At 41.4% G+C, this 141,427-nt stretch overlaps 18 protein-coding genes across 22 annotated transcripts in view; 9 read left to right on the top strand and 9 right to left on the bottom strand.

Moving 5' to 3' along the window:
- The window catches only part of LOC6564712 (uncharacterized protein DDB_G0283357), a 20,498-nt gene extending 7,588 nt beyond the window's left edge, over positions 1-12,910 (bottom strand). The window contains exons 1-8 of one of the 4 annotated variants that reach the window (XM_043216254.1): positions 12,589-12,791; positions 5,153-5,677; positions 3,735-3,918; positions 2,560-2,742; positions 1,535-2,467; positions 1,037-1,393; positions 340-689; positions 104-225 (exon numbers count right to left, since the gene is read on the bottom strand). In XM_043216254.1, the coding sequence (XP_043072189.1) occupies positions 104-225; positions 340-689; positions 1,037-1,393; positions 1,535-2,467; positions 2,560-2,742; positions 3,735-3,918; positions 5,153-5,677; positions 12,589-12,779 (2,845 nt within the window). In that variant the 5' untranslated portion in view covers positions 12,780-12,791. Of the gene's footprint in view, positions 1-103; positions 226-339; positions 690-1,036; positions 1,394-1,534; positions 2,468-2,559; positions 2,743-3,734; positions 3,919-5,152; positions 5,678-12,588 lie in introns of those variants that run through there. The other 3 variants (XM_043216258.1, XM_043216255.1, XM_043216256.1) reach the window with 3 other exon arrangements.
- Positions 12,781-16,362, bottom strand: LOC116805596 (probable basic-leucine zipper transcription factor O). Its single transcript, XM_032738358.2, has 3 exons — positions 15,341-16,362; positions 12,852-13,020; positions 12,781-12,798 (listed from the first exon to the last, which is right to left on the bottom strand). Exons 1-3 carry the CDS (start codon positions 16,327-16,329, stop codon positions 12,781-12,783), a joined length of 1,176 nt encoding a protein of 391 aa, XP_032594249.2. The 5' UTR covers positions 16,330-16,362.
- Positions 16,363-28,479: 12,117 nt separating this feature from the next.
- On the top strand, positions 28,480-29,422 carry LOC6564714 (uncharacterized protein C9orf85 homolog). The gene is made up of 2 exons (XM_001991387.2): positions 28,480-28,561; positions 28,623-29,422. Exon 2 carries the CDS (start codon positions 28,627-28,629, stop codon positions 29,326-29,328), a length of 702 nt encoding a protein of 233 aa, XP_001991423.1. The 5' UTR covers positions 28,480-28,561; positions 28,623-28,626; the 3' UTR covers positions 29,329-29,422.
- A 274-nt stretch (positions 29,423-29,696) lies between these two features.
- Positions 29,697-33,344, top strand: LOC6564715 (DExH-box ATP-dependent RNA helicase DExH1). Its single transcript, XM_001991388.3, has 3 exons — positions 29,697-30,451; positions 30,528-30,735; positions 30,802-33,344. The coding sequence occupies exons 1-3, from the start codon at positions 29,819-29,821 to the stop codon at positions 32,865-32,867; spliced, it is 2,907 nt and encodes a 968-aa protein (XP_001991424.1). The 5' UTR covers positions 29,697-29,818; the 3' UTR covers positions 32,868-33,344.
- Positions 33,345-35,854: 2,510 nt separating this feature from the next.
- On the top strand, positions 35,855-38,961 carry LOC6571067 (DExH-box ATP-dependent RNA helicase DExH6). The gene is made up of 3 exons (XM_001997237.3): positions 35,855-36,381; positions 36,458-36,665; positions 36,732-38,961. The coding sequence occupies exons 1-3, from the start codon at positions 35,881-35,883 to the stop codon at positions 38,795-38,797; spliced, it is 2,775 nt and encodes a 924-aa protein (XP_001997273.1). The 5' UTR covers positions 35,855-35,880; the 3' UTR covers positions 38,798-38,961.
- Positions 38,962-52,510: 13,549 nt separating this feature from the next.
- LOC6565512 (glycine-rich protein 5) lies at positions 52,511-53,375 on the top strand. Its single transcript, XM_032738117.2, has 3 exons — positions 52,511-52,629; positions 52,686-53,043; positions 53,089-53,375. Exons 1-3 carry the CDS (start codon positions 52,624-52,626, stop codon positions 53,373-53,375), a joined length of 651 nt encoding a protein of 216 aa, XP_032594008.1. The 5' UTR covers positions 52,511-52,623.
- A 1,636-nt stretch (positions 53,376-55,011) lies between these two features.
- LOC6565513 (acanthoscurrin-2) lies at positions 55,012-61,453 on the top strand. Its single transcript, XM_032738118.2, has 4 exons — positions 55,012-55,057; positions 55,114-55,270; positions 55,358-55,456; positions 61,104-61,453. The coding sequence occupies exons 1-4, from the start codon at positions 55,052-55,054 to the stop codon at positions 61,394-61,396; spliced, it is 555 nt and encodes a 184-aa protein (XP_032594009.1). The 5' UTR covers positions 55,012-55,051; the 3' UTR covers positions 61,397-61,453.
- Positions 61,454-63,738: 2,285 nt separating this feature from the next.
- LOC122322844 (glycine-rich protein DC9.1-like) lies at positions 63,739-64,372 on the top strand. Its single transcript, XM_043216222.1, has 2 exons — positions 63,739-64,006; positions 64,134-64,372. Exons 1-2 carry the CDS (start codon positions 63,739-63,741, stop codon positions 64,370-64,372), a joined length of 507 nt encoding a protein of 168 aa, XP_043072157.1.
- Positions 64,373-65,401: 1,029 nt separating this feature from the next.
- Positions 65,402-66,176, bottom strand: LOC6565516 (ctenidin-1). The gene has a single exon (XM_001991393.3). The coding sequence runs from the start codon at positions 66,070-66,072 to the stop codon at positions 65,641-65,643; it is 432 nt and encodes a 143-aa protein (XP_001991429.1). The 5' UTR covers positions 66,073-66,176; the 3' UTR covers positions 65,402-65,640.
- A 1,718-nt stretch (positions 66,177-67,894) lies between these two features.
- LOC6565517 (abscisic acid and environmental stress-inducible protein) lies at positions 67,895-68,464 on the bottom strand. Its single transcript, XM_032738265.2, has one exon. The coding sequence runs from the start codon at positions 68,389-68,391 to the stop codon at positions 67,984-67,986; it is 408 nt and encodes a 135-aa protein (XP_032594156.1). The 5' UTR covers positions 68,392-68,464; the 3' UTR covers positions 67,895-67,983.
- A 2,012-nt stretch (positions 68,465-70,476) lies between these two features.
- Positions 70,477-74,122, bottom strand: LOC6565518 (vitellogenin-1). Its single transcript, XM_001991395.3, has 4 exons — positions 73,812-74,122; positions 72,985-73,235; positions 72,648-72,907; positions 70,477-71,370 (listed from the first exon to the last, which is right to left on the bottom strand). Exons 2-4 carry the CDS (start codon positions 73,232-73,234, stop codon positions 70,705-70,707), a joined length of 1,176 nt encoding a protein of 391 aa, XP_001991431.1. The 5' UTR covers position 73,235; positions 73,812-74,122; the 3' UTR covers positions 70,477-70,704.
- Positions 74,123-77,650: 3,528 nt separating this feature from the next.
- Positions 77,651-78,238, top strand: LOC6565519. The gene has a single exon (XM_001991396.1). The coding sequence runs from the start codon at positions 77,651-77,653 to the stop codon at positions 78,236-78,238; it is 588 nt and encodes a 195-aa protein (XP_001991432.1).
- Positions 78,239-78,476: 238 nt separating this feature from the next.
- LOC6565520 lies at positions 78,477-79,032 on the bottom strand. The gene is made up of 2 exons (XM_001991397.2): positions 78,854-79,032; positions 78,477-78,788 (listed from the first exon to the last, which is right to left on the bottom strand). Exons 1-2 carry the CDS (start codon positions 78,987-78,989, stop codon positions 78,535-78,537), a joined length of 390 nt encoding a protein of 129 aa, XP_001991433.1. The 5' UTR covers positions 78,990-79,032; the 3' UTR covers positions 78,477-78,534.
- An 840-nt stretch (positions 79,033-79,872) lies between these two features.
- LOC6565173 (prisilkin-39) lies at positions 79,873-81,228 on the bottom strand. Its single transcript, XM_001991398.3, has one exon. The coding sequence runs from the start codon at positions 81,166-81,168 to the stop codon at positions 80,107-80,109; it is 1,062 nt and encodes a 353-aa protein (XP_001991434.1). The 5' UTR covers positions 81,169-81,228; the 3' UTR covers positions 79,873-80,106.
- A 2,836-nt stretch (positions 81,229-84,064) lies between these two features.
- On the bottom strand, positions 84,065-84,790 carry LOC6565174 (glycine-rich cell wall structural protein). Its single transcript, XM_001991399.3, has one exon. It carries the CDS (start codon positions 84,788-84,790, stop codon positions 84,158-84,160), a length of 633 nt encoding a protein of 210 aa, XP_001991435.1. The 3' UTR covers positions 84,065-84,157.
- On the bottom strand, positions 84,768-108,701 carry LOC6565176 (partitioning defective 3 homolog B). Of its 2 annotated transcripts, XM_043216216.1 has the most exons (11): positions 108,652-108,696; positions 97,990-98,437; positions 94,605-96,137; positions 94,355-94,540; positions 93,626-94,278; positions 92,947-93,267; positions 92,145-92,842; positions 91,679-92,086; positions 91,501-91,609; positions 90,575-90,664; positions 88,560-90,388 (listed from the first exon to the last, which is right to left on the bottom strand). In XM_043216216.1, exons 2-11 carry the CDS (start codon positions 98,167-98,169, stop codon positions 89,836-89,838), a joined length of 4,731 nt encoding a protein of 1,576 aa, XP_043072151.1. In that variant the 5' UTR covers positions 98,170-98,437; positions 108,652-108,696; the 3' UTR covers positions 88,560-89,835. The 2 variants fall into 2 exon arrangements, with proteins under 2 accessions (XP_043072150.1, XP_043072151.1); XM_043216215.1 differs by lacking the exons at positions 88,560-90,388; positions 90,575-90,664; positions 91,501-91,609; ... (1 more) ...; positions 92,145-92,842; positions 92,947-93,267 and adding an exon at positions 84,768-84,854 and having other exon boundaries at positions 93,813-94,278; positions 108,652-108,701.
- Positions 86,130-88,339, top strand: LOC6565175 (probable tubulin polyglutamylase TTLL1). The gene is made up of 4 exons (XM_001991400.3): positions 86,130-86,507; positions 86,711-87,290; positions 87,363-87,703; positions 87,858-88,339. The coding sequence occupies exons 1-4, from the start codon at positions 86,185-86,187 to the stop codon at positions 88,243-88,245; spliced, it is 1,632 nt and encodes a 543-aa protein (XP_001991436.2). The 5' UTR covers positions 86,130-86,184; the 3' UTR covers positions 88,246-88,339.
- Positions 108,702-134,789: 26,088 nt separating the features above from the next.
- Positions 134,790-140,203, top strand: LOC6565178 (protein xmas-2). The gene is made up of 3 exons (XM_001991403.3): positions 134,790-135,037; positions 135,105-136,698; positions 137,176-140,203. Exons 1-3 carry the CDS (start codon positions 134,991-134,993, stop codon positions 140,116-140,118), a joined length of 4,584 nt encoding a protein of 1,527 aa, XP_001991439.1. The 5' UTR covers positions 134,790-134,990; the 3' UTR covers positions 140,119-140,203.
- Positions 140,204-141,427: the final 1,224 nt, after the last annotated feature.

The following is a 141,427-nucleotide window of genomic DNA, read 5'->3' as shown; positions in this document are numbered from 1 at the left end:
AATGCTGATAAATGAAGTAGTCTTGCAAAAATATGTGGCAGATGTTTGATTTAATATAGAAAACAATGTATATAGATTGATTGATTATTTCGCTAGGACTTACCCACGGCTAAATTTTGCATTGGTGGCGCCGATGAGACACGCTTCAGATTTCTATTGCTCATGTTGTTGCTGGTGTTGGTGTTATTGTTGATTTGATTAATGTTGCTTGTGCTGTTGCTATTGCTGCTGGTGCCAATGCCAATGCCGATGCTAATGTTGCTGTTGTTGTTGCTGTTGTTGTTGTTATTGTGATTGTTATTGTTATTGTGCATGGATATGTTAGGGCTACTGCTAAGCATGCTCGCATCCGCCAAATTGTTGCGTATCATGGAGTTCTTGTGGGTCTGCTTGGTGCGTTCAGCGACATCCTCGGGCGGGCAGACGCTCTCGTATGTATCGCTTTTGATGCCACCATTGAGCAGCTGATTCTTCAGATTCTGGTTAAGATTCACATTCTTGCCGCTATAGTTGTCCTTTGTGCTTGAATCGTACTTGCTGCTGTGTAGACCAATCATCGAATGCGATTTGTTGCGATTCAACATGCTCATGTTGTTGTTGTTGCTGTTGTTGTTGTTGCTGCCATTGCCATTGCCATTGCTGCCGCTGCCACTGCTGTTGTTGTAGTTATTGCGCTTGTTGTTCAAATGCTGGGACAGCAGTAAAGAGAGAAGATTACACGTTTCAAAATTAGAACTGCCCACAAAAATAATAAATAAATCTGTATATTCAATGTACTCGTATTAAGCTGGGGTGTGGCGGCGTGCCAGGAAATTGATTTTCAATTCTATGAAATTTGGTGACTCTAGCTTGAAAATACAGACGAGTCGACGGACATTGTGCCGTTTCCTCGTCTATATTCGGTACCAGACTATATATAAACTATCGAAAACCATAGAAAGTACTACATTTCAAAAATATAGTTGAACACATTTCAAATAATAATTGTGCTTTTGTTGTACTTGTTGAAGAAGTCTATTGATTCGCTGCTACTTACATGATTGCTGTACTGCAAGACCACATCTGTGCTGCGCGTGGAGCTGGCGCTGGCGGAGCGTGAGTGGGAGCCACTGTCGCGGGAGCGCGATCTGCCCACATTGTATTTGTGTTGCAACTGTTGCTGTTGTTGCTGCTGCTGCTGCTGTTGCTGCTGCTGCATTTGTTGCTGTTGCTGCATTTGTTGCTGTTGCTGCATTTGCTGCTGTTGCTGCAGCTGATGATGCTGCTGCTGTTGATGATGTTGCTGATTTTGCTTGCGGGACTCTTCGCGCACCAAATAAATATCCTCGTAGTCATGATCGCCATTCTGATTGGCATTGCTGTTGCTTATGTTGCTGCTGATGCTCTTTTGTTGCTTATAGCTGATATTGTTACTGCTATTGTTATTATTGTTGTTGCTGCTGCTGCTACTGCTGCTGTTATTGTTGTTGTTGTTGTTGTTGCTGTTGTTATTGTTGTTATTGTTGTTGCCGTTGCTGTTGTTGTTGTTGTTCGCATTATTTTTGGCAATGCCGCCGCTGCTTACGTTGCTGCTGCTGCCATGCCGATTGAAGCTCTGACTGCGCATCTGATGCGAATGCGAATGCTGATGATGTTTGTGACTGTGACTGTTGCTGTGGTGATGACTGCTGCTCTTTGGCGAGTTGAAGCTGGACGAGATGGAGACGGACTCATCGGATCCGCTGCCGGCGCCACTGGAACTGGAATGGACATCGGCCTGAATGGTCATAATCGCATTGCTGTTAACCTTTGACTGCATCGAGTGCAATGGGTGCGGCATCTGGTGCTGCTTCACGCTGCTGCAGTCCGAGTCGACGAACAAATCGCGCACCCGATTATAGATGATCTCTTGCGGATCGTGCAGAAAGAACGACTCGCCCGATATGCTGCCATTCGGCGACGGTGTCGCATACATTCCACCATTGCGCATTGGGTTCACATACAGCCCATCGTTTGGCAGCAGTGCGCCGCCGCCCGTGCTTGTGCCGCCCGCCACGCTGCCGCCCGATGCCCCGTTGCACCCATAAAGCTTCTCCGATGAGCTGCGCGACTGCTGCGAGTACAAAGCGTCGCTGTTTTTGCGCGTGATGCCAACGCCAATGCCGCCAATGCCAACGCCAGCAGCAGCAGCGGCTGCAGTCACAGCGGGCGGATGCAAATAAAATGGCTCCACATCGGAGCTGAGCGTGGATGAGGATTTCGATTTGATGGTGTTGCTGCGGCTCGTCTGCTTGCTGGAATTCGTATTCGAGTTGCAGCTGCTGCTCAAATGTTGTTGTTGTTGCTGCTGCTGTTGTTGCTGTTGATGTTGATGTTGCTGCTGCTGCTGATGCTGCTGCTGATGTTGGTGCTGCGACTTGTGACGCTGTGAATTGTTCTTATTGTTGTAATCCACGGTGGTGCCGTGCTGCACCAATACATTGAGACACTGTTGACAAATAAGGCGCAATGGTAGAGTTTTCAACGGTCAGACAACAACACAATAAAATTGTCCATTTGGCAAGTTGGTCAGCTACTCACCTCAACCTGTTGATTTTCGGCCGCATCGTTAATTGGCGATTTGCCATATTTGTCCAGAGACAGTTTAGCACCATGGTTGAGCAGCCAGCGCACCACAGACAGATGGCCACGAGAGGCGGCAAAATGCAGTGGCGTGGCACCATCGCCATCACGTAAATTGGGATCAACGCCCTGATCCTGCACCTGTAATCACAATACAAACAGGATCGATTATTACGTCGGCAATTATATAATGATAATGATAATGAATGTGAATCTTTGCTCTACAATTTGAATCCAAGCACATTAATTAATACATTGATAAACCTGTTAAAAAAAATCGCTTTCTTTCCAAGCAATAGCTTTATTCATTGCGAGTTTATCACCCTGTCAGCGATGGCGTGTATTACAAGCTGTAAGTCATAGCTACGCTATAGGTTAAGCTCTATGTTAGCAATAGATAAATGTTAAATAAACTAAAATGAAAATTCAGTTTATCGAGATCTACGAGGATCTATTGGGATCTGTTAGCATTGTGACTAGTCACTAGTTTGGTTGCATGGCTAGATGGATGTGAAGACTTCCCAGGCAAAGTCACCAAGCAAACCACTTTCCACATATATATATATGTGTGTGTGTGTGTGTGTGTGCTGCACTGGCAATGCATAACTATTTAGTTCACTTTAGAAAGGTGATTTATAACAGGCACCCAAAGTCGGCCTGCCAAGACGACTAGCTTATGCTGTGCTGCTCACGCAAGATCGCTAAAGAGACAGAAAAAGACAGACGACTCCCGAGGAGCACAGCATCATTGCGAGTATTGAATGCCAGTGGATATATAAATAGAAAGAGAACATTGGACTTGACTTTGGACTTGTGGCAAGTGCTGAAACGCTTGATAAATTGAATTGGACATGCGACAAACTCGCAGTCGCAAAGAGCTGGAACTGTTAGAAACGCGATGAAATCAGGACAAGAACAGCGAACAGCGATCAGAAGACTCCTAAGCTCCTTGCGGTTGAAACGAGTTCAGTGTTGCTGTTGTTGGCGACCTAATTTTTTGACACTTTTGGTTTGGATTTTGGTATTTGGTATTTGGCAATTGCAAATGTTTACTGCAGTTTGGCAAGCGTAAACGAGTGCGGTGTGTGTGTGTGTGTGTGTGTGTGTGTGGGTATGACTATGAGTGTACTCACCATCCATTTGAGGCAATCCAAGCAGCCCATTTGTGAAGCGGCATGGATCGGTGCCATGCCGTCGCGTGCGCGTACATAGAGAGAACCGCCGGCTTCAAGCACCAGAAACTTGAGCACCTCCAAATGCCCCTCCTGGGCGGCCAGATAAACGGGCGTGACATCATTGTCCATTTGCGTATTGGCGCTGCAAGAATATATATATATTATTATATAAATATATACAAGTACACACATATAAAGCATGTATGTAAGGAGCCGATTTTATTAGTAACATTCGGTTGCAACTTAAGGTTTTGTGTGTGCCACAAGGCTAACCAAATCGCTTGCAAGTCACTAATGAGCAAAAAGTCAACACAGCCGGCCCCGTGCGCCTGTGGCCCGTACCCCTTGCCTCTTTGGCATTTCCCAAGTTGCTGGTGAACGCAAAAAAAAAAAAAAAAAAAAAAAACAAATAGCTACTAATGATCACCATATAAATATATAGATAGATGTACATAGAGATGGATACCAAATTAAAGTATCATCAATGCCAACAAGAAAAGAAAACGCAAAACTGAGCCACAAGTTGACAGATTGCGTTAGGCTGCCAACTTTCAATGGTTGTCAGCTAAGTTTTGTATTTTATTTATATACTCTGATACCGAAGTAAAAAGAGTATATTGATTTTGTGCAATGCCCGTCTTTGAAGCTTTAAATATATGTTCGATTGTATCGGCGTCAGGCAAATTGTTACTGAACTGGAAAATCGATAACGTGTCGATATAATCCATATATCTCCCAATTTACCATCCTATTTGGTAAGTAGATTCTAGGTAACATCCCCAAAAGAGACTGCAAGTCTTCTTCTTCTACAGCTTTTGTACTGAGTCACTTATTTTGGTAAACGCTTTCAGAGATCAAATTTAAACTTACAGAACTCAAAGGCAATAGAATTTTCGGAATCTTATTTTGTGGAAAATAAACAGATTTTATCTCAAAAAGTATTTTTTTTTCTGTTGAAATAAGAATGATCTTTCCGACAGCCATTCATTTTTTCCAAAAGAAATTTCAACAACTTTAAAGTTTTTGGAATAAGGTAAGTCTCAACTATTTTTGACGAATATCCTTCTGCGACATTTATATCTTGATGCTAAAAAAAATTTGCGTTTCTGCTATTTAAATTTTAAATTTAAGCTATTGATAAATTAATTCCAATCGGAAAGAAATATTTATATTTAGACTTTCTCTTCAAGTTTTAATAAGCCCTGATTTTTATCAAATTGCCAATGAAATTCCCGAGTTGTTAAGTTTATGATAGATGATTGTATATGTTAGAATATGTACACATCTTATCCGGTGAAGAAGAAGAAGAAGAACAAGAAGAAGAGGAAGAAAACAGTCGTATTTTTGTTGGGCTGCCAGCATTGCTGCTGTCTCACCTCACGACGCTGCGTCGATTGTTTTGCTCCTTGCGACCCTGACCAGCCCCAGTGGCCAACATGGGCGCACTCTCATCCCCAATTGAGTCACCGTTGGCGCCCATAGCACTGGAGACTTTTCTCTGATGCGCCTCCATCATACGTTCGATAGAGAGATCGCTTAGATGTTCGCTGGGATTGATATCCTCCTGATTGCTACTATTGTTGTGCTGATGATTTCGATTGTGATTTGGACTGAGTGCGGCTGCTGTGTCTGCCACGTGCTCCGTATCCGGATCGGGGCCGTTGCTATGACTGCTGCTGACGCTGCTGCTGCTATCGCTCCTTTTTTTATTGTTATTTGTATTGTTGCTGTTGCTGTTGCTGCTGCTGAGTATGGCAGTAGTTACGCAGTTCACCTCCGTTGAGATGATGGTGTGTATGTCATTGTTGGATTTGCTCTTCTGCTTGCTGCGACGGTACGAGGTCAGACTTGTGGTCATGCGGCCCAGCAGGCCCTTCTTAACGTTGATAGTTGAAAAATAGCTACAGAGTTGGATTTCGTGATTTGTTTTTGCAGGGATTGCAGCAGAAAGTGTGCCAGTTTTTTTTTTTTTTTATTTTCGGGTATGGGTGTGTGTGTGTGTGTGTGTGTGTGTGTGTGTAGGGTGGCCAAGTGGCTTGAGTGCGGCGTGTTTAGTGCATGGAATAGACGTTGCGCTACGAGACGTTGCACGAGTAGACAAAATGAGGGAGTAGCAATGGGCAATTGATATGCACTACGATAGCGGGCGGGAGTTGTTGTGCAGTTGTTGTTATTATTGTTGTTGTGCTATTGGAAATGCTCTCTTGGATGCCTTTGCTTACCTACGCGCAGTTCAGTTCAGTTCAGTTCAGTTCAAGTATACATATGTATTCACCACCTATATATGTGGAATAGTAGTAGTAGTAGTAGTAGTATTGGACTTTCGATTTCTCGTCGCGTATGTGATAATACAGTAGAATCAACTGGTTTTCGTATCGCTGTTGTTTTGAGTTTTCCCCAATACCGTTGCACACACATACACACACACACACACACACACAGAGAGAAAGAAAGAGAGAGAGAGAGAGAGTCACACACACAGACACACACACACACAATAAACAAACAAAAATGTATAAAAACAGTTAAAAGATAAATCACTTGCATATTCATATCGATGTGAATGTATTCATTGTTTTTCGTTGCATCTTCAAATTTTGGACTTATCACTGTTATCCGTTCTCGCTTCCGTTAAACTGCATATCGAGCTTGGGCACTGGCTAAGCCAAAGTCTTTTCAGTTAAGTGTGTCACCCGCCGCCAGCCACCCTAACTGAGAGACTGAGTGACTGAGTGACTGAGTGACTGAGAGTCAACAGGCCGGAGAATCGAAAAGTCAAAGAGTTGACAGAATTCGGTTGCGCTTTGAGCCGAGCCACAGCAGCTGCAACTGACTCTTAATGTGGCTGCCTTGCGATTGAGCCATCGCCTGCTTGCCCCAGCAAACTTCTAGCGCATTTTGTTTTCTATTGTTTCGCTTCTTCCCCTGCTTCTTACACCAGTTTTTTGTTTTCGGGGTGAAATTAGCGTTAAAATGCGCAAAATACAGAGACAGAAAAAAAAAACAGAAAAGAAGAAAAACGTACAAGCAGAAAAACATAAGAAAAAAATAACAACTGCAATGCAGACCAGATCACACGTCAAAAACGCAGACAGAGACGTTTCTCTGCATGTTACGCCCGGACGGAGCAGAGGCCTCGTCTCAGCTCTGCAATAAGCAGCCGCTGGCTGTGATGCGCATTTGTTACCATTTGGCCATGTTTTTAGTTATGGCACAGTGGGACGAGAGTTAAGCAACAAATTGTACAAAAGGTCTATTGCAAAAAATAGTTTCCAAAAATAAATGATTGGAAACTATTTAAGGAAGGCCCAAAGTTCTAGTAAATTTAGTATGATACACACATGAAATAGCTACAACTGTGCAAATTAATTTGGCAAGCAATTTAGCTGTGTCTAGCCCCACTGTGCTTTCCCTAATTCATGTTGCCGACGCTGGCGTAGGCAACCGACTGATCTGCTCAACAGCGGACCACTTCATGGATATTGCACACCAGACGCTCGACTCCAGCCTCAGCTTCAGCCTCAGCTTCAGCCACAGCTTCAGCTTCAGCTTAAACTGATGTTTCGAGTCCATGCGCGACTCTCAAGATTGGAGCAGGCGCTTCAGTTGCTTTCTTCGCTAGCGACTTGGCGACTTGTTACATTTTCCAGCTTTTCGCTACAGCAATGAATTGTAAACCAATTAAAGTTGATTTTTATTCTCTGATATTTTAAAGGTGGACGAGCATATTGGTTTTGTGCAATGTTTGTCTGTCTGACTTCAAACTTGTCTGCGTGAAATAAAATGTTTAGATCGAGATTCCGCGATCAGGGGGAAATCGATAATCTATCGTTACACGTCGCAAATTGAGTGACAGGCTCTCAGGTAATCATCTTTTTTTTTAATCTGGAATCATCTAATTTGAAGAGCAGATTGCTGCCAATCCTTATTTACCAACCTAACCCGAAAAGGTCACTTTTCAACTTTTGTCAGAGGTTATTACACTGATATCAGATATCAGAGTATTACGCAGTCGGTTACGTTCGAATTGGTAACACGTTATTTTTCTCTTATTTCTTGGCGCTATCGTATATGTATATAATGTTTTTAGCACACCCGACAGTTTTCACACCTCCCTCCACTCCCCCGCCTACCCCGCGTCTGCTCTGCTGTCCGATTGCCAATCGCGTGTTTATTAATGCGCCTCGACAGCTTCTCCAGCTACAGTGGCTGCTGCTGCTGCTGCTGCTGCTGCCACCTCTTCTGCTTTGGTAATGTAGGTGAAAATACAGTAAATAACGAGTACAACTCAAGTAATCCCAATTTTGTTGTGCTCGTTTTGCAGTTGCAATTAAATAATTATATTTTTCTTTCATTTGTATTTATTTAATTTTTCCTATTTTTTCTTTTTTTTTTTCTTTAATATTTTTTTAATCGCAGTTCGTACAAAGCACAAACGGCAATAAATTTCAACACAAGTCTAGAAAGAGCGATAATTGTTGCAAAGAAACAAACATGCTTGACAGACGCCAATGCGAGAATGCCATGGATCGGATCTGTGGAGGTCTTAGGCGCTTTTAATTGAGCATTTGCGTGCCTCTGTCAAAGTCGGCGCAGCAGTAGGCAGAATGAAAGTGATGCTCGACACAAATACGGCAGCAAACAACAATGCCAATGTGAACAGAACATATACTCGTATATTGACGTCGTCGAAAGACGCATTCCAAATACCGATTAGTCGCCTAAACGAGACTGTTTTTGAACTCAGCAAATGCTTCAATTTGACTAACTTTCTTTGTCTAAGAAATACATAACAAATTTGCCTAAACTTTGAGTTAACAATGTGTTTATCCATCTTTTTTATTTATATTCTATTAACTTATTTAGCCAGCCACCTGTTTATTAATGTACTTCTGTTCTTTGAAAATACGACTCTCATCAAAGGCTTAATACACATTTTTGCTAACCATATAATATGTATCTATATACGCTTTGTTCTCTGCCTATTGTTTGCTGTTAACAATTCGAAAAGATATCAGTATCAACTATTTTAGAGTGATTCCAGGTTCTGATTGATCGATTTTCATTAGCCAGTTAAGTAAGGGAGTATCATCGATTACTATTTATTTATTTTTTTTGTTATTTGCTCGATTTTACGGTTATTCATTTAGGGACTAGTAAACTAATTGAGTTTTCTTATTCAAAGTTTCTTTTTAGGTTTTTTTCGACGTCTCGTGCGCGTTTTGTTTTTAGTTTGATTCCATGCTAAAAAAAAAAAACACGCCGCCAATTTTGCCAACAGACAAAGATTTTTCACATTTTCATTTTGATAGTTTTTTTTTTAAATTTTATTTTTTCTGTGTTTGTGTGTAGAAGCTACCCATAATTTTCGACACACACACACACAGGCACAGGCACAGACACACACCCGCACACACTTGTTGTTGAGATCACCATAAAAAAAAGTTCAAATGAATATAAAGGGAAAACAATGCAACAATTGCTGTGTGGATCCAAGTAAGTCTTTGGCTCTTCGTCTTTTTGGTGGGCAGATGCTCATCGCTTGGCCAATTGATTATTGAAACTGACGCTGGGGCTACCTTTTCATGGTTGCGGCTTATGAGCGCACAGCTTGTTGCTACTGTTTGTTGAACGTTGTTGTTGTTGCTGTTGATGTGGTTGTTGTTGATATGGTTGCTGTAGTTGCTGTAGTTGTGGCTTGCAGTTCTTTGGTACACTGAAACTGTTAATTAATTCGCGTTCCGATTCGTTAACTGCAGTCGAAACACTTTGAAGCGCGAAATTTTGTTTTTTGTTGCTGTCGTTGTTGTTCTTGTTGTTGTTGTGGTTGTTGTGGTTGTTGTGGTTGTTGTGGCTGTTGTTGTTGTTGTTTGTGGACCAACGCGGCGCGGCGCAAACTTTCAACGGCATCGAGTGGGCGGGTGGCACGAAAGGCGTGGCCGCACGGCAGCGCTACGTCCACGGCAATCGCTGCATTGAGCATAAGCAGTAAATTAACTTTACTCAAGCCACTAAACAACAACAAACAAATTTAAATTCGTCTATGGCCGCATCTCTGGTTGTTGGTTGGTGTTGTTGCTGCTGGTAACGGTTGTACGATCGGTCAGCGCTTGGGCAAACGGTAACAGCGATGCCAATGGAAAACGCAGGCGGCGACGGACGACACGGCAGCTGATGCCAGACGAAAGCACCGTTCGCTTCGAGTAACCAAACACGAATAGAAGACATCGCGGCCAGCGGCCAGCAAAACAACAGCCAGAAATGACAGCAGCAGCAGCAACAGCAGCAACAGCAGCAGCAGCAGCAGCAGCAGCGCCAATACTTGCTACGAGGTAGCAAGAGCAGCCAGAGCAGCAAGAGCAGCAGCAACGAAAAACGGCAAACGGTGCCCCAAGAAGCTTTGAAACCAGCTCTGCCACAAGCGTTTTCTTGGCCAAAGTCATAACCATAGCCATAGTCAAAAGCGATGAACAAATGTTTTGTATACGATTATTATCCAATGGTTTCTTATGCGATTGCTCTCAGCGTGGGTTATTTGAGAAAAATCTGAATTTTTAGTGGGTGTTTTGCTCACACATATAGTGACAAATATCAACTCTTAATAGTATTCCGAGTATATTCTAAATAAGTCACAAATGTGATCGATTGTACCACAAGTATTAATAATACGATATTTCAAATAATTATACACTTTAAATGGGTGAAAGAGTTGCGAATAATATTAAAAAGGCCACTTTAATAATGTTAAGGACCTAAATAAATTCGTGAAGAGATACATTTAAGGATTGATTTGTTCGTTGTCAGAGACCAAACAAAATAACCGAATATCATTTAAATTGCACATATGCTTCTTCCTTTCTATATATTATTGTTAATTTAAAAAAAAAAGATACTTGGTTCTTGATCGGTAACTCATGCACCAGCTTTCGCAATCGAAGTGATGGTGCTAGTTATTATTATTGTTGTTGGCAGCCACATAGCATGTGTGCCGCTGTGTCAGTTGTCATGCCAATTAAACTGGTGTTCTTTATAAAAATATGTATGCTTTTAAGAAGAGAATCCAAACAGTTGCCGGCTGTTAGTCAGACGACCAGAGCTGACCCGAGCGCAGCTGAGCCTAGAAGATCAGGCCAAGCCAGACCAGACCAGACCAGACCAGACCCGACCAGACCAGAGATGAGGCCAAGCAGTTGGATTCCTTGTGCAGTTGCTGCTCCACTTACAATTGCCAACTAGTTGCAACGGTGCTTTGCACCGCTCCCCCCTCTCTCACTCTCTCTCTCTCTCTCTCTCTTTTTCTTATTCTGTCTCTCACACTATCTCAATCTCTCTCTCTGTCTCTCTCTCTCTCTCTCTCTCACTCTCTCTCTCTCTCTCTCTCTTTCTGGCTCTTTCTCTCTCTGTTAGCGCCAAACTCTTCCTGGCATCTAGTTCGATGGCAAAAGAAACAATCTGGTTAGCCAGCCAGCTACTAGCTGGCCGGGTCGCCTTGGACACCATGAAGACTGAAATGGCTGGAGTTTAATGAATCAACGTTTATATCGCGTGCTCCTCTGCGGTATTTAGGTGAGCACTGACCAAAGTTGAACAGCAAGTGGGCAGCTGGAAAGCGATCTTGATCGGTGTTCATGCAGCCAGCACCGCAATTGCTCCATGTGTTCCACTTCCACTTGCGTCCGATGGCGTCTCGTCCTCCCATCGTTTGCAACTCCATTTGAGAACTCATCAGTCTTAATTACCGCATTTAATTGCAACGCTCAATGCTTTGATTGTCTGTCAAGACGACGAGGCTCATTAAACGCCTTCGATGACTTGTTAATGCACAAATAAACACATTGGTTTGAGGTGCTGATCTCACTTCAGCTGTACATGATTAGACCCAGCCCACGAATCGGAGAAATGTGGCTGGCTGTCACAAATTTAATAAATCATGCGATCAATGCACGGATAATTCTAATGGCCGTCGCAAACAGCAAACAGCAAACAGCTTCCACGATTAACGACCAAATCCACAGCGCTTAAGCCACTTGCGAATCATAAGCGTAAACAAAAGTTTACGAATGATTGGTTTTATAGTCGCTGTTGTTGTTGTTGTTGTTGTTGTTGTTGTTGTTGTTACACCCTGTACGATGTTCCATAGAGAATAATCACTGACTGTTTGAAGCATCTCAATAATACGCAAAATACTAATATCAATATCTTAATTTGTATTTAAAGTTGGCTCATTGACTTTGATTTTTTGACTTCGTGACTTGGCAATTGATCGATTTGCAGACTAATTTTATTATTTAACCAATTCAGTTTGGAAAGCTTCTGGTGCGAACAAAGTGGCATTCGCTATAGCGCAAATGCATGCATGTAACGGCAAACAGAGAAATGTCAACAGTTGGCAATACGCTAATCAAATGGGGCAAGTGAATGCCATAAAATTGCATTAGCAGGCCGCAATTTACGGCAAAAGTCGACAGCAGCCAGTTAAGTGGAGAGTCGCCAAGTCGCCAATGTGATCCGATTCCGTTTTTTAGTCGGCACTACTTGTCGCAATCATTTAAATAAGCACCGCTCCACCGCATGGCCGACATTTTAAATTACCAAACACCCCTCCCCCTCCCCCTTTCCACCACTTGCCAATCCTCCCCATCCTTCGCTAACACAACCAACCCGTTCACCCCAATGATGATGTTGATAAAGCAATAAAGAACAAAGCTTTCACCCCACTTCGACTCGAATCGAGAGCTGTGCGACTTTTGCTTTTAAATCATCGGCCCAGTTAACAGCAGATGCAGATTTAGATTCAGATTCAGATACTTACCAAATATCTACAGATGCGGCAACCAGCAACTGGACACAGTCCAGGCAGCCCCTGGCCGCTGCATAATGTAATGCCAATGCGCCTCCATTGGGTCTTTCGTTGCCAGAAATGTTCCCCGGATGCATTGGGCCCGACATGCTCATACCCATGGGCATCCCAGCCAGATACGAGTCCAGCTGATGGGCATGCATTCTATTCAGATTGTGGTTGCTCTGGTTTCGCTTGTTGTGCTTATTGTTATTATGGTTGTTGTTCTGACTAACGTTGATGCTGTGCAGTTTGTTCAGTTTATTGTTGTTGTAGTTGATGATATTGATGTGACTGTTGTTGTTGTTGCTGTTGCTGTTGTTGTTGCTGTTGCTGTTGTTGTTGTTGTTTTTGTTATTGTGCTTTAAGTTTACATTCGAGTTGAGCGCATAATCATTGATGGTTCTGCAAGAGAGCGCAAATTAAATGGAGTTAATCTTTTATTTGTCTTCTATTCGTTTAGTTAATAGTTGAACTAGCAGGTCGCCATCGATGACAACTGCCAGTAATATCATAAGTGTCTGTATAAGTCGCATTGCTAAGCTAAGTTTTGCCTAAGTTGATGCTTAAGCTTCGAACACTACAAATGTGTTCCATGATGCCAAGTAACAGTCACTGAAAAATCAGCCAAACTTATGTGAGCATGATCATCTATTAACCTTCTTGCTATACGAATAACAACAATTTTAACAACAACTACTTTCAGAAGGATATCCATTTAGTAAGCCACTAAAAATAAACAATTATCAACATCATTAGCTACATAAATTCAGATGAGCCTACCTCTGGATCAGTAAGGATCAGGCATATATGTAGCTAGAAAGAACCGCTATTACACACCCTTGCTCACTTTTTGATTGTATTGCTATATGATATAGTAGTAAGCTGATTATAGATAGATAGATAAAGTCGCTCTAATAATCAATGTACAATTTAACTTTCGCCAAACACAGACTAGAGCACTATTTAAGTGTGCTTCCTGATAAAACTTGGTAAGCAGCTGTAGTTGAATTTCCATAAAGATCTTTAACGATCGAATGAAAAAATAAGTAATAAAGCAGCTGAAGTTGAATTTCCATAAAGATATTTAACGATCGAATGAAAAAATAAGTAATAAAGTAATTTTCCACATTCGTCATGTTAAAAGATCGAGTTTTCCGAAATCACGCTGATTGCAAATCGCCAGCAATCAATAAGCAATATGTATATATTACCAATATATATATATATATATATAGAGTTAAGCTAGATATATATATACAGCGAGGGAAAAAACTGAAGCATACTTTCGAAACGGGTAGTAAACGTAATGATCAGATAAAAATTATGAAGCAGCCTTTGCAGCTGCGAACAAAAGACTCAAGGCACAAACTTGCAAGCTTGTTGCAGCAGCAGCTTGTCGGCTCGTCGGCTTGTCGGCTTGTTCACAAAGCCCGCTAAGCGCAGTAAACAAACAGCAACCGATGCTTTCAAGCTGTAAGTTGTGAAAACATTGAATTTGGCTAAGCAAATTTTCGCCTTTTGTGAATTAACAAACTAACGGGGTCACAACTAAAGCGACGGCCAAATGCTGACTCATTTCAACAGCACCTGCCCCAGGGCAAACCCAAGCGGAATTGGGCGCCGCTTCGCACAGAGGGCAACAAAACTCGAGCAAGAGTCGTAAACTTGACTCTTTACAAATTAATTGACTGCTGGAGTGTTTGACGGGGTCGCAGAGACGAATAAGTGGTCGGTTCACCTGTTTGTTGTCGTTGTCGTTGTTTGTCTGCCTGTCTGTCTGTCTGCCTGTCTGTCTGTCTGTCTATCTGTGCCTCTGTTAAACGAAGAAAGAAAACTTAACTAATGCCACCAGCCACTTTCTTTAAATTTATTGCGTCAACAATCTTGAATTAGTTTGTCGACACGAGGTGCTCATAGCAGGTGACAAACGAGGGCGGACAGGCACACACACACACACACACACACACATATACACACACACACACACACACATATACACACACACACACACAAAGCTAGTTGAGAATGAAATTTGGCCACGCGGTATGCGGGCCACTTGGTCAGTCAAATGTACGAAAATGTGGAAAATGTGAAAAATGCACAAAAACCCAAATGACTATGAAAAGTTTTGTGCAAAACACAATTTTATGTTTTGTTGTGGCAGTGAAGAGTGCTCGACAAAGGCGATACCCTGTAACCATATTTTATTTATATTCGTGATAAATGAATATAAATATTCAGAAAATATGTCAAATGTGAAATGTACTCAAACATGTCAATTTGATTTTAAGGAATATTTATTTATAATAGGATCAGAAGGAGTTATCCAAATCAAGTAGGAGGAGAAAAAAGATACCCATGGACCAAATTGGTTATATTCAGCATTTAGATAGTCCCAATAAGCCATATATTACACATATGTGTATATCAGCAAATCTAATTTCATCATGCTGACAACGAGATATGAGAAATTGCTAATTGGCCTGACTCGGCCGTTGATCCCAACCCAATCACAATATGACTTTTGGGTTTGGTGCTGTCGCTTTCATTTTGTCTTTTAAACTTTAAGTGGGCATACGCAGAAGTTTAACTAAACTTCAGTACAGTTTTCGTCTTTTAAATCGGTTTTTAGTTCATCACTGCACACACAATAAAAAAAAAAAAGAATAAAAATAAACCAAAAAGGTTTTGTCCACTTTTTGGGTATTCACTTGACGTTTACCTCAGCTTGATGGCAATATCGCGACACTTGACACATGGCACTTCAACCTTCCCCACAGTAACAGTCACTTCCTCTTCTTCTTTTCGCCTTTGCGTTGCTGCCGCAGATGGAGCCGCTTGTGGCGCCGCTGCTATCGTTGCGTATTGCGCCTCACCCTCGTCGACTTCCTCGGCTTCGACTTCCGTTTCGCTGGCAAAATCCACAACCAGCTGCTTGTCGTCAGCCGCCTGTTGATCAGTCTGCCGCCTGCTAAAGTAGCCAACGTGCTGCTCAACGCCAGCGTTGGCGTCCAGCAGGATGCGCTCGTAGGCGGCGCTCTCGTTTTCGGTGAGCGCAAAGCGCTGCTCGAAAACACGCATGGGCAGCGCACTCTGGCGCAGCAGCTCCATGCGCTTGTGCCGCAGCTCAATCGAGAAGATCAGCCGGACGCGCACCAGTCGACGCAGACCCTGTTGCGTGGAACGGGCGCGTTGCAGGCGCCGCCGATTGTGGCGCAACTCGAGCTTCTCGAGTCCACGCAGTGACTTCTGTGCAATTTGTGTCGCTGTCGTTGTCGTCGTCTCGTTGTTGCTGCAGCTCCGTCCACTATAATCTGCCGCACAGCTAAGATCCAAGGCGCTGCGCGTACGCCGCCAGGGCACCAGATCGAAGTGCGAGAATTTGCGTTCACCCAGCTCCGTCCACGGATGAAAGTTGATTTGGGCAACGCTGCTGTTGCCCTGCCGCAATATCCAATCAGAGGATGCGGATGCGGATGCGGATGTGACAGTTGGTGAGCGACGAACGTGGGCGTTTTTGGCGCTGGCCTGCGGCCTGTGGCGTTTGTAGCGCGGCACTAGCGTCGTCTCCAGCATACGCTCATCCAGCCCGTAATCGCGTCGCAGCAGCTCCAATTCCAATTCCCTGCTGCTTGCCGTATACTGTGCGCCGTTCCACACGATGACCGGTCGCGCCGACAGACCCGTGGACAGTGCCCCGACGCTGGGCATATTCGAGCTCGAGCTCAACTCGATTGGCTGGAAATTCAAATTGAAATTGGAATTGAAATTGGAGTTCGCGTTCTCTGCCTCTGTCTCTGTCTCTTTCTGTTTAATGTTTAACGTTCCCGTTCCCGTTCTCGTTCTCGTTCCTGTTCGCGTGTTTTTGGGCTCTCACATTCGTTTTGTTCTTGTGCTTGTGTCGTTGTCGTTGTCGCAATTTCCTGATTACTTTTTAATAATCGCTGCCGTCACTGTCGCCGTCACTGTCACCGTCACCGTCACCGTCGACGTCGCCGTCGCTATTCAGTTTCCGTTTTTGCCCGTCCGACGTCTGTGCGCCGTGACGTCGTCGTCGCAAATGCTGCTGGTCAAAATTCAAAACTAGCTGCGACTCCGAGCTGCGACTGCCACTGCCACTGCGACTCCCAAAGCCAAAGTCAAAGCTGGCAAAATGCTGTTAACGGGGTTGAAGGCGATTTTCTGTGCGCGCCCTATGCAAAACTGCGATGCTGGCGTCGCCGTCTCTGTTGCCGTCGCTGTCACCGTTGACGCTTTTGCGATGATTAAGTGTATGTAAGCGTATTTTAAGCTAATACAACATTTTATTATTGTTGCTGCGCTGCTGCTGTTGTTGGCGTATTTTTGTTGATTTTGATGTTTGCTCAACATTGAGAGACAGCGACTGCGCATTTTGTGCGCTTTTATTGTTATTTACATATGTACATAGATATGTATTTATTTTTCACGCCATGCTGCCCTGTCACCAGATCGACGCAACTGCGCTGCCGACTACACAGCTGCCAACTGACTGCGCAGCCCTCGCGGCGCTCATTTCAAATGTTTCACTTCGCTGCGCACGCGTCGACAATAACAACAGCAACAGCAACAGCAGCAGCAGCAGCAACAATACAAGAAACAATAATAACAACAACAGCAGCAGCAGCAGCAACAGCAGCAATAGTTCAGCATTGGGGGACGCCGCCGGGGCCGATTAACATTGTTGTTGCATGCCCCATTCAAAATTGCGAGCTCGCAATTCTATTCTCAGCTAATTGACATCGAGCGAATATAGAAATATGTTCATCATCTAATAATTAATTATTTTAGAGAAAACTCAATGCAACAACAATCGATGGTTATTCACTTTTTATGAACAATTTGCAATATTATACAAATCAAAATTGGGTTAAACAATTAAGTTAATAACAATGTTTCATAAGTTTCATGGGAAAATGCATCGAGGAGTTACTTCAATGCGTCGTATTATAGGTTTTTACTAGTAATTGGTAAAAATAGTTATACATATTGAAGAAACTTTCTTTGTAGTGCATCTCCAATAAGTACACCAGTCAGAGACCAAGTAGGGGTTTGAGGATCGTTCTCTTGTCTTGATGTCCAATTAAGTAACGGCGATGAAACTGGATTAAAAAAATAATAAAAGACCCATTCGATATGTCAGTCTATCAAAAAATCTCATATTTACGCAAGTAAAGCTTGGGTTTATTCATAGAAATCAGATTTGAGTAACACTTTTCATACATAAAAATATTTGGATAAGGCAATTCAACAAAGTTATTGCGAAAGGCATGAATTTAAAATCAAAATAGTTTTTGCTTTTGCTATGTACACAAATATATGTGTACAGAGAATGAACTGAGATGATATTGATTCATATTAGATTTATAAGTATATCTTAATACCTATTGTGTGTCGTATGGCACAAGACTGTTTGTGATTGTTGTGACTGGTTGCGCCGAGCAACAGCCTTCGATTGGTGGCAATTTAAATATAGATAATGGAAATACATGAAATGCGGTAGAGCCGCTGCCAAAACAGATTTACTACAATAGATTTTGTTATAGATATTTGCATTATAAATGCATGGGGCAGATGTTTATATTTATGGTGTGGCCGCCTTTCTAAGTCGCCGTTGCTGCTGTTTGTTAACTGAAACTTGTTTTTTGGCCTGCCAATCATCATTGGAGAGGCCTTAATAGTAGGCCAAAAATGTCAACAGATTGCCCCAAAGTCAGGCCAACTGACTAATGAACGTCATCTTTGACATTTTCATTTTCAATTTCATTTTCATCTCAATTTGAATTTTGCAGGGTCGCCCTTACAAAGCAGCCCAAGATGAGCAAACGATTATGCAATTAAAACCACTTAAAACGCAAACGACGAAAATGAAATGGTTTTCATTCAACGAAGGTCGAGGACTGTCAAATACAACGAAATAGACGCAAGCGACAGAGACACAGACCCAGATACAGATACAGATACAGATACATATACATTTACAGAAACAGATACATTCGCAGATACAAAGCGCTTGTTTCATCTGTGACATTCACCAAGCGACGTGTTGGGCTGCGCAACTGTGGAGCTGTGTGGAGTTGTGGAGAGCCATTGAACCAGAAATCATGAAAATTCTTTACGCTGCTTGAGCATGACTCACGCCCCGCTTCCGGACGGGAAGGGGGATGGTTTTGGGATGGTGGGCGCATCCCATGGGCCCATGGCTCGACTTTGGCTCAAGACCAAGCGATAGCAGCGGCTCCAAACTCTAAAGCAACTCAGTTGCCCACTTGAGCACACCCTGTGCTCATTGAATTGACTAACTAACTTACTAACTAACTGACTGACCATCTCGGCACTGAGACTGTTCAAGAATCAGCGTCATGCCTGAGTTGAGCCACATGCAAAAGTTCTGCAAGTTTTGCCGCTTGTTGATCACTGCCCATAAAATATGTGCACAATATACACACACACATGTGTTGTTCAGCCCGAACGTTGGCTTTGCTGTTACAAGGGGATTTTCGATTATCTTTTTAGTTTACAAATACTGAAACTATCTTTCAGTACGCCATCTACCGTTTGCAATCCCATTGCAGCGCCATCTGGCGGCTGCAATGGTTAATCGAATTCACAGAGGAATTCACTCAAACAGCAATTATAAATAAGAATCTCTGTATATAATAAATAAAGCATATGTGCATGTAAACAAGTGTGTACGAGTATATATTATGCAATTATATGAATAAATCATGAGTAGCCGCAACAATTTGATGTTGTAGATACAAAGATGCGCACTATCTATGTACATATTTAATGCTTAAAGCAAATAAAAGACCGAGAGTTAACAGACTGGTCAAGAATATATATATATATATATATATATAATATAATGTTTCCTCATATGTGTGTAGACATTTGATCTTAGTCAGCGTCTTGTCAAATTCATAGCGAAGTTGTAATTGATCTAATTGATTCGACGATTATATGATATATATGAATGTTTATATTGGAAAACGAATTATGCAGAGGAACGACTCCTAAACAACCAATTTCAATATCATAATCTCATCGGATTGATTTTAATTTAAGTTACCATTAATGACCTACTGGCTAAGCTATGTAAAATCTATAATAATCTATAAAATCTGTGAAATCTCACTTGTATTTGCCTGAGAGATATGCAAGCCAACCGTCCACAAAATCTTCAGAAGGGATCACATAATAAGTTAATAAACACACCATCTGCGTATGATATAAATTCATTAGTAGACAATGTAAAATTTAATGTAGATTTAATTTGATGGGCTAATGGTAGTTTTGATAAATTGCAGCTCTTTGAGATAAACAAGAAATATTTTAATGACTTTGGGTGCATCGTTCACTCAAGCAATCAAATATGTACAAATATATACAATTTCTTTTTTACTACAACTGCCAATGGCCAAAGATGATCGTTAAAGCTGCGCCCTGAACTTGATAAAATCGTCAGAGATAAGACGATAGAAAATTGAAGAAAAGTCAAGATACTCGACTCCAATACTCCAATACTCCAATTTCAGCATACATATAAATAAATATATAAATATATATATGAATATATACATGAACTTAATCAAAAATGAGAATATCAAATTTTGTATTATATAGATACGTAAAATTAGGTACATATATCAATATGCATATATCCACATCCATATGTCGTACAAATAAAATGAGAAGTTTTCATTCTTCCTCTTGCCAATGGAGCCAAAGTTTGTCAAGTTGCTGGGGCCTCGACACTTTTACTTTTGGGCTTTGTTATCAAAAGCAGAACACCGCTAGCATTGAGCGCTGCATAACGGTATCGCCAGCAATAGTTAACATCGTTTGCTTCGTTGACGTCTTCGTCTTTGATCGCGACGGCGTCGTCCGACAGTCGCCACCATTCATTCATTCAAATTCAAATGAGCTTTTAGAATCGATCAACGCTTTATTTTTGGGCTGAACATTTTCACTTTCCGCGCACGAAAACAGAAGAAAAGAAAATAAAAGAAAGCAAAAGTGAAAGAAATTGTGCGAGCTTTTAAACTTTGAACTGAACCACCAACTGAACCGTTCAAGATAACCCCCCCCCCCCACTGAGAGGAAGTTCAACGATCAAAAAGCTTCCGCCTAATATGAATAGAGTTGTTCCCACCAAAATTCCAGTTAGATGGCAAAACGTTAGATCTTCGGATGCTTCCGTTCCAATGAAAGCTCTGCAAAAGCTCCGGCTAGTTAGCCAGCCAGCCAGTCAGTCAGCCATTGACATCGCTTGGCAAATAGTGAGCCACTAAAGATCATTCATATGCACATGCATTAGAGGCATTCAGTCAATCATCATTCATTCATTTATTCAATCAGCTCAACAACTGCGGCCCCAAGCGAATGCCGTGAAAGTCCAAACCAAACAAAGTATTTGCCTAACAGCAACAGCAACGACAACAACAACAACAACAACAAGACAAAAACAAATGGGCAAAACAAAGTGGCAACAAGGGAAACAAGTTGCCGCCGTCTCTCATGCAGAAGTGCACACAGATAAGAGAGCACTGAAGACGAACAACCCATGTATGTGACAGGTGCCACATCCCTGCCTGATCTGCAGCAGCATTTGCAAACCCACAAACCACATATCATATCAGATAAGAGTGGATCAGATAGAGCAGACCTGGAGACGAATAAAAAAAGGCCCCGTCAAGTTATCACAAGCTGAATCTTCTCAAACCTTCAGATTAGATTAGACAAAGCTTGAGCTTGATCATCTCAAACGTTGTTATCTATTATCTAGTCCCTTATTTTGTTATCAAATCCTGAAACTTATTTTTAAATTTCCAACAAAATAGTTTGATAAAGACTCTGAACAGACTATTTGACTTGAGGTTGGTAAATTTAGTGCATGGGATAGTGGATAGTGGGATTGGATTAGCAAGAGCTGATGAACAAATGTCCAATTATGACAGCAACAGCAACAGCAACTGCAACAAAAACATTGGAAAACGTTGCATTTTAATATGGAAAATGAAAATGCACGACGTTGCCATCGACATCGGCGGCGATTTCTAGTCAGGTGCCAGCTTAAACATGTCGTAAGTAAACGCTTTGCCTTAATACTTAATTGACATTGGTGGAAAGTTGCCGTGGCAACAACTGCAACAGCAGCCACAAGCCACAAAACCTGAGCCGGTTGTTGACCGAGAGATTTGCTAACCACGATTAACGTAAATGGCCATCGCCAATTCGCCCGCGCCACTGCGTCTGGGACGCTCCGAACGAAAGCAAAAGGATGCCGGCAAAGGCAAACTGGTATAAGGGGGGGTGGTCCAGTGTGCAGGGTGTGGAGGGTGCAGAGTGGGGACAGTCTGTGGCATGATTCGACTCAGTTTGCTTAAATGCTATGCGATTCGACTCTGATTCGATTCGGATCGGACAAAAACGAGTTGCAGCTGCAAGCTAAAGCTGGCCAAAAATTTCACTTTTTCTTTTGCTGCTTACGCAGGTTTTCATATTTTCTTATATATATATATATATTTATATATATATATGTGAACCACTTTAGGTGCATCCATTTCTAAAATGCATTGCAAATTTCAGATTTCAAGCAGAAAGCGTCGCCAATTAACGCAACGCGAGTAGCAATAACAATAGCAATAACAATGGCTAAATACGTTCGAGTATTGGCCGGCATTCCCATTTGACCAGTTAGCCATTTGGCCAGTTGGCCATTTAGCTGTTGTTTGTATTTCGTTGGGTTTGCCTAATCCGCCACAAACACCTCACTCACACATTGTATTTATTTGTTGTGTTATTTGATTTTTCATATTCGCTTTTTAATCCGCCACACACGCGAGTTGAATGGACTGCAGTGCATGTGCAACGCGAGGCTGCAACATTTTCAATTTTGACTTTCGATGCGTCGCAATTTTTTGGGCTCAGCATGTGAGGAATGTGAAAGGGCGATTGAGAGCCGAAGATTAGGCTATGCTCATGCGGATTAGCAAGGCACTTATCTCCCCTATCTTAACTTCTCCGGCAACTTACAACTAACTCTTCATCTCTATCAAATGATATATATATATATATGTATATATATATAATTGAGATTCTTCTCGCTCGCTCTCACACACTCAACTTTTGGATATTTTGGATACGCTTCAAGTCATTTCTAACTGTTAATCACATTAATTCATTCTGTTCCAATATACTTGGCTATTTTTTCTTTATATATATCACAGTTGTTATCTGATTGATCTCTTTGATATATATGCTTTCAAACTCTGCCAGTTGTCAATTTCTTATTTCAAGTTATCTTAAACCACATCATATTCAAATAATTTTTCATTCTATTCTAGTCAAGATTTTAGCTTTGTATAAAAATAGATTTATCCTAAAGGCCTGTTGAATATGTTTAGTAGACTCTTTGATTCCGTGTCGATGTCAGTTCCGCTATTCCCAAATATTTGGGTAGTAAGTTTATTACAATTAAAATATAATCATCAGTCTCAATGTGCCACATCCATGAAATGGATTCTCCAGCTGCACTTCAAAGTATCTTAATTAATTCAAACGACTTGCTTAAATTGGTTGAAAACACTTTTCCCCCATATCTATGAGTTGTGTTACCGTTTTATCTTTAAATTGTGTTTGAAAGTTTGCCATACAATTCATAAGAGAAACTTTATTTGAAACCGCTATTCAATGCTAACTGAAAATATTCTTCAAATTGCCAAAATAAAACATAAAACTAATTCTCAATGCTTGATGTTTGCTGTTTGCTGTTTGCTTCTTTGCCGTTTCCTTAACTTGTTTGTTTGTGGGGCAACAGCAACAATACCAAACGAATTGTGGGCAACTTAAAATGTGGCAATAGCTGCAACATAAACAAAAAGAAAAACAAAACCAGCAAACAAGACAATGAAACAGAAATGCAAAGAAAAATAATTAAAGTAACGTCTAAGTCTAAGGCAATAATCGCCAGCCCACTCTTAAGATTAGACAGCGTGGCAAGTGGCTTGTGGCAGGTGGCAGCTCGCAGATAGTGGATGGTGCTGCGTGGTAAGTGGTGTGCGGAGCTGTACACTGCTGGCATGTGGTGTGGGGCAACAAGCGTGAGCAACACCGAAACAAAATACAATTTAATGCGCTTCTCGGTGCATGGATATCGATAGAGATATAGATATAGATATAGATATAGATATAGATATAGACGTATATGAAAATTTATATATCGATATAGACATGGAAGTAGATCGATCGACTTATATGGAAATTTCAACATGACAACGAGGGAATGGTTTCAAGACAATAATGTTGGCCAAGTCACTCTCCAGATTTGAGTCCCATTAGAGCGAGAAGGCGCAAAGCACATTTCTAAGAAACGTCGCAGAAAGCTTGCAACAAATAGCAATGTCGAAACTTGCGGCGCGATGATATCGTCCAATAAGGCTGACCACCCAAAACTTGACATATTTATGAATATTCTTATTTTTAAGTGTTTTGTTGAAACATTTTCTGTTTGATGATCTAATATGTTTACGTTAAAAAGAGAAAAGTATATGAAAACTATGAGCTATAGAAAAAAAAGCGTTCATATTTGTTTTATTGCTCAGGTGTGTAGTACTACGATATTCTATAGCATTTCTGTAGCTATTTATCACAATATGAGTACAAAATTTGCCTAAAGCACTAAATTGTCGTGTTAAATATAGTATGTAATATGTTGTATAGTAAAACAGAATACAGCTTAGTATATAGCATATTGTAGAAAGGAGAGTTAAATGAGCTTCTTCAGTACAATGAAATTCTTTATTATAGCTAATAAATGTAAATTGCTTATTATAAGCCGCAGCTCTCGTTTACAGTGAGTGCAATTATCGCAGTCAGTGGCCCAATCAACTTCTGTGAAGAGTTGTATAACTTGATGTGGCTTACATATGGTCTAAATATGTTTAGAAATCGCTGCCTTCCCAAAGAAGTGGAAAATTAAAAAAGAACAAGAATTCGGAGCATAACATAACATTGGAAAATCAACAGCTGAATGCGAGATGATCTGTCAATAGATCATGTGAAGCACACATTAATGTTTAATAATTTTAGTTTTATTTCACTTTCATTTACAAAACATGAAATATTCACTTGTGAATTTGTATTATTAAGTTAAAGCTTACTCAATATTTCGATTTTGTTATCCATGCAGCTCTTTGCAGACGCACAGTGGCAACACACACACACACACACACACACGCTCACGCACACGGAACACGAACATGCACACGCACTTATGTATATGTTTGGATGTACATTATGTATGTATGGTTACAACACATATATATATATGTATGTATGTATATCGAATCGATATCGATGGTGATGGTGATCCGCAAGTTTCGCAAAAAAAATAAAATAAATAAATAATAACAATAACAAGTTGTATGAGTATGTATATATGTATGTATGCACGCCTAACACAACAATTGATGCAACATTTTGAAGCAACGGTTAATTCGCGTTAGTTATTGTTTTTGTTGCTGTTGCTGTTGCTTTTGCTGTTTCTGGCGAGAATGGCGCAGATAAAAGAGGAGAGCGCGGCACGTGCTATGCGAACAATGGTCGACGCTTGTTTGATTCGCGGCTCTTTCAGTCTGCGGTCTGCGAGTCTCAAACTCCGACTTTGGCCACCGGTCGCCAAAGAAATGTAAGAGCCGCTGTCACTGTCGCCGTCGCCGTCGCAGCCGGAGTCGCAGTTATCGCTGGCTGCGTTAAAAAGCGCTTGAAACGCATACGCAGAAGCGGCAAGCGAGAAAGCTCAAAAGCTCTTGCTTGTTTGTTTACTTCGGAGTTATTTGTATGGTTATTTTGTGGTTGTGTGTGTGTGTGTGAGTGAGGCGCTTACTCGATTTTTGCACACTGTTGCAGGGGGGCTCTTTCTTGCCCGCTTGCACTCGCTTGCTTTGTTTTTTTATTATTATTTTTTGTAATTTTCGGTTTCTTATCTTGACTTGACTATACCGTGTAGTCTATTTAATTATGCGCGTATTTCAAGAAAACATATACGATTGGTAGGTATTCAACTGATGATCTCTGCTAATTTTCCAAAATTAGATTGATTAAATCCGATTCTTTTTGGATGGAAAGCATTTCCTTTTGGCTAATTCTATAATATACAAACAAGACTAGAGCAAATATGTACATATATTGCAGGGTATGTGCTAGTAACCCTCTCGACTCCAGCACTTTTACTTGTTAACTTAATTTTATTCAATCGAGTTTATGTTTTTTAATGCTTTTTATGACCGCTAGCGCGTCATGGGCTTCTAGCTAGCTGCTTTTGTTAAGCTCTCTGCCTAACGGTATTTACGTTTCTTCGACTACACATGCATACACACACACTTCCATAAACGGGTATTTACATGTGTGCACATCAGTAGATATGTATAAGACTGGTATACACACATATCTCTATACAAACGCTTAAATATATGCTCCCACTATGTAAGAATGTAAGTCCAGCACAGAGTGTAAGTGTATGCTAAATAAATGTATGATGGATATAAATCAGTTCAGTTTATGAAGCATAGAATTGAGTTTGTTTTCATTTGAATTTGAATTGATTCGAAATTTGAAAACACTTCATTAACGGCCGCATTACCGATCATAGAAATAACGATGATGATTATTATAAAAATAATATATTTACATTGAAGTAAATTTAATAATATTCTCAAGTTGAATTAATGATTCCTATACATCGGATAGAAACATTCTGATTCTGATTGTAGAAAGTTTTCCTTATTTTAGCAACAATAGAATTGATGTGAGGACAATCCCTTGTAAATTAAAAAAAAAAATAAAAAAAAAAATTGTAATATCATCTCCCAAATACAATATATTAATTGGTAAGTGTGGCGACATTGTTTCTTAAGATACATATGTGTGAGCTGCATAAAATTAAGAAAACTGGAATTTTTTGCATAAGGTAGAATTTTAATATATTTATTATAATAATATCTTAACTGAGCTATCAAAGAATATTCAATGACAGCCAATGACATCACTACAGGGCCAAGGATTAAAAAAAAAACTTCATCAGCAACCAATAATTGTATTGTGTTATAAGTGATCGTTTTGAGTCAACAAGAGTGAAGTTACCGAATTTAGTAGAATACCCTAGAAAGTTCATTCGATTAGAACAACAAATTTGAAGATGCGAAGAAGTTTCACTTTCGATCATAAAAACCTTCAAACTTGGACCACAATCTACCTGGTGAGTGTAAAACTTTTAATTTAGTTCAGTTCGTTGTAAACTTTATATATACATAAATTAGTTGGCTTATCCTGAAAGGGAGATCATCGTAGATATAATAATTAAATCGTCAATATTTCATATTTATTTATACATACCTGATGGCAGCTGCTGTTGCAGCAACTGGCTGCTGTGGCGAAGACTGCGCAATGAGTTTCATGTTACCCCCAAAACGCTGATGCTGATGATGGTGGTGGTTGTGGGGCAGCTGGTGCAGCAGCTGGGCGCCAAAGTCGAGCTCGGCATCGAGGGTGCGATTGTTGCAGCTGAGGCGACTCGCATGCGAGCTGCGCTCCGAGTTGCACTTGGAGCCGCACATTGAGTTGTCGCAGAAGCGGCAACATTTGTTGTAGCTAAACGTCGAGGTGCACAGAGTGCAGAATGAGTCCAGCTGCGATTCGGCCTGATCATCGTCATCATCATCCAGTTCGTCATCATCCAGTTCAGCTTCCATATCAACATCCGCTTCGACATCAACATCCGCATCCAAGTCCACTTCCGCATCGGTATCCATGTGCAGCTGGTGACAGCGCAACTTGAGCGTATGCGCATTGCTACTCCGATCCTCATCCGAACCAAAATTATACGGATCACTCTCCGTATCCTCGGCGAGGCTACTGCCCGCGCTCCCATCTGCTGCCCGCTGCGGTGCCATGCCGAATCCGCTTAGCGGACAGGAAGGATAGCGGCTGAGTCCGAGGGGCACTTGGTGCACATTGTACTTGCTGGTCATCGATAGATTCTCATTGAAATAAATCACACTGGCGGCGCCATTCGGCTCCAGCTCCAGCTCGTGCTCCCCAAGCCCAAGCCCAAGTCCATCCCTGTCCCTATCCCTTTCTCTATCTCTATCGCGTTCCCGCTCCAGCTCTCGGCTAATGCTCAGATCATGGTATTTACGCAAAAATGCCGCATTGCAATCGGCTGCAGTATATTCGTGGAGTTTCTTCGGTTTTGGCTTGGGATGAAGAGGTGAGTACATCAGCTGATGCGGCTGCTGCTGCTGCTGCAGCGTTGGCGATTGTGGCACACCATTGTTATTATTATTATTGTTACTGTTATTGTTGTTGTCGCCTACGGATATACCGCCAGAGCGCAAAAGATCAAAGAGGCGCTGCTTGAGGTCGCGCATTGCGACTGCATGAGCGCGTTACCCAGCTGCCAAACGTCTGCAATAATAAAAAAAAGAAAGAATTAATAATAGTCGGTGAATCAAAAATGATATACAAAATTTACATTTAAAATTTAAATCGCGCATGGCACTAACCGATAGTCAACAAAAGCTGATGCCAAGCAGCTTTTTGTCATGTATATTATGGCAATCAGCAATCATTCGGTGTGACCAGGCAGTCGCAATTCATCGCATTCACGAAATGTTTTAATTGCTGCAATTTCCAGTAAAATCGCAATAAATTCAATACAAACAGCGTCAAATTCAATTTGGCTGTCAGAGCAGCTGTTCTGAAAGCAAATGAGAACATTCTTTATAGATGGCAGTCTCTATCGTGCTCTCATAGCAGGCAGCCTAAACGAAGAAAAACGCATCTTGTTTCTTTAATATTATCGATAACACTACGCAGCAGCAATAAACATTGTTCATAATTGTTTATAAGAAATACAATTTGGGTAAGAAATGAGATATCATTATTTTGTAAGATGTTTCCCCATTCATCTTGATCACAAACAGAAAGATGAGTTCACAGCGGGGGAACGCGACTCGCACCCGAGCCCAAAAGCACAAAAATCGCCATGTGTTCAAGAATGATTTGCACGACAAGACGCCTCAACAGATGCGGCTCAATAAGATGCACGTGTCGACTGTGTGCCAGCGGTGCAAGGAGGTCATCGAGTGGAAGATCAAGTACAAGAAATACAAGCCCCTCACGCAAGCCAAGACGTGCGCACGCTGCCAGCAGCGCACCGTGCGCAAGGCCTACCATGTCATCTGTCGCGACTGCGCTCTCAAGGATCACGTGTGCGCCAAGTGCCTGCGGAGCGCCGACCAGGTGGACATTGAGGCAGCAGAGCCAACGCCGCAGGAGGAGCAAAAACTGCAGGTCGAAATGGATCGTCTGATCAAATCCTTCTCGGAGCGCAAGCGACGCGCTTTCCTCAGATTCATGGCCAAGGGGCGTAAACAGGAGACGGAAGATCCTCACGAGCTGCGGGAGGAGGAGGAGGAAGAGGAACGGAAGGCGCGGGAGAAGGCGACGCGTGTCAGACACACGCGAGAACAGCTGCTTGAGAAAATCAAGCAGCTGAATCTCGCCGAAGAGGACGATGATTATGAAGACGATGACGATGACGACGATGAAGATGGCGATGATTCAGGGGCTGATTACGATGAGGAAAGCAGCGATGAAGAGCAACAAAATGTTAAGACAAAAGATTAATTAAGAAATTAATCAGGAATAGCAAATTCAGAAAATTGTACCACCTAGTAAAATAAAAATTTTTTTTTAAATATATGAAAATTTGCAAGGTCAACGGCTGTTTAATTTAAATTGGTAAGATGGAAAGCCCTTACTAAGAGAAATAATTGCAGTTTTTTTGTCTACCTAAATATTATTCAAAAAATCGTACATAAACTGATTAGTTAATTATGGAAGCCCATGGCGTTATCATTAATCGTTACCACAAATTATTAATTACACAATTTGATGTTAAGCTTTCAGAAAGCTCTCCCCTCGCAGCTGTGTCTGCGATATTTGAAGGCATTGAGCCCAATAATCGATATGAATTAATCGTGTGCAGTCATTCACAAACTGGCTGCTATAGTATTCAGTTGACCCAGGCGTCAGTGGGTAAAAACAATTCGCTTCGTGTTTTGAGGAAAGTCATAATTGAACAATATTTTAAAGTACTGAACACTGTGACATTACGATGACAAACAGTAAATTAAAGCCTGTCAAAAATCGTCGCAAGAACAAGAGCAATAAAATTGTTCCTGTCGAAGTGACAAATGCGACACAGAAGCCCAAATCATCCAAATCAGAATCAATAAAAAAATCCAACAAGTCCGAGCCGAAAAAAATTTCCGTTGAAGAGCTGAATCTGCTACAGCAAATTGTGTTTGATTTTCTAAAGAGTGACGAGGAGACAAAGGAAATCAGTGGCTTCAGCGATTCGCAGCGCAAGGAGATTCATCTGTTAGCCCGCCATCACGGATTGAGGACGCGCAGTCGAAGCAGTGCCGGAAGCAGAATCTTAACTCTCAGTCGCAGCAAGAGCGCATCGAGCATGTTGCTTCGCCAGCAAATCATTCTGTTCTTCTCCACCGAGTCCAACTCGATCCTAGACTGCGCTGTCAAAAATCTGGAGCTGCGAAGCCACCCTCTGGCGAAGCAGCAGCCCCAGCAGCGTCATGGGCGGGTGCTCCAATACGGCGGGCTGCTGGGAATGCCCCGTATACCGCCTCGCCCACGCGATACAAGTGCCCGCCTGGACGCCGAGCGACGCGATTTGCCCATCTTCATGAAGCGTGGCAAAATCTTCCAGGTACTCGAAACATCGCAGGTAAATGCAGACCGCTGAAAATGATGCCCAATGATGATTTTTCAAGCTAACACTTGTTCTTCTTCTCGCCATGCAGGTGCTCATCGTGAATGGGGCGACGGGCTCGGGTAAATCCACCCAATTGCCGCAATATTTGCTGGAGAATGCCACCGCAACGAATCAGCCGATCCGCATTGTGGTTAGCCAGCCGCGTCGCATTGCAGCAATCAGTGTGTCCGGGCGCATTGCCGAGGAGCGAAATGAGAGCCTCGGCGACACCGTCGGCTACATCATACGCATGGAGAGTGAGTATTGATTCCTCACAATCGCAATTGTAGTCACTTATCTCGCTCAACTCAACCTCATCACAGGCCAATACAGCAATAACACAGTGCTGTCATTTACCACCAGTGGCTGCCTGTTGCGTACACTGGCCATGAATGGGCCGGAGTTTTTTGCCAGCACCACCCATCTGGTCATCGATGAGGTGCACGATCGCGACCTGAATACGGATTTTCTATTGCTAGCCAGCAAGCTGGAGCTACAGCGCAACAAGTCGCTCAAATTGATCCTAATGTCGGCCACCATGGATCTGGAGGCGCTCTCCAAATACTTTGGCAATGCGCCCATTATTGATGTGGAGGGACGCAGCTTCAATGTGCGCACTTTCGCCCTGGAAGATGTACTCAAAATATCCGGTTACATGACGCGAGAGATGCTCTCCTGCCTGGGTTCCAATGCGGACAATGCGGATAATGCAACGACAACTGATATATTAAATGCTTATGAAAGAAAAGCGCAAGACATGAGCAGGGATATAATTGATAACGCACTGGTCGTATCGCTGGTGCAGATGCTGCTGATGAGGGGATCGAAGGGTGCCGTGATTATCTATCTACCTGGCTATCAGGACATGATCAAGCTAATGAACATAATGTCCGAGTCTCTGCCCAGTAATATGATCAGAATTCTGCTGATGCACAGCCAAGTCGATAGCTGTAGCCAGAACGATGTCTTCACTGAGTATCCGAATGTGCAGCTCAAGATTGTGCTGAGCACGAACATTGGCCAAACTTCGATAACCATTCCTGATCTGCTCTATGTTATCGATACTGGACGGGTCAAAATGAAGACATACAATCCGACAACGGGCGCCTCGCAACTGGACTGCGTCTGGATATCCAAGGCGGATGCACAACAGCGCATGGGACGTGCCGGCCGCCGTTGTGATGGCATCTGCTATCGGCTGTATAGCAATAACACGTATGAATCATTCCATCGCTTCCCCATTCCGGAAATTATCCGGCAAACGCTTGACGAGGTCTGCCTGCTGGCAAAAATTGCGATGCCCACGCAGGACATCCAACAGTTTCTGGCACAGGCACTGGATCCACCGCAGTCGGTGGCCGTTGCTCAGTCGTGTGCCAAGCTAAAGTTGCTGAACGTGCTCCTCGACTCGGATGAGAGTGTCACCGAGCTAGGTTACATCATATCCGAATTGCCGCTAGATGTGCAGCTGGGCAAGTGTCTTGTCTACGGTGTCTATTATCAATGCACCGACAGTTTGATAATCATAACTGCCTATTACTCGGTGCGTAATCCATTCACGTTGTCCAGCGATCGATCGTCGCGCAATCAGCAGCGTAAAGCGCGCGACTTTTTCAGCTTTGAGGGCTTTAGTGACTCCATTGGCATATTGGAGCTGTATCACCAATATAAAGCCGCCTTGAAGAAGGGCGTCGGCGAAGCCAACAAGTTCTGCGAGAGGAACTGCCTATGCGGCAAATCGATGGATTTGTTTGATTCCGCGGTGCACACGCTTCGTGCAACCGTGAAGCGCATCTTTAAGATCAGGGACTTGAAGGCAGCCAATCAATTCAATACGAATTTGAATATGGTTCGTCTGGCCCTTGCCGCTGGTCTTTATCCGAAACTGGTCTATCTCGATAAGTCGAAAACAACGCGACTCATCGAAGAGGGCGATCCACGCGTTCAGTTGTCTAGGAACTCCTGTCTGAGCATCTGCTCCTCCAAGAAGTACAAGAGCGAATGGATCATCTACGTGGAGAAGTCGGGCACGGCCGGCCTCTCGTCAAACATTGAGCACGCGACCCTGGTAAGCACACTTATGGTCGCTCTGCAGTGCGGCAAGGTTATCAAATTGGAGAGCATCGAGACCACATTTCCCGAAGATATTGACGGCGACTATGTCGAGCAGTCGCATCTCATACTCGACTCCAAGTTGCGCATCCAACTGGACACCGAATCGGGAAAAAAATTGCTTCAGCTACGCAGCAACATTGACAGGGAGTTCGCCAAGTTGGTTGGCAGACGCATTGTGGACACAGCTTGGTGTCCATCGGTTAGCTATGTGCAGAAGCTATTGAAACTCGATTTTGAATACTCAGGCCTGTCGGACAACGATCTGGTATTTTAATCAATGTCGCATGAACTCATCAATATTATTTATTATTTACATATGCTCTGTGCATTTATCATATACTCCATTTATCCATTCAAAATGGGCATATTGGTCTGTACGAATAAACTGATCTTAACAAATACGACAGCCTGAAGATAAGAATGAGGCATGCGAAATACATTTCAACTTTACACAACACACAAACATACACATTTTATATATCTATATGTATAATGCGTACTTGGCATAGGTTAATACTGGTTACAGGGTGTGCTAGTGAATATATATATTTGGTTATACACTTAAATATAAATATTTAGCGAGTCAAGGTGAAGTGAGTGTTTTAGCGGAACTGCTTTTCTTTTACATTATACATATTTGAATAATGTTTGCGAAATTTGCATGCATGTGGGATATGTAACTACTTCGTATGGAGTCCTCGTAAGTCTGAAAACAATTAAAAGTGAAATTATTTTTAGCACCCTAGTTCTAATCCTGATTCTTTTTTTATTAAATTATTATTTTATTTATTTTTTTAAACTATATACACTATATGAAAATTGTTCATTGTATATGTGAAATTGGTATACAACGCCGATACGGACCTTGGTAGCCTAAGACTTGCAAAGACAACGTGTGTTTGAAAAGATAATCACATAATAATTTTTCCTTAGCTGACAACAATTGTGAAATGAGGGAATGGAATTATTAAGTATTTGTATAAAGATGCTGATTCCAGCAATGCATTAAAAAGATACTTATTAAAAGTAATGTTCCATTTAGAAAAAAAATTGTTTTTACGATGTGTGTAACGAATTTAGAGAGCACATTCTGGATGGAGTCCATGATTGTACGAATAATGAAATGAAAACACACTTTGAAAGGGTAAAAAAAACATATAACACGTAAATCATAACCAACATTTGTGTTTCAGAACTAAGTATTTTATTCGTGAAATCCGAACAAGTCGCATGTTGACTAATATTAGAGAATCAGATAACAGCAAGTCAGCAAGTTTTGAATAACATTTAAGACCCAGATATCAGCCAGTAAGTCGAGTTTTGACTGAATCTAAGCATCAGTATTAACAGAAAAAGCAAACCAATGTTTCAAACTATGTTGTTGTCATTGTTTTTGTGCAGTAAGCTGCATGCATACAAGTTGAGCCCGTAGAATTAAGAAATAAATGTAATTGTAACTGAAAAAGTCAAATCTAAATATTTATTGAAAACCACATAGGCTATGATGTACAGTGACCAAAAAGAGGCGACAAAGTGAGGCACATAAATTACCAAAAAAAAAAAGTAATTATTGCATGGTATCAAATTATACTTAATAAATGTTGGCTGTCGATTGCTTAAAGAGCAACATTTTCTCGTTTTTTTTCTTACTGCTTCTGGGTCTTTGCCTGTTATTGTGGCAGCGCTTTAATGACTAGGTAAAAATATGTGTGCCACAAGTGGAATGCTGTTGCTGGTACCTTTACAGTGTCAGTGGCAGTGTCGCTGTCGCTGTTGGTGTCGGTGTCAGTGTCACCCCGCGGCGCAGCGAGGCATGCAGCTTCACCTGGCATTGTGGCAATTTACCTGCTGCGTTGCAGTTGCTGTTGCAGTTACAGTTGCTGTTGTTTATTCGCATCGACTTGGGGCCCCGCCCCACCAAAGCCAAGTTTAGCCCATTGAGGCGCAAGAGATAACAACAACAACAACAATAGTTCGTAATTGCATAGGCAAACTTGTTGCAGACATTGTTGCCGCATGGGCACAGTCAATAAACCTGAGCTGTAGTTGTGTCTCTCTCTATCTCTCTCTTTCCCGCTATCACTCTTTCTATCTCTCTCCCTCTCTCGCTGTGTCTCGCTCTCGCTCGATCTTATGCATTGGCAAGACATCCAATTTGCAGCAAACAACAAATGCATCAAAGAAAGTGAAATTAATTTGTTGTTTGTCTCAGCAGTCTGTATTTCTTTTTTTCTTGTTATTGTAATTGTTATTGTTGTATTTGGAGCCACCTTTCAATTACGAGCAAGTAGCAGACAAGTTTCCACAAGTACCCACAAGTATTGCTCTACATATGATATGAGCTATAGCCATTATTCGTCAGTTGGTTCATCATCTGTAGGCTGCTCGGCATCACTTTTGAGGTGGGCTGCAAGGAACCATATTTGGGTCATATACATAAATACATATGATAGATATAGAATTGGACTATACCGTACAGTACGCAGTGGAATAAATGACGAAAGCTTGGCCGGATCGGATAACCATATCATATAGTTTCGAGCATTGGTTGGAGCATGAACAACAACCAAATTAAAAAATTATGCTTATATATGGAAAAAAAAAAGTCATCACCATATTTAGATATTTTCAGATGAGCTAAATATCTGTGTGGCATTTGAATCATCATATATTTATTGGTCGAAGGAGAACTGAATCTGTCCAAGGTACGCTGGAACTGTCTCTGTCATCGTGGCCGGAACCGTTGCTGACCCACAACTGCAAGTGGCACGTGGTAAGTGGCCTGAACTGTTTAGCATGAAGCCAGCCAGCTATCCAGCCACCCGCCGAACCGGTGCATGGTAGCCTGGACTGAAGTGCATTCAACCTGTTGTCAACGACTGCCGGTTGCCACTTCTACTTGTTAGCCAGGTTTATTGTGCACACAATTTGATGTTAAGCTTTCAGAAAGCTCTCCCCTCGCAGCTGTGTCTGCGATATTTGAAGGCAATGAGCCCAATAATCGATATGAATTAATCGTGTGCAGTCATTCACAAACTGGCTGCTATAGTATTCAGTTGACCCAGGCGTCAGTGGGTAAAAACGGTTTGTTTCGAGTTTTGAGGAAAGTCAAAATTGAGCGATATTTCAAAGTACTGAACACTGTGACATTACGATGACAAACAGCAAATCGAAGTCTGTCAAAAATCGTCGCAAGAACAAGAGCAATAAAAGTGTTCCTGTCGAAGTGACAAATGCGACAAAGAAGCCCAAATCATCCAAGTCAGAATCAATAAAAAAAATCCAACATGTCCGAGCCGAAGAAAATTTCCGTTGAAGAGCTGAATCTGCTACAGCAAATTGTGTTTGATTTTCTAAAGAGTGACGAGGAGACAAAGGAAATCAGTGGCTTCAGCGATTCGCAGCGCAAGGAGATTCATCTGTTAGCCCGCCATCATGAATTGAGGACGCGCAGTCGAAGCAGTGCCGGAAGCAGAATCTTAACTCTCAGTCGCAGCAAGAGCGCATCGAGCATGTTGCTTCGCCAGCAAATCATTCTGTTCTTCTCCACCGAGTCCAACTCGATCCTAGACTGCGCTGTCAAAAATCTGGAGCTGCGAAGCGACCCTCTTTCGATGCAGCAGCCCCAGCAGCGTCATGGGCGGGTGCTCCAATACGGCGGGCTGCTGGGAATGCCCCGTATACCGCCTCGCCCACGCGATACAAGTGCCCGCCTGGACGCCGAGCGACGCGATTTGCCCATCTTCATGAAGCGTGGCAAAATCTTCCAGGTACTCGAAACATCGCAGGTAATGGCAGACCGCTGAAAATGATGCCCAATGATGATTTTTCAAGCTAACACTTGTTCTTCTTCTCGCCATGCAGGTGCTCATCGTGAATGGGGCGACGGGCTCGGGTAAATCCACCCAATTGCCGCAATATTTGCTGGAGAATGCCACCGCAACGAATCAGCCGATCCGCATTGTGGTTAGCCAGCCGCGTCGCATTGCAGCAATCAGTGTGTCCGGGCGCATTGCCGAGGAGCGAAATGAGAGCCTCGGCGACACCGTCGGCTACATCATACGCATGGAGAGTGAGTATTGATTCCTCACAATCGCAATTGTAGTCACTTATCTCGCTCAACTCAACCTCATCACAGGCCAATACAGCAATAACACAGTGCTGTCATTTACCACCAGTGGCTGCCTGTTGCGTACACTGGTCATGAATGGGGCGGAGTTTTTTGCCAGCACCACCCATCTGGTCATCGATGAGGTGCACGATCGCGACCTGAATACGGATTTTCTATTGCTAGCCAGCAAGCTGGAGCTACAGCGCAACAAGTCGCTCAAATTGATACTAATGTCGGCCACCATGGATCTGGAGGCGCTCTCCAAATACTTTGGCAATGCGCCCATTATTGATGTGGAGGGACGCAGCTTCAATGTGCGCACTTTCGCCCTGGAAGATGTACTCAAAATATCCGGTTACATGACGCGAGAGATGCTCTCCTGCCTGGGTTCCAATGCGGACAATGCGGATAATGCAACGACAACTGATATATTAAATGCTTATGAAAGAAAAGCGCAAGACATGAGCAGGGATATAATTGATAACGCACTGGTCGTATCGCTGGTGCAGATGCTGCTGATGAGGGGATCGAAGGGTGCCGTGATTATCTTTCTACCTGGCTATCAGGACATGACCAAGCTAATGGACATAATGTCCGAGTCTCTGCCCAGTAATGTGATCAAAATTCTGCTGATGCACAGCCAAGTCGATAGCTGTAGCCAGAACGATGTCTTCACTGAGTATCCGAATGTGCAGCTCAAGATTGTGCTGAGCACGAACATTGGCCAAACTTCGATAACCATTCCTGATCTGCTCTATGTTATCGATACTGGACGGGTCAAAATGAAGACATACAATCCGACAACGGGCGCCTCGCAACTGGACTGCGTCTGGATATCCAAGGCGGATGCACAACAGCGCATGGGACGTGCCGGCCGCCGTTGTGATGGCATCTGCTATCGGCTGTATAGCAATAACACGTATGAATCATTCCATCGCTTCCCCATTCCGGAAATTATCCGGCAAACGCTTGACGAGGTCTGCCTGCTGGCAAAAATTGCGATGCCCACGCAGGACATCCAACAGTTTCTGGCACAGGCACTGGATCCACCGCAGTCGGTGGCCGTTGCTCAGTCGTGTGCCAAGCTAAAGTTGCTGAACGTGCTCCTCGACTCGGATGAGAGTGTCACCGAGCTAGGTTACATCATATCCGAATTGCCGCTAGATGTGCAGCTGGGCAAGTGTCTTGTCTACGGTGTCTATTATCAATGCACCGACAGTTTGATAATCATAACTGCCTATTATTCGGTGCGTAATCCATTCACGTTGTCCAGCGATCGATCGTCGCGCAATCAGCAGCGTAAACCGCGCGACTTTTTCAGCTTTGAGGGCTTTAGTGACTCCATTGGCATATTGGAGCTGTATCACCAATATAAAGCCGCCTTGAAGAAGGGCGTCGGCGAAGCCAACAAGTTCTGCGAGAGGAACTGCCTATGCGGCAAATCGATGGATTTGTTTGATTCCGCGGTGCACACGCTTCGTGCAACCGTGAAGCGCATCTTTAAGATCAGGGACTTGAAGGCAGCCAATCAATTCAATACGAATTTGAATATGGTTCGTCTGGCCCTTGCCGCTGGTCTTTATCCGAAACTGGTCTATCTCGATAAGTCGAAAATAACGCGACTCATCGAAGAGGGCGATCCACGCGTTCAGTTGTCTAGGAACTCCTGTCTGAGCATCTGCTCCTCCAAGAAGTACAAGAGCGAATGGATCATCTACGTGGAGAAGTCGAGCACGGCCGGCCTCTTCTCATACATTGAGCACGCGACCCTGGTAAGCACACTTATGGTCGCTCTGCAGTGCGGCAAGGTTATCAAATTGGAGAGCATCGAGACCACATTTCCCGAAGATATTGACGGCGATTATGTCAAGCAGTCTTATCTCATACTCGACTCCAAGTTGCGCATCCAACTGGACACCGAATCGGGAAAAAAATTGCTTCAGCTACGCAGCAACATTGACAGGGAGTTCGCCAAGTTGGTTGGCAGACGCATTGTGGACACAGCTTGGTGTCCATCGGTTAGCTATGTGCAGAAGCTATTGAAACTCGATTTTGAATACTCAGGCCTGTCGGACAACGATCTGGTATTTTAATCAATGTCGCATGAACTCATCAATATTATTTATTATTTACATATGCTCTGTGCATTTATCATATACTCCATTTATCCATTCAAAATGGGCATATTGGTCTGTACGAATAAACTGATCTTAACAAATACGACAGCCTGAAGATAAGAATGAGGCATGCGAAATTTCAACTTTAGACAACACACAAACATACACATTTTATATATCTATATGTATAATGCGTACTTGGCATAGGTTAATACTGGTTCAGGGTGTGCTAGTGAATATATATATTTGGTTATACACTTAAATATAAATATTTAGCGAGTCAAGGTGAAGTGAGTGTTTTAGCGGAACTGCTTTTCTTTTACATTATACATATTTGAATAATGTTTGCGAAATTTGCATGCATGTGGGATATGTAACTACTTCGTATGGAGTCCTCGTAAGTCTGAAAACAAAAGTGAAATTATTTTTAGCACCCTAGTTCTAATCCTGATTCTTTTTTTATTAAATTATTATTTTATTTATTTTTTTAAACTATATACACTATATGAAAATTGTTCATTGTATATGTGAAATTGGTATACAACGCCGATACGGACCTTGGTAGCCTAAGACTTGCAAAGACAACGTGTGTTTGAAAAGATAATCACATAATAATTTTTCCTTAGCTGACAACAATTGTGAAATGAGGGAATGGAATTATTAAGTATTTGTATAAAGATGCTGATTCCAGCAATGCATTAAAAAGATACTTATTAAAAGTAATGTTCCATTTAGAAAAAAAATTGTTTTTACGATGTGTGTAACGAATTTAGAGAGCACATTCTGGATGGAGTCCATGATTGTACGAATAATGAAATGAAAACACACTTTGAAAGGGTAAAAAAAACATATAACACGTAAATCATAACCAACATTTGTGTTTCAGAACTAAGTATGTTATTCGCGAAATCCGAAATATTAGAGAATCAGATAACAGCAAGTCAGCAAGTTTTGAATAACATTTAATACCCAGATATCAGCCAGTAAGTCGAGTTTTGACTGAATCTAAGCATCAGTATTAACAGAAAAAGCAAACCAATGTTTCAAACTATGTTGTTGTCATTGTTTTTGTGCAGTAAGCTGCATGCATACAAGTTGAGCCCGTAGAATTAAGAAATAAATGTAATTGTAACTGAAAAAGTCAAATCTAAATATTTATTGAAAACCACATAGGCTATGATGTACAGTGACCAAAAAGAGGCGACAAAGTGAGGCACATAAATTACCAAAAAAAAAAAGTAATTATTGCATGGTATCAAATTATACTTAATAAATGTTGGCTGTCGATTGCTTAAAGAGCAACATTTTCTCGTTTTTTTTCTTACTGCTTCTGGGTCTTTGCCTGTTATTGTGGCAGCGCTTTAATGACTAGGTAAAAATATGTGTGCCACAAGTGGAATGCTGTTGCTGGTACCTTTACAGTGTCAGTGGCAGTGTCGCTGTCGCTGTCGCTGTTGGTGTCGGTGTCAGTGTCACCCCGCGGCGCAGCGAGGCATGCAGCTTCACCTGGCATTGTGGCAATTTACCTGCTGCGTTGCAGTTGCTGTTGCAGTTACAGTTGCTGTTGTTCATTCGCATCGACTTGGGGCCCCGCCCCGCCCCACCAAAGCCAAGTGTAGCCCATTGAGGCGCAAGAGATAACAACAACAACAACAATAGTTCGTAATTGCATAGGCAAACTTGTTGCAGACATTGTTGCCGCATGGGCACAGTCAATAAACCTGAGCTGTAGTTGTGTCTCTCTCTATCTCTCTCTTTCCCGCTATCACTCTTTCTATCTCTCTCCCTCTCTCGCTGTGTCTCGCTCTCGCTCGATCTTATGCATTGGCAAGACATCCAATTTGCAGCAAACAACAAATGCATCAAAGAAAGTGAAATTAATTTGTTGTTTGTCTCAGCAGTCTGTATTTCTTTTTTTCTTGTTATTGTAATTGTTATTGTTGTATTTGGAGCCACCTTTCAATTACGAGCAAGTAGCAGACAAGTTTCCACAAGTACCCACAAGTATTGCTCTACATATGATATGAGCTATAGCCATTATTCGTCAGTTGGTTCATCATCTGTAGGCTGCTCGGCATCACTTTTGAGGTGGGCTGCAAGGAACCATATTTGGGTCATATACATAAATACATATGATAGATATAGAATTGGACTATACCGTACAGTACGCAGTGGAATAAATGACGAAAGCTTGGCCGGATCGGATAACCATATCATATAGTTTCGAGCATTGGTTGGAGCATGAACAACAACCAAATTAAAAAATTATGCTTATATATGGAAAAAAAAGTCATCACCATATTTAGATATTTTCAGATGAGCTAAATATCTGTGTGGCATTTGAATCATCATATATTTATTGGTCGAAGGAGAACTGAATCTGTCAAAGGTACGCTGGAACTGTCTCTGTCATCGTGGCCGGAACCGTTGCTGACCCACAACTGCAAGTGGCACGTGGTAAGTGGCCTGAACTGTTTAGCATGAAGCCAGCCAGCTATCCAGCCACCCGCCGAACCGGTGCATGGTAGCCTGGACTGAAGTGCATTCAACCTGTTGTCAACGACTGCCGGTTGCCACTTCTACTTGTTAGCCAGGTTTATTGTGCAGCTATTAGCGCACGACTGCATTAACTGCTGATGCACTTGATTCGAGTGTTCAAGTGTTTGAATGTGAATGAGTGAGTGCACTTGTGCGATTACCAATTGGCTTTGATTTTGAACTCTCGCGGTGGTTCAACTGCTTGCAATTCATAATGGGCCACTCATCGGAGCCAATTGATGTTCAGCCTCCAGATTTGCAGGTCAGCCTCCGGGCCGAGCTAGCTAGCAATTCGTTGTTTGCATTATCCCAATAGCTCATTGCTTATTGGGTCTTGTGGCTTTGTGGTTATCCACTAGGCCGTTACTCGTAGATGTGCCCAACTGATGCATAGGCCGGCTAACTGTATTCGCATATGTTCGTGATTGGCGGACACGATCGATGTTCAATCGCAGCTTGCTGGCCATGAAATCGAATATTTATAATCATTCAGGCTGTTTCAGGCGACAAATGTACAGCTCAATTCAAGCATTTTCATTTAACAAATACAGTCGATTCTTACTGGTTGGAGTGAACACAATACTGGGTGTCTTGTATCTTGTAATTGAGTACTCTCAGCGACAGCATCTAAGAGCCGTCTTGTAAGTCTTGATGTTTTATTCCTTAGAGCTAAAGTTGTATTATAATTTGATGACTATTTATTTACTTTGGATTTTAACTTGACTTGACTTACTTCAGGCCATACAAAATATTTTCTATTATTTGTACGGCTATTCGAATCGGATGATTTTTTTGATTAACAAACTGAGAATAGACATTATTTACGGTCCGTGACCTAACAAATTATTTTATTCTCTAGCTTTCAGTGGGTTGAGAAATGTCTGTGCCTTCTGCTGCTGCTCTGTGTGTGTGTGTGTGCGTGTGTGTGTGCGTGTGTGTTCGCGTGTGTGTTAATGAAGCAACTGACGATGATGAACAGCGACAAGACTGACGAAAAAGCTGATTGATAGCCGTGTACCTGTGAAGATTGGAGCTGCAGGTACAGTTACATAATTACACAAATTGATTTCACAGGCCTGCGGTGCTCACCTGCTCCCAAATGCCAATGCGAATGATGACATCAGGCAGAGCAACATAAGCCGGAGCAGCAGCAACAGCAGTGAGAGCAACGGGCACGACATGTTGCCGATGTTGTCGCATCACGAAATACCTTATTGGTAATTCCAAACTGGGAATAATCATAATAGATACTTATACTCTTACTCTTACTCGGGGCATGGAGGTGCATCTGCTGCAGACAGACAATGGCTGGGGATGCTGAGGGTTAACCTGTCACGCCAGCAAACTTGAGTGCGGCACTGCCTGCGGTTGCATTAGGAGCAAACCGTACCAAAACTGAGCGACGGTGAAAGTGTAGCCGGGTCAAATCAATCAGCCTGGGCGGCTACCTGGCCAAAATGCCAAATGTTTCGTTTTTTTTCTTCGTTTTTCTCCCCTAATGCCTACTGTCTACTGCCTGCTGATTCCGCACCACCTCACCGATTTCTTGTCGGCGCTTTGCTTGCTTTGACTGGCAAGCTGGCAGCTAATTAATTTTTTATTTTTCATTTAGTTTTAGGTATTTCATTTGCTGGTTCCCTCCTCCGCTGCCATAACACCTTTCCCAGCGTCTCAGCTTCTCGACTGCGACTTCACAAAACAACGCCTAATTATGTCATTAAAAGCGTTTTCAACGATTATGCGTTCCACGGAGCTGCGCAAGATTGTTGAAACTTCTGCGCCAGTGTGTGTGTGTGTGTGTGTGTTTGCCACAGAGGCTTTGCAGCATGCCTCTGACTATGATACGGATCAAACCGGAATGAGCCACACTCACAAGCTGTGGCAACTGATTTGTGAATTAAACGTTTTCAAAATACATATTTTCAATTGCCAAAATTATGTTTAGCATTGAGTGAATATAATTAAAAATATCGGTAAGTATGTATGGCTGAACTTGTTGAAAATACGTAAAAGATCAATACAAAATTCCGATTACTAATGTTAATAACAGGGATATCGATACTGCGCTCGATACCCCAATTTAAGAATACATTGAATAAAAGTTCTTCTTAGTCTAACAGCCAAACCAAGTGCATCAGTTTTCCGCTTTAAAACCCAACAGAACTCAAAACAAGGAAACCTTATCCGAATGAATAGCAGCTGCTTGAAATCAGATATTATGCTTCTAAGTAAGTAAGCAAGTGTGATTGTCGGTGAATTAAGCAAATTAACGACACTTTAGTTTCAAACTATCCATATTCAATTTGTGGCATGGAATTTGTTCGCCTCATCAATCAGCATTAGAATATTTCCATTTAAAGAAACTTTACTGAAATAGTCTTACGTTTTAAATTGTTTTGGTTCGAATGCCAATTTGTTTAATGACTCCAAAGTTATCTGTGCTCAGTATTCAAATGTTATCCATGAGATTTCATTGACATCTTTCTGTAATATTGAAGATCCTTAGGCGACTCCTTAGCTGGTGTACGTTGTTAAAAAGTCCTGTACATTTTTGTTGATTGAATACAAGTTCAGGCATTATGCAAGAAGTGGTTCTCCTCAGAAGTAGTTCGGCTATTTTTGTACATTATGGCGAGTTCATCTAATTATTGAAAATGGTCCAATTCAAATAGTCTTGCATCTCGACAGTGTATATATTTAATTCGGCTTTAAAATATTATTGGGAGTGGCTTAAATTATGCGCAATTTGCTTACGTTGGGCCATGACGAAAACCTTTGAAAGGCGCAACAGTAAAAGTGAATCGCATTGTGCGACTTACTAACTTGCCACTTACGTACAACGAGTATTGGCCAAATACGCGTATGTGGACGAAAGTAAAAGCCAAACAAACAACAAATCGTGACGCCCGAAAGTGGCAACCAGCAGTCAGTCGACTATATTTGGTCTGTAATCGGTCAGAGACAGCAGCAGCAGCAGCAGTAGCAGCCGGAAATTGCCAGAGCAAGGCAAGGCAAGACAAGGCTTGCGAAAGATCTGCTGAAGACTCTGGTCCAAAACGTCACCGTTGAAACTGGCGTTGGTGTCGACGTCGCAGCTGTGCGGAAGTGTTGAAGATGGCGCATAACGATCAATCAATAAGAAAATTAACTATGCATAACATATATATATAAAACGATCGACGTTCGCTAATGGCTTGCAACATTATTGGGTATGTCATCACTGTGGAAGGCAGACTGGCAATTAATACAGTAAGAATTAATAATCTACTGAATACTTCAGAAGCTGTTGTTTTATAATACGTTGGAATAGGGCTTGAGTTTGCCTTCGGCATTAGATTGTTAGAGGTTTTTTTCTTCACTTGACTTTATACACCTCCCCCTGTGTTGTCTTGCCATCTGCTTAGTTCGCTTCAGCGAAATTTGTTTTGTATATTGAGCCGCAAAGTCGAATGGTCATTTAAATGCCAAAAGACAAACTGTAAATTGTCGATTTTTTATAACATTTTTTTGCTTTGTTTTTTATTTCATGAGTTTGGCATTCGGGAGTTGTAAACAAATCAATACGTAATTATGTAAAACGAATAACAAAACAATGCAAAAAGACGAACAAACTATGGGGCGTGCCAATCATAACATCCTCCTTCCGCTAATGTCAAAGTGCCTGGCACATCTCGTTTCTGGTTTTAGTGTGGCAGGTTGTCCGGTTCAGTTGAGTGGCAACTGCATGCGTGCCATGCCACAATGGTTAGGCATGTCCGATGCTTTCGGGTCAAGTATTATAAAGTTTATTTGCATACCTACGAACATACACACTTACATGTGTGTGTGTGTATGTAGCTTAAGAGTGACAGATCACTTCACGGGAAATTGTGAGAGGTGATGAATGCATCAGCAATTAAGAATACAGGTTGCTGAGCCGATTTGGATAACTACTTTTTTATGGGCATTTTATAAGCCAGCTGGGCAGGAGATTTTTATTTTTAGAGAATTTCTATCTACTTGTTAATTATAATTCCCTGTCACCATTAAAAATGGGTAAGAGTGGTATTATGAAGTTGTGCAAATGTATGTCAGATGTATGTATGTAGGGCAGAAGGAAAAATCCTCAGCACCATTAAGTATATATACATATATTCTGTTTGTATGTATTTAGGGATATCGCTAATAATATTTACTGTAATTGTTTTTTGTTATGATCTCTTTTCAAAATTTAAATATGTTTTTTGCTGGTTGCCATCGGGACTCAAACTATATCAGAGCTTAAAAAAAATAAGACTTGACCTGAAGCCAAGATATTATAGAAAATATATTATCTATATTGATTGCGCTATTAAACAACAGAAAAGCTTATCAATTGGTTGATATTATATATATACATTTATATACATATATATCTATTTTGAAAACATTTCGCTTGTCTTTCTGTCTGCCATTATATAAGCCACTTGCAAAGTCAAATAGAAATCAGCTACACCATTTATTTATTTATTTATTTATTTATCCAGACAATTTTCTTACACTCTGAGAATTGCTTTAATCCTCTGTACTATTTGAGATGTTTCGTTGCAGCTTAAATGTTGTTTGGTTTATTAGCTAGTAAAGAGTTTGTATAAGAAAATCGAAAGGCTTTGCTTGCCAACAAATCCCCCGTAAGCCTGAGCGCATCGCTGGCCCTGATTTGCGCTTGATTTTTATCGTTGGAAAGTTAATACCACTTTATAATAAGCGAGTTTAACACATGACTCGCCGTCTGAGCTCATTGTTGTGACTTATTGGGCCGCAGCTTATTTATATATTATTATGTTTATTATTATTAGTATAATATTTTTGCTATCGCAAACAATATGAAATGCCTCAGCTACAAATTTCACTTTCGATCCCCGGACAAAATAACCACAAATACGAATTTGTGTATAAATGTGGCACAATATTTATTTGTTGCCCGCCATCGATTTGTCATTGTATTTTCGGCATATGCCCAAAATGATGATGAGGCTCAGAAGACAGCTCTATTCTTCTGCTCAAAATATTTTGGACTGAGCTTTATGGCCGGGCCGAAGGTGAAGGGTTCATAGACACCACGGACCACATTGAACAATGGTCCAGAATTGCTGTAAAGATGTTGAAATGTAACAAATCACAAAAAAAAAATGGTAGGGGGAACAAAAAGAAAGACACAATTGAGATGGGCGTTTTATCTAAACGACTCCGATTCCAATTTCGAATCGAAAGCGAGCAGAAAGCAGAGACCAACACCAAGACCAACACCAATACCAGAGACGATGAATTATTTAATGCATAATTCGTGTGACAAATGCGGCAACGAAAAGAGTGGGAAATGCAGTCGAGCATTAATAATTATGTTAATTGCCAGGCCGAATTGTTGAAAACTCCGAAAAGCGACGAGTCCACGGCACCGACTGCCCATCGCAGTGAACAAATGTGCAGCAATAAATAAATTGTCGCCTTGCTTTGGACAATAGAACCTGCTCCATTTGCACCGCTCCATCAATGTACCATCAAATCGGACCCGTGTTCAGCAGCAGCATGGATGAAAGTATGCGACATTAAACAAGACAAATATTTTGTAGCTGCTTTGTATGTTGTCGGTACTGACAACAAAAACAGCAACAATGACAACATCAACTGACTTTCATTCTTTGCTTACTTGATAAAGATACATTTTGTAGTGCTGTTTCAACTGTTATTTTCCAGACGCTTTTGTTGCTGTTGCTTGTCATTTGTGACTGGCTTTTTGGGTTGCCACAGCGCTCTGATTATATGGTACGTACTATTTCATTTGCCAACAGATGTGCACGTACAACGAAGGCGACCAAACTAACAAACTCAACCACAACAGACACCTTTACCCCAGGTGCCACACAATATAATAAGACCCAAAGGGTAGTGCCGAATATTTCATACCTTGCCTTGTGAAAAAATCGAAGCAGTTCGCAATAAGATTCCCTAATATTATTTATTGAATTATTGACTGATATATACAAATATTGATCAACGAGTTGACTGAATACACATATTTGACATATTTCTACTCGGCTCACAGTCGGAAGAACGTACAGATGAGATAATTCCCTGGCATGTAGATTATGTTTAGTGATGCGATTTTGAACCTAATTGTAGAGATAAGCCATCTAAAGAAGTTGTCAACCTCAGATCGACAAAATGAATTCCTAACGACGCCTTGGGTCAGCTGAATTATTAAAATATAACTTATATAAAATATAAACTACAAACATGATAAGAGACTCACGGCATGCACCCAAGTAACTTAAGTAGGTTCATGGAATGAGTAACCACATAGACAATCGGAACTGAGCTACGTCTCGAATGGTTATGTCGACGGTTTCATGCAATTCTATGCAATTATGATCCGCTATCTTGACTGTGCTTATAGGCATATGAACACCCAGGAAGGGGCACGAAGTTTGCAGAATTCTAGTAGCAGCCACCCACTTGAAACGTTTCCCAGCAGCCCTATAGCTTGCTGCTCTTCTTGACTGAGAAATGGCCATGCAGCATATAAAGCAAAACCTTAAAAAATAAAATCATATATACATATATATATACGTAGTTCCACTTATGCTAAATTAAATGTAAACTTGACGCAAAGGAGATTTATTGTAATCAGTGTCGTCGTGGAAAAAGTGAAAATGCGAGCGGCAAGCAGCAAATGACAACTCAATGTGCCTGTCTCTGGGGGCACCATTGGCAATGCGTTGGTTGGTGTGGCGGTTCAAATTATGAAATTAGTATTATGTGAAATGGAGTTAAAAGTGTGATTAACTTGACGCGTATGTAAACCTCGAGTCGAAGTCACAGTCAAAGACAAAGGCATCCAAGCATTAGACATAAAGCATACGGCATAATAAGCCAACTAGCTAAACAAACGGCAAACCGCAAATGCCAAAGACAATGAAAGTCAACTAGTTGCACTTGTGTGTGTGTGTGTGTGTGTGTGTATGTGTGTGTATGCCAGTGCGTGTGTGAGCGAGTGGCAATTAATACCATTTCAGTTAGTTTTCGGAGCCAGCAACTACTGCTGTTTTCCAAGTGAGCAAGCATGCGATTTCGTCTCCAGCTCCCAACACACAAAAAAGAAAAAAGACACACACAAGCCCTGCCACAACACATTGTTGTTGTTGTTGGTGATGCTGATACTGTTGGCTTATTAGCAATGGCACTTAGAATCGGCATGGGGCTTGTCAAGAGTAGAGAAAGCCACGCAATGTGTTTGCCAAAAACAAAACCGCAAGCGCATTGCTCCAACTCATGTTTAGCTGCATACTACTTCAAGTTCGCTGCCTAAGTCTTTTGTTCTGTATGCAGTAAAAAATAAAAATGAAAAAAATAAAAGCAGACACAACAATTTCACAATGCCACTGTGGTAAACTTGGCAAAACTGCACCACATGCATTGGGTCCAAATGTGTGAAACAAATCGCATTAAAAGGCACGCGAATTGTTTTCGTTTCAATTTCGATTTCAATTAGAGGCGACAGGAAGCTAGCTGGATGTCCAGTCTTTGGTCAGGTGCTGTGGGGCATTGCCTGTTGCGCTTTGCTTGCTTCACTCTCTCACTATGCGCATACCAGTATTTATCTTTGACTCGTATTATAGCATTAAATGCACATAAAAAATAATACCCCCAACGCCAAATATAATTTATATTAAAAAGAAAATCAGCTGGCCGACAATTAATAGACCATGAACAGTAGCTAGACGATTTCGTTGTTTGGACTTTCATAAAAAATTGCACAGCAATCATGTTGATATTCAACTAATATTATCAGCAAAGCATTAAAAAGCATTAGGTGCAAGACTGGCTTAAGCATTTCTCATGTTTATGATGTATATACATCCAATAAAACGGAATGTGACAAAATTTACAAATTAAAAATTGTTGGTGTGAGAAAATATTTATATTCAAGATTATAGTTTATAACGTTTATAAGTAGTTGCTTGTGATATTCGTTACTATCATAATATCAACAATGGAATAATGATAATATAACTTTTTTTTCTTATTATTTTACAATTCTAATTTTGTTCGTTTATGACAATATTAATAATTTAAATGTATTTGTGTATATATTCAAATTCAATTTATATTTAAATATTTGATTTTTTCATTAAATAACATATTATTATAAAAATATTTGTTGCTGTATTGTTTTTATCTATTTGCAGTACATTGAACTCGTAACACATCGATAGACGTGTATATATATTTGGGACTAACCTTATAATTAAAATTGAGCTGCGTCAATTGTTTGTAAATAAAAGAAACCGATTGCTGCACTTATTTGTTGCTATTTCTTTTGTTTGTTGCTGTGATTAATTTGAAAGCGCAAGCAGGCAACTATTTTGAATACTTGACGGCTTCAGATCACACAAAACATTTTTCAGATGCATTTGCAAATATTTGTTAAATAATGTTGCATACGAGAAATAGAAAAAAAATCAAAACAAAACAAATACACAATACGAAATATGACACGCACGAGCAAATAATACGGCCGCTTGCAACGTCTTAGGGTCAAGGACTCCTCGTGTGTATCTTTTTTATAAATTTTTTATAATTTTTTGTATTAGTTGCACAAACGCAAAGGCAATAAGTCAAATGGACAACTAACGAACACGAAATGCGCGCGCTTGCAGCAGCTCGAGGCGCGACAACGACAACGACGAAGACGCGACGATGGAGCTGCGTGTTGAATCCGTTGAACACGTTTCCCAGTTACAACTTCCCAACGGAATGATTTGGCCAAATCTGCTGCAGCACCAATGAAGCCCGCCTAGGCAGACAGTTAAATCTGTCGCTGGCACCGGCAAGAGAGAGAGCACTCACAGAGAGAAAGATAATGAGAAAAAGAAAGAGCGCCCACAGCCGGCTATCCATATGCCTACCAGCAGTAGACAATTACCTGCCAGCTGCAGTCAACAGCGTTTGTCTGTGGCAGAGAAAGAGAGTGTGACAGACAGAGAGAGAGAGAGAGAGAGAGAGTGTGTAAGACTCTTTCTCTCACATTTGAGAGCTGAAGAAAGTGGCGAGTGGTATGTTTTGTATGCGAGCACCCAATTCAACCTTTATCTCCGAGCTACGAGCTTTTCGCTATGCTCAAGTGCCAAGCGCTTGCATTCCGATTGCTCGGAAATATATTTATATATATATATAAATGGCTCTTTGATAACAGCTAATACCAGCTGAACACAGCTGAAACGATATTATTTGCGAAGGTGGCAGTGGTGTAGTAATAGTTGTTTAGGGCATAGTTCAGACAGCGAACAAGGTTTTTCGACTGTAGCTCTAAAACTGTGTAAGATACTGTTTTTCGCCCTTTTTGGGGCCGAGAACATTTTGCCGTCCATTAATAAACTTCCTTACAACTTTTTAGGAGATATCGGCTTTTAGATATCTCTAAAGTCGGCGTGACCTGAAATCATAAATACTTGGCTCTATGTAGACACGAACGAGTAAAGCAATAAGTAGAATGTATTTTGCCGATTTGTAATTATAGTTTAATCCTGAGAGAAAAGAGCATTGGAAGCCGTTAATTCCCTTGGGGAATGTACGCCTACGAAGGTTAACGAGAGCCCTTGACCCAATAAACTAATATCCTAATTTAAAGATATGGAACAAAATTCGGAAAATATTATTCTGAACGGTATTGTTGCTGATTATAAGTTAAATAGGCAGCATATGACAAACAAAAGTTTTTTTTTCATTAGTACGATGTCGACATGTCCAGATGAACGCTACGAATAGGTTCTCCACCCACGACATTCTCCAGATAGGGACCAGATCAAGATAATTATGCAGGCACTTATATGTTAGGACTATGATCATGGTTGGTGTTGGATTCCCAAGGTAGAGATTTGTGGAACTTAGCTGCAACATTAACTGCAATTGCAGTTGTTGGCGTTGTCGTTTCCTTTCTATAATTTTCAGAAAGTTTAGCAAACCATTATGCAATTTCATTGCATAATTAAAGCTGTTGGCGCTTTTGCGATGAGCTCACTTTCAAAAAAACGGCAACAACAAAACAAACCAAAAAAAAATAAAAAACAAAAACAATGAAAACGGTAAAAACTGCACTTTTTGCAGCTGTTATTTGCCTTCGACCCACGCGGCATTTGCGAAATGCGCATATCTGAAGCCGGAACTTTGGGCACGCTGTCAGCACATCAACTGGACGCAGTGCGTCCACTCGGTGTCGCTTTTAAGCTAAGCAGAGCGCCACATTACGCAAAGTGTGCCGCAGGCAAATTGCCGTATAATTACTGTCTTCTAACCAGTAATCAATTAGTTTCTTCTTTTTTTTTCTTCATTAAAATTGACTTCGAATTTTTAATTAAAGGCAACCCACGGAGCGAAGCAACTCGGAAATGGCAGGCGCTATTCTAGAATTGAACGATGAGCAACAGCACAAAGCAAAGCCAAAGAATATTAATGCCCTTTTGGGGAGTATTTTAAATTCGTCGTTCAACTTGTCCCATCGACGAAGACATCTGCGCATAGATATAGTAGGTTTATTTCCAGATCCATAACAACATATTTAGAAGTCGCTTATTAAATAGTTGCAAGTATAACATATCTTGACCAAATTGTAATCTCCATCTGCTAATTATAATCCTCAACATCGCTAGCAACAATTGAATAAGATTGGTTTTTGTTATTGTTAGTAAGCAAACATGTATCTTTCGACATCTCTGTGATATAGTGATTCGATCCAATGCAGCAATTAGACGGATATATTTTGTTATTAGTTCAGACCAACAGAATATGGTTATGCGACTCTTTCATTAATGCAGATCAAGAATATATACTTACTTCAAGGGTCGAAGTCTTCTCCATTAACACATTACAAAATTCACAACAAAATTATAATACCTTCTGCAAAGTTGTTGTGACATCGTTTGGATGAACCTAGAATATTATACATGTCTGCAATGCTATTCAATCTTCGACACTACAACAATAAAACTTACTTTTCGTTTCAGTTTTTAGTTAAAAGTTCTAAAATTAGTTTTATTTTTTAATTATGTGTATTGTTTTTGTTTGCTTTTGTTTTGTGATGTTTGCCACAGAACTTGAAGATAATTAACAAAATCGAAGGGAATTTTCAGCTATAAATTGTGCTGCGTGGCAGGCAAGAAGCATCACAAGCTTTTGGAGCAGCAACCTGAGAGCTACGATAACAACAACTACTAAAACTAGTTCAACCAACTAATCCCATTCTCAACATGAAGGTAAAAGGATGTGGAAAAGGATATTCTGCTGTGCCAACTAACTTTGACATTTTCAGGTATTTGTCTGCTTGCTGGCCACCTTGGCGCTGGCTAACGCTGGACAGCGTGGCGGCGGTGGTGGTGGCTATCTGCCAGGAGGAGGACATGGCGGTGGTGGCGGCCATGGTGGCGGCGGCGGTGGTGGCTATGGTGGCGGCCATGGTGGCGGCCATGGTGGCGGCGGCGGTGGTTTCAGAAATGGCGCTGGTCTCACCTCGCATGTGTCACAGGGTTACGGTAACACAAAGGTGCACATTGGTGGTGCTGGCGGAGGTGGTGGACGCGGCGGCTATGGCGGTGGAGGAGGTGGTGCTGGCGGCTGGAAGGGAGCAGGTGGTGGTGGTGGACGCGGCGGCTATGGCGGTGGTGGAGGTGGTGCTGGAGGCTGGCAAGGAGCAGGAGCTGGTGGTAGCGCTGGAGGCTATGGTGGCGGAGCTGGCGGTGGTGGTGGCTGGCAAGGAGCAGGAGCTGGTGGTGGACGCGGCGGTGGTGGCGGCTGGCAAGGAGCCGGAGCTGGAGGTGGACGCGGCGGTGGTGGCGGCTGGCAAGGAGCAGGAGCTGGAGGCTATGGTGGCGGAGCTGGTGGTGGTGGTGGCAATGCCTGGGGTAACCCGGCCGCATTCGAATATTCTGTGAATCATGGCGCCGGTTCCGGTTCATCTGCTGGCGGCGGTTCTGGCGGTGGTGCTGGTTGGTGGAACGATTAAAAATATATTGTTCAACTGAATTGAATGCAAATAAACGAATAAATGATTGCTTAAATGAAACTGATGCAATTTATGTTGGACGCTGAAAGTGCATTTATGACACACATATATATATATATATATATATATATATATATATATATATATATATATTGCTGCATGGCTTTAAGGCAAAAAGGAAACAAAAACAAGTTCGAACGTTGCAGTCGGACGTCTGATAACAGGTGTCACAGAACAGGGTGGGTGTAGCAAAGAAATACCGAAATTTGAAGGAGGTTCTTAGTAATCTCCCTTTCAAGTTTGATAACATAAGCTCTTAAATTAGTGAAGATATAGGATTTTACCGTTTTTGAAGAGGGAGTGGACGTTATCCGAAAATTCAGTGCAATCGCTTGACGATGGATGTGCTTTATGGATACCAGATTACTAGTGCCAGATAGCCCCAATGTCTTGACGAAGCTGGACACATCTACGACCACATAAGTATAGAATCGATGTTTATCTCCAAACCGTTAGTGATGATGAGGGCAGACTTAAAGTCTGTCGAATGTCTTTCCGTTTGAAGCTATATTGATTAGACTTAAGATTAATTGAATTGTTTGTTTTTGATGATAACTCAACCAATCCAACAAATATGTTATGCACCTGAAATGTTGCAAATATATAGCATATCGATTGAAAATTTAGTTGCTGTAAGAAAAGAATTTTTGTAAGAAAGGATATGTTGACCAATCCAGCTAATTAAAGGCTCCGATATGCAAATATTATTAAGATTTAACTACTTTATTATATTGCTTTATGGGAACTGACAACATGTGTGCTAAGAATGGCTGTCATTAAGGTACGCCATGGTCGTGGCACGGCCACCCACTGCCATCCCACCTAAGTTTTAGATCTGATGACTCTATCTCTAAAACTGTGTGCGATAACGTTTTCAGCAACTTATAGGAGTCGAAAGTGGACGCGACCAGAAATTTCTTCTTCAGATGATTGTCCTGGTAGTCTACCTCTTTCTTACCGCAAATACATATGACGCTCTTTGAATAAGGCTACCAGCGGCCAACATCTGGTGACTCGAAACTTAAAATTGTGGGAACTTTTTACTTTTATTAATTTGCGATAATCGAACTTGTCGGTTTTCCAGCCGTATAATCAAGTTTTAGCGCTTTATGTGACCCGGGCATAGACGAATATATATTTTAAGTTTAAAGTCGCTAGCTTCAAGGGCATCGAAAAAAGTTGACGGACATTGCACAAAACCCATATACTCTTCTACCATGCGAGTATAATAAGAAATATTGAGTATCTTGGGCACGCCAATAATTACACACAGACTTGCAAACTTGTTGTCTAAATTTCACAACAAACTTTCAAAATTTAAAAACGGTATTGTGACGTCGTTTGGATGAACTTAGAATATTATACATATCTGCAATGCTATTCAATTTTCGACACTACAACTATAAAACTTATGTTTCAAGTTTACTTTTTTTCCCTTTTGATTTTCGTTTCTTCTTTTATGATGTTTGATCATTAGCTAAATCGAACAGACTTTTCAGCTATAAATTGTGCTGCGTGGCAGGCAAGAAGTATCACAAGCTTTTGGAGCAGCAACCCGAGAGCTACGATAACAACAACTACTAAAACTAGTTCAACCAACTAATCCCATTCTCAACATGAAGGTAAAAGGATGTGGAAAAGGATATTCTGCTGTGCCAACTAACTTTGACATTTTCAGGTATTTGTCTGCTTGCTGGCCACCTTGGCGCTGGCTAACGCTGGACAGCGTGGCGGCGGTGGTGGTGGCTATCTGCCAGGAGGAGGACATGGCGGTGGTGGCGGCCATGGTGGCGGCGGCGGTGGTGGCTATGGTGGCGGCCATGGTGGCGGCGGCGGTGGTTTCAGAAATGGCGCTGGTCTCACCTCGCATGTGTCACAGGGTCACGGTAAAACAAAGGTGCACATTGGTAGTACTGGCGGAGGTGGTGGACGCGGCGGCTATGGCGGTGGAGGAGGTGGAGGAGGTGGTGCTGGCGGCTGGAAGGGAGCAGGCGGTGGTGGTGGCGCTGGAGGCTATGGCGGTGGAGGTGGTGCTGGCGGCTGGCAAGGAGCAGGAGCTGGTGGTAGCGCTGGAGGCTATGGTGGCGGAGCTGGCGGTGGTGGTGGCTGGCAAGGAGCAGGAGCTGGTGGTAGCGCTGGAGGCTATGGTGGCGGAGCTGGCGGTGGTGGTGGCTGGCAAGGAGCAGGAGCTGGTGGAAGCGGTGCTGGCGGCTGGCAAGGAGCTGGTGCTGGTTCTGGCGGCTATGGCGCTGGAGGCGGCGGTGGCAACGCATGGGGCAATCCGGCCGCATTCGATTATTCTGTGACACATGGATCCGGCTCATCTGGTGGCGGCGGCTCACATGGTGGTGCTGGTTGGTTGAACGATTAAAATTGTTTTGTTCGCAAGAAATTGAATACAAATAACTGAATAAATAAGTAACTAAATCAAACGGAAAATGCATTTATGTTCTTATAGTGTTGCCACATAGTTGATATTCGATTGTAGTAAAGCTTAAAGTCAAGAAAAAGCTTTTTGTTTGTCGGGCTTGAACGCTAGAGCGCGGCAGTGTGCAACAAGGTTGGCATCTCTAGCATCCTAGCTAAGCGCGTCGACACGCTATTACATGACTAAACTGTTGATTAGAACATTGAACAGTTTACAGGTGTCCTTTTTTTATTAGAATCACCTTCCGATAGAAATTCGTTACCGAAGTCATTCACTATTCGCTTCGTTATGAAAATTACTGACCACAGATGGCGCCCATGTTGCAGCTTACTGGTCTTCACTGACTTGAGCTATAGAGGGCGCTAGTGAGAGTGCCGGCAAGTTCGTTGCTGAAATGAAGTCTTTCGCTCAAGGTAAAACCTGTTTGCTTAACCATCTCTCGTGAGATTTGTATCGCATTCAGGCAAGGGTTAATGAAGTTCAATGTCAGAGCACTGTTTTGGCTGTGAATAGCGAAAGTTGAGTGATTACTCTTGGCTGCCCAACGGTATGCACAGCCAGATGAGAGAAGCTGGCTGACCGGTTGGACAGCTCAGTGACACAAGACAATGGAACATAAAGGATAAGGCTGATTAACTGGCTGCACATCAGGCACCGAAGCTATTTGCTTGCAAAATTTAACCACAATTAAATGCAATTCGCAATTGTTAACTGCTTTTGTTGTTGTGGTTAGTCTTTTTCGATATTTCTCGTGCTGTTAATTTATTGCCCCCCTCACTCCACGTGTGCGCTAATTTATCTTTGCGCTTTGATTTTTAGCTTCCGCCGTTTGCCTTTGTCTGATTTATTTTTTGTATTTGCTTGCTATTGAAATCAGTTGTGTGAGTATGTGTGGATTTTGCTTTGTGGATTTCGTTTTGTGGCTCGTCTGCTTTGGCGTCGATGTGTCTTGCATGAGACGTGCTCAGAACCTTGGCCAAGCCGTTAGCAGTTGTGTAGTTTTTACATTTTGTGCCTGAGATCAATTCAATTACACAAACAAATCAAAATTGTTAACGATTTTGAATGTGTTTTGTGTATTTGAATTTTGTATGTTTGGATGTGTTCAACTGGATTGCCATCTAGTAAATATTTACCGTATTGCATGTCTGCGTTAAGCATAGAGTAAACTTTACATTGTGGCATTGAGTGAAGACCAATTATTTCGTAACTCTGTGAAGCAACCAACTAATTCACGCCTGATACGAACAGAGCTTGAGAGACTGCGATTATAAATAAGAATGTTGTCACCTCTAAGTCCAATCTTCAATCTACAATCAAGAACACATGCCATAAACAAAAATTTTCTAATTTAAATTTCTTAGAAAAGTTTTGTCACGGGAAATATGTGAAGATTAAAGAAAAATTCTTCTAGTAAATTGTTTCCAGTTTTCTCAAAGTAAGAATGAACAATTAAAGATAAATTATAAATATTTGGTAAATAACGTTATATGTTGATATGTCTGTCCATATTTCAATTTAGTGTCTCAAGATCTGTAATTGGGGCCTTAAATATATATTATATTTTTATGTTATATATATATATATATATATATATATATAGCTATTTTATACATTACATTGCACGGCAATGGTATAATAATTGAATGTGAATATACAATATGTTTCTGTAATTGTCTTTGAGGGGGATTAATGTGGTGAATTAATCTCGCATTAAATATCCATTTTTATGTTTGCACCGGCTACCTTTATCTATTTCAATTTATACGTGTTGCAGTCTCATTAATTAACTGCTGAGCTCAGTTTGCTAAAATGTATAAGACATCTCTAACTACTTACAAAAAGGCAAAGATATACATAAGCATGTATCACGGTATATATTTACATATATAGATGATTATTTATGTGTACTGCTAATTGCTGCGGAAAGTCAGCAACTGCAGCCGCTTATGCAAATCAATTCCATTTATATACATATGTACATACGTGCATTCAAACACACCAACTTATTTATGCATATACGTATGCTCTCTGTTCCCATGCCACATTAAGCAAGGCTGCATTAAGTATAATTATAACTTTATGCCAGCTATAGTTTATGAGCGTCAAGAATACTGCAATCCTACAATGACAATGCTCAGTACATACGAGGTTCGCTCAATATGTTGAAGACATTAGTCTAATAATAAGAGTTTATTATAATGGAAAGATATTTCCTAAAAGCAAATCAGCTTGAATTAAAAAAATACGACAGTCAAACTTAAAATTCGGACATGATATTTTCATGAACAAGAAATATGGAACTTTATAGAATATAGTGTTTACAAATAGTACCATATACATTTTAGAAACCATAAGCCGCACTCGCATATTTATGGTTATAAAGATGACACCACAAAAAACAAAAATAATAAGCAACTTTACATTCACTTCTTCCACTAAACTTGTAATTTCATTAGCGTTGGTAAATAATTAAATATTTTAATTTCATGGCAATGCGATGGGAAACATCTTTTATTACATCTGTCGTAGCAGTAATGAATATTCTTCTATTGTAGCAGAACGTGTTACCTGCTAACCCAAAGAATGTATCTAAACATTTGTATCTCGATCTAATCAACATGCTGAAAAACAAAGGCACATGATGTGTTATTTAGACTATATTTTCACTTTGGTGCGACGGGAGCGTGAGGCCGCAAAAATGGTTAAGAATAGTGCTGCACGCTTCCACAATTCAAATCAAAAGATTTGGAAAAAAAAGTAAAAATATACAATGGTGACCGCATAAGTAGATCGTTAAACACGGGTTGCAAGAATTTCAGCAGTTTCAAATTGTTGTACCTCTAAATATATGAGTAATATTTTATGCATAATTTCGTATAACTGCTATAATCATTTTTTTTCAAAAGTTTTAATCATATTTTATGCCACAAAATTCACTTATTTATTCATTCTTAATTTTGTCGATTCCAATTTGCTAAAATAACTTAAATAAAGACAACAAAATAATGTTCGATTAATAAATATTAAAGTGTTTTATAATTTTAATATAAAGGAACAATTATGAAATATTCAAACATGGCTGACCTTATAAAAGTCTAAATTGAATAATTATCCAAATCATAACATTATTTTTGCTATATAGATAATGAATTTATAGCTAAAGAATATATACATACATATGTATGTATGTTTTAGTTAACCAAACTCGGAGTGTGCTAATGAAAATCGCCAGCGAATAATTTCGATTCGAGGATTCGAGCTTAGCATAAATTTTGATTAGGCCATAGTGCATTGAACTTTGGAAGTTTGCTAGTTCTAACCAAAGTATTATTTGTATTTTCTTAGTACCAATAACTACAAACATACATATATGTGTAAATGTATGGGTGTGTTCACATGTATATAGAATATGCCTAGTATGTTCCAATATATGTTTGTATAGCCTACAGCCCAGTCTATTGCCAATGCAAATATGTGCCAAAACATGGGCCATGGCGAAGAACCGGTTCTAGATAGCCACTATTTATAGGCGATGATGTTGATGGGAACGTTTAGATACTAGGCTAAGCCTTATGTTGCCAATTGAAGCGACTTGGAAACTAGCTTCCTGATTGACCGATTCCGCGTTACAGTTTACCTCTTTGCCAACTGTGCCGGCCACTTAACACGCTTATCGTGGGACGCCTTGAACTCCAAATGAGCAGAACACCTGAGCAGCTACTTGAAGACTATCTGTCAAAATATCATTTACCAGTTGGGCAAGCTCGCGATGTGGTCGACTGTTTGACAAACTGTTGATCCATTGAGGATGGTGTTTTTTTTTTGTCTATCTTTTTATGTGATCAAACGCCGTTAATTTGTTTGACTTGTTGGCAAATGAATCGACGAGCAGCGTTGTCAACGAAGGCTTGACCACAACGAGCAAGGTGATTATGCTCAACTAGTCGATACCCTGGAGTGGCTCACATACCTTATTAATGAAAACTCTACTCTTGGCTCTCCACTTTTGACAAAAGTTACTTGGTTACTTTACAAACTTTGAACTCGTGTGTTTCCTATTCGATAGTTCTAAAATAGTTTGAATACAACTGGCACAACTGGCAAGAAAAAGAAACTTTGTTAAATGTTCCTATATGAGAGCCTGGAAGTTAATTGAACACTTATTTGTATACAATCGCATACCAGATTTGATAATGAGTAAATATAATTTAGTATACTCTTATTTCACACATTTTAGTTTACAGGGCATTAACAATGCCCAAGACTAAGTCGCGCATGCGTAAAGATTTGCATACTTAGTTATCGGCGACAATCAGCAAACAAAAGGCCCGTCGGCTAGCTAGGCAAAAGCAAATACAAATCTTCAACATCGTAGCACATACAAATATGAAAATGTGTATTTTTAATACTTTTAATTGCTTAAACGATCAAAAGCAACAAATTGTCAAAGCATTGGGCCAGAGGTGAAGACTTTTCGTGTTTTCTGGTCTGGCATAAGCGCGCTCACGAGGAAAACAATACAATACGTTAACGCGATACTAAATTAAAAAAAAAAAACAGCAGAAAGAAAAAACATTGATTCAATTAATTGTATATTATTTTGAGTAAAAATGCTCATTTCCTTCATGACTAAATACACATCAATTGAATACCCTTATATTTTAATCTACAATACGAGCATTACAAAATAAAACAAATTTGGTTTTCATTCATGTGGTGCACATTGTGTTAACTCGGCCAATTTGTTGTTGAAAAACACCATCTCTACTAAGAGCACGTGCTTTATCTTCAATTCAAAAGTTAGGCTAATGTCTATGCTGAAGCTGCCATTGATGCTTTTGTGTTATTTACGCTATTCGATATTCGTAAATTCGAGTATTGGTTTCGACAACTTTTTTGGTATAAATGAGCGTTGAATTCACTGCTGTAGAATTAGTCAACGCTTCCGCTTGTCTTGGGCATCATCGAAATCAAAACCGTGATCGAGATCCAAATATATTGAAAGATGAAACCATTTACCTGCATCTTTGTTATCCTCGTTGCGCTGCTGGCCGGCAGTCAGGCATCTTTTGAAAGTCTTCTTGGTGGCGGCGGCGGTGGTGGCGGCGGTGGTGGCGGTGGTGCCGGCGGCATTATTCAGCTTCTGCAAAGCAAATTGGGTGGACTTGGCGGCGGTGGAGGACTTGGCGGTGGCGGACTTGGAGGACTTGGCGGTGGACTCGGTGGCAAGCTGGGAGGTGGTGGTGGCGGCGGATACGGCGGCGGTGGCTACTCTGGTGGACAATCCGGTGGCTACTCCGGAGGTTACTCAGGCGGCCATTCTGGCGGATATTCGGGCGGCTACTCAGGAGGCCATTCTGGTGGCTATTCCGGCGGCCACTCAGCGCCCTCTAAGGTGATCATTGTCAAAGTCGTCAACCAGGGGGGTTCGGGCGGCTATGGTGGTGATTATGGCGGCGGTTACTCCTCTGGCGGCTATGGTGGTTCCCAAGGTGGTTACTCTTCCGGCGGCTGGAACCAGGGCTGGTAAATAAATGACCGCTATCCAGTAAAAGCCTTCAAGCCAAGTTCAAACAGGGAGCCAAAAAGCTAGCAATTTAAATGTTGTTCAACTACATTTAAGTTTTTTTTTAACTGAATGTTTTTCAATTATTTTTAATAATTTTTTTTGGTTAGTTTTAAGCTGCAAATAAATGCAAAATATAAACAGAAAATTCCAATTGAAATTAATGAATTTAAATCAAATGTTTCAAACCGAAACGAATTTTGGTTGCGATTCTGATTCTGGTACTTAAATTATATAAATTCCGGTAAAGCTTCCAATATTTTTGCAAATTCTTCTTAACGGCATTGGTATTGAGTTCTGTTGGACGTAACTCTCAAATATCAGTATAATACCAGCTGGTTTCAGGTGGCAAATAATAAAATGATCAACATCGGAGATATATATCTATAGCTCGGGTGATTTCTTTAAATGTTTAATGAAATTAACATGTCAACAGGTGGATTGAGGTCTTCAAGCGTAAGCACAGACACGCTATGATGTTTGGGGTTCCGATGCGGTATCTTCGGGACAAATAATATCAGTTCCGGTATTTGGCCTTTAACCAAATTTTGAATTTAGGTTCTGAATCCGATTCCGATTCTGAATTAAAACCGGTAGACATGCGGTTTCAATTCCGATTCTGATTCTGGTTTAACACCCTGCTCTTAAATGAAGCATCGCCAGCTAAAAACAAGTTAATAATGTGTTTCCTGCTATCCGTCGTGATGAGCTCATAGACACTAAATACAGCGACTTTGCATTGGTTCCACTTAATTGGGTTCGACTGCAATTTGGCTCTAATGCATCACTTATAGAACGCCGCGAAGATCGCCCGCCGAAATTGGCTAACAGAGATAAATCAATTTGGCATGGCTTACATTTTACACTCGGCGTGGTGTCTGAGCCATATTGCTGCAATAGAGCCGCCCAACAGTTGCAGCTCTATTACGGAATTTGCAGCGAGTCACTTTTTGTGCCAATTGATTGATCACCGACCATTCAGAGTTGCCGAACGAATCGATGGCACAAAGACCGTATTTTGATTTAATGCCGCCCATGAAAATTGGCAAGTTTCCAACAAAAGCATACCAGCTAAAAGTCAACAGGTTCAAATGCATGAATTTCTGTTGTCTATTTGTTTGGCTGCTCAGCGCTTGTGGCCGGATCAAGTGGGGGAGGGGACACCAATCAACGATCTTTGCTACCAGTTTTCATGACTGCTTCTTATGCTATATCTCAGCTATCGCATACCCTAAAAAAAATTGCGAAAAAAAAACAGGCGAAGCTAATGTTATAAACATCATTTTATAACACTAAACAGCATTTGAGTCTTCAAGAAGTTCACTCTAAAAACTTGATGAACTGCATGGTATTTGTTACTAGAGCACACTCGTTCTAGATATATGGGTAAGCATTTCTGTGGTACAGATCAATCCAAGCTTTAAGCATTGTTTGAAAACCGTGTCGTTGGCTTGCATAACCAATATTAAAGTGCATTGATTTTTTGACAGACGGACCGATTGGCTGCTGACCCGATTGGCGAAAAGTGCCCAACACGAACGGTTGGACAACTGCAGTTGGGCTTGGGCTTTTTCACGGTAGCCGGCGACACGTGTGCAGCCGCGTAGACGCGAAACCTAATTGGTTATGGGCCCAAGAGTTAACTGAGTAGGGTAATGGTTGCCATAAAGTATGCGCCGCTAGTCAATTGCTTTGCCCCCAAAAAGTTGTTACATAAAAATGGCGAGCCAATAAATCGATGCTCACGATGTGGTGCGACAGCGACAGCAACTGTGGCTTTGGCTGTGGCTGTGGCAGGGCCTGAAACTGTTGGATTGTGTCAGAATCAGCCGAATGCCAAAAGAATCTCAAGTCTGGGCCGTTGAGACGGCTGCGTCAGGTGTGCAGGCGCCTGGAACTTAGCAGTCTGTTGGAAGTGGGTCGGGAGGGGCTGGTAGGAGGCGTTACCAACAATGGACGGCCACAAAGCGTACGAAATTGAAAGTTGGCATAATGAGGGCCAAACCAACTGAGCCGAGATCGCAACGAGTCGGACTGCCTCTAAGCAGATTTGGCAATTACAACTGATTACACGACAGCGACGCCGACAGCAGCAACGGCGTTGACGTCAACGTCGACGATGGTAACTGCATCTGCAGCGACGACCGGTGCGACAACGGCTAGAATCTTAGATGCGCAGCACACGCTGCCTGTATAAATAGCTGAGAGTGCACCCAGTTCAAAATTAGTTAGTGCATAGCAGCAGCAACAGCAACAGCAGCAGCAACAGCAACAGCAGCAACAACAGCAACAACAGCAAGACAAAGATGCAATCGATCCGTCGCCTGGTTCTGTTCGGCCTTCTGGCGGCACTGAGCGTATGCGCCTTTGCCAAGCCGCATGGATGGAGTGGTGGCGGTGGTGGTGGCTCCTCCGGTTGGTCAGGTGGTGGCGGTGGCGGTGGCGGCTGGAAAAGCGGTGGTGGTGGCGGCTGGTCATCGGGTGGCAGTTCCTCTGCTTGGCCCGGCAAGATAAGCATCAGTTCTTGGCCTTCTAGCGGCGGCGGTGGTTGGTCTTCAGGCGGCGGCGGTGGTGGTTGGCCCAGCGGCGGTGGCGGCGGTGGTGGCTGGAAATTGAGCTCTGGCGGCGGCGGCGGTGGTTGGTCTAGCGCATTGTCTGGCCTCTCCAGCTGGAAATCTCAAGCACTGTCTGGTCTGAGCAGCGGCTGGAGGTCAGGCGGTGGTGGAGGTGGCTGGAAGTCAGGAGGAGGAGGTGGAGGTGGATGGAAGAGTGGCGGCGGCGGTGGAGGTGGATGGAAGAGTGGCGGCGGCGGTGGAGGTGGCTGGAAGAGCGGCGGTGGTGGAGGTGGCTGGAAGAGCGGCGGAGGCGGCGGCGGTTGGTCTTCCGGCGGTTCGAGTGGCGCCTGGAGCTGGTAAAACCTTGTTGAAAACGGACCATTGAGGCGACATTTAAAAGGATCTGCACCTGTACATAACAACAAAAAAAGAACTATCTTTAATGCTTTAAAAATACATTTTTTTTGTTTTTTTTTTTAATTTGCTAATAAACATTTACGAAAATGTAAATAAAACAGTGTACATTTGTGGGGATCAGCAATCCTAGGAACGGTCCTAGAAATCTCAAAGAAAGCTACTACAGCTGAATTGTTCAAACTTAGGCAATCGTAAACCTTGAACCACAATGTCAAGGCTGCCAACTTCCCAATCAAATCAAGTTAATGTGGGCAATCAAATCAAGTAAATATTCGCAGCCCGAACTGAAATCATCGGACGGACAGAGGGACGGACGGACAGACAGACGTAGCTATATCCACTCGTCCGTTGATCTTGATCAAGAATATATTTACTTGTGGGAGATGCTTCCTTCTGCCTGGTACAAAAAATTGCACAAAACCATTATAATCATTTCACCCATTTTCAATGTATTCAGCTTATCAAAGTATAGAAATGCCAGCTGTGGCACAATTATGGCTAGAAATAATTTTCGCTTATCAGTTTGATCACAATCTCTTATTATGTTCTTATTTATGTGAGAACACAGTATTTTAATTTGCAAATTTAGCTCTCTACACGGAATGTAAGCAAATTTAGCTTGTCTATGAGAACGTAGCTTGAGTTAACTTGAGTTATTTGAGAGCTTAAGTTTTTCATCGTCTTCAGGCTAACTACAAAAATGAGTCATAGCTTGAACACAACGAACAAAAACCTTAAGCACTTGCGATAAAATTATTAGAGAAGATGTTTCGAGGCTACGGTTGCTTCAATTCATATCTTATGACATATTTCAATGCAATATAGAATCGAGTGATTTGTCTTTAAGAAGCTGCTGTATTTAAGACTGCAAATAAATTATTCTTAAATACCTCGTTCTGCAGTTGAATTCATAAAAATCTATTTTTAATGGAGAAACACTAGTGCTGACGAGTATTTAACGAAGAGTTATTAAAAGTATAGACAACACATGATCATATTTAGCAAAATAAACGTATTTTTATTAGTAAAATTATACAGTAGAGGAAAAGAAAAGACTTGAGAAACTTTGAGAGAAACTAGTAATGTTAGCAAAAAAAAAAATGGTGCAGCACTTGTGGGAGATGCCTCTAGTTCTATGTTTATGCCGTTGAATACATTTCAACCGGAGGAGCAGCCGGAGTATTTATGTTTCGCATCGTCTTGCAGCTTACGTTGTGTGTGGCTTAGATGGGAGGCTTACCAGCCACCTCCACCGTGTTTGCCACCGCCATGCTTGCCACCGCCACCGCCGCCACCACCATAGCCTCCGCCTCCGCCTCCGCCGCCATGCTTGCCACCGCCGCCGTTGCTGCCTTGCCAGGAAGCGGAGCTTCCGCGATTACCGGCCAAGGATCTGCCGCCACCACCACCGTATCCACCGCCGCCGCCGCCACCCTTTTGCCAGCCGCCTCCGCCACCACCTCCGCCGCCGCCGCCGCCGCCCTTCTGCCAGCCTCCATGGCCGCCTCCCTTACCGCCTCCAGCACCGCCGCCATGTCCACCACCACCACCATATCCACCGCCGCCGCCGCCGCCATATCCGCCGCCACTACCACCGCCTAGCAATCCAGCCGAGGCAATGGCGAACATGAAAACGCACAGGAAGGCAACGAGGAAAGCGTAGCGCATGTTGAACTGTAGATTCCTTTGATTACTCAATGAACTCCTGCTAAACTGTTGACTGTTGACTGTTGACGTTTAATTGTTGACGCAGTTAAAACCTTAGCTCCACTGATGCCATTACCAGGCGCAGCGTTGCGCTTTTATAGCGGTTGCCTAACAGTCGCCATAGACACACTCCAGCTGAGTCATGGTGCTCCCAAACACCAAATCGATTAGGCATGCAACTGAAGCAACTAAAAGCAATGTGCATTCTGAGCGGGGGCAACGCCGTTCCCAGTAGCGCTCCCCCAAAAGTCTACGTAGAACGCAGAGAGAATTGGCTGAATTGGCAGAGGTGTGCAACACACGCGCGGAGCATACGCAACGTTTATGCTGGGAATATCGCGCATACGCCATCGAATCCGCCAACAAAGTTCTAAGCACTTGTAAACTTGTAAACTGCTGAGCCATAGCGATGTCATTAATTACAAGTATTTTGCAGCAACACTTTTTTTCAAGCGCCTCACAATTTGTCTGACTGTTTACAATTTAATTTCTGTAATTTTTCATATATATATTTTTTCCCCCTTTTGCATAATTAATTTGATTCGTTTTTGTTTTTTCGGTATTTGCATGCAATGCTAGTGCTAGTTAAATGTGTGTGGTTCACGACTCAAACACACTAGTTCAATGTCAATTGTTGTGCAAACCCAAACACACAAACACAAACACAAACAATAATAAAAACGCAATGGCGCAAAAGCCAAACGCAAAAAACTAAAAACTCAAAACTCAAAACTCACAACCAAACAAATGAGTTGTGTGCTCAAGTGAATTACTTACCATACATTGCCTCAACGTGTCCAATTGCTGGTGTCGCTGTCAGTGTGGTTGCATTGAATGCGTGCTGCATTGCTGAATCGCTGCAGCGTGGCAGCCCCCAAAATCAACAAATAACCCCACAGCCAAGTCCACAAGACGACCTCAACCGAACAAGCAAGAACTATGCTGCACACTGGGCGCAAATCTTTCGTCTTATACCAAATTATAAAACTACATACCCAGCTAAAGCCGTATCGGAAAACTGCTTTTTAAGTAAGGCAACTTCGGCATTTGCAATAAAATGCATTAAGAAAGTGTCACGTACTTTTGAAGATCGTTTCGCAATTACTCTATTCTGGCAATTTAGACTTGAAAACACATCACGCAAGATTTTAAAAAGCTGATTGAATTTGATTTTATTTAATGAAAGACAACTAATTTGGCATTTAAATTGATCAAGTGGTTGGCGCATCTGGTGCCACTGTGCCACTTCAAAGCAGTTTGAGATGATGAGCCACGAACACTCCACGAGCTTTGTGAATGTACAAAGTAATAGCAATAATTACATCGTTAATTTAGCATTTTAATTGTTATGGGCCATAACTCAAACATGCATTAATGTGAATTTCGAGATCAACGAGAATACAAAGCAGCGTCAAGTTCGGCCAAGTGCTGCCCCCATCATTCTCTTCCCCTATATTTGTTCTCTGTGTCGATCTGGTTTTAGTTCCCAGCTAGACAAAGATGCAATCAATGCTGCAGCTAGAAATGCAGATGAAGATAGAGACGTCGCTGGAAGGGGTACAAATTCAAGACGTTTCATCTATGTTTATAGTTGCACTCAGTTGTTTTTAATTGCACTCGACTATGAAATGAAAAATGGCAAACTGATCGTGGCTAAAAAATGCTCGTCAATCATCTGGCAGCAATTCGGCGATGCATTCAAACAGAAATCGTGCGATTCGTTGCTTAAGTTACGATTTGCAATTTATATTTGTTTAAAAAGATTACAAGAAAAAAAAAAACGCTCTTATATACATATGTAATATAAACTCAAAGATCAATAATCAATTGCGAATAATGTGTTTAAAACGTGGAGTTCCATTTAGATCCTGATTACCAGGCGCTGCTGCCCCAGCCATTGTTGCCACCAGACCAGCCGCTGCTGCCGAGGCTCTGGCCAGACCAGCCACCGCCGTTACTCCAGCCACTGCCGCCATCGCTCCAGCCACCGCCATTGCTCCAGCCACCGCCATTGTTCCAGCCGCCGCCACCGCCCCCATTGCTCCAACCGCCATTGTTCCAGCCGCTGCTGCCGCCATTGTTCCAGCCGCCCCCGCCACCACCAATTTTGATAACCTTAATAATCTTGGGCTGGGAGGACCAGCCACTGTTCCAGCCTCCGCCGCCGCTGCTGCCCCAAGGATTCGAGCTCCAGCCATTGCCGCCGCTCCAACCGCTGCTGCGTATGAGTCCCGCCGAGCCGCAGGCAATCAGAGCGCTGAGTATTATAAACAGTTTCATCCTGCTAAACTTGTTGGCTGTGGAGGTTGTTGAGGTCCTGGCTGTTGTGTTATTGCTGTGCGTTTTGAAGAACGGCAATTGAATGATCTGAAATCGTACGCAGCATTCGCTATTTATCTCAATTTGAATACCTACGGAGAGGCCAAGTGGCTCATCAAGCCAAGAACCCGATAAATAAATCGCACTCTCAGCAAGTGGGGGTTGCCCTGGCCTGGTCTTGGTCAGCTGATAAACAAACCAGCTGCGCATATACTGAAAGAGGAACGAGGTAATTACAGTTTGTTAAACCACTTTGAGCGTCCGATTCTTGACCAGGGTCAACTACTTTACAACACTTTACGACCGACCGCGTCATTGGCAAAAGTGCCAGTAGCAACAGATCATCGCAAGCCTCGTGCCCCATGGGGCCAGTTTATGTTGCCAAATTGTATTTAACTCACATAGTTGATGGATCATTTCCTCGCCTCGCTGCAGACTGCTGTTCATTTTAATGGATGGCGGAAACCACGAACCACGAACCACGAACACATTTGGCCGATAAAGCTTAATCCCCAATAGGCAGACAGCAGAAGCCTGCAACGGGTGACTCATTTGTCAAGCTGACAGCTTGGCCAGGTGAGAGGACCGTCAACTGCAGCCAAACAGCTACTGCACAGTAACCATTAAGTCGACGCGAACGCGTTTCAAATTCACGTCTCAGCCGCTAGTAAGCATATAACAACTTAACTTTTTATATATCAGCCTTGTTATTGTTTAGGTACCTACATATGTAAAATAAGTATACTTAATTATACGCTAATGAAAAATAATACATATAAAAATAGTTGGTCTTTGTTAAGAAACTAAGATCAATAATGCCAACCTTTCAGCAATTGTTTCTTAAGTTGGCGTGAAAAAGATTTGCTTTTGCTTTAAGTTGGCTGAGAAGGTTCTGCTTGCTAAGATTAGTGTTCACCTGGTTACTGGACGGTTAACGTACTTCTTTTTAATGCTGTGCATATCTTCGAACTCAGATTATCGATTCTAAAGAAACTGTAATTTTGAAAAACGTTTAAAGTTCTTCTATATATCTGGGCAACTTTCTTAGGCGCAATTCAGTATTGAATACAATATATTGCAGTGAAAAAAAAGAACTTTTACAAATACTTAGCTGTATTTTAATTAACACAACACATTAAGAAAGTGTTGTTTCATCATCAAATTGATGAATAAGAAATTAAGTTTGCTAACTCTTGAGTATTAAATGAGAACTTTGATTTGTAGTATGACACGCCTCATCGAATTCATCGAAAGGGAATGTAGATAATAGTAATAATAATTGATTCATTTGATAAAAAAAAGGGGCATTTCAAGTGCAAATAACTCGTTGTTGAGAAAATGCTTTTGACCAGGATATGTCTTGTGTGGCGCACAAGGTATTCCAACATTCTCTCAGCTCATTGTTGTTGGCCTTGCCCATTCAATAAATAATTATTCGTAGCAGATCACAACTGATGGGCTTCACTGTGGTCTGCTGCCTAGATGCTTATTGAAATCTGTGTGGTTGCCACAAGTTGTCAGTAAATTATTTTTCTACTCATGCGGTTTATTTTTTAATATTTGTTGCATAAGTATAGTAAACCAAAATTAATTGAATTGTCAAAGCTTAACATGCAAATTTTATTTAAAGACTTATGGACCAAGAACAGGTCATGCGAACAACCGAGTAACAGGTAAAGGCAAGACGAACTGTCTTAGGCTATCTTAGGCACTCTGAAGACAACATACATACTTTTACAGACCGGAGTCAACCTGTCGACGTCTATATTTAAATATAAATTGCTATAAAAACAATATGATATACAAGTCCGATGTTGACGATTTTCTGTCCAAATGCTGTGAGTATAATAACACGCAAACTTATTGATATTGATATCCTTATATATTTGGTAAGAATATGCAAGAACTCAACTTTCGACCGATTGTAGAGCTATGTAAGATACTGATCAAGAATATATATATACTTCTTCATCTTCTTCAATGCGTTACAAGCCTAAAGAGAAAAAAATGCAGTAATAATGCAGTGGTAAAATGAGTGCTTACTAATTTAATATAATTGTGTGTATGTATGTGAATTTATATTTGGATTAAGCATGTCGATACGTAATAACTTCCAATCGGATAATCGGATTGCTATTGGGTTTCGAAACATCCATCGCCATGTATTATATCATCTTAAGCATTAGTTTGTAAGTAATGTAAATTTGATATTACAATCCAACTCCAATTTGAAGTGCATTGGACAAAAAAAATAAAATGATGCCTCTGTTTCCTTTAGCAGAGTCCGCAATTAGCGAGCCGTGGTGCACGTACTCCAGATGACTGCTTGCCATAGGGCTTGTTGGCATTGACTTCGAGGAAGTAGCTGCCCTTAAGGGTGTGCGGCACGGCCCAGCCCATGGGAAATTGCTGGCCAGGACAAAGGCCATCGCGCAGCTTCGTCAGCGAACCGCAACGTGTGGCCATAAAGTTGCGCTCGTTGCCTGGATATATTGTCTCCGCGAAGTATTCCCAGGCGCGAGAGTGTGCACACGGCACCGTCAGGCAGCCAGGTTTCAAGGGATCAGTACCGCCCGGATAAAAGTCCACATCGCCCATAGGATCTCGTTTTCCAAGCACACCCGGATTGCTGTGTATCACATCAACGAAGAGTGCATCTCCGCGTTGCAAGCCCGACAGAACTTCGCCCTCGTTGAAGCACGGCTTGGCCGGATCAAGCCCGGTGATGCGTGGTACTGTTTTCCCGCTATACATCTGCAGATAGCGACCAGCCGCACCCACAATATGCGCTCCAAGACTATGACCGATTAAATGTATTTTTTCAACACTGACCACATCCAACAACTTCACCAGCCCCCGTGCAATGCTCTCGCCAAGGTCATCCGTGTTGAAAGCTGACCACGTGTACAGGGTATCCACGTATTTGGCAGCATCCACAGCCTGCAACCAAAATCCAAATTTGATTATGTATACATGACTGGTGGAAAAGAACTATAATAAGGTTTTTATGTATTTGGATTCTTACAATACCCGCCCAGCTGCCTATCAGTATGTTTGTATGAGCGCAACTATCAACGATGCCCTTGAAGCTAGAGACTTGGAATCAAACTTGGAATATATATTCTTACATGTTTGCGTCACAAAAAAGTGTTGAGATTGGGTTGCCACGACAGCAGATGCTGCAGTCATAGCATTTGTATGGTATCTCAAGCCTTTCATTCATTATTTTCATTTTGGATTTTAAGTTATAATTCTGGTCCCTGTTGACAAAATTTACAATTGCTGGCAACCTTTTCCAAATGTCGAACCTTTGGAAGCTTTCAGTTGGTCTTGCACTTGTATAAGAGTATTTTGCAGTCGGTTAGGCCTGACTGAATCTTGCTCAGCTGTTTTAAATAATATATAAGTGCAAAAGTCAAAAGCACTCATTGATATTGATTTATTTTTGTAATGGCACGACCCTGATAAGTAACTGATAAGAATGTAAGCGCTTAACTCTAATGCATCAATTAAAAGCCATTAGATGCACAGTGGCAACATTAAGCTTATGGAAAACTTTCAAAATTAAAACTATTAAAGAAAACTTTTATAGTTTATGAATTTACTTTCTTCTTATAGAATTCAGAAAGTCATTTTTCACTTTTACGATAGTCTGATGAAATCATATCCAAAAATGAGATGCAAGTCAGTTGGGCGCGTGATGAAAATGTGAATGTAAATGTGAATATGAGTATTCACTTGGAATGAGCAGAGAATTTCGGTGACGTAAAAATAATCCACAAACGACGTGAGCTGCGTGAATACAGACAGAAAAAACATCGGATTCAGTTCAGAGTATGCCAAGATTGTTATGCACATATTTCCGTGTCTTGTGTTTCATTCTGCTCGAAGCATGTTAAGAATTATGTGATTCATTAATGTTATGTAAAACTACGCCTCTTTTAAATACTCTACGTTCCACAAAGAAATAAGAGTATACTGGTTTTATGTTTACTCTGTTTGCCTGTTATTGAATATGAATTGTGATCAGCATCATCAGCAAAGTCGCTTTAAGCATGCCCCTCGAATGCGACTAGAGTATTCTCACTTGTCTTATAAATATACATATACATATATATAAATATGTCCCTGTACCCGAAACTGTATTTGTGTGTACAGAGTATGAGGCAGTCACGAACTTTTCACATTCAAATAATTACTTATTTGTACAAACTCACCACAAAATTAACATCTCCGCGACAATTGTAGGCCTTGGCAAATTCCTCAATAGTATCCGTATCATTGATGGTGGTCGTCCAGCCGGTAGCAAGTATGACAACATTTTTATTTTTATCAAATTGTGGACTGTGCCACATAGTTTCAGCTTGAAGCAGTGGAAAATCAGTTTTGCCGCAGTGGGTACGCAACTGAAAATTCATCTGTTTAATGTCCGGTGTGAATTTTGACCTGATCTTGTTTGAACTTAGCGCCTGCGAGCCTGGAGATAAACGTGCAAGCGATATAAGGAAGTAGGTTGTCATAGATTTAATTTTACGTATGCTTTTAGATACTCACACAGATAGTTGATGGAGCTAGAGACATACTCAAGGGGATAGCCGGCTATAAGATTCTTGCTTCCCTCGAGCAGGCCCTGCGGCGTTGGCAATAGCTTTGGACTGATGATGCTGGAACCCACATTCGTAATAGTACCAAACACATCGGGCACCGTATATTCAATGCCGTGGGTCACGGTTGCAAGCAGCAACAGGTAAAACAGGCAACAGTTCCTGGGATTGAACTGATGAGTTTGGCAACGGCTTCCCATTCTGGACGACAGTCGCGAGCGCAGTGAATGCCGAAAATGATTTATAAATGTATTTATAGTAGGAGACCCGTCAGCACCTTATAAGCACATACTACACGGAGGGAGTGAGTGCAAATAATGCCGTACGACTAATCGACACTACGACAATATCGACAATTAAAACTGTTACCATATACAGATGCGGTAAAAATAATATTAATACTACGAGAATCTTGCCCATTTTATCAGAGAGAATTCGCCGTATTTAGAATGTGTTAATGTGTTCAGTTCGGATAATTGGCCACTATGTACAACAAATTTGGATTCGTCGATTGTTTTTTGATTTTTAATTAAAAATGTCTTCTTTTTTTTTTGGTGAAAACCACAATATGTGTTGTTTAACAAAATAGAATGTTGCATCCGATTGATGTTTTTTAATGAGCGTTATACACATGCATTCAGATTGGGCATTTTGTCAAGCAGCTATTATATTATTTTGACCGCAGCTGTAAGAATATTTGATGCACAACACAACAATCAGATAAAGTGCACTTGTTTCTTAATTAGATTCTACGATATCATCCAAACACACACTCACTTCGCCTTCGTTTATTATTAGTTTCAGCGGCGTTTCCTAATCTCAAGTTGTGCAAATGTTCTCCTCGTGTGATCTGCACCTTATTTGTATACAAAACGAATTAAATCTGAATTCGAATCTGAATAGGAATCGGAATCGAATCAAATCAAATCGGGAAAAGAAAATGAAAACCGAAACAAAAACAAAAACAAAAACAATATAAACGAAACGAAACGAAACTTTGCGAATTGTTCGTACTACACTATAAATTAGATTGGACTACCCTTCTCCGATTCTAAAAACTACTGAATCTATTCTCACTTTGTTGTCATATGAGCTTCAATTGTTGAGGATTGTATTATAAATTAAGCCATACTGTTCAAGTGAAAATCTTTATATAAGAAAGCACTGATTACGAATTAGAACTCATTCCTGGAAATATCCAGTTCCCTACACATTTCTCAGTGTATACGCTTTAATAATCGATGCGGACATATGAAATGTTTGCTGACTACGACAGTTTCATATTAATAGGTGTATTTCGCATCAATTATTATTATGCTGCAGACGTACAATATCCGCCTCATTTGGAGTGGCCCGAACACAGACGTCACAAAGAACTATATACAAGTTGACATCAGCGATCGCACAAAATCATCAAGCAGATCACGACCTACAGTTTATTCGGATTTTGAACAAAGATAACATGCAAAAGATCGAGTTCTACATATTTCATTATTCTGACATACACATGAAGTGAAGAAAATAAAATGAATTCATCTGTAATTAGGCTTTATTTCGAATCGAAGGGTATTCAATTTTTCATTTCAGTTTTAGATTAACACATTAAACAGTTGAATACTATGGAAACTCCCATCGTTAACTAAACCAAATCGGAAAATGTATATATAATTTATGAAATGACTTGGCAGATTGTATCTGATCTGTTACCTGTATCTTAAATAGTTTCTGTTTGTTTTTGTGCCTGGAAATGATCCAGTAATTTCTCTAAACGTTGGGTGGAAATTCAATAGATCGAGGGAATGACAAAACTCAGTTGTTGTTTTATTTGAATAATTATACTTGTGTACATGTGCGCATTATACATACTCGTATATCAAACATACATTTTTTAACCATTCTATTAAATTTACCAGCTTATACATGAGACCATATGTATTCTTAACATAATTCTAAGTAAGCAAAGGTTATAACCAGTAAAAGTTTTATGACGGTCAGACGGCCATCTGCTTAGGTAATTAACCAATTTGTTTTCTGAAGGCCAACCTTAATGACTGTAGACAATCGGGCGATTAGTATGAAAATTAAATAGATGGAGCATTACTTAGAAATGCATTTAGAATACCGCTTGTCATAAATATTGCTATTTATTGCTGTTTTCTGCAGCATACCTATTTAAAACAACAACAAAAAAAACACACCCAGGCAATATGAATTGCCTGTCCGCTTGCCCAACACTCAGCCACCAGTTCGTTCCCTGCTCAGCCAGTGCACCATTGTTGCAACTCGATGTCTGTAGGTACTCCCGACTTGTTAAAAAATACAACAACAAAAAATAAACAGGCAACAGAAAAGTTAAGTATTTGCGTTAGGAAATGCTGCCAACAAAATGCGAATTAATAACAAAGTAGCTTGTTGCTGTTGTTGTTGATGTTGCTGTTGCTGTGCTTGTGGGTGTGCGCACAGCAATCACCAGAAACACACAAAACCAACAACAACAACAACAACTTATTACATTGGTAATTTGTGTGCGCAAAAGTTTTGTAGGCCGCCCCACTGCCCCGCTTGACTAACTGATATTGCTGTTGTTGTTGCTGCTGCTGTTATTATCGATGTTGTTGCTATTGTTGTTGTGGCGACTATTTGTTGCCGTTGCTACCGTTGGCACGCTACAAGCAACAGCCACTGGCAAAGCACTAACAGTGGTAAGTGCTTGCTTGTGGCCAAAGAGCCGAAAACTTGTAACAGGCAACGTGTCAAAAGATTTGACGAATAAAAGTGCAAGCTAATTACATATTACACTTACACTGCAATTACTTGTATTCGCAATCGCAATCTCTTATTCCTTCATTTACACAATTTAAAATGTATTGTGTATTTTGTATAATATTCAATTATTGTTAATTGCCATTGCTCTGACCTAATTTGATTGATACTGATATATTCAGCAGTAAATGCTGAGACTATTTAATAATATTAAAGATATTTATAGTTCATATGGATTTGGTATTTGGTTATTTATTCACTTTGAACTCATTTTTAATTTTAATTTTTAAGCATTTATTGATGAAAGTTTTTAGAGATTTTATTAATATGTTTGTAATCAAAATCAAACGTTTAATCGACGTTTATATGCATCACAGCTGATAAGAACTTAATGTGAAGTATAATTACAAATATTTATTTCAAAATGCAGTAAGAGGCATTATTTGTTAATAAGCTTGCTTCAATATTCAATTCAAATATTTTAGCAACTCCTTCAAAAATAGAACGAAATCTATTTCAAATGGGATTAATAATACCTGCGATACAAACCAAAAAAACAAAAAAAACATAGTATTATTAACCGAATTTATGAATCTCTCAGTGCACTCAAATTTGGAGTCATTTTCTTCGCAATTGCAAACTGTTTGGCAGTCACACTAAATATTGTCTATAGAGATATGTATCAGTTTGTGTGCACGTAAATATGTATGTGTTTACCATTTGTGTTATTGTGGCTTCTGCAATCTGTGAGATACATGCATGCGCGCATTGTTGGCATTGCCACGAAGTTAAATTGGATGTGCTGCAAACATAAATGTGTCTATCTGTCTATCTGTCTATGGCTATGCATTTTGGTCGCTCTGCTAACGCTTTTAATTGTCTGGCAACAGCCGCTGTTGTTGCCGCTGCTCGAATGCGTTTCGTATGCGCTACTTGCACAATCGAGTAAATACAACAACAACAAAAATACCCTTACTTTCTTCATGTGCCTGTATGTACTGTAGTTTGGGGGTGGGGGGGCCCATGCAACAACAAGAGCATAAGTCAAGCAACCCTCGTCTCTGGGTGGCCTTGGCCACCTCGCTCTTAGCCATCCGTTTCCGTTTTGTTGATCCACGCAATTAACAGCCACTTGGCGTATGGCTGCGAGGTGGTGCGAGGTGGTGCGAGATGGTGCGAGATGGTGCCCGTGGTTGTTGCTGCTTCCGTATCGATATCGTCTTGACAAAATCAGCATAGCCAAGAGCTAATAATATACGGCATTCGATTATGCAACCTTTTTCGCCTGCATAGAACTGGGGCCAGTCGCAAATATTACGTATACGCACGTTGCAACAACAGCTACTGCTGCTGCTACTGCTGCTGCTGCTGCTGCTACTGCTGCTGCTGCTGCTGCGGTGGCGTTGACGATGGTGTCGGCGCCTCTCATAATTGCGACTATTCAATGGTCTGCCGACTAGCTTGGTTCAATTCGGTTCGGCTCAATCGCTGGCCGTCTGGGTGAGCTGGCCGAGCTGGCCAAGCTAGCCGCGCTCGCGTATACGTAATATACACAATAAGTGCACAAAATTATCAGCTGCAGCAAAGCGACCGCCTCGTCGTCGTGGTCGTCGTCGTCGTCGTCGTCGTTGTTGTCGGCAGATGTCCATTGCAACATGGATGGCCCAGCCAAGCTAAACAAAAGCGCTGCTAAATTTTGTTGCTGTTGTTGTTGCGACTGGAAAATGCAGGAAAATGTGTGCCAAAAGCCAGCGTATAAATGCCAGCACTCTTGCCGAAAAGAAAATAGTCGACTTGCACCATTTCTACGCATCGGTAGCTAACCACATACAGTCCACAAATCCGCAGTCAACATGTTCAACTGGCGTTTCAAACTGATCCTGTTGCTGGCCCAGACGTTGAGCATCAATGCGGGCTATATTGGTGGTGGTGAGCTAGCAGCTGGCATCCACTCACCTGGCCTGCTGGGCAGCTATGCGGGCGCTCTAAGCGGCGGCCAGGCACTTGCCAAACTGGATCTGGGTGGCAGCGATGCATATGCGGATGAGCATGTGGATCATGAGGAGCTAGGCGCACTGAATGACCACATTAGTGAGCACAGTGGAACACTCGGTGACCACCTTAGTGAGCACAGTTTTCCGTCAGACTATGGCAGCAGCGATGCGGGCGTGGAGTATGCCGAGGCCAGTGAACATCATGAGCACTACGAGTCGGAGCCGAAACTGGAGCTAGATCTGGAGGAGCACCATGGTGAGCAGCCTGTGCCAGGCATTGATCATGGCAAGGGTGCCTTCAGCTACAGCACGCTCTACGAGTTCAAGGATAGAGAGGAGCACGAGCAGCACCAACTGGAGCATCAGCAGCAGGAGGAGCACATCTCGCATCAGCTGGAGCTGGAGCATCAGCATAATGTTCTCGAGCACCAGCTGGATTTTCATTAAGACTGTGATCGCCGTTAATACTAGCAAAATTTTTTTTTTATACCCAAGTATATACATATATATATTTTTTTTTCTGCAATAAATTTACTAACTTAATCTCTTCAAATGACAGTGTTTTGTCCACTCCTAGAAAAATTCGATCTGATATTTAATAAAGTTCTTGAAGGATATAACGGAAGCAAAGAAACGGATAGTAAACAACTTAATTATTTATATATTTTTTTACTTAAATGCGCCAAAGCTTATACTGAAAACTCCTCACATGCGTCCAAGTCTGTTGCTGTGAGCGGTGCTTTCTAGTGGCCATGGGACTTTACATTGTTTGTGTTGCGTTCCTGGAAGTCCAGATTATCGCTGATCGTCAACCGCGGCTGATGTGCAGCAGGCACTGGCAACAGCCCATCCAGTGCATAGATGTGCGGGAGGATTGGGTGGTATGAGCTGCTACTGGTGCTACTGCTCTCGGCTAACGGCAACAGCAGTAATTGTGTTTTGTCATCGGGTGCCAGCTGCAGCACGGCAGAGCTGATGTATATCACCGGACCGTAATCTGTGGGCATGTATAACACGAAACATCAATTAGGATTCCGGATTTTGCTGTTGACGCATACGCACCGTTGCCGACGCGCTTGGCATCGTCTCTATTCCGTTGTTGTGGTTGCTGCAGCGACTTCTGGTGTGGCAAAGCCTCACCAGCCACCAACACAAGCAGTAAAAGCATGTGCATCAAGTAGCCGTCACATATGTGCATTGTGCATCCATTGACAATAGACAAAGTGGCAACTGGCAGCGGAAGGCACTCAAATGTTATTTATATGTTGGCTCAGCGGATGTCTCGCGTCTTGGCTGAACGCCCATTGGGGCTCCCTCTGTTGACATCTGATGTCTGCACTTGCCACCACCAATAGAACCCGTAACACTTCACTGACTACCTAACTAGCTAGCTTGAGAATTCTAGATAAGATAAACTTACAACTGGCTGCGTTTTAAGCGTGCTGTAATTGGGGATTCGGGTTGCAGTAGGGGAAGCGTATACGACTAAATGATGACCTGTAGACAAATTTGAGTGATCCAGAGTGACTGACGGATAATCAAAGCATTTCTAAAACCCAGATCTTGCTTGTTTTCACAGTTTTGATTAGGATTATTTAAAGTTGATTTGATTAAGATTAAATGAATGTTACTTGAACAGAAGAACTATTGGAGCTATATGCTATCAGGGTGCAATCCTATGCAGTAAGTCATTCCATGTAGAACTTTCGATATTGTATTAAGAGAAATCAAAAAGTTTCCCATGATTTATGTTTGAGTGGCATCAGGCACAGCACGCAATTGTCTTATCCAGATCCACGTCATCCATCCATCGTTGGCATGGATTCGTTAGCATTTGCGCTTGATCACAGTTAGCAGTTAGGTGATAACTTTTCTCAAATGCTTGTAGACTTTAGCATATATACAGTGTAGAACACAACGAACCGAGTCAATAGCCCAAAGACTGAAAATACGAAAAACCTAACCAAAAAAATAAACAAGGTAAAAAACAGCAAATTTTGGGAAACAACGGGAACGATACAAAGTTTTGATGATACTCATAACCATTTAAGGTCAATATAATTTACGCCTGTTTGGGAATATTACACAATAAGATGACATTTTATTTTCGGTAACAGGGTATATACACAGCAATAGATTTTAGATCATAGGTGCGAATACAGGGAAAAAATATCAATTAGCGCGAAAAGTATTCGATAATGTGTTTAGAACTATACAAAAAAAAAAAAAAAGTAATAGTAATAATAATTATATAAACAGTTGGAGTTGCCTGGGGTCACAAGGGGGCGGTAAAGGACTGGCTGGCTTGGACTGGCTTAGCAGCCAGCGGCCAGTTTCTCCCAGATGCCACCACTCTTCCAGCCGCCACCGTTGTTGCTGTAGCTGCTGCCGCCAGCATTGTTCCAGCCAGCGTTGTTCCAGCCAGCGTTGTTGTAGCTGCCACCACCATTGCTCCAGCTGGGTGGGCCATAAACGGGACTGGGCACATGGTTCACACCGCTGCTGTCCGCATCAACAATGACCTTGATGGTCTTCACATACTGCTGCACAGGCCGCACCGGCTGTGGTGCTGGCACCGAGTATGAAACGGGAATGGGCGCTGGCTGTGGTGCTGGCACAGAGTAGCTAATTGGCACCGGAGCTGGTTGTGGCGCGGGCACTGAGTACGTAATTGGCGCTGGTTGCACGCGCACCACCGGCTGTGGCGCGGGCACTGAGTATGTTACCGGTACGGGCTGTGGTGCAGGCACCGAATACCTAACTGGCGCTGGTGCCGAGTATGTAATGGGTGCTGGTGCTGGGGCAGAATATGTAATGGGTGCTGGTGCTGGGGCAGAGTAGCTCACAGCTGGCACTGCCTGGACGGGTGCCGAAACGCCGCTTGAGTAGCTGCCGGAGTTGGCATAGCTGCTGCTATAGCCGCCACCATAACCACCGCCATAACCACCGCCATAGCCGCCACCATAACCACCACTGGACCGCGCATAGCTTTGAGGCTGCTCCACCACTTTGATGACCTTGATTACCTGCTCACTGCCGCCGCCATAGCCACCGCCATAGCCACCGCCATAACCACCGCCATAGCCACCGCCATAACCACCACCATTATAACCACCGCCATAGCTGCCGCCTCCGTAGTTGTTGTACACTGGTCGGCTGGACTGCGTGTAGTAGCCCTGGTTATATCCACCCGAGTAACCGCCGCTGCCATAGCCGCCGCCATAGCCGCCGCCATTATAACCACCGCCATAGCTGCCGCCGCCGCCGCCACCACCGCCGGTAATGGCCTTGAGTAGAGCCAGCTTGGCGCCCAGGAAGGCCTGGGCGGGTGCACCGAGCGCCAATAGCGCAACAACAATGCAAACGAATAGCTTCATCTCACTGGAAAATGCGTGTCGCTGTGCTGGAGGGGATGAATGCGTCTGCTGCTTGGTCTGGACACAACTCAACTGATGTCCACAGATGGCGATACGCACAAATTTATAGGCCAACCGCCAGCAGCCGGCGTCGCGACTATGTCGCAGTCCCTTACCTCGCTCCCGAGTGCGCGTGTGCGTGTGTCTCTGTGTGTGTAGTTCTAATAATACAAATCTTATATTTCACACTGGACCCGATCGACGAAAGCGTCGGCAGCAACAGCAGCCATTGCTGCCAAAGCAGCAGCAGCAACAGCAGCGACACTTTGGAGCTCATCAAGGTGTTTGCTTAATTCATAAATAGTTACTTACGGGCCACACCAAAACGCCAAAAACTAAGGCGCGTCCACAGGTAACTGGCTACCCATCCAAGTAACCCCCCTGCTATCTACATATTAATATGTATGTGTATTTAGCTGGCTATCCATCTATCCAGCTATCTGTCTCTCAGCCCGTCTGTCTGCCTGTCTGTCTGTCTGTCAACTCAACTCAACTACTTAACCATAAACTGAAGTATTTTCTCACCTCTCTAAGCAAATAAGTTTGGTTTGCCGTCAACCGTCAACCGTCAAACCGATTCGCAAGAAGCGCAGGTAATTCCCAAAATGCTGTTACACGAAGAGAAATGGGGGGGCACCAAAATCTGAATAGATTTCTATAACATAAATTAAGTATGTATCTATATATTTAACTTAACTACTATAAATGTATATTTATATTTTAAACTTAAATTGCATTGGCAATAAATTTGAAACTAAAACTTGCTGCATTATTTTTTCCCGAAGACTCAGAGATCTGACAAAACTATAACTATATGGAAAGATATAGCGTCAGAGTCAGAATACTAAATGCAATTGATAATTATGAGCATTCAGAATATATTCGATTTCAGTGTATTGCGCTTGATTAGCAGTGAATATTGATAATTTTTAATTAATGCCAGATATGTATGCTGTCAAGCTCTTAAATAAATGCTTCAAACTTGTAGGTGCCATGTCCCTATATTTCTCCACAGAAACGAAATAAAATTCAACTTTTTCTGCAAACTATTTATACCCTATTTGCACAGAAGGCATTACACTTTCGTCGTCTACTGTGCAATCTCAGGACTAAATTGCGTACCAACTTTGAACCGGTTCAGCTTATTCCATAGGAACAATCGGCTGGTCTTTTAAATTGATAATGAAATTTCAAGCAAGGTCTGCAAGTGTATGCGATCTTCGATGTGGGTAAGATAGCGGTTCTTGCAGGTATATTTGTTTTTATTTTTGCAATACATTATACAACTCATTGTCATATAAAAGCAGTAAAAATTACACTCAAATTTCGCACTTGATTGGATTGCTTCCAATATAAATATGTATGTACAGTTTTGCGCAGTGCACATAGTTTCATAAATGCGTATATATATATTTACCGACATACACATTATATACACTTTTACATAGCAGTGTTGTTATGTGCTCATTGTATATATGTACATACATATGTATATAGTATGTATAGAGGAACATACAATACATACTCGTATTGTCATTCATTCACTCGAGATCTTGTGCATGGCTACACGTAGCTACTGCTCTTACCTTTGGGCATGGCTTTGGCTATTGGATGTGCTAACCGAGCGAGCAAAATGCTGTGCAAACAGATCCCAAGTCAACTCAACTCAACTCAACTCAACTCAAACCAAAACGTGTACCACGTCCGCTTCTCAAAGGGCGCGTTTTGCCCCCATTTCGGGGCATAGTTATTCACACAGGTAACAGGTATGGGCCCTTCGCCCATTTCTTATATTGTAGATTACTGCGGCTTGTGTATGCAAATTGACAACAGTTCCCAATGAGTCTTTGACAACGCTTTCAACATTTTCATTATCAACAGATTTTATTTGTAGCTAAATTCCTACATCAAATTTCTAGTTGCAAAGAGTAGAAAGAAGAAAAGTCAGCTAAGCAAATAACTGCTTAAGTTCATAAATATCTATTTTCTTTCACTTTATCAATATTTCCTCCTCAATTCTTCCTTAGCAGTTAAGGGATAACAAAGCCTGTTCAATGTTATAGTTTGAATTATTTCAAAAGTAGCTCCTAAAAAGAATTGCGTTGCTTTCGAAAAATGTTTGCGTTGCTTTAAGCCTCTTAGCAATTTCAAAGTGTTCAGTTATTGCTTCTCTTGGGGATTTTAGCTCTTCCATTTGCCGAACTTGGCAAATATGAAATCATAGCTAATTTCCATATTGCAAGATTTCAAGATTTCAAGACAATTTGTAGGCAGTTGGCGTACAATATTCTTGGGCCACTATTCGGTCTTGGGTGGGGGAGGGGTATTGGTTATGCCTGTTTGGCACTTCATTACCATTTGAACATTGTGAGCTAAGTGAATGTGTCCACAGAGTGCGTGATGCTGTCAACCTCTATGCTGCTCTCCAGCACGGACTACTACACGGTCTACTCTCAATTTCATTTCTCGCTCCGTTTTAAATTGAAGGTCAACGCATTGTGGCACATCTTTGGCCTGTGCTCATTGTTTGGCTAAGAGATTTGGTAATCGCCGCATAATGAAATTCAATTGTGCGAGTTCCCAAAATAAATATCTACACATCTACCTTTCCAACAATACTAGCATACTCGACTTGGAATGCAATTATGTATTATTATAATTATCATGCTAGTCTGTTAACTATTTTCGATGGTTTTTTTTTTCTTTTTAAGAATAAGATATGTACATCCTTCTTCAATATATAGAATATATAGAACTATAGTTTCCATTTTAATAATTCATTTTATTTTTATTTCGTAAGCGTTTTAAAAGGTTTGTAAAGATTTAATAAATACTTTACAGGTTTTTTTTTCTCATTTTATTTCATTTCGTATATTTATAGTTACAAAAAAAAAATTAGATGTTACGAATATAGAAACAAATCGCTTTCATCCGTCACAGTCATCGCTGCCTAGCACCAACCGCCGCCGCCCAAGGCGGCTGGCGCACCAAAACCAAGTCCAAAGCCACCGCCGGCACCATAGCCGGAGCCAAAGCCATACGATACAGGTAATGGTGCACCGCCAGTGTAGCCACCAAAGCCACCGTAACCACCTCCAATGCCACCTCCAATGCCACCTCCAATGCCACCACCAATGCCGCCCAAATACCCAGCACCGCCGGCAATGACTGGCGTTGAGGCCACAGATGTGACAACGGGTGTGACCACAGCCGATGTGGAAATGGCTGGCACAGCGCCAACAAGTCCACCACTGCCATAGCCGCCTCCATAGCCGCCTCCATAGCCGCCCCCATAGCCACCACCTGGCAGCACCGATACCTTGATGACCTTAACCACATTATCGCCGCCATAGTTATAGCCACCGCCGTAGCCACCGCCGTAGCCGCCGCCGTAGCCGCCACCGTAGCCGCCGCCATAGCCACCGCCGTAGCCGACACCGGAAGCGGCATAGGGATAGGCAGCACCATAGCCGCCACCTCCAGCGCCGCCAATCACCAGTCCCAGTTTGCCAAAGGTGGCCTCATTAGGCGCCACCAGAGCGGCTATCAGGAGTACGGGCAACGTAATGGCAGAGATCTTCATGTTGTTTCTCCAAGCTAAATCTATCCACAGATGACGTTGCTGTTGCTATTGCTATTGCTATTGCGATTGTTGCGATTGGACCTCTGCACTTGAGTGGACACTGACTGCTGACTGACTGTTGAACTTTGTTGACCGCCGACGAGCATTTATAGGCAACAGCTCCAGGGGCACGCACAATGCCTGGCTATTGTTCTTGTGCCCTTTTGGCGGGCATTGGTCAATTGGTGTGAATTGCTTAATGAGCAACCAACTAACCAACTAAACCTCAGTCCGAAATGCTTAAAATATGTCAAAGTCAATTTGCTCAGTTGTGGTTAGTTGCCACGCGGTGCTTACCCTTAGAACCCCTAGTCGTGTTCAAAGCCGGAACCCAAACCCATAAAACAAATATAAAAGTAAAAAGTAAAGAGTAAAAAGTCAAATCGCAGATGTGCTCATCTTTGGCACAAAAACCCATAGAGAATGCGACTATTGTAATTGTTAATGGGTGTTAAATGGAATTAACACTTTCGTTTTTCATTGACGATGTGCATACTATGTCGATATATATGTACATATGTATGTACATAATGGGATCTAATGATCACCGATCATGCAAATACTTGATCAGCTTAACACACAACACACAATTCGCAATTGTTTGCACAGCTGCTCAATTTCTATATGCTGTATGCATTGCTGCACAATATCTATGTCAATATGAAGTAGCTCTTTGTTATACCACAAAACAGATGAGGCATTGATCGTTAGAATATATCGCCACTGCTGATCACCAAAAAGCTTAAGCAATCAACCGGCTTAATCAACATTGCACTTATTTCCCAATTCCCAATTCTTTCTCCATGTTACTCTGTTTCTCCCACTCTCCCACTCTCCCACTCTCTCTCTCTCTCTCTCTCACTCTCTGCTCTCTGACGTAAGATATTTATTCTATCTATTTTAGTACGTAACTGACCAATTGGTTTAAAGCAAATCTTGGTTGCACTTCCCTAAAATAAGTCAACTCACTTTCAGTCTAATATCGAGATTTTTACCTTGACGCCATATCTGTTCCAGCTCCAGCTGTAGCCCGATTTTTTTGACAACATTTACGGGCTTGGCATTTGAAATATAACATTTTTGTACAATAGCATTAGTTTAGAGATTTGTATTATTATTCCATTTGATTTTAATCGGTTAATCGGTTAATTGTTTATTGTTTTTATTGAAGCAGCAGGCTTACAATTTTCTGAAAGGGAATTGTTGTATTGAGTATTGAGTGTACTTACTAACATAGTTAGAGCACTCGCTCTATAAATCAATTTAAAAATTCTCAATTTCTACAATTTCTAATATCTACACACGTTGAACAGTTTTGGACCAATTCAATTAACACAAAATTCCAAATTGCAGATATGAATAACCGATTCAAAGAGACGAAGAAAAATGACAAAGATATGGAGTCGAGTAGCAGTTGCAACTGGAAGATGCCGGTGCTGCCACCGCCACTGCCGATCTTTGGACTGGTATCCAGGGAGAAGCCCTGGCCGCGCAAGTCTCAACAATGTGTATATTATAGCACCGATTGTGATAAGACGGCGCTGATCAATAATTTTCAGAAACGGGGCTGGCAGAGAGTGCCCGCCTTTGATGGCGAATGGAATCTGTACTGGGCCTACTCCCAGAATTGTCGCTACATCTTTGGGGTCGATCATCCCTACCGCATGCGATCCGATCAGTGAGTATATTTCTATAATCAGCAAAACGCGAAGCGAAATGCCTTAAAAACAGTGAATTCCTGCCTACTTTCCGACCGTGCAGAGGAATTTTCGAAAAAGTTTTTCAATTCCAAACGTTAATAATTTTGTGTGATTGTGTACACATCGTCTTACTTACAATCTTCTGCTTTCAATTCACAAATATAATCGAAATGTCTTGCAGAATGATCAATCACTTTCCCAACTCGATAGAGCTGTCGCGCAAGGATCTGCTTGTGAAGAATATAAAGCGCTACCGCAAGGACCTGGAGCGCAAGGGCGACGCACTGGCCGACCAACATCCGATGCAAACGAAACTGGGCAACGGTGGCACACGATACATGCACCTGGACATAATACCCATCACATTTGTACTGCCCTCCGATTACAATCTGTTTGTGCAGGAATTTCACAAGAATCCGGCCAGCACTTGGATCGTTAAGCCATCGCATAAATCTCAAGGTGTTGGCATCTATTTGATCAACAAACTATCAAAGCTAAAAAGATACGCGTATGAGGCGCGCAAGTTCTATCCACACTTCCATCGCGACACCTGCATCATCTCCAAATATATTGATAATCCCCTACTGATTGGCGGCAAGAAGTTCGATCTGCGTCTGTACGTGCTAGTCACCGCATTCAATCCGATCAAGGCCTATCTGTATAATGAGGGATTTTGTCGGTTTTGCACACAGAGATACGATCAAGCCGAGATCGATAATGTCTTTATGCATCTCACAAATGTTAGCATACAAAAGAATAATGTAAGTTCAATTATTTCGATACACAATTATCCAGTATACAGTATATTATCGATTGATTCTGTGGCATTGTAGAAAGAGTACAACACCATACATGGTGGCAAGTGGTCCATGCAGAATCTATGTCTCTATTTGGATAGCATACGAGGCGAGGGCGTTTCGAAGCAGCTCTCACAACGCATTTCGGAGACGATACGCCACTCACTGGACGCTGTGGCGCCGGTGATGGCCAACGATCGGCATTGCTTTGAGGTCTACGGCTATGATATCATTATCGATAACAATCTAAAGCCATGGCTCATCGAGATCAATACATCTCCATCGATTCACTCGACCACCAAAAATGATTGCACACTGAAGACCCGTCTGATTGATAATGTTCTGGACGTGGTCATACCACCCAGCGGAATGCCCGAGTAAGTTTATCTAGAAATGAGTCGAAAGAGCACCACAATATTACAATTTCATTATTTAGAAAATTGTTAAAAGTGTTTTCTCTGTCATTTATTAATTTATTGATTCAATTTCAAGGCGCTAACACACATTGTTCTCTCTAATTCACAACTATAGTGAACGCTGGTCCAAAACACCCAGCCTGGAATCGCTGAAGAACTTTACTCTGCTAACGCCGATCGTGCTACCAAAGTCCCAGAAACTGCACACGACAACAGTGGCACCATCAGCGCTAGCAGGGACCGCGGCACCACTGCAACCAAGAAAATTAGCTAAGAGGAAAATCAAGAATTATCCGAAACGTTTAGTGGATGGCGCTAACTCTGTCACGGCGTCCAAAGGTCTTTCCAAACTTACACTGCTGCCTCGGACACCAACTCTGTCGAAGCCAGCAGCAGCGCAGAAGAAAATATCTCATATCAAGAACCCCGGAGAGCCAAAAACAATGTCGAAAATCTTATCAAAACGCAATGAGGATGCGTTGTCCAAAGACGTGTGGAAATAAATCGGCTTATATCGGCAGATATATTGTGAATAAGTGAGTGGTCCAAAAAAATATTCAAATATTGAAGTGCAGATAAAATTGTGTATCTCAAAAACGCATCGATTGTTATCGATATTCAATATCACTGAAATCCGATAGCTAGTTCAAAAGCTATTCAAATATTACAAATTTAGTGGCATAGTTGCAAAGTAAGTTAAGTCGTTAAGCTATCTGGACTTTTGTGGACTGGTTTGCGCCAAGAAATACTCAATCCAAGAAGTTGAAATGGGATCAGTCAATCATACAAAATGAGAAACACACAATTGTTATTTTGATATATAGAAACTTAAAATATTTATTTCGCAACAGAATTTTGCAATATACAAAATACACAAAATTTACAATATGTAGCGTATGTGTATGGATTATGTATTTATATACGATGTAATTTGAAGTTGTCTTGATAAACGTTCAGTTTTAGCTGCACAATGTTCACTTAATATGCTAATACATAATAATTAATGTTTAAATATAAGTTAAGCTTATAGAAAGATTACATGTTTCGTGTATTATTTTCAAACAAAAATTTATTGGGACTCTCAAGTTTTACTTTTCAACTTTTATTTTTGCATACAAAATGGCGCCTGCTTTAAAGCTAAACAAACAAACAAAAAAAAAAAGAATAGTTTTTTTATATAAATAATATATAGGTAAATATATGTATTATGTCTATATGTATATGTCTGCTATATATTTACAACATGATTTTGGCTTGGTTGAAGCGCCTAATACAATTTGAAGTGATTTGCTTTTATATAAAATAAATCGATTTATTTTGGTTTTAGGTTAAATAACATTTTCACAAATATCTCGTTATATGTATTCCTTTGTTTGAGACTTGAATGCAGCCCATATTTAAGTAAAGTAAGTATGCTTTGTATGAAATAATATTTCGTTTCTCTTTTGCCTTTCTACGCCTCTGCGCTTCACATCGTTTGCCTAAACACTAAATGTAATTGTTATTTACATGGTCTTTGACTTAGACTTAGCGATTAATACAATAAGTGTAACTTAATTTAAGCGCAGTGCATTGGTTTTTTCGCTTTCGTTTTCGCTTTCGCTATTCAATTGAACATTTTATATTTGAATTGAGAAGAGCAGCATTTTTGTTGTTCTGCTCTTCAATATGCGCTTTCCATGGAATACTTTCATTGTTTTATGTATTTTATTTAATGGACTTAACTATAAGCATATATGTGTGTGTTGTGTGTGTGTGTGTGTGTTGTGTGTGTGTGTGTGTTGTGTGTGTGTGTGTGTTGTGTGTGTGTGTGTATTGTGTGTGGACACAGTTGCCCTTGTCAAATGATAAACAATTATTCCATTTTATTTTAGTTTCTTAGCAAGAAAAAATGAAGAAAAGAATAAACAAACTGGTTGCCAGTTGATTGATTGCTTTGCCGGCCGCTTGCGTCTCACAAATGCGATCCGTCCCCAAGTTCAGCACTCAGTGGCATAGTAGAAGACCTCCACCTCGCTCAGCTCTGTGTGGCGACTGTGCTGGCTATCTACGAGGACGTCGCGTGTGGCGCGCGCACGCGCCAGCACCTATAGTCACACCTTGGATGCATGCGGCTGTGCGCCGGCGGCGCTGCCATATTGCGATTGCGGCTGCGCTGCTGTCGACATCTTCTGCACCGTCTGATATGTGGGCTGCTGTGTCTGCGATTGCAGCTGCGGCATACCGGTCTGCTCGCGAATGGTCACCTGTGTAACAAACGGGCCGCGGCTCCGTGCACTGCTGTTCAATGATGCCGGCGAGTAACCGTTGAGCGCCGCTGCCTTCCAGTGCGGCTGTGCCACATTCACGCTAATCGGCGACGACGAGTTGCCATTGTGATGGCCCAGTCCATGTCCATGTCCATGACTATGGCTGTGCTTGATGCTGCCAACGCGCTGCTGCTGCTGCTGTTGCTGTTGCTGCTGCACCGTATCGTACTCATAGTAGCTGCTCATGGGTCGCATGCCATTGCATGACTGCTGGTGCACAGCTGCTGCGGCGGGGGCCAGTGGCAGTGGCGGCTGCTGTGGACTGTGTGAGGAGGAATGCATACTGATATCCTGCGAGCGAGCGCTGCGCTGCGAATGGTAATGCTGATGGCGGCGACTGCAAAACGGAAGCCAAGAAGCACAGTTCGAATATTATACAAATGGATGTGAGGAGGTCTGTGGGGGTGTGGTGGTTGCAAGGGTGGGTGTGTGTGTGTGTGTGCGGCATATACTCTACTCAAAAACCAAAGCTGTGTGTTAGTTTGGATGTGCGTGCGTGTGTGTGTGTGTGTGTGTGTGTTACCTTTCGGCCTCGACCTTGATGCGCTGCCTGATCACCTGCTGTCGCATGCATTCGAGCGTCGACTCGGAGAGCGTCTCTTCAACGCCGTCGCTGTTGTTAGAATATGAGGCATGATATGTGATTTTGTTGTTTGTTGATGTTGTTGTTGTTGTTGATGTCGCAGTGTTGTTGTTGTTGTTGTTGTGTGAGTAGTGTATGAACAAGTGAGTGAAAGAAACACAAATTAGACAAAGAAAGTGAGAGAGACACAGAGAGAGAGAGAGAGAGAGAGAGATAGAGACATGAAACAGAGTACACATACAAAACAGTAATAGCCACAAAAATATATCTATTCTAGTTAAAGCGCCAACTGAGCGACTAACTAAACTTAACACCAATTTCGGTCTAAATGACTCAACTGCTATGCAAAACTATACTGAAACTGGCTTAACTTCAAAACTATATTGAAACTGGCTTAACTTGATAAATGCGTTCTTAATATGGCTTGTCTTATGCACATTACAATCTATTTTATGTCATTTGGTGTGCGAACAAAGTCAGCAATAAACATCTAAATACGCAAATTATATTACTGATTAATAAAAAAAAATAATAAATATTAAAATGGCTTCGAGGATTTGACGACAAACCTGATCTTCTAAAATAACGTTTACGCTTAGTCATTTGGGAATCCTAAACAAACTAAATAGTTGGGCCAATACTGTTTTATTCTACCTTCAGAGACAAAGAAAGAAGGAATTTGGAGGAAATGAATTATATAATTGCTTGGATGAACAGAGAAAACCCATTGAGAAGTATTTTATAATCTATACGCATGTTAACCAGCACCTGCACTTAAATATATATTAATTACAATTAATGGACAAGATGGATAACAAAAACAATGAGCAATGCAGGCAGCAATGTAACCAGGCACAGCCTCTCACCTAATCTGATGCTGATGCAGATCTTCATAGTTGGCATAATGCTGATAGCGATGATTGAATATATCATTCTGATGTATGCCACCATTAAGTGTACTGCCACCGCCACCGCCTCCGCCTCCGATTCCACCGCCGCCACTGCCAGCTGCTGATGATGAACTGCCTGGCGCACCACCACCACCAGCTGAATTTGGCGCTGGTAGCGGCGGCGGTGGCTGATACGCTGGCGGTTTGCCGTTCCGTTCCAATGCTGCCAGTGCAGCGGCTGGAATTTGCTGTTGCTGCTGCTGCTGTTGCTGCTGCTGCTGCTGTTGCAACTGCTGTGTTTGCTGCTGCGACTGCGATGAGTTTGCTGGCGTTGATGACACAATCGAGGATGTGGCATAGCCATCAACGGGCACAACGCCATCCTTGCGATTCTTGCCAAAGCGAAACATGTGTCCAATGCCGCGCAATATGCTCGGCTTCTTGGCGCGCGACTTGCTGCCATGTTTGCCATCGTTCAGGGAGCTCTGGAAGGGTCCATTGCGCTGCGAGGCGAAGCCGCCTTCGTGATCGCCCTCCTCCAGCAGCCAGGTCTTGCGCGGCTCTAAAAAAAAAAGTGACTTTCAGTTAACTCAAGTCAAGTCAAGCGCTTTTTTACTCACTGTTGGCATCCGGCTCGCTGACGACGGCAGCACGCAGGCTGTCCTCGCGTCCACGTCCGCGTGGTGCACGCAACGCATGATGGCCGCGCGGTTCATCGGACATTTGGAGCTCCTGGACCATTGTTTGCAGCGACTCCAGCGACGAGGACTTCTTCAAGCCCAGCGACGGTCCCAAATCGCCCAGCTGATCGCGCGCCTCCGCCTCGGCGGCCAACAGGAGCTGCTGCTGCTGCGCACGCTGCTCGATATGCGAACTGGTCTTGGCGTGCTTGTAGCCTGCTGCCGCTGCTGCTGCCGCCATTTGGGCATTGGCGCTGGCAATGTGGGCCGTCAGCGATTCGATGGAGCCGCCATAGACGGCCGATTTGGTTAGCTGAATGCGGCGTTCGCGTTCGCGCTCCTCGCGCAACTTCTTGTTGCGCTGATAGGTGCCCGTCTCGCGGGCATCCAGCGCCGCGTGATGCTTCTCCGAGATGCTGCGCCGACCGAGCGCATCTCGGGAGAAATGCTCCACGCCCGAATTGTTCGTCTCCAGGCTCAGCTGGGACGAGTATGTGGCATCGAAATTGGCCACACCGGCGCCCGTTGTTCCAGTGCCACCCACTCCGCTCTGCCCTATGCCGGCGGCGCTCGTCAGCGATGTGTTCGCGCTACTCGTGTTGCAGTGCTGGGCATCGTGTGCGCGCACCGGCAGCGTCCTGCAAAAAAGGATGATAACAGCAGAGAAGGACCACAATAAGTTTAACTGAAACAAGCATTTAAATTGGGCGCTTTTTCAGCTCCATCATCAATGAAGACTCACGGTGACAAGGGCTCCGCATCGTCCTCGATGAGCAGCGCCGTGTTGCCATGGCCATTGAGCAATTGCAACGGCGCCGGCGACCAGTTATCATTGGTGGCCATGTAGTAGCTCTCGTTGCGCAACGCCCCATTTTGGCCACCACCCCCCAGCGGCGGTGGTGGCAAACGACGCTGCTGTGTTTGTGACTGTGACTGCGATTGTTGCTGCTGTTGTTGCTGTTGCTGTTGCTGCTGCTGCTGCTGCTGTTGCTGTTGTGCTGGCTGCGTTGAGTTTGTGGAGCAAATGCCACCGGTTAGACGATCCAAAACGGGATTGCTCCATCTGTGAATGTTTGGAAATGAGTTAAGCTGAGATTAAGCGCAAGCTGCGATTCTATTTCCAGCTTGATTATTTAGGTCAACAAATTGGCCAACACTTTAAGAACCCCACTCAAAACGACTTGTGTAAGAAAATCCTCGAATCAAAGCTCCACATTCTATTTGCAGACATACCCACCGAACCACTTGCAAACAAATTCTCAATTCGAATTTGATTCGAGTTCGAATTCGAGTTCGAGTTCGAGTTCGGCTTAGATAAGTTGACTGTAGACATATAGACAATTAGCTATACTTCGATCTCTCAGCTGCCATTGAACACCCATTGTCAATTCAACACCGAATGCATTAATTTCCTCACTTACCTATTCATATCGCTGCTGGCGCTGCCTGGTCCATTGCCATTGGCACGCGGTTCTCGCTTCTCCGGGCTCAAATAAATAACTGTGGCGCCAGAATTGTCGCTGGCATTGGAGCTGCTGTTGTTGTTGTTGCTGCTGCAGTTGTTGCTGTTGATGTTAATATTACCGCTGCTGCTACTGTTGCTATTGCTATTGCTATTGTTATTGCTATTGCTATTGATATGGCAATGGCTATGCTCCAGTATATCATTGGAGCTGGCCGACCGTAGGATCTTGCGTCCGACTAGCAGTGTAATGGTGCCCGGATGCTTGCCGGGATTATTGACCATGGCGCGACGCAGCGTCTCCATGGCCTCGGCGTTATTCTGGCCGCGCAACGAGACCCCATTGACGCTCAACAGTTGATCGTTCATGCGGAGGCGACCGTCGCGCGATGCGGCGCCACCATGGATGACATTCTTCACAAATATGCCCAGATCACCGTCGTGTTTCATGGCGCTGCTGGCGCTGGCCGTCGATGCGTTTAGATTGGAGCACGTCTTGCCCTTCACGCTGACACCCAGGCCGGCCTTCTCAGTATCGTGGACGGGTATGTGCAAAGTTAGCTCCTCTCGCGAATGCCAGCTGCTGCTGCTGCTGCTCGGCGGCAGGCTGTCCTGTGGATGCAATATGCCGATGGATGACGTTAGGGATTACGAACAGTTGTACTCCTCATCATTTTTATACACTTACATTGGAAGCCGCTGACTCGCTGCCCGCATCAATAAAATGCTGAGATTCATTGAGCTGTGCCTGCTGCTGCATCTGCTGCTGCTGGAAGAGCGAGCGGGCGCTGCTCGACTTTTGCACTGGAATCGGGGGGTTAACTGAAGCCGCAACGACAGGTGCCACCTCCTCCAGTGGATCGGATGACGGCGGCTGCAATTGTTTCAATCTTGTAATGATATTTGACGTACAACACAAATAAATAATTCACACTTACACCGCCAACGGGCAGCTCGGCCAGTTCCTGTTGCCGGGAGACGACGATGCGGACTGTGGCGCCGGCTGGCATGCCACGCAATATGGCGACCACATCGGTTTGGGTCTTGCCGGTCATCGGCGTGCCATCGACCTCGAGCAGACGATCGCCGGGCTTCAGGCGGCCATCTTCAATGGCGGCACCGCGCGGCAATATGTTCTTAATGTAAATGGGACAATGCCCGCCCGCCGGATTGTCGCGTGTCGTCACCGAGAAGCCCAACCCATTGGGCCCCTTCTTAAGCAGAATTTCGATCTTGCGGCCCAGTTTGCGTGTATTGGCCACCTGCAGCGAGGTGCCCACCGGTGCCGCATGCGGTTTACGTGTGGGCGAAACGGTTGCCACTTCCACCATTTCGGCCACTTTGGAGTCGCGTCGCTGCTGCTGCTGCTGATAGCGACGATGCTGATCGCCGCGCAGCACGCGCACCCTCAACTCGGAGCACTCGAGGGCGCGTCGCAGCTGATCCTGCACCTGTGACTCGCTAAGCCCGATCAGCTTGAGGCCATTGATCTCGAGGATGCGATCCTCGCGACGCAAACGGCCGCGTTCGGCCCGACTGCCGGGCTCCACGTGCTGGACGAGCAACCCGCCGCCATGCTCCTTGTCCGGCATGGCAGTTAGGCCCAACGGGCTGCCATACTCGTTGATGATCAGCAGCATCTCGCCATCCTTCTCGCGTATGGACTCGTACGCCTGGCCCAGGGGCTCCTTCCGTTTGCTTTCGCGCGGCAGCGATTTGCTCGAGTAGGCGCTATTGGGCAGCGATGTGGGCATCGTCTGCTGGTGTTGCTGGTGCTGCAGCTTCTCGGCCGCTTCGATCCACTTGTAGCCGTTGCCATCGCCCAGGAACTGCATCGATAGCCGACCGGAGCGGGCAAATGGCTGATGACCACCCGTCGCTGTTGTTGCATGTTGTGGATGTTGTTGTTGTTGCTGCTGCTGCTGCTGTTGCTGTTGGTGTTGTTGCTGTTGCTGCTGCTGCAGCTGCTCCTTGAGATGCACTGCAGTGTCATCATCCTCCTCCCATTGGGGCGACAACTGACCGCCAGCCTTGTCCAGCAGTAGGCGTTCCGGTGAATCACCGCCGGCATAGTGCGGCGCCGCCGCCGACCACCGTTTGTTGCCGCCCTCCGACTTGAGGGAGGCAAGCAGATTGGGATCACTGCTGCGTCGCACCATTAGCCCGACGCCCAGGCCGGCCATTGGGCCGGACGTTGTGCTGGTCACCTCAATATGCGGCGTGGAAAGATCACGCGTGGGCGCCTCTGTGTTTGTGGGATCACGAAAGATGTCCGGCGAGCCGGTGCCCACCGATGAGCTGCCTGAGGCGCCATCGCCGCCGCCCTGCGGCACGCCCGGATCAGGTCCCGAGTCCTCAAAGTGGGCCAATATCTGTTCGCGATCGTCGGCCACATCGCGCACACAATCATCTGGATCCAATATGCCCGACTGTGTCTGCAGATGGTGAACAGCCACCCACGAATCCGCTTCCTGCAAGCAAACAATGAATTCAATTTGTTGATTAATTCCATTTCGAATAAAAATTGCATTAAACTGGGAAAAAACGAATTGAAATAAATAAGAGTGCTTCAGTCGAGAACACATCCTTGATATGTGAGTCCTTTGATCAACATGATACCAGCATAAAGTTTAAGCTTTTGCTGCAGCTTTCACATGCACACAAAAAGAGCTTTCAATCACAATGGAGAGCTTTTTGTACACACACACACAACAGCTGTGTGATATGAATATACATCAAAAATTTCTATTATAACTGCTGGAACTGAATTTGATGATGTATTCGCGATGAAAAGGGCATCTGTCAATCGACTTGCACACCTTCTCTACCCACTACAAACAGAGACAAAGTCTGCAGAGTTACTGTTTTATATATATATATATATATATATGTATCTAAGTATGTATCTATGTATGCATCTATGTTCGTTGCGGAAGTTTTTCTTTTTTAAGGTAACAACACAGATACCGAGCACAAGCCGAAAACGAGCCTGGGAGAATGCAGCTGGCATGTTGCGCTTCCGTGATGGAGGAGGAGAGGGTCAGAGGCAATTGCCCAATTGGCCATGTGCTTTGCTTTGTTTTGCTTTTGCATTTGCTTTTGCTTTTGAGTCATTTGCGCAGTTCAGCTCAGGTGGTATGCCACTCTGTCTATAAGATCTATGGGTTGATAGCCATTTAGAGACTATGACTAAGCGCCGGTGCAAAGACGACGACCGACCATCAGCCTGCCCAAAACAAAACAAAACAAAACAAAACGAAACGAAACAAAACGAAACGAATATAAAAAAAAGGCAAACGAATCAAGTTGGCGTTGTTGCTTGGCATTCCATTGAATTCCAAATACAAACACAAATGCCAAATGCCGAAAACTGGCCAACAACAACAGTTAGTTGCATCATGCCATGAAACCAGTCATGGAATCAGCGGAGCGTGCGCTTCGCTCCCTGAACTGGAGAATTGGAACGTCAACTTGGCGCAACAATTTGGGAAGGTTATTTTTCAATTTTCGCTTAGTTATTCTTCTTTTTTTTTTTATTATTGCCACCTTGCAGCGCAGCACAAAATAAATTAAAAACAGAATAGACAAACATTGCTGTTGTTGTTGCTGTTGTTCTTGGTTCAATGGGTCAAAGAGCCTGGTCGGCATTGCAGCATTCTATCGATGGCAATGAGAGTGAGAGCGAAGAACAACCTTTGCTGATTGGAAGAGCGGTCTGCGAAATCTCAATCAGTCTCAAAAAGTTGCCAAATACTTCACATTCATTTAGCATTCTTAGTTACATCAGATATTGACAGATGTTTGCAACATTTTGAAAGTTCGAACCGTTACAAATTGTTCAAGACACATAATATAATAATGAATAAATGTATCTCTGTAAAATTCGATATATACATGTATATATAGAAAATGTCGTTAATTGAATTTGACATTGTTTAATAGCAATGCAAATCGTTTAAAGATCGATCAATCGATTTGGTTGTGCAAACTAAATTTTGACACATTTGCCCAGATGCAGATTTGTTTGTTTTGCTTATTTATTTATTTATTTATTTCGTATTTGATTGTTTCTTAATGGTTGTTTGACAAGGGAATTGATGCGATCGTTGACAATGCGGATCGTCGTATATCATAAACCTTTCCATACGCATACTATATGTGGGCGTCTGTGTGTGTCTATATATATATATATATATATATATATATATATGTATATATGTTGTCCGATATGTGGGCGCAACATATCATTTGATATGTCCATAACAGAGTTCAGTTGAATTTAGATTGAGTTGAGTTGAGTTGAGTTGGGAGAGTTAGAGTTACCTTCACGCAAGCATAGCTCGGCGATGGGGGTCGCTTGGGCAGCGTCAGAGAGTAGGATTTGTGGAGGGTGCCATGTGGTATGCCCTCATGCTTGGCGGCCACTTTGTAGGTGTGGCGCCAGCCAAATAGACCGCTCAATTTGTTAGCCAGCGCTGGACACTTGGGCGGCACGTCAAACATTCCTTCCACCTCCACCTCCTCCTCGTCGGTGGCGCCTCCTCGTTTTTTCTTTGGTATTTGCTTAGCACACGACTGTGTGCAGTTTTTTAGTTGTTTTTTTTTTTTTATATTGTATTTATTATTGTTGTTAGTTAGTAATGTTCGTTGATTATAGTTAATTCACATTTTCACACATTTTCACACATTTTCTTTGCATTTTTTTGGTTACATTTGCTTTTCAAATGCTCGACGCGTAAGTCGCTGAGGAACATTGCACCGTTTCGAAACTCTAAATATCACATTATATATATATATTTATGGATTATAATTTTGTAGTCAAAACAGAATATTTGTTATTGTTGCTGTTGCTGTTGCTGTTGCTGTTGTCGTTGCTTGAAGGTTGGGGCACGTGAACGTTTTAGTCTTATCGGCTACGACGAGTGTGTGGCAACAGACGTTGTCTTATCAATGCAATCGCTCTTCACAATGCAGAAGCCGTCCGACTTTATCATACACACAAATTCTTAGTCATCGAATTGAAAAACAGAAACAGAAACAGAAATCAGCTAACTTTTGCGCCTAATTAACTTAGGAATTTCCATTTCGTTCACTGCAAAAACAATGAAACAAGAGTTTCCAGCTGAAATTTCATATTTGTAAGATTTTTGCTTTTTTTTTTTATATACCTTCAATGATAGACAATCTATGAGCATCGATCTATAGCTAGACTATAAAATTGGTTGACTAAACACACAGTTCAAGTTGAACTCAAATTTCAAATATACAAATCAATAGCCAATTAGCATATACAAAAGTATATATTATGACGACATTTCTATATTCTTAGTGCAAATGTGACAAAGGTAGGCATGAGTACAAGAAAAAATAAAACATTTCCTGCGCATGCATAATTTGGCACAACTTTCAATTGAATTTTATGACATCATCTAGTTGGGTCATCTAGCATAAAAGTCCACGAAATATTCAACAAAATGATCGATGACAATAAAAATGCTTGATTATGAAAGTTATCTAGGCTATGCACAAGCGACTGCATATCGCTTCAGTCGAGCACACCCCCCCCCCATCCCCACTGGAGCATTCTTGTTTGGTTTCAGACTGGCTTTCCCACATTTTTGCACTGCTGCTGCTGCTGCTGGCTTTTCTATGAATGCATTTGTCGTCTCAGTTCGTGCAAAGTTTACATTAAATTAAATATGCGAAGAAATAAGTACACTTAAACATATATACAGATATATGCATATTTATATATATATATATTTATATATATATATATTTATATATATATATATTTATATATATATAGATAGATCTGGCAAAAGCAACAGCTTGAACTGAATTCGTACTCGAATTCACATTGATCATGCATGTACTTGTTGCTCAGGCACACCTGTAGCTGTAATGAAGGCAACGTTGACTGACGCACAACAACAACTACAACAACAACAACAACTACAACAACAACAACAACAACTCGCACATTTGGTGGCTAGCTAAGTAAACGCACTCAGGCATAAAACTCACAGCTTCTGTCTCCGAGGGTGTGAAAGGGGTGGGGTGGTGTGGGAAGACGGGAGAATTTGAGCGCTTGCTATTTATTTGTCTACTAGACACATTTAAGACCTTTAAACAGCAGGTAATGAAAACAAAATAAGAAAATATATATATATATTTAGCTCAACTTGATGGAAATCAACGACAAATGTTTGCTGCTAAAATACATAGCAATTTTATCAGCACTTAATCAGGTTTTAATATATAGATATAAGTTCGTATATATTCAATATTCACAAATATATTCTAAACTGCAAGAAATAGATATAGAAAAGAGCGGATGATAAATGAGAGTTATGCAAGAGTTACAACAACCAAATGCAAGTAATTATTATTCATTCATTCGTCAAACGCATTCACAAAATTGTTATTCAAATGCACGCTGGCATAGTTCAAGTTCAAGTTCGAGTTATTCATGCAAATTATTTGGTTTTTTTGTTGTTGTTGTTGTTGTTTGTCATTGAATTCAAAGGACTAAATGCTTAACGATTCTGCTTCTTCTCCGGGCAGCCTAGTCGAACACACAAGGAATATAATATGTAAGGGGCATTTGAATAGTCATTCATTATGTATTCAATAAGTTATCCACACATTCATTCAAATATACGCTTTATATTTGAATAGATGCGCTCTTTAGATGTCGACAATCCTTATACAATCATCATCACTACACATTTGAAATATTAATTAAAAAGAGGCAAATGATTTGATGCATACAAAATAAATATGTAATGCTTAATGCCCGACTACCAGCTAAGATACACATATCGATGAAAGCCGGTTCTGATGCTGATCAAAACTACCCCATTTACACATTCCCAATGGGTGCAGGGTATACAAATCCTTCGTCATTCCAACAAGACGCGTTGCGCATAGAAACTACATGATTACAATAATAACAACAATCACTGCAAATGTAACGCATGAATTTATGTATATTTTAATCAAACGACAATAGACTCAGAGTCCCCCCTCCCAACCACCTTTGTAGGCTTTAGGTAGGTAGATAGGTAGGTGTAGGCGTAGGTGACGTGGGGCGCTGACAATTATGACAATGAGTTAAGAAATGCATGCGCAAAAGCAGCAAAAATATGAGGCCAACACAACATAAATTAGCATAAAATGCCATATAAACTTTGTGCGAGCTATGAGAGAAAATCGAAAAAGATGATGAAGCAAAAAAAGGAATACATTTAAGCACAGCATGCATGCAACATGTGTGAGAAAGAGAGAGAGAGAGAGAGAGATGCCACACCCACACCCTCAAGACTTGAGTGTGGCGACTCGCCTCGTCTGTTCCTTTGGTGGTCTCCGATAATAATTTGCAATCAGACGAGGACGAAAAAAAAGAAGAGTTTGAAATCTAACAAGAAATACGAATTGACAAGATGAAATACCCTGGCGACTCTTGCTCGCATAGAAAGAGACAGACGGAATCGGATATGTCTCCGATGTCTTCAAGAATGTGTTCAACTTTAACTTAAATAAATACACTCTGCCATGTGGTATATAAAAAGAAATTAATAACAACGGCGGCCAAGAAATATGCAAGTAAACAAAAAATAAATAAATAAAAAGAAAGGCCAAATTACATATCATTATGCAAAAGGGGGTATCGGAAAAATACACACACACACACACACACACTCAGACTAACACACACACACACACACACTCACACTAACACACACAACATACTCAGAAACATAATGAAGTGTAGCAAAAGGCATGCAACGAGCATGTTTCCAGCAGTGTGAATGTGCGCAGTGTGTTCAAGCGGTGTGTGAGTGTGTGAATGTGATTGTGATTGTGAATGTGAATGTGAATGCACGAGATGCACTCATAAAGTCCAAAAGCGGTGCCAAAAAGCACCATGCTACTACTTGTAAAAAGAAAAGAAACACAAATACAGCGGCCAACCAACAAAGTTAAGTTTTAACCAAGCGAAGTTTTCAAAGTCACTTTCAAGACTCAAGACTCAGCAGCTGAGGAATAGTTAGATAAGCATGTACTTATCTGTTCATTAGCAGTTCTCAGCTGATTAAGCTAAGCTGAGTAACTTTCCAAGTCGGGAATCAAATAATTTAAATTGAAAAGTTTGAACACCCCTCGCATGGATGAGAGGCCAGGTGAAAGGAGCCACTGTTTTAGGCCCGCCCAGACACAATGCGCCATTCAAATGCTCTGTGCGAGATCTTATGATTTGCGTATATAAATCTATATATATATATATATATATATATATATATATATATATATATATATATATATATATATATATATAATATGTATGATTAAAGATTAACGAGAGATAAATGTGTGTACACAGGTAATTAGCAGCAAATTCAGATCGTGTTCGTTTTTTTTTATTTTATTTTTGCTGTGTTATCAGCTGATATATAAATCTGACTAACAATGCGAGACAATTTTTGTTGGCCTAGTATTACTATATATAGGAATAGTAATGGCCACAGCACGCAGTGCAAGCAACTCGCATTTATTTATTTAACTTTAATCACTGACGCCGATTGCTTATCGGCCCGTGGCGCGGAACAATGGAAAAAATCAATGCCAGGTGAATTTCCCATTTTGGGTGATTAATGTCAACGCTTTCTAGTGGCCAATGTAAGTTATAATCGCAATTTGGCATTGTCTCCCGTACGATATTAATACCCTGTACTCAACACATTTGCTGAATTTAAATTTTCAATTGAATCCAAAAAACTGATACAACTATTATATAAAGATGAAGAAGCCTCATCACAATCGGTAAACTTGGTTCGCTGTGGGTAACCTCTATCAATTGTCGTATATATTGGCTTTTTCTCTCGACGATAAAAGCAGAACAAAAAGCAGGGTAACTGCCAGTCGAGCACTGTTAACTGGAGCACTCTTTCTGGGTGTGCATTATCAGTGGAGTGGTTGATTGTTGGTGTGGGTGGATAGTGGTTCACAGCTTAGTCAGCGGCCACTCATCAGCTAATTTCGCAATAGCATTTCTCCACAAGTGTGTGAAACAATGTCGCGTCTTGGTTGCGAAGAGGAGAGAGAGAACCGAAGTGGGAGGGGGCATTATCAAAAAGATATTCCACAAAACAAATGACACAAACAATAGAGTTTATATGTATGAACATGACAACAACAATTGCAACAAATGATGGACAAGAAAGCGCAGTTATAATTGCGATCACAGGGCAGCAATTCAAGTTGGAAGCTTGGCTGACTATGGGTTCCCATAAGCACAGCACAAGTACTTACATATATATATATATAGCATATATGTATATAGACATAGAGAGATCATAGAGCATAGAGAGTGCCGTGTGGAGACTAACTTAGCGGCTCATCAACTTTTGCTCTGATTTTTCCGTTTGCTTTCATATGAAAGTGCACTTAATTTGCCGAGGTGCTGGGCCTTCAGACTACTCGCAAGTAGATGAACAATGGTGCGGACTGGATACAACAACAGCTGGTGGCGGAGCAAGTAGGTAGTAGACATGCTTGCCACCACTTGGTTGAGCAGTTAGACCGGGCTGAGTGCCTAGATACCGGTGGCATATGGGCAAATAATGTTTATGGTTCACACGCAAAACTAATCCAAAGAACTTGTAAAACACTTGGCAGCGGCGAATCATCAAGAGGAACCAAAACCAGACGGAGTTGTTATTGCTCAGTTCATGAAAATGATGACTAAACAAGTTTCGCAAAAAAAAAAACAAACAAAAACAACAAAAAACACCATAAACTCCATAAATCGATCAATGAAGTTTACACACTCAATATCTCTTCGCTTCTCTTCTTGCTTCTTGTTGCTTGTTGCTTGCTGCTTGCTGCAAGCACTCTTCTCTTCTGGTTGGTTTGGTGTGGAGACAATCATTAGTTTGTGGCAGCAGTGATAGATGCCAGTAAATTAATGATGATACTTAATGTTAGACAAACGTTTCAATACAGCTTTCTCTAAGTTGCCGAAGAAAATGCTTGTGCTTTTGTGCTTAAGAAGTCGTCGCGTTGGAGAAAATATTTTCCAAATGTCATAGCTATGAATTGATTTTCTACACATTTTCAAAAAGCTAGCCAGACCAGCTCGGCTTGCATTTAAAAACATTCTATTATTGGTTGATTTACACTTAGGCCAGATTATTTTACCCAGTAGAACTTTACGGAACCAGATTTCCCAAATATCGTAAAAATGTAATTAGTTCTACGGGTTTTTCACTAGCAACAATGATTGCTTACTTTAAAGTGTCTTCTTCATAAAGAACTGATATTTATTGGTATTTAGAGTTTCTCCATCTAACACTTTAATTAAATACATATACTCATAAAGAGATATGATATATATGTGTATGCTATATATATGATATATGAACGGAATGGGCTTAGATGATGGATTGTTTATCCCATAAATACAGATTGTTATTAGCTTGTTTTTGGTTTGTCAAAACAAATTGCCTGTCAGAGATTAAGTTGATAAAGCACAGCTGTAAAGTTTTGTGTGGGATTTCTAAACATTTCTTAACATTTCGTCAACTTCATTAAGTGTGGTTGTAACTTGGGAACATGCAATTAATGAGCATGGAAAACACAGCAACAACTCAATGAATAACTTTCTTTGGCATGCCGTCATTTAAGTGAAGTCCCATAAGGTGCACTTAGAGTTACAGCAATAGCAACAACCAACAACAAAAAGAAAAATACTTTAAAAACCATATGTATAAATATATATGTATATATATATATATATGTGATATACTTAAAAAAGAGAAAAACAACAAAAGCCTCTTAAAAAGTTTACTCGTAATTGCGATTGCCAAAAAAAAAAGGAGCGCTTTAACGTTTTATTTTTTGGAGAATGTGGAAAAAGGTAACATAGACAGCAGCAGCAGCAGTTGGTTGTTGGTACGTAGGTACACACACACACACACACACATATGTGTGTATACTATGAACCGGTTAGCTATTTACACACACACACACACACATGTGTGAGAGTGTTTGGAGCCCCCCTAAAAGTTGATTGAACCTCGGCGCTGCTGATTGAGTAACACACATTTAATTGATTTAAATGCGCGGCTTTTGCTTAATTGCACAGAAAAGAAAAACAGCTAAGAAACGGTGGCCAATTATAATTACAAGACGAAAGTGAAAAGACAACAACAACAACTACAACAACAATAAAGAGTAAGTAAGTACCTTCGCCCTTTTGATGCCAGTCAAATGGAGAAACAGTCAGTTGATTGCGATAGGCACGACTATCAAATACCCTGAAGTGGCAAGTGAACTTTTGGTTAGTCGATAGTCGAATCGTTTTCGTGCTCGCTTCGAGTATCGTGCTGCTCTCTTCACAGATCATTAAAATGTTCTATGTTATAGGTAATACTCTAGGAAACTGTAGTTATTGCATTCGTATATCGATTTGTATCGATATACGCAAAGAATTATCGATCAAGTGAAATTCAAAGGATATGCGTATATATATATATATATATATATATATATATATATATATATATATATAAATGAAAATGTACGTTCTAAATTTAAAGTCTTCGTCTCTTATAGTCTCTGAGATCGACTTGTTTATACAGAAAAATAAACGGCAATGATTTGATTGGCTGTTGATGATGGTCGGGAATTCATTTATATGTTAACAATGGGGTTAAAGATGGATTGCATCGGCCTCTTTTTTTAATTTCCAATGGAACCTCTACATGAGCTAAGAATCTATTGACAAGGCTCTAAATTTCTAATTTTAATTGCTGTTTTTCTTTTTATATGCAACAACCAAAGCTTTCAGCTTTTGGCGAATAAAAATATCGCTTAAGCTGAATACAATTTTTCCATAATATTTAAGATTTAACTTTTGATTACGTATCTATGCAGATTGGATATTAAGTAATAATCAACTTTTGATTGCCATTGATTTCCATTTATAAAATACTCTTTAGCTTTAATCTTTAATCGCTAGCTGCAATCATTCCGCAAAACACTTACAGGCAATCTAATCGATTTATAGTGCATATTTCCAATTTTGGTTGCTTGCTCACTCTCTCTCTCTCTTTGTCTCAATCTATATCCCTCTCTCTCTCTCACGCATGATAAATTGTGATTGAGAATCAAGCGAAGCAACTCTTTTGCGGGTTTGTGGTGTGCAGGGTATACGGAAGATAACGCAACGGGTCAATCGAGTTCACTGTCACTTTCACTCCTCTCATTACACCTCATCCTTCTATCCCTCCCTCTCTCACTCTCTCTCTGTTTCTCTCTCCCTCTCGAACTGCTGCTCAATGCGAGCTGGCGACACTTTTGCCGCAGCCTTTATCGGCGTTTATCGACAGGCCAACACAGCCGCGGAGTACAGCTAGTCAGAGCGTGGGGCGCTTGCGGGGGGAATGTGGACGGAATTGGGAGCGTCGTGCTGAGAGGAGAGGGGGGTTGGTTCAGGCAAAAGATGACGTGAGTTGACCGCTTCAGCATTTAACTGTGCATTTAATGTGGCAGTTTTATTGGTGTTTATGTTTTGGCTGTTTGTTTTAATAGTGGGCATTGTTGTTGCTGTTGTTCTTGTCTTTGCCCAACGTCCAATGTGCGCTGACTGAGCTGTTAGCCAAAAGACGTAAGCCGTAAGCCGTAAGCCGTAAGCCGTGAGCTGTGAGCCGTGAGCTTTGTTAACTGGTTGCGTTTTATTTGCGTTGCCAATTGTTGCCAATTGTTGTAAGTTGCCAGTTGCGGCAGCTGAGACAAGATTTGACTTAAGGGTTTTTCGGTAATACGTATTCTGTGGAAACAATAGCCAAAATCACACACAGAATCAACTAAGTGTAATCGAATAATCGAGTCTGACCGACTATGAAATACTCTGCACACAAACATTCTTTGTTGCGTATACACAGAAATCGATGTATATCGTTTTTGGTATCAATAAAATGAAACAAGTATTTGTTTATGAACTCCTGATCAAGAATCTATCTATATCTATCTATATCTATCTATATCTATATATATATATATATATATACCTAATGGGATCGCGCGTGCTTCTTTCTTCGTGTTAGCTAATTAAACTCATTGCAGAACACAAATTAGATTAAGAATTTAGGCAGTGAGTTTATCAGGAAAACTCATATGAAAACACTCAAAGTATGATTGAACAGCTTGTGCAATATACTTGTGTAATATAACTCACACACAATTTCAAGTTGAAGAACCATGAATGTATAATAATTAATCAAAATACTAAGACTTGTCGTGATTCATATGCATGTGCTTTTGTACGTATTTATTTATGAGTCTACATTCAGTAATGATTTACGAGTTTTCTTCGAAACCTTAAAAGCTTAACATATTTTCCATTTTCATTGAGCATGCAAATATTTGGGTTAAACCCCAAATCCAAACCCAAAACCAGACCCAAATACAAATATTTTATCAGTAGAACGTACATTTTTTGTGTTTAGTCAGCATTTGGTTATTTTATCAATGCAGGACCCACAACTCAAAATGATTAGATTAGTAAAAGTGAGTACAGTAAAACCGACGAAAATAAACAACTTGGCGTCACATAGAAACCAGTTAAAACAAAGGCCTATCTCTCTCTCTCTCTATCTTTTCTCTCTATCTGGATGGTATATAAATAATAAGAATATATGCAAAAACAATAGCCAAATATTTCTTTGCAATTCTGCAAGTCGAGCAATTGAATTTCTCATATACAAGATATATATATATATTAATTTGAATGATTAATATGTATGATTTGTGTGTTTGGCATGTGGAAAAGTTGCACACTGGGTCAGTTCAGTCAGAACGAGTTAACAAGTTTTCAAGGCCAGAGAACACAGAACACAGAACAAGAACTGTGCAGGTGGAACAGGCAACTGCTGATATAGTTAGTTGTAAGTTGTTACTTGTTGGTTACATGTTGCATGGTGTTTATAGTTTGTTGCATTCCTCACAAGTGAAAGTCGGCCTCAGTCTCAAGGCTGCTGCTGCTGCCTGTCCAGCTGCCTAATCCGAGACCCAAATAGATTTATTTGCTGTCGCGTTTAATTGAAAAACCAATGACTTTATGTATGTGTGTGTGTGTGTATGTATTGCCGGGGAGAGAAAAAGAAAAGAAAAACAGACAAAAGATCCTCAGGAATTGTTGCTCCTATTTAGGTAGACACACAACAAAAAGAAGTCATCGAAATGTGAGCAAAAGAAACGAAGAATGAGAAAATATAATGATGATGATAATGTCTGGGAAAGACAGAAAGAAAGAAGGCAGACACACAGCACTTGAAATTCTTCCTTTCGTTAAGCCGACCGCCTCCGCAGTGTAGCCCTCTCGCTCCCTTTCTCTCTCTCACTCTTTCCCACTCGCTCACACTAGCGACATTTCCTGCTGCACTGGAAATTGGCGTCATGGGAAGCTAAGCACAGCTAAGCAGAGGAAGCAGAAGCAGAAGCCGAATAATAAGAATCTATTCTCACATTCGCCTTTTGCATGCGGGAATAGTATGTAAATTATACATCGTTTACCAAGAATGTTTGCTATCTGCATTAATACGTAATTTATATATGACTATATAGGCACACATATATGTATAGATAACACACGCCTCAAATTTAGATAAAAAAAAACAAGTTCACTTTAAGTATTGTTTTAAGCTACAATTTAAATTGATTCGTAGTACATCCATTCGTACACTCACAAAAATTGCCTTGGCAAACACTTGTTAACAACAGTACAAAAAAAACAAAAAACAGTAAAAAAGCGATGAAAAAACCAACAACAACAATTACGCGCACTTGTTGTGTTAAATAAATGACAACAGCTAAAAACTAAATAAACAAAAAAAAACTGCGTAACAAGCGCAAAAAACGCAACAACCACAGCGACAACAACAACAACACCAACAAGAATCGTGGCGACGAGCTACGAACCAACGACGACGAGCGACGCAACGAGTAAGCGAGCCAAGCAATGAGCGAAGTGCGCTGCGCTCGCGTTTCGTTTTAAAACTGAAGTCGACTCGCACACACCAAAGCCAAATCGTTGCGACGCCGATGCGGCGGCGATCGTGCAGCGCGACAGGTGAACAGCGCCAGAGAGAGAGAGAGAGAGAGAGAGAGAGAAAAAGAGAGAGAGCGCAATTGAGAGCGAACTGAACTGTGAATATGCTTTGACGTTAGAGAGAGCAGCAACAAACAAACAAAATACAATTGCAAGCAGGCATCAGTTGCCCTCAAACTTTGCATGCCATGCATACGTGCATGTCGGCCAGTGGCTCTCAAACGTGAAGGTGACCAAAGAACCCGGGGAGAAGAACAATGAATGGAATGACCAGCACAAAAAAAAATTACTGAATGCGCCTCTTGGCCATGCCATGCCACACCAGACCATAGGGTGAGCAGTTAGCCAGTCTGCCTGTTTGCCAGTTTGCCAGTTGCCAGTTTGTCAAGCGGAACGTAAATAGGCACGCAAAAAAAAAAAACTCAAACAAGAAACAACAACAGAGCTGCAAGCAAAATCAGCGCAGCTTAAACCAGTCAACCTGTTGATGCTCTTAACAAATAATATACACAAATATACACACAAAATAGTTAATCACATTTTCACACAGCTTGTTGAAATGCCAACCAAAATTTCAACTATTTTTTGCGTGGTTACTCGATTTTTTAATACTCTTTCTAGTGTTATTGTTTTATTTTCTAGCTACAGCATTCTGTAACAACAAATTCAGTAAGAAAGTCAATGGACTCGCATTTCATTACAAGTCAAAAAAGGGAACAACAAAGCTTGGCTAATGAAGAAGAATGCAAATCTGCAGGCGGCCAACCACGGGATGACGACAGGTAGGAACTCCACTGAGATAGAGTGAGAGAGAGAGAGAGAGAGAGAGAGAAATATATGTAAATATATACATAAAATAGACAATTGCCGAGGGCGCTCAAGGAGGAAGGGGGCTGGTTGGGGGGATGATATTGCATAATTGGCAAGAACTTGGCAAAACGATGGCAATCATTTCCTTTTCCACATCCCCTTTTGGGCCAGGCCAGTAAACATAAAAATGGATTGGCCTTCAGCTGCAAAAATCTTGTTATTGTTGCTGTTGCTGTTGCTGTTGGCTATCAAATTAATTCTAGCCTGTAAACGTAATGAAATTAAACGAACTGGAAAGCTTCCTTTACGAATGAAAAGCCTCCGCATCGTTGGCATAATTAATGAGAGAAAACCAAAACGCAAAATCAACTTAAAATTTATTCAGATATGAGTATGTATGTATTTATGCATTTATGTATTTATGTATGTATGTATGCACTTGCAAACATGCATATATTCAATTTATTATTGTAATCATTAAATGTTGCTGTCGGTGTGTGCGCAAAATAATCAGAAATGAAACAGGAAGTAAATCGAACTGAGCATATAATAACATATTATTAAAAACAATGGATATATATATAGACATATGTGTGTGTGTGTGTGTTTATTGAAAGTTAGTAACCCAAAGTGCAATTAAAATCAATTGTGATTTTAGGTTTTATTTGAACACAAAAAGATATTAAAATCCGATTCGATTCCATTTTTATAGAAACATTTAATTTATAACAAATTCAATTAGCTTACAGTTTGCCGACCCAAACACAGTGGCTCGCAAACTGTAGCAACTGATCTACTACATCCGTATGTGTGTGTGTGTGTGTGTGTATGTATGTATCTATATAAGCAGTTATTTATGCATGTATTTGTCTTCAACTGGTGTTGTCAAAGCTTTGGGCGCATAAAACCGTTAATTCGATAGACGTCTCATTAGTGGCAGACAGACAAAGACTTCCGTTCGAAAATAGAGAAAAGCCAAAATAAATAAAGCTGTGTGTCACCGCCAAACGGCAAAGTAAGACAGCAACACATGGCGCCGTTTCACCACCACCCACCCAAAGCACAAACGAAACACACACGCAACTAATGAGCCAGCCAGCAAGCAAAGAGAGCAAGCGAGAACGGTAGAACGGAAGAACGGGAGAATGGGAGAGCAACAGCTGCTCAATCAGAGCTTTAAAATGTAAGTGACAAATGCTTGTTCGATATTTTTGCACAGAACTTCGCTAATTCTCTCTTTCTCTATTGTTCTCCCTTACTCTCTCTCTCTCTCTCTCTTTCGCGCGCTCAGCTGATTTCTTGTATATTTCCTTACACATTTTTAGTGTTTACTGCTTCACGTACTTTTCAGAGCTGGTCTCGTTTTGCAGTCGCGTGTTTGCACGCTGTCCAAGCGGTTTGACTGGTCCATTTGGGCGGCTTGTAGCTTGTAGCTTAGAGCGTCTAACACTATAGATGTATGCGCTTGTGTATGTACGTGTGCATGTGTGTGTGTGTTTCTATGTTGGCCTAAACTAAAACAAAAGGCGGGCAAGTTCATTCACCATTTCACCTAATTTTTGTCGATGCTTTTTGCTTTGACTTGAGTACGTTTTTTAACTTTTGCATTGTTCGCAGCCACTAAGACTCCCCCCACCCCTTCGTAGAACTTGGTGGGTAGCAAAAACGTAATACGTAATACGTATACGTATCACGTAGTTCCAATATGGAGGCGTGTCATGAACAGAACTGTGCTTTTGGTGACCTATTTTAACAGCTAATTGCTTTGATATATTAAATAATAAGTTGGCAACAATGGAATATGATCATTTTATTTTTAAATGATAATGAATGTAAATGCTATTTGAAAATGTGCAGTACATTTGGATGAGTTCATCTGCGATCCTCATTTCGCGAATTTCTACGCGGCTTTTTTATTTCTTTCTTTTTATTATTCTTTTTCGAGCTTTACAGACGCACAGAGAGAGAGAGAGAGAGAGAGAGAGAGAAAGAGAGCAAGAAGATAGTTTGTCAATGCAACAGCACTTCAAAGTCTCGGTACGCTTCACTGCGCTTTGACATCCGGTCTCAAGGTCATCGCAGCAAGGTTGCAAAAAATAAAACAAAAAAATGTTGCAAGCATAAGTTACCGTTGAGCGCAACTCTCTCGCTCTCTTGGGAGTTATATGCTCGTGACGCCAGATGTCGCCACACACACGACTGCTTCTCAGCAATCCCTCCCAAAAAAAAAAAAAAACATTGAATGTTGTGCGTGTGAATGTTGAATGATGAATGAATGAATGGTGATTTGCTCCCATTGCGGCATCGGTTGGCGTGTGAATACTGTGAAAACCACTGAACAATCGAGGGGCACTTGGAAGCGTGCACAGATTAAATGAATAGCAAGTGGAACAGCAATTGTGCATTTGGCTTTTCCAATATTCAACATTCAAATTTCATTTTAATCAAATCGATATTAGTGTGCTAGCGAATAGATAATGCTCTCGACTAGCTACGTGTAACATAGAACGCAATTTAATTGTCCGATAATCAGTACATATTATCTATAGATTTGCATGAAAAAATATTTATATGTATACCATTATCTATCTACAGTAATCGCTCATTAAGTGAAACGTTTTCAATTCTAACTTCTAAGCGATGATAAAGATTAAACTTAATCTTTTATTTAATTATCATCTCTGGATATACTATACATTGTAACAAAACGTAAATAAAGCACGTAATTAAATAAACAATACGATTTACGGAAGATTACACCACTGAGTGGCGCCATCTATGACCGCTTGGCGGTAGTTGTTAACCACTCGTCACATTTGAAAATGGTGTTTGTCTTGACTAAAAGCACATCATTGTCGACTGCTTTCAAAAGCTTCAAAGTCATCAAAAATAAGCCAATAAATGTGGTTATTGTTGCCGAATATAATATATTGTTGGTATTTAGTTGTTTACATTTACCTCAATATTTTGAAGACCACGTTTTCAGCTATCGCTGACAGCGATAAGATAGATACTTAGCTGGAAAACAAACCCTAAACCATAGACGATTTGCTAAGGAGCTTTTACGTTGCAACTTTTATTTGTGCGCATGACAAGGGAGCTTACAGTGGGACTAGATATGATTTAAACTAGTTTCGACAAACAAGTCAATTTTGATGGTCAACTCTGTCAATGCTAGTGTGGAAAAGAGAGTCAACTGTGGATGGTGGTCAACCAAGTCAACTAATCGAAATGCAAATAAAATGTTGAGTTTGTCAACTAGTTCAGTATTTTTTCGAGCGGTCATCAATAAATGATTTATCATGATTTGCCAACAATCTTAATGTATTAATAAATGCGCTAATGACATCCGAAAATATATATATATGTATATATCTATTATATCTGCAATGTGATGTCACAATTTAGCACGCTTCCGCAGCAAAATAAAAATAATAATAATAAAAGTTCAAAGTCAATAGGTGCCACTAACCCGATTGGCAACCCGATTGGCAGCATTTTGTGGCAAGCAGGCAACACCTCAATTCATTTCAATTCACGACTCACTGCATTTGCGGCATCTGTGGCATCTGCGGCATGTGTCAATTTTGTGGCTGCGTTTCGCTTGTCAAATTGAGTCAACGAATACGAAGAACATATTCAATTGGGTCATCGACGGACGACGCATTATTTATTACCAATACAGTTTGGCTCTTATCAGTCCCGTCAGACACCGATTTCTAATTTCCAATTTCCAATTTCCCATTCCCAATTCCCAATTCCCAATTTTCGGTTTTCCACTTGACTGCTTATCAGGCGGCAAATACAAATAAAGTTGTTCGTTGTGCTTACCTGCAATGAGAGAGAGAAAAAGAGAACAAAAATGAGTCTGAGAAATGTGTGTGTGTTTAATCAATGATACCAAAAATGCGATAATATATGTCTATTGGGGTAGGTAGATAGGTTCTATGCACCTATCTATAAGCAATGAAGTATTATTGTGCACTGCACAAAATAATCGGCAATAAGAAAAATGAAAAGTAAAGAAAATTGGGATCAAATATCAATTGTTTTAATCTGGTTATCGAAAAAAATGTATATTCCATCTTAAAATAAACACATTTACAATATTATTCCACATTATAGTTAATAATCGGATAATTAGTGTCGCTTAATGATCATAGGAACACACTTGTTCTCTCCCTCTGCGGGCATTGATTAAATATTTAAAAGTCGAAAAATATGTGAAAGCCGGAAAGCAATTCAATTATTTATTTATTCATAAGCAAAAGAGACAAAAATAAATTGCTTGGCATAAGTTACTTACAACAATAATCATCTACTGCATAAGCCAAACATCAGAAAATCGCTTCTCATGCGTCGAACTAATATGGATAATATGGATAGCAATTGCAATGCTGTGGATGGTTTAAGGGTTCACATTGCTCAGTATTCCGAGCACAATTCGATATTGTGCATATACGAATATACAATGGAAATGCCATTGATTTATATATATATATATATATACCCAATCCGATATCAATGCTAATCACGTCTGCTGCACAGCCTGTCAATTCAAATGCGACGACTCATTTCGGGGGCTAGGCTCTCTCCTACCTAAAGGCTCCAATACCTAAGTCAATAGCCCCACCCCCAACAAATACTCCAATTGCCACTCACCCCTTCCCCCGGCCAACGATAACGTCACGAGGCGAGTCGAGACTAAAGCGCTTGTAATTGATCGTGTCTTTGACATTAGAAAACAATTTCGTAGTCTGTCCGTCTTACTGTGTCTATCTATCTGTCTATCTGTCTCTCTGTCTCTCTTGGCTGTCTGACTATCTGTCTGTCTGTGTGCCTGCCCGTTTGTTGGCTTGCCATGAAAATGTAATGTGAAACACGCCAAGAGACGCCGCCAACTGGTGCACGGTGGCTAATAAAGCGCATGGAAGGCGAACGCACGCAGCGACAACAAATCCACTTAGGCGTGCAGCAGCAGGCAGGCAGGCGGCAGCCAGAAGGAAGCCAAACAAGGCACTCAACAGCGTGGAGTGAAATGAGACGTGGCCAACAACAGCAGCAACAGCAACAGGCATGGAGCTAACTAATCGACTAAAAACACCAATTGCTATTCGGACTTTTCTTGAAAATCTATCTGTGCAAATTTCACTTGAAATACCATAAAATGACAGACTGCATATCAAAGTAATGTTTACGTGAAAAGAAACTGCATATCAAATTTTGAAGGCACATATTATTATATATGCATATACTCTTAACATATGTTATAGATTGTACTTATGGACTATTAATAATTAATATCCAATCCAAGGCAACTCGAGCCTTTTGCTCCTTAGTTAATGGCCAGAGATTTGTGCAGTTGCATTTAGTTAGTTAACACTTTGAAATGGCAATGGGCATAAAATACATCAACTTTAAAACAAACAACAAAAATTATCAAAAGTCAGCATAGAGTTTGGTTTTCTTTCAGTGCTGTTGTAAGTTCGCTTGCAATGTTGCAACCTATGACTCAGCGGGTTTAGAAAAAAAAAAATAAAAAAAAATAAAAAAAACTATCTTGGGCAAGCCAAAGATTACTTACAATTGTAAAACTAAATGTCATTATAAATAGAAAATGACCGACCGATTGCTCCAATGAAAGCTATATAATAATAGTAGGCCGATACTTAATGTTAAGATTAAGAGAACGGGTTAAGCAAAAAAGTTTCTTATACAAGAACTTAAAATTCGACTGTTCCTATGGCAACTGTATGTATATATGTAGTAATCTGATATTAATGATGTTTTGCTTAAATGTGAAAAGCACAATAACAAGCATATTGGGTAAGTTTGGTATTGATATAGTGATAAAGACAGATACACAGATAGGTAGACAGACGGACATGGCTATTATCGACTCAACGAGTCTAGCCTATCTAGTCTTCGTCAAACTTAACGACAACATTATAATACGCCGTACAAGGGTATACAAAATAGACAGACAATCCGCAGAATATTTGGGGAAGTAAGTCCGACAAGTCATCCTGTTTGCTGTTGCTGTTTCTTTTTTTTTTTTGGTGTTTCTGGTGTGCTGCTGACCTACAGACAAAAAAGAAAAGCAACTAAGCAGGTGCCACAAATTGTTAAGAGGCTTTGCCAACTTGGCGCCAACAACAACAACAACAACGACAACAAAAGCAACAGCAACAGCAACTATCTAATACAACAACGACGACAACCAATCGGATATTGCGCAATCGAGTTTAATTTTTATTTTTTTATTTTTTTTTGCTGTTGTTTTTTGTTTCATTTGAATTGTGACTGTTGTCGGTGGCATCTGAATGAGTTTCCGCAACGTCGTCGCTTAGCGGCGCCAGCGGGTCAGACAAAGTTCAAGTTGCAAAAGCTGAGCACCCAGGGGAGTTATGCAAAGAGCGGGTTCGATGAGTGAAAGTGATGGTAACAGGTGACGGAGACGACAGCGATGGAAACGACGGAAACGAGTTGCGTTTTCAAGGCGAACCAGCTACAGTTAAAAACACACAGCATCAGACAGAGAGACTGACAGACAGCCAGACAGTCAGTTAGTCCATCAATCAATCAATCCACCAGCCAAGCAATCAATCAATCAATCAATCAGCAAACTACACTAACAAATGCTTTACTCACATCTTCATCGCACGAAATTTGTTTCATGCGTTTATGAAATGAATACCTCAATAAACAAATCAAACAAAAACCAACCAAAAAATAAATAAAACATTCAGGAGAAAATGATTATCGTGATTATTATTAACATTATCATTATCATTATCATTAAATGTGCATACATATGTATGCATGTGGGTATACGTGTGGTGTTATACAAAGGTAGAGGTATTAAATGCTGGTGGCAACCGGATTCGAAATCGGTTTCGGATTCAGATTCGCCAAACCAGACGCAGCCGGACCAAAGCCAGAACAAAGTGAATACCCATTTATTGTTTTGTATAAAATGGGTGGGGGGGGGGGGTTCGGGTTGTGGTTGGGGTTGGAGAACGCCAAAACAATATAATTTATTGTTCATATTGAAGGAGAAAGAGTTGGGGAGTAGCAGCAGCGTCAAAAGAAAATGCCTTAAGAACGGACAAAACAAACAGTAAGATGATGAGTAAATGATATATAACCACATGACAAATGTGCAGAACGGCAGAGTAAAAGCGAAAAAAGACCTGTAATTGAATATAGCATACAGTGTGCATTCCACATGAGCAACTACAATCATTTCTGTTTATTGACAAGTTGGTAACAAGCCATCTCCCTTGGGGATTATGCCTCAATAAGCTGGTATATTTATAGATTTTTATTTTATTTTACTTTATTTAGTGTACACATAACCATAACTTGATTATACCAATATAACCTGAAATCAGTTCAATAGCAAATCTAGCAAATTTCGCCAACTTTAGCTGAGTTAGTTTCAGAAACTGAAGCAGCGAGATTGAATCATTTTGCACTGATTTTAATTGAAGATATATATATATATATATATATAATAATGATATTATCGATTCTTTATTTTAGCCACAATTATGTTTGCAACATCATATCTGAAGCTGACCACTGAGCTGAGTATTCACTGTACAGTAGAAAGCGTTAAATGCTAAATGCCTCGCCCTAGCCTTAAAACAGCACAAACCTTTCACAATCCATAACAAAGGATGGCAACTGCCACTTAAATTTCAATAGCTTTTTACAGAACAATCAAATCTCCCCCGCTCCCAAAACAAGTGAAACGCCAACGTTCAAGATGAAAGAGAATGGAAAGGTTCGCGGGGAGGGGAGGGGAGGCATGGCAGGGGAGTGCGAGTGCAAACATATACGAAGACAAATACGAATACGAATACGAATACGATTACGAGAATGTAATGTCAATCATTGATCATTTTTTTTACAGAGAGAGAGAGAGAGAAGAGATGAAACCTTTTGCGCTCTTTCGAAGAACCCGAAACATAAAAGAGCCCCTGAATGACGGACGACAGTTCATTAAAAATAAATTAGAGGTAGGACAGGCCAGGAACAAAACCAGGGATAGGGGCCAAACAGCCAAACAGCAGGCACGATCATAAAAACGCTAGTTTATGAGCGTTGCGACTGCGCAGGCCAAATAAAAACAAGCGGCTCAACCACAAATTGAAAACGTCAATATCTGACAGACAGACAGACAGACAGTGAGAGAGAGAGAGAGATGCAGATAGAGAGAGTGAAAGAGAAAGAGAGGGATGTGACACAATTGTCAGCCAGAGGAACTTCAGCGGAAAGCCACAACAACAATAGACACAAAAGAAATTCCTAGAACTGCCTAAGGTTCGGCATTGTAATCAAGATTTCCATTAAACCTCAAAACCAAACTGACAAAATCATTGTTCATAAAAAGCTTTCTCAAATCGAATCGGTTTTATTATTATTCAAAAAGCGTGTTAAAAGGATGCTCGCTGATATGTTTAGAAATGTGAGTTTCCTCTATTATTATGATTTTGTTGATAGCTTGCAGTTCTTGAACTTAAATGACGCAACCCTGAACCAGGGCAGCTCTGCTCTAAAAGTTCACATAGCTCGTCTGTGGCAGAAGAGCATAAAGCATAAATAACAATAAACACAAGCACAAAACACAGCCGAAAAAAATGAAAAGATATAATATTAAAATAAAAAATAGTGCTCTAGTCGAAAGCTCGACTAAGAAATACCCCATATCGTATCGTATGTAAGCATGCATGTAGCTGTGTGCGTGTGTGTGTGTGTGTGTGTGTACACAGTACAGGCAACCACAACCAAAATTTCAACAGTTGTTCAGCATAATGCCAATTGAGATTGTCACATTTATTGTTATCGGTAATCGATTTTAATCGATATTAGAAAATCGGGAGACCTATGTGCGATATTTACTACTTATATGTGTCACTATTAACCCATTTAATTTTTTACAAACTTAGAATGTTTACTGGGTATGCAAACAACATGGATTGAGCTTTAGGCATGCGCAACAACCCCAAAAACAAAATACAGAAACAATAATGACAACTTTTTCATTTTATCTGTGTGTGTGTGTGTGTGTTTGCTAGCGGAAAAAAGCTTGCTTACAAGCAATTTCTATATGAGCAATTAATTTAACTTTTATTTATGATATATGTATGTAATTTTAAGTCTTTTTAATGGAAGTGAAATTAAAAGCGAGTTCAGCGGGGCTACGAGCCACTTAATTCCCATAAAGTTTTTCGGTTTATTGTCAAATGCCTTGAAAATCTATTATTAAATGAAAGCGTCTAGTGTTGACCGTTAAAAAAGTTGCCCAAGACTTGGTCAACAACAATGATACAATGCGGTATATTAAATAACAAATATCTGAAGCCCAGATCCAGCCAATACATACGATATTAAGTTGGTCAATTGTAGCAGACAATTTTCAATTAAATGTGAAGGGAATTCGAATCCATTGGGCTTAAGAATTATAAAACAAAACCTTGGTACATATATTCGAAGCAGAGACCGGTTTATAAGCCACACAAAACGGAAAACTCACTCATCCCTTTGTAGCCAGCAATATATATCTTCCAGGACTTGAATATACGAGTTGACAAACGCCACAAATATAATTATTGCTCACTTGTAAATTATTTCGCAGCCATGCCGATGCCGTAGTGAACCACATTTATGCAATTATTTGCATGTCAAATGAATTTACACAAGGCAACCAACAGCTTGTGAGGCAAGCGCTAAATAGTATTTTTTGTTGCTGTAGCGGTTTTTGATTCAGTTATTGCTTTTTTCAAGGCTAAGACCCAAAGGCGTCGCTTATGTGGGTGTCGTTGCTCGGCAGGTGTGTGCTTATGTGTGTGCATGGTGTGTGTGTATCTGTGTGGTTGCATAGCAAAGGTTCAGCGGTACTCAACTGGAACGTAGCAGCCGGCAACGGCGGCCACGCCACGCCCCGCCCGACAGTTGTGCGAGCGTGTTTATACCCTTGCAGTGGCTATCACAATTTTTATATAAGCGAGAATCGAACGGATTGTTGATTATCGGTCGTATGTCATCAGCATCGAACGACTTGGTCATATATATAAAAGCAAAATTTAGTTATTAGCAAATGGACAGCGCAGCGCTAGGGTATGTAATTTATGGCGTGATAGTTGCCCTTTTTTTTGTTTTCTGCTTTGTTATTGTTTTTTGTTTAGCAGGGTTGAGTCGCTGCGTCAAGTTTGTCGCTTGAGTCTTTTGTTCTGCGCATGCCAACAAGCCAGCAACAGAGAGAATCTCAATTATTTATTTATGCATGTATTATTTAATTAATTAAGCGTGCACAAGAACAACAACAGCAACAGCAATCTGATAGTTAGCTAGCATATGCGCAATTACCCATGGCTTTGGCATGGGCGTGCCCTCGAGCCCAGTTGGGGGTGTCATCGGCGCCGCCGCCGTCGTCGTTGTTTTTGTTTCTGTGTTTGTTGTTGTTGTTGTTCGTTCCGCTGCTGTTCGCTTTGCACACGTGCAGCGCCTACGCAAAAAGTTCAAAGCAGAAACGACAAAATAATAATAAACTTTAGGAAATTATGTATTATACCCATTATACCCTGCAAATCTCGTAGACAAATTAAATGAAATTAAATTAAAAATAAAAGTGCGCTTTTCAAAGGCATTGAAAAATATTTAAAAAAAAAAAAAAAGTTTAATTATTTGAAATTAAAAAAAAACTATTTCAACATTACAACTAAATGCTAAATATAAATCTTTTATGAGACAAATCCATTAAAAACAGACAGGAAATGAAAAAATATGTATGAAGCGTATTTATATACTTTGCAGAAACGCAAATGCCCCAAAAAACAAATTTCGTGACAAATTTATTATGCCGACTTCCAACCAAAGTATCAACCGAAAACTTAAGAAAAGCAACAAAAAAATAAAAATAAACGAAATTAAAAATTAATGTAAGACGATGCTAAAGTCGAAGTCGAAGTCGACGTCAAAGTCAAAGCCGCCGTTGGCATAAAAAAAGAAAAAGAAAAAAAGGAAAAAAATACAAATCCGAACATTTTACGACCTTTTGTGGCCTTCAGCATTCTTTGCAACGGAGTCGTTTGGCAACACTGACGAATGCCGCGCTTGCTCTCTCGCTAAACTTCGCTCTCTCACTCTCTCTCTCTCTCGCTCTCGCTTTGTCTCCGTATCTATCTCTCTCAACTTTATTGTTTTCACTCCCACTCCAACTACATGGGCTGCAGTGTTGTTGGTTGACTTTACCGAATGATTCATGCATTAAACTTTTAACGCTTTTAGAGGAAACACCTGGATAAATACTCATACGATCTCGTACACGTACAACAACAAAAATTGCTTATTCTCTTGTGTCTTTGTCTGGCTCTGTGTGTGTGTGTGTACGATATTCAATGTTGCCACAAATTCTGGATGCTGTGTGACAAAATAATGTAGATAAATAATCTTTACCCACAATAAACAGTGCGTTATATAATTGTTTCGAGGCTTTGAACTTTGTTTGAAAATATAGCTCTTCATTTCGAGTTTCGAGCATTTCCGGAATGCTTGTGAGCATTGCAAACACATTGTTTGATCTCTTTTGGATTACATCTTTTGATTATGAGTCACTTACTAGAAATGGTATACCTTATGCATGGAGAGTTGCCGCGTTAAACAAAACCACACGTTTCAAACCCATTTTTTATTTACCACACTTACACTTTGGGCATTTCCGGCATGGCGGCTGTGAGAACTGAAACTCATAATATTAATGTTAGATGGTTTGTTGTTCACAACCCTTGGTCACAGACTTTATGGGTGCAGTCATTAAAATTATACAGACGATTACACAATAATCTGAAATCTTTTTAAGACTTTCATTTTAACTGGCTTCTTTAATTTTCATAATTTCCGGAAGTCTTATTTATTTTTTGGAAAATGGAACATTTAATTGATTTATTATGTTCTTATATGTGCTACCTGCAACAATTGAACATCGATTAAGAGTATTTTTTTTTTTACATTATGACTAACTGTTGTTTTACAGTCTTTTGCATTTCCGCCAGCAGTGTAATTGTTCATTCTTTATCGCTTTTATTTCAGACTTTGTCTTGAATTATTAGTATTTCTTCTTTGTATACCCTTTTTTCGTAAATTTTGTAACGCATTGAAAAAGATGCATTGTTCGTCGGTCAATAATAGTCCGTCTGTCTACTACTATATCATACTATAGGAACAATTGGACGATAGATGAATTATTGCATGAACAACAATTTGCTTTTTATTAATTTATCCCAACTAATTTCACCAGTTATGCGTGTGCTTATGCTCTTAACAGTTGGACAAAAAATACTAACAATATTGGACTAATTTATGTTATCGGTGGGTTTATTTTTAATTTACAGTATAATTCGACTCCGGTCTACAAGGGTATGTAATCTTTGGCGTGCCTAAGATGGCCGTTCCATTCCATTGAGAGGACGGTGGACATACGCACATATTTGTAGAGACTGTATTTAGTTACGCTTGGTTGTTCGGTTCGATTGGGTCACCACCTACAGAACTCTACCCTTTCCCTCCCCCTCCCCGTCCCGCTTATCATTTCAGTGACCAGTGCAGTGGGCGTGCATCTCTGTGGTTTCTACCTGTACTAGTTGGTTTTTTTTTTGGATCTGATCTGATCTGTTCTGTTCTGTTCGGTACGCTTCGGTTCTGACACGTACACGTTTCGGACAAAGACTTGTTCAGTGTGGTTGACGATGTTGCTGTTGCTGTTGTTGTGACTGAGCACCGGCTGAATGAGTAAGCGCGAAATTGGCACGCTATGAGTGTGGTACTTCCACTACCTACTATGTGAGGGTAGTGCACGCTTTACAGTCGCACCGCCCGATCGCATATGCCAGATATGACGATACTCCAATTGAAATGTGCCTATGTGCATGTGTATATGTGTAGAAGGTTCGGCTGGGTCAACATACTGTCAACTCAACTCAACTCAACCAACAACAACAACAACAAACTCAACGTCATAAACAAAATGAACTGTTGTTATTGTTATTGTGTTTGTGATTGTTCGCTTGGATCAGTGACGGCGACTAGTTTCCGTCCGCATCGGTAGCACCACAAGCGAAAACTATTGCATACATTGCCACAAGCGCACTGCCAAATGCGAATGCATTCCACAATTTTTTGCATTGCAGCAGCAGCAACAGCAACAAAATTGCTAACGAAACTCAAAACCTCAGTTGCAAAATATTCAGTATATTGAAGCTGCAACAATTCAGTCGCAACGTCGCGCACGTTTCAGCGATAAAAGCAAAACAAAACAAAAAAAAAAAGTAATAATAAAATAAAATGCAAAAAGAAAAGAAAAATGTGAAGAAAAAACTGAAATGAAATGAAATGAAAAGAAACAACAAAATATTGTAACGACAACTTCTGAAATGCAAATAATTATATGGCCGGACAGCAAGGTGTAACAACTACATTGCGAAGTGGCTGTTACTGCCAGATATGTTAACTTGGCTCATTCGATCAAATCAAATTCGACGAAAGCGTAAACTCAATTTTGATATCCTACAAATCTGCTCATCAGATTATTTACCCACTTCAATCCAATACATAATATTTGTCATGCTCTAAGTGACCGATAATCACTATCTGCGAACAGCTGATAAGACATGAGCTGAGAGTCAGAAATGTTAGTTTTCCAATTGTTGAACAAATAATGTATATGTTCAAGCTGAAAATCTAGAATAGTGGGTAGTAGTTAGTGGTGAAATTAACCAAATCTTATCATCATTTTGGGTATATGAGTCAAGGCTGGTCCTTATCAAATTCGGGATAAGAATTTATCTTGTGGCAGTTCGTAATCCGAAAAATATATATATTTATTTGGGTAAACTTTATGAAATGTGGGCTAAATTTAAATACTGGAGATAATTCTATGATATTCTACTCCAACTGTGGAATAAAGAGAGGATCCTCATATGGAATTGTTATTAATGTGACGGACAGTCAAAGCAGTCGTTCAATTTCTAAGCCATCTCGAACAGCTTTTATAGCAAACATAAATTGAAAATGAATACAATTTAACTTATTATGAAATATGAAAAATGACTATGCTTCGAGTCTTATTGTCTTTAAGTTATAATCGGCTTACGCTCATCAAATGTCATTCGTTTGACTATTAGTATACGCATAGCTTAAAATTTCTTCAGAATAAATTATGAGTAGGTGCAGATATGGGAAGTAATCTCTATCGAGTAAAAGTGCCAGCTTAATTATAACCTGTAAGCTATGAAAGGGTATGGAATTGTTAAGCAGCTGTTACTTACATATATATATATATATTTGTATATATATATTAAAGCTGACTGATTGATTTTCACTTAATTTTGCACTTGACCCAATGCCCATCAATGGAGCATGTCACCGACAACGCTCTGGAAGCGCCCGTCTTAAGGTCAAACCAACGATGCGTGGCATAGCCAAAAGAAGAAGAGCAGAGAGCAGAACAATGGAAAGGAGGTTGAGGAGACAACGAAATTGGGGGGAATAGAGTTACTTTACAAATACACATATATATTATTATATATAAATATTCACCTTGAACTCGGTGCAAAGGTAAAATCCAACCACACACAACTCAATTGACTTAAATGGAGACCGACCCACAACGAGCAACGTGTACAAATTAATTAGAATGATGATAATACATATTGTTGCAGTTATTGTTGCTGCTATTGTTATTCGTATTGTTATTACAATGGGTGCGTCAGCATTTGAGGCTCAAGGTGCCACCTATGCTTGATGGCGATGTGTGGGTGGGGGATGAGCTGTGTGTGGTGCGTGGCGTTACCGTTGCGTTTCTCATGTAAAAATTAAATAATCAAAAAAAAAAAAACCAAAAGAGAGAAGAAAAAATACACAAATTTTATTTGTTATATTTTAATGATATATTGCCAGGGGAACGCATTGTTGCAGTTATTGTTGTTGTTGGCGCTGCCGTGGTTATTTGAGCTGCACTGCATGCAACAAAAGCAACAACAATGAATCGGTAGCAGCAAAATAAGAAGAAGAACAACTGTAACGGCGCCTGGCACGCAAAGGGCAACAATGGGTGCAGTTCTATGCCACGTTTCAGTTACCGGGCAGGAAGTTCGTTTAATTAATGTGTCAGGCACTCGATGTCGATGTCGACTCCGAAGCCAAATTCGAATCCTGCACCAAAAACACACACGACGCACACACACACAATGCTGCAGTCGCATTGTGGCAACGCATAACAAACAAAGATTGATCGCCCTGCTGGCTTGACGATTGACTGGCAGCTACCCTGTATTTAATGTTGAAATACACACATTTCTAAAACTCTTATGCACACATAAAATGCATTCTGAAAATCACTTGAAGTGAAAAATAATACTCTAGCAATTAATTGATGTGAGTACATACATATAATATACATACACTTTACTTTACGGACTTAAACAGTTAAACTCCAGCGATTACTCAACGTTTCTTGAATGCAGGGTACAACAAACATACCCAAACAAAACAAAACAAAACGAAACGAAAATAAAGTCAGAAGGTAGGCAAGGGACACACGTGCGTGACCAAAATAGATACTCAATTAGTGCAGCAATAAACGTATTGTAATTGTAGAAGATACCAAAGGCCACAGAGTCCACAGACCGAAGACCGAAGTCTGCAGACCAGCGACCAGCGACCAGAGACCAGCGACCGGAGACCAATAGATCTAGCCAAGGAATCCATTTGACTCTCCCCCAGCGGCGGGTGTAGCAACCACATAAAATGTACAACGAGGCGTCGTGCAGTCGTGTGGCAAGCAGTAGGCAAATACGATACCCAGATACCCACAATCAGCTACCCAAAGCCAAATGCAGTTAGCAATACTATACTATATTTATATATATACACATGTAGTGCATGTATTGGAAATAGGCGACGAGTAATTTCAGCATTGTAGCATACCCTACTTGGGCACTGCAATGGAGTAGCATACATATTTTGCCATAGACAGCTTGTGCCAAATAACAATCGGCTCGATTAGTAACTTGAAAACAAGTATCAAAAATGTCTGAAAACCGACATCAATGTTTGCCAAACAACGGTTCAAATATACAACCAATTCCAATTGTCTTCCAATTACATCTGAATGAAATGAAAAGAATACCATTCTCAATAGGATCTTTGCCGAGTTTTATAAGGAAGATTGGGTCTGTATAAGCATATAATTATACTTATAAAAGGGTTTCAAAATGTTTCCACCAATGCTTTACAAATTGCGTGACAAAATTGTGAGGACAGACAACAAATGATTTGATTGAGGTTAAAAGTCACGGCTCATAAAATATAAATATTTGATTAGTAAACTAAGTTGAATAGAGATTAATAAAATAAATACAAAAAAAATATATATATAAATATATAAATAGCGTTCCATTGAATAATAAATATATATACCATTTCCAAATATGTCTAAATGAGTGTGTGTTATTCTTTTGAGAATGTGATCTTAAGTATTATTTACAGCTTAATTTCAACAAAGTTTTTTATGTGCAATCAATCAATATCAATTACTTCTGAACAAGTGTTTATACAAGTCGTTGGAAATAATCAATAGTTAAGACTCGATTTATGTGCATGACGAATGCATTGCAGTAGAAAAAAGTCGAATTGTCGAATTTTCGACAGTAGGCGTCGCGATTGGATACAAATAGAAATTGTGATGACGTGCGCTGTGGGCGTGCAAATTGATGTTGGAAATTATTTTCAATTACAAAGCACCCGAAAAAATAACAGCTAACTTTAGGCTGAGACTCGGACCCGGACAATGACTGGAGAGTTAAGACTGGAGAATGGAGACTGAGACAATAATTCAATTGAATTTCGCGCCTAATTTGGTCAAGCGCGTGAATCAAGCCAAGCTTCAAACCAAACCAAACCAAACCAAGGCAAGGCAAGGCAGCCCACAAGCTGGGACACAACAATGCAATCATTATATTGTACATGTATTTGTAGATATGAATAAGAATACGAATACGAATGCGAATACGAATACGAATACGAATACGGGTATGAGTATGAGTATAAGTATGAGTATCTAGGTAGATATTACACGACAATTGTATTGGCTGTATTCGACGCCCCTTAATGTGTAATGACGCAGTCGCAACTCTATGCATGTGAGATATATATATATGTATATATACTCGATGTGTAAATATACATATATATGCCATATGTTGTGGCTGTTGTCATGGCAACACAACAAAACGCAGCCAACCCTCGTGAGGTGTACCAACTACCCAAGCTCACTAGCCGGCTGACTATTCTGTCAAGGTGGGCGCAAAAATTAAAACGCAATTGATTTTTATACCCTAGAAACAATCGTAGGGTAGGGTATAATCAGCTCGCGTGCCACCTAAGTTAGAAAATTCATTTCCATCAAATGCTTTCTAATTTGAAGTCGATCTATTCGTGAAATTTGCATGTCATCAAATATTTTACTGAGCAATGATTATGATTTTAAATATTAAATATTTAATATTTTGTTTTTCTTTAATCGAAGTTATAATTTAAGTATTAATATAAGTGGCACATTAAATACATATACATATGGCGTATTCTTTCAAAATCTTAAGATCAGATTAGTGCTTAGAAATGGCAATTCGAATATTATAATTATTTTATGGACAGATTGATTGTTCGTGCTATTTTATAATGCTATGTGCAAATTAAACAGTTAATTTTGTATAGTCCAGAGTATTATATAGTCACGCATATCGATTGATTGCAACGTTCTAACGTGTTCATATATATATATATATATTTCTTGCGTTCCCATTCTGTTGCATTGCATCGAGATAGAGGGGGTTTTGGGGGCAGGGGGACGCTCCATTATGGTATTAGACCCATAGCTATAATTGGCTTGCATTCTAAGCCAAACGCTACGGAATTTTGAGGTTAACAACAAGAAAAGCCTTGAAGCGATTTGAGGAAAAGGGTTTCGCACATTTATACTAAGAACATTCGTTTAACTAGGAAATTGTGGAAGAAGCACCTTTAAATGTTTAGGTTGAATGAAACCCTGAATGAAAGTTAAATCAGTTTATGATTTGGCCAGTTAGGTGGACTAGAATTATACTAACACTTGTGCTATAATTATAAAAATGTGTGTGTGTTTTTTGTACAATGCTTTGGCTTGGCTTGCACTACGGCTTTGCTAGCTGCGATGAGGGCCTAGAGATCGGGTGGCAAAGGGGAAACTGCTGACTGCTGACTACTGCTGCTGCTGCGGCTGCGACTGTGACTGCTGCTGAGCGCAAAAACCTGTTTGGATTTCCGGTTATGTACTTGAAATTGTTTATCTTTATAGAAGCCGATGGCCAACCAATATCAACCAATTATCAACAAAACTGCGTCTACACCTTGCAACGCGTGTAAGCCCCGTAAAACCCAACCAGATCTCCTTATGAAAATACTTGAGTGACACCTCGCCTATTGAAATTTCTTGACACATTTACAAATATGATGTTAATGACACATAAATAAAAAATATAATAAAAGTGTATGGCTTAAGGCAGGCTTGTTCCAACGAACGAGTCTCTTATTTGTTATCATTATATTTCGATATAAAAATGAATTTATTTTTAGAATATATTTTGAACAGATGCTGAGCTTTCAAGTGAATTATGGATTGCGGGGCCCAATTAGGGTGTACTTAAAATGCGCGCATTTTTTGAATATTTAACTGCCAAAAATATTTTTGCGCCAGCATTCAGCAACAGCTCCATTGAATATTTCTCTCCTTCTGCTGTCTTCGTTTGTCATGACGAAATTATTTACAAATTGCGCAAAACAGGTTTTTCGCAAAAGAATTCACAACGGACAACAGCAACAACAATAACAACGAGAACTGAATGCTCAATGAATCTTTTTTTCTCAGCTGCCGCTGCCATTACCCAGATGCTTCTCTGTTCGCGCTTTGTACCGAAAATAAAATTAAAACAAACAAAGCTCATGACTCGAAAAAAAAGAAAAGAAAAAATAGCACGCCCAGTTACCAGTTGAAAAGCAGCCCAATTGCCCCCTTGAGCATTGGCGATAAGGCGATAAAAACGCCCACAGAACACACAGACACAATCCTAACAGAGGCAAATTGATTCAACAATTATTGCAATTCCTTATCTAAGCTGCGAATTTGCTTTAAGAATTAGCATACGGATAATGTTAATGTTCATTTCGACACAGAAAAATTAGAATCCCAATTTCAATCAAAATTAAATTTGATATATATTCAATAAATTTTAAATTTGATCTATTGATAAGCCCTTTTCTACAGCCAGAAAAATTCAGCAATTTTATTAGTTCTACATTTTTTACGATGCGATTTATTATCATAATCTGAGCTTTATACCTGAACAAATGTAAGTATTTCAGTTAGCAAATCTTTTCTGATTTGCTTTTCTTGACTTTCGATATTTCAATTAGTTCTGCAATGTGTAATCTATGAAAACAAATGTGTCCTTACAAGACTGATACATAAACAATTAAGTCCTGGGCAGTGTTAAACAGACTTTTCCCTATTCTCAAACATGTTTAAAATCTCTCAGAATTTGATTATATTTCCGCTTAAAGTAAACGAGGAATAATTCTATAAAGGAATCATACAGCATTTCTTCTTTAAGATTTTCTTGTGTTAAAAAAAAAAATCCTTTAGTTTTGTAATACTAACGCGTTGCATGTGCAACTCGTTGCGTATCACATTTCAGTGCAATTTCAGCACAATTGCAGGCCCAGTTACTATATGTATATATATATATATGTATGTAACTGTATATATGTTTGTATGTAGTTGGATCAGTTGCACATGTAGAGAGTGAGACAAACATCTACCAAGTGAGATTTAAACAACAAAATAAATCAAATAGTAGCTGCGAAAGCGAATCCGTTGATGGCAAGCAAGGGGAGAGAGAGAAACTGTTGCTTACGGCTATCATCGGACCATGTGCGAGAATTTGAAATCAGAGCCAGAGTTTTTTGTTACTGCTTTGTATACTCTAGCACGGGGTATTATTGATTTGTTGTAAAGTGTGCAACGCACTCACGGAGACCAGTCGATACAGCTGGATACGTTTGTTTGTGCAATTTACTAAATATCATTTTGTTCGAATCGACAGATTCGATTTATAATGCAAGGTTAGATGAGAGCAAGTGGACTTCGGTGTGCAAGGGTATGTAATCTTCCGTGTGACTAAGACAGCCAGCCATTCTGTCTTTCATGTTTTTTGCTTATGTTGCAATTTGTGTGCCGTTGAAGCATTAAATTGCATAATTAGCAAGTTCACCGTGGAGCTGTAGAGCGATAGATAGATAGATATATATATGTATACCAGTTGGGTCTGGGTCGAGTTGAGGGTCTGGGTCTGGGTCTAAATCTCGGTCTGTCTCACACACACACACATACAACCAGATTTATATATTTAGATGTACACATTCACCTGATCGCGAAATGGAAAGCGTTATTCATTTTTTAGAGCTTCGCTGAATTTGCAGCTGACACAGTTTCTGCCACAGCCACTGACAAACAATTGAGAGTGCGGCAAGTTATCTGTCAAATTCTCACGTTGCACTCAGATATGCAGCAAAAATCTAAACAATTTCTCAACCGGAAATACGAAAATAAAAAAATAAAATAAAAAACCCAAATCATTTTAATGACTTAATCAGCTCTAAAGCCACCATCATCATTATAATGATGAACTTAATTAACATATTGAAATTATTTGATTTTCCCTTGGTGGCATATTTCATTTTAGGGCCAAGTCCGATATTCGAGTTTTCTTATTTATTTATTTTTTTGTGTTCTTTTTGATTAATTACAAGGCGCTTGAAGTGTCTGGGTGCCGCCCGGAATCAGAAGAGACCTACACCAACCATACCATTTGTCTTGTTCTCCTTCTAAGGCATTACAGCGTACCTGTCGCGTCTCTATGCCAGAAGGGAGCAGCTTGGGCCCTCCGCTTGTTGCCCATGAGAAGTTGAGAAATTATGAGCTGCTCTCTTCTCGGGATTGGGTTCAAATGAGTTCAAAATGCGAGGCACTGCCTTTTCTCCTCCTCCTCCCCCGTCGTCTTTAGGTTAGGTCTTAAAGGTATTTATTTACTTCTCGTTGTTGTTGCTGCATTTTTTATTTGTATTCTGTGTGTCTTAGTTCGTCTTTTTGATTTTGTGTGTTGTTGTTATCATTTCTTTAGCATTTACATACATTTGTATCTTCTTTCTTATACCCTTTACATTGGCTTCTCGAAATTACTTACTAAAAAGGTTTCTTACAATCAACACACAATGTGCTCGTATCATATTATTATATATATTTATAACAGGATATAACCAAACAGTAGAATATGCATAAAAATATATCTAATTTGTCACTGGTTCCAATTCCTACTCGTAAACAGTAAACAAAAACTGTTGTCTGTTGTCTATCAAAAATCGAATAAACAAAAAAAAACTGAATCATTCGTTTTTCTTTGCAAACATTTTAAGAGTTTACTTGGAAATGATCAAAATAATCGGATGAGCCAATGTTTCCAACCTAAGCACAAGTTCAAGTTATAAGCGATCTCAAGAGTTTCGTTGTTTTGCTCACAGATCCCAGCTCCCAGCTCACAACCTTGGCTCACACCAGTCCAAAAAGAGTATGAGATGTGCGACTCGAACCCTTGGAGTATATCTTTTCCATCATGTTTGTATTTGAATTCATTTGCTAGCCTGCCTTTTTTTAGGAGCGTCGTTTTTTTTTATTATTGGAACGCCGCTTATCATTATTCAAATATTTTACCTAGCCGCGTACACATTCCGATCTGCTCTAAAATCATCTTTTCCAGGGCGATAATAATTACATCACACACACACACACAGACAAACACAGAGAGAGACAAACACACACAAATACACCTATTCTCTTTGGCTTCTTTTTGGGTTTTTGTTTTGTAATTATAAACAACTGACGCTCAAGTGCAGCATTTCCGCTGCCCGATCAACAAGGGGATGAAAATACATAGTTGTGCAGGGGTGTTCGAACGGGGTGGGGAGGGGGGCACGGGGTACGGGGTAAGTTACTCACCTTGCCGGCTGCCTTTTTGTAGCGACGCGTCGCCTCGCTGATCAAATCCCGTACGAGAAGCTCACCAGGGCCGCAGGGCACCAAAATGCGAAGATCGCCGAAACAAACGGTAACCTTCATAGTTTAACACGATGATAACACACTTTTGATAACTTTTCTTAATTATATTCGTTATTTGTATTAATAACGATACACTTGAGAGGGAGGCATATGTACTGTTATTGTTGTTAATGTGGATACAATTTATGCTTTTCAGTTGCTGCTGCTGCTGCTGCTTTTGCTGTCGCATTTGGCTTTGGCATCATCTTCTCTATTCATCTGCTCCTCTGCAGCTGCATTCCTGTGTGTGCGTGTGTGTGAGTGTTTCTATGTGTGTGTGTGTGTGTGTTTCTATGTGTGTGTGTGTGTTGCTATTCATTTAGCTGGCCGTGCAGCATTGGTGTGAGCGAGATGGCACACAGTACACACGCTTAAAGGACGACCGCTGCGGCTGCGCACTTGACTGCAGCTGTACACACACGATGAAAATAAAAGTATATATGTATAAAAAAAAAAAACCGCTTTTTTATAGTTATATTTTGTTATCGTCTTTTATCGCGCTCTCAATGCAGAAGCCGCTCGTCACTCGAACTTCGGTCTCGCTCTACCCCTTTATTAGTTGATATTCGCGTTGCTTTTGTTCGCTGTTTTGTTTATTTACCATATTTCACTGCAATTGCTTTGTAACTGTTGTTGTATGAATCACACGCGCAGTCGTCATACGAAAAACAAGTTACAACAACACACGCAACACACACAACAGGCCAAGATCATCGGAAACGCAAAAAAAAAACACGTTAGACAACAACAATAACACACAACACAAGCTGCACCCCAAAAACTGCAACGGCAATTGCAGTTATTTGTTTCCACTACGAAAAAAAATAAATAAAGAAAATTGTTCGCTTAATTTGCGTTTTTAGCCGCTTTTGGATTTTATTTAAGAGTTAAATTGCCTCTTTTTTTGTTTTACCAACTGGTGGTGGCACACTTATTCCGTTCGATCATTCTTCGTCGCAATGTCGTTTCGTGGTTATCTTCGCTTTTGTAAGTTAGCGTCGCTTTGCTTTCAATTCTTTATCTTTATCTTTTGTTTTGCTTGCACCTACAGTTGGCTATATATGCATTTGCAATTGATTCGTTCACGATTCTACACAATTCTCATTAAGTAGGTCTTAACGTGTTATTTCAAAAACAAAAAAAAAAAAAACGAAAAAAAAAAACAGATTTATTGGCGTTGAACATAGCGCTGCGTTGCGAACGCTGTCTCCGCGTTAAATGCCAACAACAACTAGCGATGACTGCGAACAACGATTTATCATTTACTCGACTTATCGGAAATTGCAAAGCGATATTTTTAAACATCGATAGTTCGCATGAAACATCGTAACATTACTAATATAATTGAAGGAACATTTTCGATATACTCATTTAACATTGTTCAAATTTCACACATAATAAGGGCTTTATGCTCTGTGTCTTACACAAAATACTAGCCGAATTTTAACCCACTAATTGAAAATATGCTGTAAACATTGTTTTCTTTATAATTTTAATTTTTGTTTTATTAATAATTTTTCAAGAGTAAGGCTATATAAATTTATGTATTTATATGAAACGCAAAAATTGTCAATAAGCATTTGTTATGCCTTGCCTGTCGAAAGCACCAATATATCGCTCAGCCGGCTAGCTATCGGCTCAGGGGTAGTTCTACCGCGATATATTGGGCGGCAAGTTAACAAAAAATTTGTATTCTTTTATAAATAAAAAAAAAACAAATATTTCCATCAAATCAGTCCGCTCGCTGCTGTGTTGGCTGTGTGGATGTTGTACAGCCTGCGTGTCCCTCCCTTCCTAGAGATTCCTCCTTTAAATTTCCTGGAGAAATTCACTTTCACAATTATTCCTTTCTCGTTTGTTTCTTATGCACTCATCTCACCCAATCACATTAATTTACCACCTCATGTTCATTTTTTCAGACTATTTAATTTACAACTCATGAGATACATGCGACATCGTGATCCCAAACATTTTGTTGGCCAACACTAAATTCGCTTATATATATTTAATACAAGTTCACCTATCTACTTAATTTAAAGCTTACAAAATATTTATGATTTTTCTTTTCATTTTTTATTTGGCTTCAAAAGTGCGCATCACTGAGTGACAAAATGAGCATCACTATTGCATGGTTTAGAGCCGATCAGCTGTCTTTGGCTCACTCTGCCGCAGTTAGGCGGGAATAAACTCAAAGGTGTTTTGATTTAATCCGAGGTGTCTCCGGGACTCCGGGTTTCGACTTCATGGTTCCTGAGTCCAGTTGTCCCTGGCGATTTTCTCCTTGATGGCGGCGATGGATAGTTCCGCCTGTTGCTGCAGCCGATTTGTATGTTTTTTGTTTTATTTTTATTTATTATTTTTCTTTTGCTTTATATTTATTTATTTTACATTATTTAATTTTATATATAATTACTTAATAATTTATTCACAATTAATTTATTTGAATTTCTTTTTAAATCAATCTTTTCGCAGCGCATGCGGTCTCTCTTCCTCCTCTTTTTGTTCCCCTTTTTTTCCCTCTCAATTTTTTCTTCCCTATTTTTCTGAAGATGGTCCTCCATCGATATCCCTCGCCTATCGATCTTTCTGCCGACCATAACACGTTTTACGTTCAAATCAAACAAGGAATCAGTTTTAAGGCTGGTCATATCGAAAAAACGAGCGTTGTCGAATAGAATTTAAATTACCCGATTTGTACCATTGGCAAATATTGAGTGTGGCCAAAGCCGATAAGATACCAAATAACGAACATTTATCAAGATCAATATATATTTTTATATCTTGAGTACTTAAGAAACGTACAATTTTCAATATTTCAAGTGTTCCAGAGAAATTGAAAATTGAAGCTTGAAATTTTTCAGACAGTGTTTTCACAATGTCTATCGATATATCAACAGATGTTGCTCAACTAATTTATAGAAAATATAGTGCAAAAGCCGGTTGATCGGCAATCGATACTTGTAAATGGAAAGGGCGATCGCGGAATATTATTCATTTATGTTTAAAACAATGAATTCCTTGGACAACAAGTAAATCGAAATAAGCACAGCGTACCACGTGCAACCCGCTCACAAACATTCCGTGGGCCGGTTGGAACGGTTCAATAGTAAGTAATACAAGTAATACACTGGTGACAATAATCATTGTGGCATGGCGGAGACTCACTCGAAGGGTGCTTACAACTACAAGACATTGCTGTAAGTACTTAACTTATAGATGTGGAGGATGCATATAAATTCTCGTTTGTCGTTCGTCGTTTTGCAGATGCACAAATATACCCGAACTGTTTCTCGACAAGTTTGTGGCGCGATCGCATTTTGGTCGCTTTGGCAGTTTGGTGAATTTTGTGCTGCGTCCGCGCCGCATGACCTGCACGGTTAGCTATGCCAGCGAATCGGAGGCAGAAGTGGCGCTGCGCGAGGGCAGCGTCTATAACGGGCATAAATTCGAAATGTGCTATGCGGAAATGGAGAGTTCGCCGGCACAGAAGACCGAGGAATGGGTCGATCCCGATGTGCAGGCCGAACTTAGTGCATTGAGCGGCGCCTGGCGCAACGAATATCCAATCGGAAACAAGGCCATCGGCAACGCAACAAAATCAGCAGTCAGCAGAGCTAGTGCAGCAGCAGCCGCAGCAGCAGCAACGCCACTCGGCAATGGAGAGCGGGAAAAGGCAGGAGAACGGGAACGAGAACGAGAACGGGAAAGGGAAAGGCATCGTGAGCCGGCTCAACACAAGCAAGCCAGACAGGAACTGGAGGCAGTGATGCGCAAGCCGGCGCACACCAGCGAGGAGAAATATCGCATTCTCGATGCCCGCGACAAATTGTTGCGCCTGAATCAGCGACGCGGCACATCGGCAACGGATGCCCAGCGTCGATTGCAGGGCCACTGCCCGGACATGTGCCCCGAAAAGGAGCGGGTGCTTCGCGAATTTCAGCGCCAGGTGGCCGTCTACGAGCTGCAGCCAAACTCCGATGAGCTAATATCACACGAACTGGCACTTAAACAATATTCGCGCAGCAGCGCCGATCAGGAGACGCCGTTGCCGCACGAGCTGCGCGCCGAGCCGGCGCTGCACATGACCATGAGCTATCTAATGCACGAGATAATGGATATCAGTGAGCGACAGGATACGCATTTGGGCGATTGGTTTCATTTTGTTTGGGATCGCACACGATCCATACGCAAGGAGATTACACAGCAGGAGCTGTGCTCGCTGGACGCCGTCAAGCTGGTGGAGCAGTGTGCACGCTTTCACATCCATTGTGCGGCACGCCTGGTGGCCGAGGATCCCAGCGTCTTCGATACGAAAATCAATGCCGAGAATCTAACGAAATGCTTGCAAACGCTCAAGTACATGTATCATGATCTGCGACTCAAAGGCGTCCAATGTCCACGTGAAGCCGAATTTCGTGGCTATATTGTGCTGCTCAATCTGGCGGATGCGAACTTTCTCTGGGACATTGGCCAGCTGCCGGTCGACCTGCAGAATTGTCCGCAAATCCGACGTGCCATTCAATTCTATTTGGCACTGCACGATACAAATTTTGTGCGCTTCTTTCAGCTGCTGCGAGAACCGGAGACCAGCTACTTGAGTGCCTGCATCCTGATCACATACTTTCTGCGCCTGCGCATTCTCGCCCTGCATCGACTCGTCCAGGCCTATCGGGCGCCACGCAAATATGAATTCTCCTCGCTGCCAGTCAGCTATATACGCCAAATGCTGCTCTTCCCCACTGACGCCGAGGCAGCCGAATTTGCCGGCTGCTGCGGTCTCAATGTCAACCAAATGGATCGTGTCGAACTCACTCGCATCCACTCGCCGGAGCATTACAAGCTGCGCAGACAGATCGAGGTGAGTGCCACTTAGAGATTTATAATGCATACATATATATATATATCACCTGGACATTAAAATAGGTATGATGACAACGACTTCATCATGTCCAAATGGTTTCTTAAAACAGTGAAATAGTTGCGACTTGCATAAAATGAAGAAAACTTCAATTTCTCTCTTTTTGTTTCTGTTTGCCAAAAGGAATATATTTGAGTACATTCATTAGAATAAAGGCTTAACTGGGCTATCAGATAATATTAAGTAGGTCAAGGACATCACGACAGGACCAAGAATAAGATCAACGAAATAAATTAACAGTTGCAAGAATTTTATTGGTGAAAGAATTCCATAATAAATTAACTAAAAATCAGTTATGCATTCTGCTAGCCACCAAGTTGTTGGCTTCACACCAATTTTACTGTCCATGTCTGTATATATATGCTATCTCTTTCGCACAATTCATCTATCTCTTTCTATCATATCTATATCATTCAGCTGGTGGAATCGAAGCGTCAGCAGAGCGTTGGCGAATGCATCTGCGGGGAACCGCTGCCGCCGAAAGCTCTGTACTTAAATCATCGGCCGCACAACAGCTTCAATGAGCAGGGCTATCTGAAGAGCAGCGCCTGGACTGCCCGGGATCAGTTGGACAATGGCGGCACACTGGAGGCGGAGGAGCAGGAGCAGGCGGACAATGATAAAGCAACAATAAACGGTGCAAACATGGACAAAGAATCGTCTAAGCTAATAGCAACACAGCAGCCAATCGCACAAATTGATAATCTGTTCAAGGTGCCGCTACTCTCGGCGCCAATTTCGCCCAGGAACAAGGCAACGACACCGCCGCCACCGATGCAACCGATTTTGCAGCAGCCACCACAGCTGCAGTTGCAGCCAGCGCAGATGAGCAGGCCTGGTTTCAGTTTTGGGCTGGCTGCACCGAGCAGCGCTGGTTTCGGGGCAAAGGCCGGCCCGCAGAGTTTCGGCATTGGCCCAGCCAAGACGATGCCCGCAAATACGGCCGCTGTGGCAGACCAATTGCGTCAGCAAAAGGCCGCCGATGATGCCAAACTGGCAACATTGCAGCAAGCAATAGCGGCGGCTAAGCAGCGCGAACTGGAGCTGGTTGAGCTGCAAAAGGCAAAGGCGGCACAGGCGGAACGTGGTCGCCAGGAGCGTCAGCTTAAGCAGCGGCTGGCCAAAGAGGAGCAAATGCGCGAGCAGCTGGCCAGGGAGGAGCAGGCGCGTCAGCAACAGGCAGCCGCAGCAGCAGCAGAGGCCGCAGCGGCTGCAGCCGCAGCTGAGGCACAACGCCAGCGACTAAAGCGTCGCCAGCTGCAGCTGGAGGAGCGAAGCCAACAGTTGCTGTGCGAACACATCGATCAGCAGGTGGAGCGCCTGTGCCGACAGGAATGGCAACTGCACAAGAACACAATGGATCTCTATCAAACGCTGGTGGACCAGCAAATCGCTGCGCTTGCCGAGGAGCAAGTGATGCGCGCCAATTACGAGCTGGGACTGATGCGTCACTATTGGCGACGCTGGCGCAGCTATCGACATGTCCAGCAGCACAAGGATGCCCTCTTTGCGTGTCTGCCACTCAGCTTTTCTGCCGTGCTGCCGGAACAACTGATGGATGCCAGAGAATTGGAGCAGCCGTTGCGTCTGATGCGTCGCTATCGTCAGGGCGAATCGTGCGACTTTAGCCGACTGCTGGCGGGCATGGACGATCACTGCTCCCTCAAACTGGATCTGTGGGAGCTATTGGCGCGCACACTGCAACAGCAGCAATGCCAGCAGCAATTGATGCCAGCTGCGCGTCACTATTTCAAGCTGCTGCTATCGCTGCCCGAGGGCAGCTTTGGCCTCGTCGTCGAGCATGCCCTGGATCACGGTCTGCTGCGTCAGTCGGCGCAAAGCGATGCCCAAGCATCCGCCAACAGCGAGTGCTATATGCATGGACTCGCCAACGGTGTGGCGCTCTGCGTCCACAAACTGAAGGGGATGCCAAAGCAGCAGCAGCTGCAGCAGCTGGCTGATGCCGATGGCATCATTTTCTTTGTGGATGCCAAACAGATGGAGGAGGCACGGCAAAGATTGCACCATTTATGCAGCAATAGTGGCTGCGGTTACGTGGCACTCATTGTCCAGCAGCAGGAGGAGATGACGCAGCACCATCAGCTGGCGAAGCAATTGCACTTGGACACTTTAAGATCCTATCGCATCTACAATACCCGAACTGTGGCGCGTGGCAAACAGAAGCTGCAATTGGTTGCGCTGCTGCAATGCGGCGTTCAGTTTTTGGCCAAGCAGCGGCATCGCAGTCGCGGCATGCTGCAACAAATGCCGTTGCACGAATGGCTGTTGCATCATTTGAGCGACGAGCTCTTTTGCCGGCTGCGTTATGCATGCCAACAGGATGCGGCATTTGGACGCAACTGTTCGCAGTCACCGCAGTTCTGCGCCCAGTTGTACAATGAGGCAGTGCGTCGCCTGCAGCTGGTGGCAAGCGAGCGGCTAGATAAGCTACCGCAGCTGCCGCAAGAGTTGCGCTGCTATGTGGAGCCAATGACAACAGCATCGGCCGGTCTGCCCAATCGACTCGAGTACTTTATCGACGGCTGGCAGTCGCCGGAGAAACGCGAACAGATTGTCCAGCTGCTGGAGCAGGCGAAGTTGCCGCAAATGTTGCCACTGCCGCCGCAGCAGCAGCATCATCAAGTTTGCGAATGGCTCCTCAACTATGCCCAGCTGAGTGCTGAGGAGACACACGTCGAGACGCTGGCATTGAGTGCCATACAAACGTTGGAGCTGCAGTTGCACGCGGGCAACGTGAACTGTCTGGACATTGTGGAGATCTTTGCCAGGGAACGGTTGCTCTTCGTGCTGCGTCGCAACCAATCTGGCCTGCCATCTGCCATTGTCTACAAGCGCGAAACCATGCAGAGCTCCTTTCATAATCACTGGTACTACGACCACCAGCCAGAAGATGCGTCAACAGCAACAGAACACGAACAGCAGCAGCAGCAGCATCAGGATCAGGAGCTGGATCAAGCGACACCAACGGAACAATACATATTTGAGGAGGTGCTGGATCAGGCACAGAGCGCGCTTGACAAGTACCAGGAGCAGCGCATCGAGCGCAAAACCTTAACCGTTTTAAATCAGCCACTGGACCAACTGGACAAAGCGGAGCGGGCAATGGACCGCTTAGATCGTGATTATATCGCGACGCACAGCACAGCAGATTATCAGCGAGATCAATACCAACTAGCTGAGAATCGACCAACGAAGCCGTCCATTAAGCGACAACGCCTCAGTTCAGCCGCTGATGATTCCATTGCGACCTTGGATCGCACCGAGCGGCTTCTAAATGAGAGCCAAACGAGCGAACAGCGACGCCGTCAAGTTCTGCAACGTGCCAAGAAATATTTATAACCACTGCCGCATTTCCTATTCTGTAATACATGTTTTCAATTTATAATAAATGTTGTAATACGTTTGAATGTGTCCATATTGCAAAGGCTGCTGCAAATTCATTATTTCTCAAATCGGAGACACTTTGAAAGGAAAGCCCTTTTGTTGCAAAATCAAAAGGGTATATAAGCATCGGTTACCCACACATTAATGTAGGTGTTCTCTGGCTCCAATGATCCTATCTATCCATTCAAAACATGCACACACAGAAAACGTGGCGACTTTTAATATAAATTCCCTTCTTTCATTTAGCTGCCGCCAAAAAGTATGCAATGTTTTTCGCTTAACGCGGAAATTCTAACGGAACCAGTAAATGTTATGTGCGCGATACTATCGATAACAGTATTTCGAGTATCGCGTACATTGAGTATTTGAGTATCGTCAGAAGCAATTGGCGCGCAAGATGGCTACTTTCAAATCAAAAAATCAAAAAACGATTGCATTGAAAGTGTTCGTATTTATCTGCTGAAAAAATATTTTAAAAAAATTATATATATATGTAAAAAAGTATTAAAAGGCAAGGTGTAAGAATGAGAGACTAGAATGTATCAAGATTTCATCGTGTTCCTTAGTGTTCCTGCACGTGCCGAATTCTTGAAATCACGTTCGCAAATTGTTATAATATTTAAGAAAATAGTAGAATAATAAATAGTTAATGACAGCACACTGTAGCGTTGTATTTATACGAAAAATCATTTATTGAGTAAATTTCTTTTCGATTTCTTTTTTTCACATGTTCACAAAAATTTTAGTTTTTTCTTTTTTAACATATTAGCTGGGCTTGCTATTAGCTCGATGCTGGGATATTCAATATTGGGTTGTTTTTGTTTCATGTACTGTTATGTTGTTGTGGGTGTTGTATTTGTTGAGTGTATGAGTGTACATATGTATGTATGTAAGTAGTAGTATGTTTGTGTTGGGTTTTCACATTTTTCTCTAGCATTTAACATTAAATTACACCGAAAAGTAAAATTGCTTAGACTAAATATACACATAGTATGTATGTATACTTATCTTGCTGTCATATAAGCAGACCCTTGGGACTGGCCAGAAACTCTTTCGTGGACACCATTTCTTTTTTGTAGGAATGAAAGTATGTATGCATGTAAACATAGGTTTTTTGCAAATAAAGGTTAATTTCCTGTGAATATTCTTTAATATTTAGTTTGCTTTTTAATCTAAACTATGACACAACTGACACCGAGAAAGCTTTCTTATGGTTTTAAATTGTTTTCATTTTCTTTTTTTTTTTGGGTTTTTTTTTGCAGAA

Source organism: Drosophila grimshawi, unplaced genomic scaffold, assembly GCF_018153295.1.
Source record: "Drosophila grimshawi isolate 15287-2541.00 unplaced genomic scaffold, ASM1815329v1 contig_848, whole genome shotgun sequence".
NCBI lineage: Eukaryota > Metazoa > Arthropoda > Insecta > Diptera > Drosophilidae > Drosophila > Drosophila grimshawi.
This window is presented reverse-complemented; position numbering and strand designations above follow the sequence as displayed.

Excerpts from the sequence above, each read along its gene's own strand:
- LOC6565173 (XM_001991398.3), bottom strand. The coding sequence starts at position 81,168 with ATGAAGCTATTCGTTTGCATTGTTGTTGCGCTATTGGCGCTCGGTGCA.
- LOC116805596 (XM_032738358.2), bottom strand. The coding sequence starts at position 16,329 with ATGCCCAGCGTCGGGGCACTGTCCACGGGTCTGTCGGCGCGACCGGTC. Across the intron at positions 13,021-15,340 it reads GATATTGCCATCAAGCTGAG|AACCATCAATGATTATGCGC; the intron begins GTAAACGTCAAG and ends GCTCTCTTGCAG.
- LOC6565176 (XM_043216216.1), bottom strand. The coding sequence starts at position 98,169 with ATGTTTGACGTGCCGCCCAAGTGTCCAGCGCTGGCTAACAAATTGAGC. Across the intron at positions 92,087-92,144 it reads CAGCGAGCCGGATGCCAACA|AGCCGCGCAAGACCTGGCTG; the intron begins GTGAGTAAAAAA and ends TTTTTTTTTTAG. Across the intron at positions 90,389-90,574 it reads ATCAAGGTCGAGGCCGAAAG|TCGCCGCCATCAGCATTACC; the intron begins GTAACACACACA and ends TCCGTTTTGCAG.
- LOC6565512 (XM_032738117.2), top strand. Across the intron at positions 53,044-53,088 it reads CTATGGCGGTGGTGGAGGTG|GCTATGGTGGCGGAGCTGGC; the intron begins GTGCTGGAGGCT and ends GTAGCGCTGGAG.
- LOC6565513 (XM_032738118.2), top strand. Across the intron at positions 55,271-55,357 it reads CGGCCATGGTGGCGGCGGCG|GTGGTGGACGCGGCGGCTAT; the intron begins GTGGTTTCAGAA and ends GTACTGGCGGAG. Across the intron at positions 55,457-61,103 it reads TGGCGCTGGAGGCTATGGCG|GTGGTGGTGGCGGCGGATAC; the intron begins GTGGAGGTGGTG and ends GCAAGCTGGGAG.
- LOC6565520 (XM_001991397.2), bottom strand. The coding sequence starts at position 78,989 with ATGCACATATGTGACGGCTACTTGATGCACATGCTTTTACTGCTTGTG. Across the intron at positions 78,789-78,853 it reads TGCCAAGCGCGTCGGCAACG|ATTACGGTCCGGTGATATAC; the intron begins GTGCGTATGCGT and ends ACATGCCCACAG.
- LOC6564715 (XM_001991388.3), top strand. The coding sequence starts at position 29,819 with ATGACAAACAGTAAATTAAAGCCTGTCAAAAATCGTCGCAAGAACAAG. Across the intron at positions 30,452-30,527 it reads AGGTACTCGAAACATCGCAG|GTGCTCATCGTGAATGGGGC; the intron begins GTAAATGCAGAC and ends CTCGCCATGCAG. Across the intron at positions 30,736-30,801 it reads CTACATCATACGCATGGAGA|GCCAATACAGCAATAACACA; the intron begins GTGAGTATTGAT and ends ACCTCATCACAG.
- LOC6565174 (XM_001991399.3), bottom strand. The coding sequence starts at position 84,790 with ATGAAGATCTCTGCCATTACGTTGCCCGTACTCCTGATAGCCGCTCTG.
- LOC6565516 (XM_001991393.3), bottom strand. The coding sequence starts at position 66,072 with ATGCGCTACGCTTTCCTCGTTGCCTTCCTGTGCGTTTTCATGTTCGCC.
- LOC6571067 (XM_001997237.3), top strand. The coding sequence starts at position 35,881 with ATGTCCGAGCCGAAGAAAATTTCCGTTGAAGAGCTGAATCTGCTACAG. Across the intron at positions 36,382-36,457 it reads AGGTACTCGAAACATCGCAG|GTGCTCATCGTGAATGGGGC; the intron begins GTAATGGCAGAC and ends CTCGCCATGCAG. Across the intron at positions 36,666-36,731 it reads CTACATCATACGCATGGAGA|GCCAATACAGCAATAACACA; the intron begins GTGAGTATTGAT and ends ACCTCATCACAG.
- LOC6565178 (XM_001991403.3), top strand. The coding sequence starts at position 134,991 with ATGGCGGAGACTCACTCGAAGGGTGCTTACAACTACAAGACATTGCT. Across the intron at positions 135,038-135,104 it reads TACAACTACAAGACATTGCT|ATGCACAAATATACCCGAAC; the intron begins GTAAGTACTTAA and ends GTCGTTTTGCAG. Across the intron at positions 136,699-137,175 it reads AGCTGCGCAGACAGATCGAG|CTGGTGGAATCGAAGCGTCA; the intron begins GTGAGTGCCACT and ends TATATCATTCAG.
- LOC6565519 (XM_001991396.1), top strand. The coding sequence starts at position 77,651 with ATGTTCAACTGGCGTTTCAAACTGATCCTGTTGCTGGCCCAGACGTTG.
- LOC6565517 (XM_032738265.2), bottom strand. The coding sequence starts at position 68,391 with ATGAAACTGTTTATAATACTCAGCGCTCTGATTGCCTGCGGCTCGGCG.
- LOC6565518 (XM_001991395.3), bottom strand. The coding sequence starts at position 73,234 with ATGGGAAGCCGTTGCCAAACTCATCAGTTCAATCCCAGGAACTGTTGC. Across the intron at positions 72,908-72,984 it reads TAGCTCCATCAACTATCTGT|GCTCGCAGGCGCTAAGTTCA; the intron begins GTGAGTATCTAA and ends GTTTATCTCCAG. Across the intron at positions 71,371-72,647 it reads GCGGAGATGTTAATTTTGTG|GCTGTGGATGCTGCCAAATA; the intron begins GTGAGTTTGTAC and ends TTTTGGTTGCAG.
- LOC122322844 (XM_043216222.1), top strand. The coding sequence starts at position 63,739 with ATGCAATCGATCCGTCGCCTGGTTCTGTTCGGCCTTCTGGCGGCACTG. Across the intron at positions 64,007-64,133 it reads TTCAGGCGGCGGCGGTGGTG|CGGCTGGAGGTCAGGCGGTG; the intron begins GTTGGCCCAGCG and ends TGGTCTGAGCAG.
- LOC6565175 (XM_001991400.3), top strand. The coding sequence starts at position 86,185 with ATGAATAACCGATTCAAAGAGACGAAGAAAAATGACAAAGATATGGAG. Across the intron at positions 86,508-86,710 it reads TACCGCATGCGATCCGATCA|AATGATCAATCACTTTCCCA; the intron begins GTGAGTATATTT and ends AATGTCTTGCAG. Across the intron at positions 87,704-87,857 it reads CCACCCAGCGGAATGCCCGA|TGAACGCTGGTCCAAAACAC; the intron begins GTAAGTTTATCT and ends TCACAACTATAG.
- LOC6564714 (XM_001991387.2), top strand. The coding sequence starts at position 28,627 with ATGAGTTCACAGCGGGGGAACGCGACTCGCACCCGAGCCCAAAAGCAC.